This window comes from Fringilla coelebs, assembly GCF_963513975.1.
Source record: "Fringilla coelebs genome assembly, chromosome: 2".
Lineage (NCBI taxonomy): Eukaryota > Metazoa > Chordata > Aves > Passeriformes > Fringillidae > Fringilla > Fringilla coelebs.
In genome coordinates, this window is record NC_140029.1 from 97517352 (window position 1) to 97661530 (window position 144179).

A 144179-nucleotide genomic window follows, 5' to 3' on the forward strand; every position below is an offset into this window, starting at 1 on the left:
AACAAAACTCAGCTTGAAACATGAGGACAGGACCAATACTGTGAAAATTAGTGGGAAATTCAGATAAAGCCTAACTGAACTTAGGATTTCTATGCTGAAATGATCATGACTTAATACAGATATTACAGTTCTTCTTAAAGGCATGAGAGTGATTATGATCTTGATTTCAAAGTTTGCTACTGCAAACACTTATGGCTGCGGGATGCTTGCTAAATGGCCTCAGGCATGGCTGTACTTCCAAAGAACATTTTGAGTGGAAGACAGATCTCTGCTTATTGATGAAATACAACTTGCCAGAAAGACAGGTAGTTTCTCAGATATTCTTTAGGACTTTTGCCATAAATATATAATACAAACTGGAGAAGTTGGCAAAAGTAACAAAAGTGTTACTTACTGCCTGCATGTTAGGAGTATGTCCCTGTTTCTCCCCTACCCTGCTGTATGAAATCACTGAGGATCAGCTTTGTAGTTCTGATGAAGCAGGCTGGTGAGGGGCAGGGACAGATCTGTTAGGAGCAGCCCACCACTCTTTATTTGTGTTCTGCCTATTCAGAGCAGGAAGGGGGAGGGATATCTTTAGATTTTGTCACAACAGAGGCTGCCTGAAGGTTTCCTGGCATAAGTGTTCAATTTCGTGACCAGATTTTTCAGTTTGGTGATAAAAACAAGGATGAGTTTCAGGGATCTGGTGAGCTGCTCCCCATACCTTTCCAGGGATCCCTCTACACTGCAAAGTCACAGGGGATGATGGAGAGACAGACACAAGCTGAAGACCCAAAGGAGACCTTGATGACAGGAGTATGAGTACCACCTACCTGGTGAAGTAAGGCTAATGAGGCAAACTGGATTTTAGGAAGAGGACAGATGGTCTCATAATTTGATGTAAGAAGGATATGTATATGAATACAGGGCAAATTTACAGGTAGTGACAGTAGCATAAATTAATTCCTTAACTCCCTAAAATGATAAAACTAGTAATTCCTGACTAGTGTTTTTCTTTCCTTGAGTACCAGATATTTTTCAGTTAAAGAAAAAACAAAACAACAAAATCCTGGCTCTAAATTATGTCCTTCATCTTCATTCACTCCAACACAGTGTAAGGTGATGAAGATATATTTTAGGTTGGACTCTGCAGAAGAAATAAATATGTGGGTCATAAGCTAATAGCTGGAAAATCCTTCTTCACTGTCTCACTAGTTTCAAGTTTCTGTTGAGTTGTGGAAGTTACTTAAGCTCATTCACTAAACTTAGCAAAACCATGCTTGAACTAGGAGGGTTTATTAGCACAGAGCTGAAGGGAGGTGTGCCAGCAGAAATAGCTTCTGGCACTATAAGGTGGAGCCACTAAAGCCAGTCATCCGTGAGTACAGTGATGTTCATAAAACACATTCCTCCTCAGCACATCTGCTCCTCTGCTCCCAGGTTTTGGAAGAAAATTCTGCCTGAAACAATGCTAGCAGGCACCAGTAAGCCTTTCTGTCCTCCTCATTCAGTAGGAATCCCAAGACTTTAATGAAGAATCAATGAAACAAAAAAAATATGGAATCACACAACTGTCTAGAAAGATTGGAGAGGTGGAACCTGTGTCCTAAAATATGGCCTTCCTGAATTAGTTTAAAGCATCAAGCTACATCAGATGAGATGCACAAATATGGTCTTGATACCTAAGCAGAGGAGAACTTTAAGTGCTTTTAGCCATGCTTCTAACTACACAGTGAGCATGTTCATAGTTAATACCAATGGACAGTACTTTAGGTAGTACATATATGAGGTACAAAACTTAAAAGTTTATATTTTAACCAGCAAAAATTAATAAATGAGCAGGTTATGTTTCTTATGAAGAAACAGTAGGGCTTAATTTTGAGATTTTGCCCAAGTGACAAGTGAGTAGTTGAAGTGACAATTAGCGTTGTTAATGGGCTTTTATTTCAAAGTTATTCTTTCACCTTTCTGGAGAGACAGATCAAATTTTTAGAGCCTCTAATTTGTTTGGACTGGCCAGTCCTTTAGGGTTTGCATTTTGTAGTGTTGGGAAAACAGAGAATACTTACTGTCTGTCAATTTTATTTTAGTCTGTTTCATACATTTACACAAGCTTACAGTGAAAAAAGTCATATTTTTTACTAGCAAAGAGAAAGGATTACATTCTTGATTACACAGATTTGAAAATACTGTCCTTCTGTTATTGTTAGTAAAATCAACACCTGAGGATCACCCTTGGGTCTGGTGAGGAAATGAATAATTTTCTGACTTTTTCCCTGATCACTGGCCTGATGGACACTGGTGTTTTTCCATGACTAATTTTCTCTTATGTAAAATTCACACAAAACTCTTGCCTGCACTGAATTTCAGGGATATCACCAGGTTCTCTAGTGACCTCCTGTGATAAATCTTTAAAGGACCTGCTGCCTGTGGACAAAAGTCCCCTCCTCAACTCAATCAGGTCTTCAGATCTCAGCAACACTCTAACCCTTTTGGATAATTATCCTGATTCAGCTCTTCAGAAGTCTTGCTTGCAAATGCCCTAGGTTATTTCTCTGGAGCCACTGCAGCAAGGACAATCCTATTGACAGCAGTTGTGAATCAGTGGTAATCTCAAATAAAACTTGGAAGTAAAGCAAAGTCTGCTAATGTGGCAATAAGTCAAATGAGCCAAGAGCTCTTTATTGGCAATTAAAAGCTTAAAAGCTTAAACTAGGCCTAAAATCTTTACTTTTCATAGAAAGTGTTGTAGGTTACACAAAATGAAGCACTTGTTAAACAAAGTGTTAATGGAATAGTTAATAGAAGTTAGACTTGGAAAGCTCTGACTGCACTGCAGTTGTGGATGCTTGGCCACTTGTACCTTTAGCCTAGGCCCCCTTTCATGGTAGTTCAGAGCCTCTCTGGGCTTTCATAAAACTCCCTTTGACAATCTGGATATTGGACGTGTCTGAAATAAACCCCATCTGCTTTCATTCTATGTCCATATTGTTGCATAAAGATAAATAGGTAACTTTTTCTTAAATAAAGAAACTTGAATTCTATGTTGTTTTACAAACAAACTCAACTAGATTGGATTTACAAAAGCCTGAATAGCCTTTATATAAGAAAACCAAGGGAAAGATCAAGCTCTCTTGTGCTAGTAGAACAGACAGCACCAGCTGCCAGAAACCTTCTGTAGTAAAATGTGTTCATATAGAAGAAGAACAGAAGAAATCGACAGAGAATTTCCTATTAATCTTGATTATTTAGGATTAATACACTGCAGCCTGTGGAAATAAGAACTGCACGTATACCAGACTTATTGGATAAAATGAGAATGCTTATAATAGACATTTTATTATCTTTCATTTAAAAATCTGTAATATTAAATGCACTAATAAAAGTGTTACAGTACCAGAAACAAGAAAATAATGTACATGTGAAAAATCTGAAAATGAATCTTCAGTTTTGCAATGTAATGTAAAATACTCCAGTTCAAGCAAGCAGGCACAGAATTGAAACTAAGGAAGGGTTGACAAGCTCTGTATATGTTTTTTTTCCTTTTATTCCTAAGCTAGAGCCTGCTTTGCTCTATTTCTGATCACATCTCACAGCAGACACCAAAAAAAAGTATTTTCATAGAAGCACTAGCATTGCGTCAAAGTCAAACCATGACAAGGATAAAAGCAGGCTTGACTCAAATTTTTAATGAAAATATCCTTAAAATAATTTTCTGTTTATGCTTGTCAATATCTATGCTAGTTAAATTTTTTGTTAACTTCAGTCTCTTCAGTCTCTCTCCGGTCTTCTCAATCTGCAACATTTGCAGTTGGCTAAAGAACAAAGGAGGCAGAGTAACTTGAAGAAGAAAGACCAGAGTATTGTCCCACAGTTCTTCATTCAAATATTTGAATTATCTTAATAGCGAAGTATTCCACCTATAAAATACTACCAGGTCTTTAAAGGAAAGAGGTTAAATCATATATGCAGGAAAGGCCATTTTATACCTTTTAATGATGAATTGTTTTAAATATGAGATACTTTACTGTCATTTATTTTGCTATAGTGGTGATGAAACTAAAAGCCACATGCTGTTTAAAGTATTTTTCTCTTTAACAATGTTGTGATAATCTGGCCCAGTCAGAATAAAAACAAAATATGTGTGTTCTCATCCATATTAGAATAAGCAATACGGAGAACAAAGGAGCTAGTAATCACTGTAGGATACAAGTGAATCAAAGGATATCTTGGATCAAAATAGTTTCTATGCCCTTCACTACTAATTTATAATTTCTTTGTCAAAAAGCTGTGGTAATGAACAAAACCAATTAAAAGCACAGACAAGCACAATATAGAGCTTTGTGGAAACACACTTGAACTTTTGACTTCTTTGATGCCTTTTGTTTGCTAATCCATATGTCAGAAGAGCATCCAGGATTTCTGAGCAGAGTCCTGGGATTTAGGCACACCTGACTGACTTTTGGTCTCTGTGGCCACATGCTTCATGTGCATGGCAAGTCAGTATCTCAATGTTTTATTTAGTGCTCAATTCCACTGTGTGCAGTGGTCTTCAGAGGAGCAGTCAGCTAATTTGATCTTGGCTATCCTCTTATACATTCCTGGCCCTGCTTGGTCCCCGGTGCACTGCAGCATACCTGCACTGATAATTTAGGCACAGCTATACCTGCTTTGTATTGGATCATTTTGCTCACATGCCTGGGTTCAGTGATAGGAGGTGCTAATTATATCCATGGGGTGCAGATGACTCATGGACTGGTAACCTCTGGAACTGAGAGCATGACACCCAGCTATCCATCAGGCCTCTCTGGGATGTGCACATTTCTATGGAGAAAACGAAGTGTAGTCCCTTATTCGAGTAATTTACCGTATCAGCAGATGATTCTCATGTTAGTCTCACTTTTAGACTTTTCCTCTCGTTTTACTCCTGACATTCCAAAGATTGCAGCAGGACTTTTAGTGATGCTCTGAATACCGGCCAGTACCATAAAGTGCTAGAGATCTGTAGATATTAGTGTAAGTTGGAAAACAACAAACAGCAGCACAAGGGGATTCTTGCTCTTTTCTATAGAGGTTGTTCTGCATATGCAGTTGCTGAACCGATGAGATCCCGCAGTGCTTCAGTCCCCAAAGCCAGGAGAGAAGCCAGCTCTGTGCTGCAGTGCAGTGCAGCTGCAGCAGCCTTGCCATGGCTGGATTTTGTCAGGAGCCTGCTTAGAGCCAGGATCCTTTCCCATCTGCTGCCTCCTTATGATGCACCCACCGCCTCTACTACCACCTTTAAGCCTTAATAGCCTTTATTTGCAGTACTGCTCATTTCTAGCTCATCCTGAGCTGCATGCGAGGTCTTTTCTTCTTCTGACACAATACAAGACTCTCATTAAAAATGACAGCAACAGTGAGAACCATGAAAGACTTTAAAAGCAGATGACTTGACACTTACCCACTACCCAGTGTGCTTTTCCCATACATGCAGCAGCTCAGGAGACTATCCTGCCAGAGATGTGCAGTCTCTCCTTGACTGTCCCATTACTTTCCTCAATGGAGCCTGTCATGTCCAGAATTCTTTCATATTATGTTGCTTATTCTTTTTTTTTTTTCTTTTTTCCTTAATTGTCCCTGCATTTATGAATTCAGGGAAGAATTTGAAGGAAAAGGGATGTAATAAGTTGAAACTGCTTCTTTTCGAAAATTTGAGCAGTCTAATATCCTCAGGAGCTTTTGTACAGGTCTGCAAATCTAGAACATATTTGAGACACATCTGCTACATTTATGTGCATATGTTGCACATAAACTGCAACAAGCTGGTCCACCCTGGCTTATTGATATTTCACTGCATTATTATTCTGAAACAAAACACTAGGAGGTATTTCTGGGCATCACCTGACAGCATATTGCATTCCTCCAGCTTCACACACCTTACACAGCGCCTTTAAAACAGGGCGCCTGCATGAGCAGTGGCACATCAAATAACCTGCCTGAGGCTGAGCAAGACTTTGAATAATATTTTCACACTCAATTTTCATTCTGTAATTGACAGACAATTAGGAATAGACAGATAAGTAAATATTCAGGCTCTTTGCTTTTAGTTGAAGTGGGAGAAACAATTCAGAATTTTCTGGTGAGATCCATTCTTGACTTTGATATTTAGTAGTTTTTATTTAAGGAGCTAGCTAATTTATTAGTTCTCTAGTCCTGTGGAGTGGTTTAACAAGAATAATTTTATGAGCCTATGTTAGTGACAGGTATAATCTCTTAGTTTAATTTTCCAGCTAAAGATATTTCCACTGCTGGGGCCCCATTAATCTGATCTTCAATATCAGCATTCATTTGAAACAACATCACATGGGCTTCTTTCCCCTGAGTTGTAAATAACAAAGAGGGAATTGGGCTAAGCAGTTATGTGAGCCATGACTCAGCTCTGTTGCCCAAATTAGAAGAGTGTCAGTTCCATTAAATAAACAACCTGTTATTTGGCCAGTTTTCCTGAGCCCTCTCCACAGCTGAAAGCATGTGTAAGAGTAAAGGAGTGAGGAGATACAGCATACTTTGCTTTCTAAGGCAATACATAACTTCAGCCTGACAATCAGAACCTTGCTAGGGAAAGGCTGAACATTCCTCCCATGTCCAGTTACAAGGAGTATTTTTCCATTAGAAAGGAAATTTTAAATTGGAATATCACATTAGAGAATTTTTTTCCTAGAATTCCTTGTGGGTTTTGATTTTTCTTAAATCCATACTAGTACATCACCTGCAGTAGTCCATCTATATCACTATTGAGGAAAGATTTGCGTGATCTTTCATGATAAATTTGACAGAGCTAATGCATTACATTTCCAGGGTTTTCTTTCCACATGCAAATAAAAATGGACAAAAAGAAAATTACTCTAAATAAAATATTCTATGCTCCTGTCAAAATCACTGAATCAACTTCATTTATACATTAGATTTTCCCTATATTTTGCTCTCAACTTTTATAACATATTTTTTCTTAAAGGTAAAATTAATCCACATTTTCCATTCAAGAACAATTTCAAATTGCATAGTTCTAAGCAATGGCCTCTTCAATGTTTGTGATGGCAGAACCAAAAGATTTGACCAAGATTTCCAAGATGCAAGAATAAAAAGTGCCTTATATTTCTAATTTTAATAGTTTGCAAATCAGGAACCTGATATTCAATTTTAGCTGCTACTTTGGCTTGTCTTTTTCTTTAATACATAAACACAGTCACTTGAATTAAATTAAGACTTCTTTCCACTGTGCTTTTCAGACACTTTTATCATATTCTGTTGCTTAGACACTGGAAACAAGAATCCCTTGTCCCAGTTAGGAAAATTTAATAGATTCGACCAGGCATTCTCTGCCTTCCCTGCATCTGCTAAGAAGTCAAATTCTTTGCTACTTGTTCTGAACAAGCTGCATGCCTGCCTTTTCCACAGACTCAGAGTTACATCGCTCAGCAATACAGAGACGGAACTGGGGGCCACTACTTTTCCATTGCAATTCTGAGTCATCTGGGGACATCATGCAAACCTATTCATCCTCTTTGAAAAGACGGTGTTGAATCTTCACTCCTGCATGTTCTGATTTGGAAGACAGATGCCAAATGGAGGCACTGGAAGCAATTTAAGAACACAGCAAAAAGGACATTTGAAAAAAGCTGAAAGGGAAATCACATTTTTGAGGCTCTGTCTCTCCTTTAATTGCAATCACCAGTCAAGTTCCTAATCAATGCACATAAATTGTCACAAGAGTACCAGGGCTGAATTTTTGAAGCTGCAGCTTGGAGTTTACAAGGGCTTCATAAAGAATTAACACTTATCATTATTAATTTTTTTCCCCTGAACTTTTCCATTAGCATTCCACCTCGAGGTTGCCCAAGACATTCATTTTCTTTGAAAATTGAAGCATTAGACTGATAAAACCAGACATCCTGTGTTCCTATTCATAATCTTGTGTTGCTTTTCTGATTCCTTTTCAAAAAACCCGTAGGTGAACTCACTGACCAGGTCTGTTGGTTTCACAGCTGTGTCAGCTCTTCTTTACTGTTCAATAAGCAAATGTTTGCCAGCTGCTAACCTGGCCTTGGAAACTATCTTATTCTATCTTGAAAGCTATCTTATTCTAATTTTTTACCACTTCCCTATAAATTTTGGCTCAATTTTAGAGTAAAAGCTGTTTACCCAGCTTTACTCAAGTGCATATCCCTTCAGGTTCTTTCAGCTTGCCAAATCTTTACTCAATTAATTTGTCTTTTCCAACTTGAATTCTCAGTTGTAATAAATACTTACTTTATTACCACCATCTAACAGTAGATATGTGATTCCTTTGCAATCTGAAGAAAAAAACATTTTGAGTTTGCTGCCATATTACTCCCACTTTGAAGAAACAACTTGCATCTCCAGAGACCTACAATTTCACTGGATTATTCTTCTTTTATCGTTCCTTCTGAATGCATTACCAGATTCCTATTGCATTAATTTTCATTTTTTCCCCATAGTCATGCCTTCTTACAGGAAAGTAGAAATTATAGGTATGTTGATTTCAATGCAAAAAGGTAGCTCTTTCTAAATGTATCTTATCTTCTTCATATTAAGGTAAATGCATTGCCTCATTTAGGAGGTAAAGAACATAATTTAGGAAGGTTTAATAGGGGGGTACTGTAAAGTCCATTTGAATTTCATATTGGTGCTTCCCCCTGAACTAGCTTAATTATGCTAACATCTGAAGGCTGTGCCCACTTACAAAAGCTAGTTAATGAAATACTGATATTCAAACTCCTACAGAATAAGCAACAGAAAATTTCTCTCAGAGCAAGTATATATAGGGAAATTTTAGTTAAGAATCTTCATAACAGCCCATTTCTGAATAAAAGCCTCCGTTAGTTCAGTGATTCTAGTCAAACCATACAACTTTAAAAGACCATTCTGTGCTTTTCCCTCTTCAGTATTACCTTCACATTATAGCCTTTATGTTCCATACTTCTCACGCTTGAGAGAGTCGTGGAATGACTTTAAGAAGATGACCCTTTAGAAAGCCACTAAGCTTTCAGAAAAGCCTTGTAGTATTATGTTAACTTCAGCCTATAATGAAAGATTATAATGGTGCTTTAGCATCAAGGAGTTGCTATAAGCTAGGATTGGAAAAAACATACCCAAACCCTACTGTTTTCCTACTGTGGCAAATCGCATGACCAGAAAGGAGGAGAAACTCTTTTTGGGGATCATGTCAAGTTTTAGACAGCAGAAAACCACATGCAAGTTAATGCATTTTATAAACTGGGCACAGCTTCTATTTCAGTACAAAATCTTCAATAATCTTAAGTAATACTGAAAATTTTTGTTGTAATTCAAATGTCTTAAAAACTGTTTACACTATTTATGTATTATGTCCTAAAAGCTGACATTTTTCAGTCAAACAAAATAAATAATTTTTTGCTTTCTATCTTAAAAATGTAACTGACATATCCATTGCTAAATATTACAGAAGTACCAAGATATTCATTGCCATTTATGAGTATATCACAATCACCTAAAATAGAGTACCCAGAAACCAGGGAGCTGCCATAGATATAATCAACTGAAAGAACAGTGAAGCAATCCCAAGCATGCCATTAATAAAACATTATTTCAATTTTATTGTAAAAAAATGACTCATATTTACTAGTTAGCAGATTTTAACAGAATTCAGGGAGGTTTAGCATAATACAGTTGCCCATCAAAATGAGCCTTTCAATCAAAACCTCCTCTTAAATATGATCTCACTGATTTATAACCAGATTGGAGCTGACCAAGGGTTCAAGGTAGGTCATCTTAAGCTGTGGATGTGTAGGAAGCCGTTGCAAAGCAAGTTAAGCACACTACCTTTGGCCCCTGTTATCTCAGGCACAGGCTAATTGAACAGCACTTCCCTAAGCGCTGAGTCTTTCTCTCAGGTGGATGAGAAATATATAAAGGGAGCAAGGTTTCAGAGAGATAATAAACCAATAGGTGTCAGACAACTGTAACTTAGAAGGAAATGAGAAAAATTACCCCAACCATGAGAACACACAGTTACAAAGTGAAATTTTAAGAGAAATAGAGAAGAGCCAGGGCTAAAAAGGAAAATGCAAAAATAAGATGAGATCTATAGTACAAAAATCTTTAAAATGAAGCGTTAGTTATTTATCATTATATTGGTATGTTTGGCTCCTGTGAAAATCAGTAGACAAAGGAGCTGTATCTCCTGTAAGATAAGAAATATACCATGCAACTTGCAAATTGTTAATTATAACAGCAATGTTGTAGTGTCACAATGCAGTAGTGTCAGCTGTCTTCCTAAAAGAAGGTAAATGTGGGAAGTTCTAGCAGAATGCCAAGTATCCCTCTCTCTATGAAAGGGGAATCAGTCTCTGACAATCTTTTGAGATATTTCTTTGGCATACTAATGCCAAGCAGCATTTGAAAATCTGTTTGCTTCCATAGCAATGAAAAACTATGACCCCAGACAAATGGGAGTTTTAAAACTGGAGCTATGGGGTCCCATGCTAAAAGTAGCTATGGGGTCCCATGCTAAAACTGGGGTCCCATTCTAAAACTAGCCTTCTGAAGACAGACTGCAGTTGAGTTTGTCATTATTTCCATGACTAAGGGATGTCTCAAATGGAAGTAATAGCTGGAGATTAATGTTGGCTACATATTTAGGTTATCCCTAAGCGAAAAAGTACTTTGAGGCACTTTTGTAATGTTTCCAAGATGTGATCAAGAACTCAGTCCCTTGTGTCCAAGAATAAACACAGTCCAAAGCTCGGCTGGTGTCCTATTACCTGGGGTAACAGCCAGCAGAGTCCATCTCACTGGCATTCACTGTTTCTGGAGAAACAAGAATTTTGAAGAAAATTATTTTGACTGCTTGCAGTCTCAGACAATAAGAGAATGACAGGGCAGAAGAGTTTTCTCACCCAACTATGTAAGTAGGTGCATTGAATGCCAGGATTTGGAGCAATATTTTTCCAGGTGAACACTCCCCTGTGCCGCCTGATAAAGGCAACTAGTCAAAATATCTCCAGGAGGCAAGGAACATCAGCTTATCCTGTGAGGACTCGAAAAATTCATGCCTGTAGGACTTCAAGTAGTCCATGAGCAAAAACCAATGGTTTAATTAACTCTTGATTATTTCTTGATGTAGTTAAGTAGAAAAACCCACTATCAGCAATTGACATTAAATTATAATACTCTCTAAACAATGAAAAGGAAGAAGCAATGTAAGTTCTGGCACTGTCTTTATTTCTGAAATAAACGATCCATTTTAAGCAATTCCGTATGCCAGCTAATGAGCTGGGTTACACGGTTGTCTGTACATCTCATAACTAGTAAGTAATTATTCTGCTATTTTGTTACAGCTGAACATTAGGTGTTATGTGATAGATCTTTATCTTGATTTAGTCTAACAATATCAATAGCAACGTAGAGTTTAATGGATGATACTCCTTGATGAGAATATAATACTCTTTTACGGGAAAGTAGGTCCCAAAAAAGTTGCTAATGACAGAAGAAAAATACTAATTAAATTCTTTGTGTTTTTGTCCTATTATACTACTGCGCTTTTTATGTATGTGGTAATGAGAGGCTGGCTGACAGAAAATTCTGATTTAAAAAGTTACTGGGTTAAACAAGCGTACTCTTTTCTAACTGACAACTACTAAGTTCTTTTTATGGCCAAAAAGAACTTTAGGATTGGCCAAAGATGCCACTCTAAAAACTGCAGGAAATGACAACTTTTAGATTAAAGAAATAGGAAATTGTTCAGACTATAAGAAAAGAGGGATAGGTGGATTGCCTGGGGAATAAATCATGCATGTTCACCACTATTTCTGACATTTTGGCCTGGTTGCTTTCAAGTCAGCCTTAGCAACCTGTAATCACACACTCTTTTATAATACAGCAGCTACTCTTTTTCCTCTCCATAGCCCTGGGTGAATGTATTTCAAAACTCAGTCTAGCATTTAGATATTTTAAAATTATGACTATAAATGTAATGCACAACTTTGCTAAAGAAGTCTTGAAATTATTACAATTACTGTCTTCAAGTTCCAAAGGTATTAAAACTGGACAAAACACATTAAATTTTATATATATGTCTATATATATACAGATATATATGTATAAAAGATTACATTTAGAACAAACTAAAAACAATAAAAACACAATGTCATGAACAAGTATGATATAAAAGAAACAAAATAAATAAAATTTTAAACTAAACAAAAATAGATAAAAATTTAAGATCGAACGTGTACACTGCCTAATTTTTGAATGCATTGTGTTTCAATCAGCTATCCCTATTTTTAATTTAATTTCTTTTGCAAGGGCACAGAGGAAAATTAAATGAGGGGAACATGTCAGACCTTTGCTTCAAAGGGTAATTTTCCAATGTCAATAGCAAATCTTTGTCATTTGCAACACAATTTATTGACATTTGAACTGGAGTATTTGAAAGTAATTTTTCAAAATCTGCTTTCATCACAAACACTTGGAAAATAAATCATGTCAAGGGAGGGAAAATCTAACCTGAAAAGTATTTCAGTGAAATTTATGAAGTTTAAGAATTGCTAAGCTTTGTATGCCCTAGCTGAATGGTAAAAAATTGCTCTAGTCAGATAAAATTAAAACTTGCATTTAGGCTAAAGAGTGAAAATCAAACAAAGTGACTTATACAAGGGGTGCTCACTTCTACAATTCGTGCCGTGTAGTAGATTCTACTGCCACGAGCATGAAATGAATAAATGATGTCTCACTAATTGCATGCTTCTCAACAAATAAAGGAAAGCAGTTCAGTTTAATGAAAACTTTGCACCAGGTGGAAGTCAAATATTCACCTCTTGCAGCACAATCACATCTTAGAGACTTTCTGTCCTGTAATCTCCCAGTGAAACAAGTGCAGTGTATAAAAAGACACAATTAGTAGCTTTAGAGGCTTTGGATTATGTAGAAGTTACAGGAACATTCTCAGCAAGGAGCTGCTGAAGTGGCTTCTTTCCGTTAGTTGCTCACTGATAAGCAAAGCAAATCAAATCAAATCAAATACATAATAATTATGAACCTTGGTGTTGCTCTTTTCTTGTCCTTTTGTGTTTTTATTGATTTCGTATCCACATATGATCATGGTTAGAGACTGGATGCTGAGCAGGCCCTTTCTCTGACTGTGGTCCTACATCTCTTGACTTATCTCTGTTGACTAAAGTCTAGTAGAGTTTGTACAACATTGGGTGCAGACTTTAAATCCATGGTTAGGCTCATGGAAACTGTGTTTTTTCAGATTCACATAAGCCACTGAAAGAGTTAAAGGTGATGCATTCAATGTTTTGTACTGAAGTAGGTGTGTAAAGTCTGTGTAGGCATTCCCAAATCTCTTCTTATCCTAAATTGTGCCCTGGAGTAGCATTGTTTAGATTTGTATTCAGTATTTGTTGGTTCCTGTCAGGAGAAATAACTGTGTTGAAGAGACTTTTTTTTGTTTGGGAGACATGGGAGCCAAAATAAGTTTACTGTGGTACATGACTTTCCTCAGGTACTTTCCAACAAGCATGACGTCTTCAATGATTCAGATGTATGTGAAACTTGTGAGGTAAGCTCCTTGTAATTATGGCTCCAGATTTTTTTTTTTTCTTCTATGAGATACTGTCAGTATGCAAACTAATGGGGACCATAATTTACTTTTATCTTGGAGAAGCTTTCAGGAGGCAACCCTAGATTCTGAATGAATGAACTCTTCTTTTCAGCAGTAAGAAATTACTGAGGGAAAAAATGTATGCAAAACCTAGGGCTTTTCAAAAGTAGATTTCAAGCCTGAGGTGTAGTAGACTATAGGGAAGCTAGAAGGGCAGTGAAGTTTCTATTCTCGGTCAGGTAAGTAGAAAGTCACTGGCAGCCCTCTTGAAATCTCTCATAATGGAGGTCCTTGGTAATGCTGGAGATGAGCAAGGATTGAAGCTCTCTCAGGGCCTCAGAAGTGAAGACAGAATTCTTGGCCCCAGTCCTGCTCAGCTATGCTCTGCAGACATCCCTTCTCATCTTGTTTGGCAGGGAAAAAAAAGGAAAGCCTTTTTTTGGAGCAGCAGAGGCACAGATGCTGCAGCTCTGCCCGCCTGTGAGCACGCACTGCAGTCTCTGCCATGAGGAAAGCCTGTCTCCATTGCCCACAAGCCTGAGGGATGGCAGGAAAACATATTCTTTAGGCAGTTGCCAGGATATGTTCTTGGGAGATGGGTTTTTGCAGGGTTACAGATACCCTGGCCAGCACCCAGCTGTGAGCACAAGGCTGTAACACACCTCTTGGCTGGTCCTGATGGAGAGGTGTCCCAGGACAGCTTGCTAATGCACCAGCCCCATGGGAAGGTGACAGCAATTTTTCTGAAAGGCTGTTTTGTACTTCTGATGCTCGTATCTTGCAGTCAGTCCCCCTGCAAGCTGCTGCCACAGGCAGCTTGCTGCCACATGTTCTTAGCTAGCGTTGACAGATATTTGTTTAGTTACACAGCTCATTTTCCTACCTTTCTCCTCCTTTCTGTGTATATGTACAGGTCCTAGGTTTAAGTTATTTATCTCCAGAAATATTTGCCATATGAAGTCTCTCCGCTGGCAGGGTCTATCAGGAAGTATCTAGGCAGAGATAGATTTTTCTCCTGCAAACTCTTGACTTATAAGTTCCTGAAACAAAATCAAGATGCAGAGGTGGAAACCAATAGCTGGAAATGTAAGACATTAATTATTCTCATGCCATGGATTGTTTGTTGAAGTTTGAATAGGTGGATCTTTTACATCATGCAATATATTTTCTTCTGAGCAATAGAATGAGCAGCAAAAAAATAATCGTTTCTGCTCCCAAATGTGGTGAGTCTTTTGATGCAAGGTGTTCTTAGCTGACTGCTTAGACATGTTCCCAGATGATAAGAACACAGATCAAAAATCTTATGCAGAAATGAACTAGAAAGGCCTTAGGACCAGAGTAAATACTATCCAACTAGAAAATGAATTCTGATAGGTTCCTATCAACTTTCATTACTTCAAGACTATTATCCATGTAACAAGCTTCTCTGGCATTTCTAAGGAACAGGTAAATTTAATAAATGAAGAACTTAGTAAAAAATATTCCCTAATAACATTCATTAGAAAATTTAACTTAAAAGAAAACCAATAAAGATTCTGCTGTTTCTCACTCAGACAGCAATTAATGAACAGTTATCTTAAGTCTGAATTAGCAAGCAACCTTTGCTTTCTTGAATGTGACACCTGAGGCATCATTTCAGTGAAGGAGGATATCTTATACATATTTGGAGTAGCTGTCCTCAGTCTGCAATTTGAAAACCATGTTGCCATTAATTAATGATGTACTGGTGTTGGAACTGCAACAGATATGGAAATGAACGTATTGAAACAGTACATGAACCAAAAGAAAGGCAAAAGACAAGCTACAGAACTGTGCTTTTGGATTAATTATTTTATTTGAAGAACTCCACAAATTAAATAGTGCATGAAGTCGCTTGCTGTCACACAACTCACCCCATTGAAAGGTCAGCAGTAAAAATAAAGCTTTTTCTGCCTTTGCACACCTCCCTAATCATTGTCTTTCTGGACTGATTTCTGTCAAGGCAATTCTATTCTCTAGAATAGATGACATATGGAAGAAATATTTCTGTTGTTTATCAAATTAACCAAAAAGAATTAACATTTCTGTATTTTATTTTTTTACCAAGCTGTACTTAAATTCTCTGCCTTTTCTGTCTTAGAAATGGGCAGGCTCTCCTATTGCATCTTATCCCCAACCAAAGCTTAAGGCATGCAGGACTTCAGTGCTAATTAAATATGTTATGAAAGCTATTCCCTATGTGAAACACTTTCCCTAGATAGCAAAAATTATTTGACTTGTAAAGAAATGTTAGCTGCATACAGTAAGAAACTCTTCAATTAATTAGACACCTTATGTTGTAAATGCAAAGATAAAAAACTTATGTTGAAAATGCACAGATAAATTCTTGAGTTAATACCTTGATGAGTTAAATGCTGATAAAAAGTGTCCTAAGTAAGCTGTTGAGACAATGTGATGCTTAGTATCATTTGGATCAGTTACATATGTTTTTCTTCAAGCCTAAAAGTAAATAACCTCTCACCTTTTGGTTTGATAACCTTTCTCCTCAACAAAAGGTCATTTAAGATTGTTGCTTTTCCTCCAGTTTGGTCCCTCTTGGAAGCAATACAGATTCCAACTCTCCTTTTTGTAGGTTATCTAAGACTCATACAGGAAAGGTCCATTCAGGGCAAAGCAGAGGGATGAAAAGGTTACGATGACCTTTTCATCCCTCTGCTTTGCCGTGAAAGCAGTGGTGTTTTGTCACTGGGCTGTATAATTAGGACCTCCTTCACTTCGTTAGATCTCAGGCACCCTGTGGGGCCAGTAACAAACTGAACCAAGTTTCCAAGGAAAGCTCTCTCTCCTGTGTGCAATGTCCTAATTAAAAAATTAAGTCATTCTGAATTCTGACTTGGACAGGTTTAACTTTGATCACAAAGAGACATGCAAAAAGAATTGCTTTCTTCTGTAGGAAAACTCCAAAATGTCTTGGAAAGCTGTATTAATCTGCCTCTCAAGTGTTGAGAGAGAAAACTCTAGTATGACTGGCAACTAGAGTATCACTTGTGTAGGTTTCATGACAATTAGAAAAAATTGTGAAAACAGAAAAAATTAGTACCCTACTTCCACAACTGCATTTTTGTAAACTGCTAATTACAAAATGCTAGAGTGAAAATGGAGGGCAGTCAGCTTTAATCAAGATTTTTTTTGTCAGATATAGTCCTTTCTAGTTAGAGACTGATTTTGCAAATAAAATTGAAATGACAGTTTCTTTGTTAACAAAGAACAAATAAGAGTAATGAAACTGATTATGAATACTATTGCTAATCATTGCTGGATGGAAGTAATTTCTGTGCTTATGTAGTTGACAAAATGCAGGTCAGGTCCAACAAAACTTGTAAACCTCCCTTGGGACTCCCATTAGCCAGGATGTTAGCACTGCAGTTTCCATTGCTCTCTTCACTCTCTGCCACCCATACTGACAGTCAGGACAAATTTACACTGAGTTAATAATAAAGAAAGAAGATGCAATAATTGCAACCAACTAGAGACTTACAGATTATTACATTTTAGGCCTTTTTTTCCCCCCATAAATTATGAGTGCTATCAGTGGAAAAATATTTACTATTCAGAGGAACAATATAACATAAATAGAAAAAAAATGTCCTTTAAAGTGGATACTTTGAGAAAAAAACAACTGTACTCAAATATCTACAAGACCTGGAGGAGTATACACAAAGAATGAAGTAAAGGTTAATAGTAAAGGTTAATTTCTCAACTTCTGTCTGCTATGGGAAAGAACACAGTAATTTACATCTAATAACAGGGAAATGATGCCCTGAAAAAGCACAGCTAACACATCCATGCTAAAGAACACACAGATTTTCTGCAGTCTAGATGCTGAGGTCACCTTAAACAGAGTTGGCTATGAAAAGACCTGCTGTCAGTAACATATTCAGCAGTAGATTATGGAGATTTACAACTCGTGTACACATTTTTTGTGCTCTTTACCTGCAGCAAGTGTGATGTGGGAAGCATTGGACCCACTTCCTTTGGTTATACCTGCACTGGCAAATCTGTAAGGTTGAGCTCAAGGACGGTAATGAATCATGTGGGAAAGTGGAGGGAGGAGTAAATATCAAAGTTATAATAAATTAATTGTGGCAAGCATAGAACAGAAATAATAGAAAAAGCTAGTCTAGGTGAAGAACCTGCAATCTGCGGAATTGCTACAGATTGGAGAAAAGGTCATGGAAATATTGAAGCGCAAACTGTGTATTTCACTACAAAATTTAAATTTGATGTTTCAGCTGTGGAATTCTAGTGCTTGCAGGACTAAACGTTTTACCTGGTGTAACCCAAATGTTATTAACATTTGGATGGACTAATAATTCTTTTTCCCAAAGCAAAAGGTCATCTGCCTTCAGGAGTCACATTTTAGAAGTTATACCCTCAGGATTTGTTTTAACAGTATTGAATTATTTTTTAAAACAAAACACAATTTCTGAAGGAATTGTATAAGATAAAGGAGACAAATGTATGGCAGTTGAAACCATTTGAATAAGCTTGGCCCAGATGGGGTGGATTAAGTTCCTCTGATGCAATAAAACTTGCTTTCTGTATACACATAGATGGGCTAAGTTTTGGTGTCATCAATATGACAGACTTTCTAAATCTAGAAATGTTCTTCTAAGTTTGAGGTCAAAACACTGGGAAGGTAAGGGCTTGGTAAGATTCACCGAGTATTTTTGTGATCAGGAGACTTTAAGCAGTAGTTCTGATGAACTTTCTAATTATGACAAGGGTTTTCATTTTTCCCATTTTCCCAAAGACAGTGAACAAGCTTTAGTAAGATATGTGTCATATGTATAAAAACAATTGCAGCCCAGCAATTGCTGCCAGCACAACTGAGGCAGATGAGAAGGATTAGGCAGTGTATCTGTACAGACCAAGGAAAGCTGGAACTCATCTGGATCCCAAGAGGCCTCGTATTTGTTGTTGGTCAAATAAAGGCTCGAGTTTTGGACTGTATCCCTATTTTGTTAGTCTTTGTGTTTCATCTATCTCCCAGATAAAGAGAGGAAGACAAAAGGAAAAATACATGAGAAAAACTAAGCAAAGTTTGGAAACGCGGCAATTAAGGAAGGCAGGTTATAAAACTAAATTCTCTGTGTCTATTTTGCTGTGCAAATGCAGGTTGGTCCTGACTCTCTTGAAAAAGATCAAGCAAGAACATAAGATCAGACATTTCAAGGGATCACATATAGGGAAATTGTTTAAATGAACCTAAATGAAGTTAACTTTGCTCTGTTCAAAGCTTGAGAGCTCCTCTTTTGGCCTCCATTGAAGTTTTAAAATGTGTGTCACGTTGCTATGGCATTAGATAGCAGTCACATCAACAGCTGAGCCACTCATTCTGGTTTTTTTCTTGGTTTTACTTGCATGAGCAGCCATTTTTCTGCTTGACAGGCATAGATATACTAGAGCCAGTAATCACACAAAGACTCAGTAAAACAGAGGACTGGAAGATGGGCACTCACAACCATTGATGAGTTCTTGAGGAATTTAACTGGGAGACCAAAAGGTCTTTAGGGGCCAGGTCAAAGTAACCTAAAAGAAGAAAAACAAATTAAGACATGGTTAATGTCACGTCTGCTCTATGTGGCTTACCTGAAAATGTAGCGTGCTGAAATGAAGTGTAAGTGAATTAAGTAAAGCTCCAGCTGGCAGGGGTTGGCTGTTTTTCTCCTTTCTCCACCAGGTTTTAAATGACTCAAGCATTTGGCCTCACCCTGAGGTTCAAAGGCTATGAACCTGAGTGAGTATATATTTTATGTGAAAATACTGGAAGAGCAAAGCCCTGAGTCAGGACAGTGAAACAGAGTGACAGGTGCTTGTTTCCCCAAATCCTTGCTGAGTCTTGTGTTTCTCACTGATGGGATTTTCAGAGGGACTGCTAGGAGTGCTCAGCAGAGACCTGGTGCTATAATAGCAGAAGATAGTCCTCAGTTGTGGTCTTCTACAAACGCTTAACACAAAAGTAAACTTTGTTTCTTTGGTATGAAATCCATGGGTATGAGTCATAGTAGCCCCAAGGCTTTCAAAGGCCTTTGGAATACGGTTTTAGAAGAACTCACTTCATCCAGAAGTTGACTCTTTGCTTAAGATTTCCTAATCCCTGCAACAGCTGCAGCTTCAGTACTTGAGGCGGTCTCTTGTTGACCCACTGCAGAACATATTGCACAGGCAACAAATGCTACTTTTGTATATTTGTGTGCCTTTTATATTCACACTGTAGGAGAGGGGCTGCACGTGCTTGACCAGTATGTGATAAATAGCTGCAGAAGCTAGTTCAGTGTGGAGGGAGCTGTGAAAATATATTCTGGTTGGGAGTATTGTGACAGCTATGATAAAGATGCGTTACTTAACTACCTTTGAGCATCTGGCTCTTCCCACAGGGTACTTTGTTTGGGAATATGATCTCTACAAACAGCTTCTTATTTCATGCCCAAAGAGTAGTAACTGAACGCGCTCAGACAAATTTACCATGAAAGTATTGTATTCCTTTTATCTTTGGACAGAGGAAATTCTTCAGGCAATGTTTCCTTTGATCGGTAAATGCCAACCCAGCAGTCTGCTGCTGCAGCAGAGATGAAGCTGTAGGTATCTGTCTCTACTGTCTTGACAGTATGGTCTAAACCAGAGGTGTATGAAATTCATTCTCCTAGTGCCTTGGCAATGCCAGCCAGGCATGATGACAGTGAAACTTATTGTTGCAATGCTGTTGTCTAAATCAAGGGAGAGGCAAGGTGGCATGCTCATAGCACACAGTCTGTGGGACAGCCTAAGGACTGTAGTGGGAACCCATGTAAAAAGGAAAAATCTGCTTTGTCAGGGGGCTCAGTTTGCTTGCTTTTATCAATTCCCTGAAAATTGGCCTGTAGAACAGCAGCACTTCTGCCACCCAGCTAAGATTGGTGCTGTAAGAATAAAAGCAGCATGAATCACAGTCAAAAGTCTAAATAACAAGAACTTGGGATTAATAATTCCTGTTGTTTATGGAAGTCTTTCTCCGAATTCTGCTGAAGGTGTCCAGCTTGTCATGACAAGCAGCACACTGTGTTTTAAGCATGATTATCCAAATTTAATAATTTGTTCTCGCTATAAAATATGTTTTTCCAAACTTAGTCTAACAGATATTTGCCAGGTGAGATACTCTGTAGATGGGTTAAGCACTATATTATCCTACCTGAGTAATGAATATATTCAGAGTGCTTATTGTTCTTTCTTGCACCAATACATTGCTCATACTGGTTAGAAAATCCTTATGGACTTTACCCTCCCCAAAGGCTTCAAACCAAAACTGAGTCACAGTTCTGGGTTTAGAATACTTGTAAACCCAAAATCTTTAAAAATCAGAAGGAAGGGGAGAAGTGCAAAATAAATATGTGCCATGGACCCTTAAATTATTTAACCTATTTAATAAGGGTTAGGGAGTCTAGCTGTTGGTAGTTAAACATTTGACAAGTCATTTCTAATGAAGAGCAAAAATAATGATTTTTCTGAACTCCTGTTTTGGGGCAATGACACACTGCAATGCAGCAGAACATTCTAGATTATATTTTTCTATGAGGTTTGATAGGAGTGACAATACACCTTACACACAGACTCTTCAGAGAGCTCCTGGCTGAGCTGGGTGGAAGTAACTTGTCTTTTCTTGAATGTAGAGTTGCAGCCAGTTGATCTGCAGCTGAACTGTTGATCTGCTTCTTCAGTCCTAAATCTGCATCTCACAAGTGTGTTCATAGCTAACTCTGAAGTGAAATATTAGAAGCTTTGAGATAACAGATGACAAGAATCAGATGCACAACATAAACTGATTTTGCAGAGAAAATACCAATTCTGAACAGATGGTGTTATGTCCTGTTATCTATACTAACACTGGTTGTCAGAAATATATCAAAATCTGGTACCCAAAAACATGGGAAAAGTGGTGAGCACACTGCTACAAATCCATGAGAAGGTAGCATGTGTGCTAATTGTACTGCAGGAAAAACAGAATTCTGATTAATAAAAAGATGCTAGTTGACTTCAGGATGCGATGTGGGTCCACCAGAAACACCTCAACTCATACCCATGGTGAAACACTTCTGTCACAGAACTGGTGAGCACTGCTTTGTTTTATCTCATGGAAAAGACCCAGGACCTCTGGCTGGTGCTCTCAAAACTTACAGCAGAATTGGGCCCTGGAAAATGAAACCCTTGACCATCCCTCAGTATCTCACATTAGCTGGGCATTTTAAACATACAATGTGTTGTTTGTTTTGAGAGATAACTTTCCATGCCATTGTTGTAACCTGTATTTTAGGACTCAGAATCCTTCATATCCTTAGGTGAAAAAGAAGAGCACCTGTGAATACCATCAAAAACATTAAAATGACATTCAAACTGAATTTCTAGGCTAAATGCTCAGCTCTCTATCACTTTTGTTTCTTAATAATGTCAGACTGGTAACTTATATTTGAATGGATGGACCAGTATATTAAAGGTATTTTAGGATACAAAAGCCATCAAAGTTAGGAACTCTTGCTCAGATATGAGAATCATCACAGTTCAGAGACCTTTGCAGAAATGGAAGTTGCTTCTTGTGGTTAAAGTCCTATGTGCTATAAATATAAAAGCTGAAAAAGTGTAAATTTATACTGACTGTGAACAGAGTGATAAAAAGGTTTATATTAATCTGGATTTCCCTTTCAGATTGTTAGAGGCAATGTGGCCTATTTTCAAGGACCCTGGCAAGACCTACTGAGCTGTGGCTGAGGTATCTGTGGCTATAGATAAATATTGCTTGACACTTTCAATTGTGATTATATTTCCATTTCAAACCAACATGGATAGCACTCGGTCACTCTTTTTGTGGTTCTGTCCTGTACTTGACGTAGCCTGAAATCAAACTGAAAGCTTAAATTTAAATGCTGGATATTACACTTGCCACGTGCCTGCATGTGACAGACCCTTCCTTACTCCAGCCAGCTGAAGATAGTCACACCTTCATTAGCGGGAGAACTGAGAGTGAGACATTTTGTGCTCACTAGGTGGCTCTTCAATATTGGTGATGAAAACACAGGTGGAAACAATAGTTTCGTGAAGCCAATGCAGACGTAAGACATAGGATGTTTCATGGGAAGTGTAGCTCAGCCTTGGAAGGATCCAGAAGTTGGGAGTGCCAATTTGGAGAGGTGCTTACTGTAAACGCAAGTTCACAGGTTTCTGAAGGGGAGCTGCAGCTCAAAACATAGGCAGCACTGATTGGCCCCTTGTCAATCAGAACATGACTCTGTAGCAGAACTATAGACTTTGAAGTTTGTGATACTGAATGTTAAAGATTATACAGAAGGAACACTGAATTAACCAAGGTATACACTCACCCTGGGAGTTTCCAATAATATTGTGAAGCTTTGTCCAGGGTTTATTCTGCAGCACAGACCAGGCTCCAAGGATGGCAAATCTGACACATTTCCTGCATACTGCTTAAAGAAAATTAAGTTTAAAAAGGCTCAAGATAGATAAAATAAGACAGTGCACTCAGTTTTGCTTGCCATACAACCATTTTGTTGTTGGAAGTTAGTGCTATCTCTTTTGGTGATTAACCACCATTAGTTCAAATTATTATTAGTTTAATATTTGAACTACTGATTTATAATTTTGGTAATGATAATAAAAATAATGAAATAAATCTCACCTTCTTTTAAATGTTGACTTAGAGTTTGAGAGATAAAACTTAAATAGACACCTGGAATTTCATAATGAACTTTTATTTTACCTTAGTGCAAATATCTTTACGCATAACTGTGCCAAAGCATAGGAAGAAAATAGTGCATTTGAAAAATCATTATATGGAATCAAGACCCAAGGAACAATTGCACCTCAAAATAGAGAGGGGAACTGGCTAATCTAACTGAAATGGAGAAAAACGGTGGACATGGATTTAAATTTATTTGAGAGGAAGTTGAACATTTTTAAAAATAGTAATATCAGAAAGACAGGTTTTTGAATCCAATGGCCATCTACAAACTTGAGGGAGCAAAAGTTAAGTTTCAACCCAGAGATAAAAGGAGGTGACTGTGGTGGCTCCATCTGCAACTTTTGTGTTTACACTCCAGGTCCTGTCTGAGCTGTGAGTGATTTTGATTGTGAGCATGTTGTGTTGCAAAAGGCTGCACTGTTATAAGAATAAAAATTTCATCTGGCATTGCCAAACACAGGACACAGAGGGGAAAGAATGCAGTAATGAGGGTGCAGGTGGGTTTGTTAAATGGGTTTGAAGCTGGGCAGGTGGCAGCAGGAGAAACCCCCTTGTATTATAACATTACCTTAAGGCTAACCCTGCATATTGAGCTGTCAAGTCTGAGAGAAAAGACACATAGGAAGTCATTTTTCTACTTGATGTGCCATGGTGGGATTGAGGAATGAAAGTGAAAAGCAAAATTATATTCAACCAGCAGTACTTAGGAGGTAATGTAGTAAAAATTGGAAGGGTGCTAGGAGCCTTTAGGAAAGAGATTAGGGTTCAGTAACACAGGCCCTTGTTTGTGTTCCTTGAAGTGCCTACATTTCTGTAATTCTACCTTTTTCTCTGACATATTTATTTCTATGGTACTTTAAAACACTGCCTTTGTAGCAGGTAAGAATTGCTTACAAACATAAAAGCATCACCATATCAAAGTAGCTGTTTAAACAGCAGATAATGAACAAGAGAAGCAAATCTACCTTTGAAGAAATCAGCAAAAGGTGAGAAAATTATGTTAATTTTGTGAAACTGACAAAACTTTTACTAACTCATAATGAAAAAATGGTATAACAGCAATAAGTACATTTAAACAAATGTTTTGATTGTTTCCTAGTTAATTGGTTGACTGATCCACTGTTTTTTGGGTTTTTTAGTCAGCCTTCAGAACGCATTAGGTCTTGCAGTGGTTGATACATTCTTAGACATCAATTTATTTTGACTATTCCTTGTTTATGCAACTTCTAGACTACTACAAAACCAAAATTTGAAATCCTTATATTTAAGATATGGTAAGAAAAAAACATGATTTGTTTTACGAAAAACAGTAATGAATGAGATGTTTTATTTGATAAAAGTTAAATAATATAGCTGGATCTCTTCACTCACTCAAGCAATCTTCCTTTCTAAACTGTGAAAATAATCTTACAAGTGATGTGGTCATATTGCCATTATTTATAGCCTTTCCCTACCTTGTTAATCTTGTTAATCTTGTTGAATGCCCCTATTTTCACATTGTTCTGATGCATGGTTTTAATGCAGTTGGTCTCAGGAAAATTTTCTGTAAGTATCATTCTGAAGTGAAAAATCAAGTAATTTTCTTGAACAATTTTATTAAGATGATGTCTTCTCTATTCCTGTAATACACGCAAAGAAGACATCTGCTTGATTGTGCTAATATTATTTGCACTGAAGATGATTTCTCTTGTTTCAAATCAAACCCTCTTTCAGCATGGACATGGTGGCAAGACAAAAAATCTTTCCTTTGTATAAGGGAAGGAGTGTGTCATTGAGGTCTATGGTTTTGCACATTTTCTGCAGTTTTGTGTTTGTTTTGAGGTTAAAAATCAGCTTCTTGAAACTGTGGTTGGGATTTGGGAAAGATAATAGTGTAGCATGGTGTGTGTTTTTAATAGATTTTCAATAGATCGGCTCATCTGCTTGTTGCTAAGGCTGGGAAACAAGTAATGGTAATCTGTTTTTCTGCGTTTGTTCTCTAGTTTGTCAGGAAAAGTTGTGTCTGAAGGGTTGAAAAATTGCAACCATCTTGTCAGATAATGTTCTGAAATATGTGCAGTATCCATCTTCCCTCAGTCCCTTATGGTTTCAATGGGAACTTTAGTCTTGAGCTATTTCAGTAGATGCCCTATTTAAAAGCATATACAGCTGGGAGTGGGCAAAGAAGGTGCAAACTGCCAGTGTTAACCCTGTGGGTTAAATTGAAATTTGCTTTTTCCTAAAATTTAACAGACACCACAGCTTACCTTGTATTCCAGGCATTGCTTATTCTTACCTGCTACTCTTTCTGATTCTGTTACTCTTTCTCCTCACCAATGATGATAAACAACTGAGGGGATATAATTAAGCTTTGACAAGGGAAGAAAGTGCCTTGAATTTGAAACCTGGAAAGAGAGAGACTAAGCTGATAGGGGAAAGCAGACTTGCAAGCAGAAAGATAATTATTTTATTGTGCACAAGAAAATGCTCATTCAGATGTATTGATTAAAGCATGTACCTCATCACCAAGCCCTGAATAGGAACTTCCTTCTTGCTTTTTTCTCTGTAAGCATTATACACGTTGTGCCCTTTTGCTAGCTGGTGAATGCACTGCCTGGCTCTTCAGTGCTTGCTGTCTCTGACTTACCCTGGCTCTTGGAAAAGAGATTAGGATTTAAACAGGATTCCTCTCAGTCTGGGTGTCAACTGGAACAGAGCATTGGGGGGAAATATTTGGCATCACTAGCACTATTTACATAAGATTTACTATTTTCACAAAAGAAATTGAGGATATTCAGGCATCCACACTTTTGAGCTTACCGAGGTATGATGCTGGCCTTAAACAATCTAAATTCTCTAAAATATTCAGATTATCAGTAGCTCAGTTCTTGATAGGCAATCAAATAGTATTTACCAAAAAGGAAACACAAAGTATGAAAAGCCTTTTTGCATTTTTAAAATAATATTGCTCTTGTCTAATAAAATATTAACCAAGTTAATTTTTCATTTTACAGGAACTGGACCCGATGACTTCTTTTAAAGAATAAATAGTTCAAGATTCAACTAGGAAAGATTACCACTGGTATCAGATTCTTCTAACTGCCTTCCTATGTGATACACTGAGACTACCCAAATCTGTAATAATTTTTTACACAGTGCTGTGTCTATAAAATATAAATCATTAGAATTATGCAGATAATATTTCTTTTCACAGTACTATACTTGTGGTATGTCACTTGTGGTAATAGACACATCTATAGCTAACAGATTTAGAGCTTTAACAATATTTTTTTTAAGGAGTAGAAAAGAGGATTGATAGGGCTGTCATATGAGTTTGCTTAGTACTACCTGACCTGCCTGTGTTCTGTCACACTGAAGAAAAAATGCTATGGGCAGTCCTGAATCCTGTTTTTCCTGTGTGATTATAGAAAGGGGTTTGACTGCCACCTTGCTCTGTAAGAACGGCAACAGAAATCTGGCACCAAAAAATAGTAATGGGAAGCAAAACTCATTGTTAATTCATTTAAATGCAGAAGTGAGAAGCTGCATTGAGTAACTTTAAAGATCTCAGTTATTAGTATTATAGAAAGCTCCTCTTGATGTAAAGAAATTCAAATCAAAGCTCAGTTACTTTGAAGGTTGAAGTAATTGTGGAGCACCACTTAATTCAACCTACAAAAGCACTTGTTCTTCAGTTACTTTTTCTGTAGCTTTTGAGCTATGATTCAGTTACAGCTGGGCTGTAATGGAAATAAAAAGGTTGGCTCAGTTTTTCCTTGTGGGTAGACTTATCCATAGCTGGTAAATTCGTAGGGAAAACTGGATTTGGGAGAGGTGGAAAAACATTAAAGCCCTTCTATTGTGAGCAATGGTAGTGCAGGCTTCCCTTTTGCTGCTGCAGGAGAGTGTTCTTTTTAACAGTGATGCCTGCAAACCACCACCAGCAGCCCTCTGTTGTTCCATTCTGGAACAGGCTGTGAGGATGCTACGTACTCAAGAACATTTCCTAGTTTATATTTCTCCTTCATTTGGCCAGTTTAACTTTAGGCATGGACTAGGCTTTAGAAGGTGAAGACTGTGCTATTTTCCTTATATACATGAGGTTGGGTTGGTTGAAGCTGCTGTGCCTCCCTGCACTGGGATCAGCAAACTAATCTAGCTGGGGAAGAAAAATGAGGGAAAAAAAAGTGGCTGGTTTTGAACATTGCTGCCAATTACAAGGAATGAGGAGAGAGCAAGTTGCCACAGTGAAATAAAATATATCCCAACTAGGAGTGGGAGACTCACTCTGCTTCCCAAGCCAATTCAGCTTTTGCTGCCAAGTCCTCCCTCCCATACCTCTGGTCAGCTTTGGAAGAGCAGGATGTTCATTTTCTATATGTTGATGCTCACTTGCAGGGAAAGTATTACTGGACCCTTTGGGCCAGGACTGGCCGGGCACATCAATGCACAGTTTTAGTGAGATGGCTTTTGAACATGCATATCCTCTGCATAGGCAAGAAGATGTGGGTGTGCAGTTGGTAAAAATAGGTGAGTTTCTATTCTTTTGAGATAGTAACAGCCACAAAAAACAGAAGAGGCTAGGACAGAAAAGGAAATTATCTTGCTTTGGATTCTTGTGACTCTTCCTTTTCTCATAAGAAAGCAAAAGCTATGATAACTATGGAAGAAGGAGAACAATATTAAGCTGCTGATGACATTTCAAAGTTTTTTTGATAATAAGTAGGCACATCCAGCTGATCTTTAACAATTCTATATGTAGCAGTCATTTTCATTTGTAATACCTCAGCTTACGGAGTATAAGGTGAGCATTGATCTTCCTTTTTTTTTTTATGGCATGGTGCAAAATTATTTAACAGCTATCTTGCAGATACATAAATCAAAATTAATATGTGAAATTACTTAAGTTAAGGGGGCTATCCTGAAAACCTGCAGGTACAGCTTTTCTTACAGAAAAGTCTATTTATTCAAAGCTTGCATGGTTTCACCTTACTAAATTGTTAAATCTTAAAATTCTTAAGACTTTAACCTGCTTTTGAATATTTTAGTCTGATGAAGATCAACTGCAAACACTATGCCAATTACGCAAACAATATGATTACAATAAACATATTGCAGTCAAGCTGTAGTGGAAAATTTCCTAACATAAAATCTTCTATAAACCCAGGTGTCAAACTTCCAAAGCAGCCAAATACTTAACAACTAACAGTGAGGTACTGAGTGAATGACCTTGGCTGAAGTGCTGACAGACTAGCATAAGTGAAAGTGATTAAAATCAGCATCTTGGACTTTTCTGATGGGTGCTACTTGTAGACCTGATAGATCTGCTGTATTTGAAAAAGTACATAAAGCCTCTCTAATTTGCAAGCAGTATATTGTGCCTTCACTGGTGAAAAAATGGGTTTACTCCTCCCCTTGTTCAAGCAAAACTATATGAATTGCAAATTTCTCAGTAGTATTACATCACTGCTGCATTTTTTAAATTGACATAGATGTCAGACATTTCTCTACATCTCAGGCTACTCAATTCGGCAATACAATGACTGGGATATTGTATTATTTATTGCTTATTCTAATGTACCAATTTCTAATGCAAGGGAAGGAGAATGCTGAGCTCAGTTTTGTCTCTTTACTAATCTACTGCAGAGGAACATGTCAAATAATATACATGTATCAATTAATAGGGACAAGACAAACTACTTATTGAATTAACAATTTGTGGATTTAGATGAAAGTTTTAGACTGCAGGGTATTGAAACTTGTTTGAACCATCTGCCCTTCCATGGCCTGTTCAAACTGCACTGAAGAAATGACTCATTGTGTATATCATAGAACCAGAGAATCGTCCCTGCCTTGGGCAGGGATGCTGATTTGCTAAGTCAGGGATTTCAGAGCCCCATCCAGCCTTGGCCTGAAACACCTACAGGTATGAGGAGTCCATAACCTCTCTGGGCAGTCTGTTCCAGTGCCTTCCCACTCACAAAAGAATTTCTTCCTAATATCTAAACTTAAGCCTAATCTGTACCTACCCTCCTTCAGTTTATAAGGCCATTCTCTCTTGCCCTTGTGAAAAGTTCCTTTCCATCTCTCTTGCAGGCCCCTTTAGGGACTGGAAGGTGCTGTAATACCTCCTCAGAGCTTCTCTTCTCCAGATGTAACAGCCTTTCCTCATAGGAGAGGGGTTCCAGTCCCCTCATCATCTTCATGGCCCTCCTCTGGACTTGTTCCAATAGATCCATGTCTTTCTTGGGCTGAGGACCTCAAAGCTGGTGGTGGGGTCTCAGCAGAGCAGAGCAGAGCAGAGGTGCAGAATCCCTTCCCTTGCCCTGCTGCCCACATTGCTTTTGGTGCAGTCCAGGATAGGGTTGGCTTTCTCAGCTGCCAGTGCACCCTGCAGGGTGATGCTGAGCTTTTCATCACACGCACACAGCCAGCCTGTGCTCGTGCCTGGGCTTGGCCTGACCCAGGTGCAGGACCTTGCACGTGCCCTCGTTGAACCCGCTGAGATTTGCATGGGTCAAGGTCCCTCAGGATGGCATTGTTTCCCTCCAGCATATGGGCTGCAATACTTAACTTAGTTCAGCTGATTGTTTTGTTCTCAAAGAACTCTGCTTACAGACCCCTTATAGGTTTAATTTTGCTAAGATAGTAAGGATTTGATTTTGCTTGGATAATCTGCTTTGCTTGACAACATGGTTGAGGACTGAAAGCCTAGATAAACTCTCAAGGAGCATTCATTGTAAGAAAAGAGAAATTTAGATGCAGGAAGAAAGAAATAAGGTATAGCTTCAAAAATTGCTTTCAAATTAATCCTTATGAAAATCTGTGTAATTATGGAAAATAACTAAACTGTACCTACCTAACAAAATGTAACCTTTGAACAGAGATAATTTCCTACCTTGATTGAATTAGCAAGATTCTGAAACCCGTGCATTAGCAAAACAGCATACTGCAGACACCAGCTGTCAAAAGGAGTTAGTAAGAAATGCTTCAAACTTCCTTGCTCTTAAAAAATCTCCTTACAGCACTCCTTACAGGTGCTATCATACATAATTATTTCTGCAAACTGTCCTACTGTCAGCATCTGATAGCTCATATCACAGTGGGTAGACTAACTGCTTAAAAAACAGCCATAGCTTGTGACCTGAAAGCTTTCAGAAAACTTGCAGAAAATTCAGCCTTTTTGTAGTATGTAGTGTTTTGTCACCCTACCTCCACAGCCATAGAGAGCTACACACATTTTAAAGAGACAGAAGGAATGGGAGAGGGGCAAGTATGGGACCAAGCAAATACAGTTCACAGATGAGGTGTGAAAAGCATTTATTTTCAGTTGGAAGTGTGGGGTGAGGTTTTACCATATTGTGTGTTTAATATAATGGGAAGCGGTTAAATTGCAGCAGAGCGCCAATATGCCATGCAATGCATTTGCTCATACAAAAACATTTCATGAGCTTCTGGTGGTATTGGTGCACTTTGTATGCATGAAGCCACCACTGTCTACATGTGTAGCATTCTGATAAAGCTCCTGGTAAACACTTAATCACCATCTGCAGGACTGTGAATATATTGAAAGGTCAGTAAAGACCACAGGTGGAAGGCTAGCCTACAATAAAACAGGAGAGTCCTTAAAGCTGTGTTTTTCAGTGAGACTTTTTGTTTATTTGCTGTTTTACTGTGAAGCATCCCCATCTACCTCCCACTTTGGAAGCAATGACTACAAGGACAGAAGCTCAGAGAAGAGGGGTAGTGTGCTCATTTTTGGGACTGCTGTGCCTTATCCTGCCTGGGTCAGCCACACATGGTAAATGTGAGGCTACAGCAACAGACTCAGTAACAGCCCTGCTATACCCCTTCCTGCTCCCTCCATGGGGCCAGTGGGGTTTGAGCAAAGCCTAACTTGACCTTGCTGCTCCTCTTCACTTAAAAAATGTGGGACGTCCTTGATCCTCTGGCAGCTGGTGGCAACCAGCCCAAGCAGGGGAAGAAGCACAGAACAAGAGGGGGTAACTCATTCCTATACCTGGAAAGACAGCTCTAAGATTTCTGGGAAAAAGCATGAAAACCTTAACAAGGAAGTTCCTAGAGCTTGATGGCCCCCTTTCCACACCTGGGAAAGTGCCAGGTGCACCCAAATTGAAAAAAATTGGGTTGAAAAAATTGCTTGAAAATTCAGCAAGGGTGAGAAAAGCTTTAAGGACTGATTGCTTTGACCAGTCCCAGGTGGTTTAGCTGAATTAACTTCTTGAACAATCTTTCCTAGCCTGAAATCTGTGCTTATTTTGTAAAATAAAAGTCAAATGTGAAAATGAATTTTTGGTTAACATATCTTTTTTTTGTGTTTTCATGGTTTTGTTTTGGGATTTTTAACAAGATTTTGTTCTCAATATAATATGTGGGAGAGAAAGAAAGAAAGCTACGATTAATACAAACGGAAACAAAGGGGGACCACTGTGTAGAAAGCTGGAGTCATAAAAGGAGAAGGGATGTATCTTTTGGTCCTTACATTATATAGCAATAGATGAGTTGCTGAGACTGAGTCTATCTGAGGGGTGGGGCTTCCCTCTTTCCCTAGAGCCCAATGCTGTGCTTAGTCCCTTACTTGTCTGTAAATACTTTAAGAATTGTGCCACAGTCCCAGGTGAACTAACAGGTATGCAGTGGGCTGACCCAGGCCAGGTGCAAGGCAGCCACTAAAGCTGCTCCCTCTCACTCCACTCTGTGACTGGACAGGGGGTTCATTGGTTAATTATTTATTTGGGAGAACTACAATCTCCTGTGGGCAAGTAGCTGCTCTGCGTCTTCAGACTCCTGAGGGTGTCTGCATTAAGCAAGTGGTTCTGACAATAGCAACAGGAGTAGCAGCTCCAAATCAGAGGAAAGTTGGGGCTGAAGATTAGTGGAGAATGACTACAGGGGAGGGGTAGGCAGAAGCTACATCTCCCTTCTAAAGAGTTGTGTCTGTGTTGTCACTTGCCTGTGGCTCTGCAGTTGCTTAATTTACCTGGTGAAGTGCATGGGTGGATTTGTATGCTGTGGGGCTGCATCTGATGCCTGGTGGGAAAAACCAGAGCGAAAATTAAAATACAATGTCTTTTGGAACAAAGTGGGTGTTTGACTAGTTGGTCTTCCTGGGCTGGAGGCTTTCTTTGCAGCCCAGGTGGCAAAGCCTCCCCAGGTTGCCCCTTTCTTTGGCCTGCTGCTCATGCCTTGTTTACCATGATGGAAGGAATAGTCTCCAGTATCACCATGAGGCAGACATGAAAACATGTTTATCTTCAACCTCTTCTCACCAGAGTTCAACTGTGTTGCAACTAATTTAAAATGCAGTTGTCATCCTCCTGTGGATAAAGGGAGGCTTACCAAGATTCCTTTTCTTGGAAGGAGACCTGCAGGAAAGATCTGCTTGTCAGAGAAGACACAGGGAAGTGTTGTCCTTTTGACAGACTTCAAAGAATTCTTACTTTTTTTTTTCTATTATCTAATCTATGTTGCTAAGTGCTGGCAGATATATGTAGGGAGGTTTTCACAGCAACCAGAGGCAGAACGTGTCTTTCTATTGGACAGTTAATGAATACCATAGAAAACAGGAAAACTAAATATGTAGTCAGTGAGTAATTTAATTCCATGTCCTGATACTGGTACACCAGTGAGGCACACAAACCCAGAAAGCAAAGAGGCTGGTGAGCTAGGAGTAAACTTGTCTCATGGTGTCAGTGACCTGGGTGTGCTGTGGGTAGTCAGGGCACAGCTCTATAGTTGTGTGGTTTGCGTTTTGGCTTTGTGCTTGACCCAGAGGCTCCCCTCACTCTGGCTACGCTCTTGGTGGTGTACCTAGGCAAGCTGCACCATATGCATGTTGCCAAGAGGCTGCCAGAATGCTCACCAGTGACTACAGTGCAATAGCATTTAGTATTTAGCCTGTATAATAATAGTTACATATATACCAGATATTTTGAAACTCTAAAAAGAAAATAATTTAAACATTTTGTATATGTATTGCAAAGGTTTAATGCAAAATTTTAGCTGTGTGAATGCTTTAAGAGTGCAGGATGCATTGGTTTAAGAGACTGATTATGGAACATATTTTTGAGGAATTTAAATTCATGTAAAGAGTAGTTGTGACAATTTCCTGGGAACTCACTGTAAAGGAATGTGTATTTGTGTCCTTGTTTGTTGTCTTACAGCCCTTATAAGAAAGCTTTTATTTTTTCAAAGCACAATTTTGAATGAAGACCTTCAGGCAACCTCCAGTCCCATTCTATTTTCTGTGGACTGTGGAAACTCTTGGAAGAGTATGCTATCTCATTTTACCACTAGAAACTTTATGAGGACCTTTATTATACATTCTGAGAAAGCCTGTCTTGTGTTTGCTTTTATTTTTCCTAAACACCATTCTGAAGCTGAATTACAAGTATAAAAACAGGATGCTTGGGAGGACAATATATTTTAACTGATGAAGCCTCAAGCCTGAAATCAGATCCATTGTGTTTTCTCAGGTGTGTGATTTTTCTTAAGCAGAAGTTCAGCTGCTTTGAGATCTGCAGGGAACTTTTGTGAGCATACGGCTTCTTCAGGCTGAATGTACTGCTTAATCATGTGTTGCATAACAGGCACTGATCTGCAGGGTTTGAACCGAGCTTTATCCTGTGTTGTGAATAAAAAACCTGTAGTCACCATAAAGGACTATCTTAAGTAGTCACACAGAGGCCAGTTACAACACAGGGTGGCTCATCAACTTTCTACTGTTTGAAACCAACCCATAATTTTATGCCTGTTAGTGTAGTATGCAGTATGATGGCCAGTAATCCTAAGATGAAATCCTTTCCTCTTCCTTGCTCTTAAACACAACTTTTAACATCTCCAGTTATTGTTTCCCTTTGGAATTGCATAGCTCCTTCTTAAGTAATATGTTACAAACTCCTATTTTGAGAAAGTGATTTAAGGCATGTGTAAAACCAAAAATGAACATGCTAATTTGTGTCCCCGCCTTTTTTAAAGGCTGTCAAATCTTCAAACACAGCACAAATTAGCTTTTAGAAGATGTTCAGGTATTTCTGTGCTACAGGAAGAAATGCCAGGAGGATGTTTTGGGAAGAGGAAAAATAGCACACTTGAAATTCTGTATTTAAATCAGATAAGTTGAAGTATGAGGAGTAGTTACAAAGGTTAGTTACTGAAAATCATATGAGTGTCCCATATAAAGGACCAAAAGGATATATGCATCAACCTTCACGTTTCATAAGCTTTAAGTATCCATGGAATTGCATGAGGCTGATGAAAATTATTTTCTACTCTGAATATTGTATATATGTGCAAGAGCTTAAAATAGTTGCTTTGAACAGTCAGGAAAGGATATGCTTTGTAAGAAGTATTTTGGTTAAAGGTGACTTCATGAAAAATAACTTTGCCAACTTATCTGCATTCTTTCAATTAATATTCTGATGAGTCATAGGTATTTTCAAGTGATTTCATACTTAAAAACTAAGAAACAGATGGTTTAGTACCATCAGTCTGGATTTCTTGGGAGGAAAATATTTTCTGAACAGCTATAAAGACACTGAGCATAGATTCTATCTAAGTAGCATATTGATATATTAATATTTTGTTTCTTAGATTGTAATAAATTTCAGTAGCTTCATGGTGATCTTGTGGATCTTCCCTTGTGGTTGTCTCTTTGCTTGTCCTAATTTAGGGCAACCACAGCTCTTTGACTATAATTTTAATTATAAAGATAAATTAGTAATAAGGTAATTTCCAAGTACTAATTTTTTTCAGCTTTGTGTGTAATGGTTGGCTAGGTCTGAATATGTTCCACACCTTTATTCTGATAGCACTTACTAATGTTTCATACAGACCAAAGTGTCAATGTAAATGAAGAAATTAATATCTGGGATAAGTAAATGGATCTTCATGGAATCATGTGTCTACTTCATGCAGTTAGAAGTTACCATGTCGAAAAATTTTCCTGGGGGAATACTCTATAACAGTTCCCTATTTTTTAAATATCTTAGCACTTCCTGATTCCACAAAATTGCATTTATTTCTCAGTTTTGCAGGTTACTGCTAAGTAGTTTTTCTCAAAGTAAAACCATAGTATCTTCAGCTCTATTTGGGTCTGTATGTGTCTGGCTAGGCTGTGAAGAAATGAGTAAACAATGTCTTTTTTATTCAGCCAATCCCAAAATTATTCAAATCTGTCAACACATTCAAAACAAGCTTCATCTCTCCTAAACCTTTTTGATGACTTTTCTTTTGCCAATTTCTCTGTAAGTTTATATGCACTACTCGTAGAATAATGCTGTTAAAACTACAATAAAACTTGTATTATTCGGTATTTTAACTTTGAAGTTAAAATGTTCTCCACCAGTAATGAGTGCAAAGAAAAAAGTCATTTATGTGCAATAGGCTGCAGAAGTGATAATAATTGGAATGGTTAAAAGTACCTGCCAAAGTACATGTCTGTAATCTCCTTAAATGATCTTTATAAATATCAAGAGATCACTCCATTTTCTAAATCTTAATTTGTTCAATTATACCAAGGTAACAGGTATAATTATAGCCTTTGAAAATGCATGCTCACTGAAAAATAGGCATGTAGTTTAATTTCTTTTCTGCTAGTGTGTAATGTCGACTTGTGAGTGCTGAGACATGCTCTAGGGTCTCCTGTACAAAAAACAGTCTACTATGAAGTTTTCTTTGAAATTGGAGCAGAGTTATCTTGTCTCCAAGTGAATTTATTTCTCTATACTGATTTTTTTCCTTGGGCCTTAAAATTTGATCTTGGTTTTGGAGCCTCTCTATCAATCTCAAATGAAAATACCTCTAAAACTTTTCCAGTTTTAACACCTAGTGCACCTAGTGATAGAATAACGGTGTAGCAAAAATGTTAATATTTAGGTTTGAGACAGTTGGACATGGGGGTTGCTGTAGGAATCTCCATTTGGCACTGACACCCAGCATGGTATCTGAGGTTGTTAACACATTTGGTTAAGGGATTTTGTAGCAGGTGGTAAGCAGATCACTGAGGGTGAACCAGCCTGAGTTGTGCTGCTGTCCCAGAGTACGTATTACAACATACTGTACACAGCATTTTTTTTTCTATTTTTAGAAGTCAATAATAATAGAAATTCTTGAAGTTAAAACAGTTTTTGAGTTTGGTTAGGGTTGGTGGGGTTTTTTTTTTGTTTTTTTGAGGCACTGTCAGACCTTGCAGGTCAACTTTGTTTTGATGTGCAGGTGTCTTAAAGGGGTGGAACATTCATTGGGTGTAGTGTAAGAAGATGCCCAAAGAAGATTTGATGCTTCAGTAGGTTCAGTTTGTGATTAGGGGAGCTGGGCATCAAGTAGATTTTTCTGATGCAAAATTTTTTATTTGACTGGCGCTGATGATTGGTCATGCATTGTGGGACTGCTTGCTCTTGTCCAGTTAAAGTGTGAAACAGACCTAATAACTGTTCTTGGTATCACAAAAGAAGAGAAACAACTCTTGTTTCTTGTGTTTTCTGCATGTGAAAATATTCTGCTCTTCCTCTGACACTGTAATTCAGAATTGCAGCAAGATGTAAGGAATAGCCTTAGTAAATAAAAATGGACATAATGACATGTGAATATCATCTAGGCACATAATAATCACTAGAAGACATAAATAGTCACTAGCAGAAATTTGTATATGGTGGTGGTATTTGGGTAGGTCAGTTTCCTAAAAAGAGTACATCTTTGTAGTATTTCAGTAGGCTCCAAATTATTTGGGTATTAGAGGCAGTGAGTTGAATTTGCATGGAATGTACCTAGGTGACAGTATGTTGTGTCTTTGTCTGCAGCTTCCTTTTCTGCATGTTAAATAGTTAACCAACAGTAGATGTTTTTCTGTAGTTGTCATCCATTGTGATTTTAATATTTTTTTAGTTAATTAATTTATTTAGATACCCTAAGCACATACTTGAGGTTCTAAATTTAATGCCATTGCAGAACTGAATGCATTGAGAAGGGCACTTGGATGCTTCCCAGTATGCATGTTCACACTATGCAATGCTCTGTTAAAAAGAGCAGATCACATGTGACGTGAGTAGAATGAGTATAGTCATTTGGACTAGAGGAACTTAAATGTTTAATAGACAGTCTTGTTTTTTTCCCAGTGTTATTTCAAGACCTCTGTCCTTCCAAGTGAAGTGAAGGAAGGACTAATTTACCACGTTTCAATATTTTTCTTTCTCTTTATAAGCAATCCTTATACCTGTTTAGGTTCTAAAAACAAAGCAAAAAAGCGCTGTAAGCACTGTGTCAGGCTGGCTGCCAGGCTGGGGTGAATAATTCAGCTCCTCCAGGAAGACCTGCCCAAGGCTGGGGTGAGTCAGTGAGGAGCGGTGGGGAAAGCAGGTTGAATGCCTCCATGATAATCAAGGAAATAGTATAGCCTTCCTAAATCCCAGCCTAGGCAAAGTGTCAAAAATGAGCTAACTGCTGTCCCAGAACTATATTAATAAGTAGAAAGTTATTCTGGTTGAAAGGCCGTATCAGGCCTCCTATCAAGGGCTAAGACTGTGATTGCCGTATCCTCTGATGTTTTATGCGAACACAAAATCTAACAAATGCAGTAAATGTTTTGTAAACAGATTTGGTCTGATAGCTTTTGACATTTCTTATGTGCAAAAGGAAGCAATTAAAATAATTGTACTCTTGTTCATTTGATTTTTGTCAAGATGTTGATAATAGGATTAGTGTGTGCTGCTGCTGCTGGGTTTTAGTGGACCAGCATAATTTTCTTCAGTTCAGCATGGTCTATTCCTTGCCCTCCTAGGAACTGGTTAGAGCAGTAGAGTCATGTTTCCAGTATAGGGGGAGAAATGCAGACATCTGTAGAGAGCAGGTGACTGCTGTAGCAAGATTTCAGCTGTGACGCCATACTGAAACACAAGTTTGTACCGCACCTTGTGCCAGTTGCTGTTAGGTTATTTGATGTGAATGCATCTCTTGCCTTTTCTCTAAGTTCTTAATAGATAATTAATTTATTTTATTTAAATGCTTTATAATTTAGAAACGGGGACAGTTATATCAGTTTCTTGGCTGGAGAGGTAGACAGAATGAGGTGGAAATCCAGTATCAAGATGTAAAATCAGAGTTGTATGTAACCTAATGCTCAAGCAGGTCTTATTCCAAAATAAAGTGGGAGACTGCAGATTAAACACAACATCCCCAAAGTATTCTAAGCAGAAAGATCCAAAGAACTACAGAGCAGAAGGTAATCCTGCATGTGGCACTTAGTAGTATGTACTAAATAGTAGAATAAGTTTACATGGGTGTATGACATGGGGAGAAGTGTTACCAAGGACCTGGGTCCTCAGATTCCCTGAGGGAGCCATGGCTGATGAAATGTGATGGGAGGGTTCAAGGTCAGCCAAGTGGGGTGTAAGGGAGAAGGAAAAGGAGATGGAACAAAAGAAGTAACTGGAATTCAATAAGAAGTAGATGCTGCCTTATTTTGAAAAAGTCTTGGCTGCTGTTGCAAATTCCTTTAAAAGGTTGATACAATGTCAATAAGAAAGCAAATGAAATACTAAAATCGGTATTTCATTAAATAGCAGTTAAATATATTTTTATTTCCTTTTTTGTGCATCTTATCACATACACTCATTCTGAATGTTCTGCGCTGTTTGAGCCCCTGTTGTCTTGGTCTTAGGAAATGAGGTGCAGAAAAGGGCAATTTTTGTAGAGTCGAGTGAAAGTCAAATATAAAAAATAAATTAGAGTGAGATTGAGTCCCTTTATGGAGTTTAAGTGTATAGGCGCAGCTGTTTTGAATACAGTTTTACTAGAGCTGCTACTAGATAACTGTTTTCCTGGAAGGAGAGGCATACATAGCCATCATTCTATGTACATGTATTTTATGTGCCTATGCTATATTAATAATATTAATTTTAAAATTTGTTGATGTTGTTGTTGGAATGATGCTCAATTGGATGCAATACAGATGTTACTGTGGGATTACAGTGAACATGTGAGCTGCAAAGCATTTACTTGATTTAGTTGACTAAACAGTGCTTGAAATTTCATAAAAGATATTTTTATTCTTTGTGCCAACTGTCTAATAGCAATGTGGAAACTCTTCAAATACTAAATTCTTGTTAATCTGTGCTTGACTAATGAGTAGGAAACAGAGTGGTGTTCCAATTGCTCTAATTTGTGTGAGTCATTATAGCCGATTCGTTTGGCATAGCCTGTACACAATAGTCCTGCAATGGACATTCAGATTCTGATGTCAAATTTGCTTTACTCATAGATATGTTTACTTTCACACAACGCTAAGTACTTCTTAATCTGACAGTTAAATTACTGCTTTTTTTCCCCATGTCTTTGTGCCAGTAGAATTTGTACCTTATTGAGCCTATTATAAATGTTGAAGAATTAAACTATATCAGGAGATCTGATGTAAGATCAGAAGAGTATCATTAGTAGATATTTCTTTGGTGGTTGGAACCAGTAACATTTTTTCTTTTACAAAATGTCAGACATGGTATGTGACAATAAATCTATTGGACAGAACACTGGCTCATAAAAAACTGGTATTTTAAGTTGTCTATGTAATCGGAGCCAGTATAATTGATATAAGGCAAAGAAAAGCTACACTTTGGTCCAATATTAGAATTTATTCAGAATTTAAATTGAAAATGTTGTATTTGAAAAAGGTTTTCTGGTGGGAGATTGTGAATTCTGTTTAACTCTAAATGATTACAGGTACTTGGGAGTTTTTCTAGCTTTCCAGCCATGTATGTTCCTATGTGTCTTCTAAAATGCAGAATTATCCCATACACTAGAGGTCTGGAATGATTCTACTGAGCTAATAATGCCCAGACTGGTATTTGCCTTGTAATGCTGTAATGTTTTGTTGCTATGCAAGAGAAAGCAGCAACTTGCTAATTTAAGTCTAACATTCAGATACCATTCTTCTTTTGTTCTTAACATAGGTCCTTGACTAATCAGGCACAGTCAGATCGTTTGACTTGGCTGAAAGCTCCTGTAATTTACTGGCTTCTTAATTTAGTACTATAAAACTGCATAGTACAAGCACTTGTCTCATGAATGTGTAGCCTATTATGTTTCATAATTATTATATTTGATTTAAATAAGATAAATCTTTTAATTAAAACTTTCCACTGAAGGCAATGTGAGAAGTAAAAACAGTGTGTGTGGAGGAGCTGTTACTGAAGGGTTTGTGTGGCTCTCCTGGCTAGTGGGATTAGGTAGCACTTTTCAAAGTTGTTAGACTAAAATACAGCAGTGATGTCTATGATAAGCCAAATCATAGAAAGTGGGTTTCTAATAATAACTTACCCTTTTTCTGTATCCCCTAACCCTTTGTTTAGTTATGAAGGGTTTGGAAGCTCAGTTGTTTGTACATTGCTATTCAAGTGGAGCTCTGGGACAGCATGTGATTAATATACCTATGTTCACCTCTGGTCTTGCTTCTTGTTTATAGTTATATAGAGGAGGAAATTTTTGGATCCAAATAGTTGCTGGTCACAAAGTTCTTAGGAGGATTTCAGAATATGCATGACGTGGTTGCGTTAATCCAAGTTTTCATTTGAAACTAGGCCTGATGTTTTAAGTTACACCTTCTAATTACTCTGAAAGAACACAGCCCAAGTAATTAGGATGGCAATTAGAATTAAGCAGTCAGACAGCATGATCCTGATTTACGTTCTGAGCCAGTCTCTGAATTCTTCTATGTATCATGAAAATACATAGCTCAAGTATGATCAAGTGAAATACTGGTAGATAACAGAGTTTTCTGGTTGCAGTCACCAGAGCACAAAGCATAGGAGCAAATAAAATAATAATTCATCTGCTTATCCCATTCAGGGAATTAGAACACTACTTGTGACATTGGGAAGCATATTACAACTATAGAAGGATTTGGCCTTGATCTTAAAGATTTTCTAGTTTGCTCTCCTGCCATGGGCAGGAATATCTTTCATTTGATCATCTTGATCAAAACCCCATTCAACTGACCTAGAACATTTCCAAGGATGGCACATCCACAACTTGTCCGATGACTTTCCAACCTCATCATGAACAACTTCTTCCTTAGGTCCAAACTAAACTTGCACTCTATCTGTTTAAAGTGATTGCTCCTTTTCCAGTTATTTAAGCCTTAGCAAAAAGAGTCTGATTCTTATAAGCTCCCTTTATATATTGGGAGGCTGCAGTAAGGTTTACCTGGAGCTGTCTTTTCTCCAGGCTGAAAAACCCCAGCTTTGTCCTCACAAAAGAGAGATTCCAGCCCTGTGACTTTTGTGACTCTTCTCCGGACCCACTCTATAATAGATCCATGTCTGTCTTTTACTGAGGATGCCAGGACTGGATATAGCACTCCAGGCATGGTCTCACAAGAACAGAGAAATATAAAGGGAGAGAATTGGGGAAGAATTTAGTGTTTCAGATAACTAACAACCAGGCTACCAAGTACAGAACTAATTCTAAATGTGTGGTAAATGCCTGCTTACAATTACGACATGCAGGTTTTCTTTAGAGATGTGAACAGCCAAATTAATGAACAATGAAATGGAGCAATACCCTTAGACTCCAAATGTTTTCAATTTTATTCGTGGTTTCTGGCATTTTCCCTATCCATTGGCCCATAATTAACTTATTTGTTTAAAATTCAGTAGGTACCTAGGGATTTAAAAGCTAATGTGTCCTTAATCATAGTCAGTAATTCTAATCCTACTCTCTTTGCAAGTAGGAGAAAAATGCAACTGCAGTTTAAAGAAGAGTCTGCCTCCTTCCACCTTCCAGATACTTTGCTTATTGCTCTCTTCTCTCTTGTATCAGGAAGGTCACCGCCACAATAAATGGAGAAATGATTTGGGTCAGTTTTGCATATCCATGCCTGTGTTTGTCAGGTGTACTTTGTTTAACATGGATTGTGTTTCCAGCATGATTTATTTCGCTGTCAGAATTGGCTGCGGAAGCGGGGGAAGGAGTGGAGGCCTGAGGGGGAGTGGGGCAGGAAGCAGGGAAGGTGTCTGTCCAGGGTGCATGCTGACCATCGCTGCTTGTGTTGCCTGTGCAGTGCTTAATCTGATATCTCCTGTCAGTTGTCCACTATTCAGTGACAGAGACAAGGGGATAACTTTTCATCTCCTTGTTTCTCACTCTGTCACTTCTGTCTCAGATCTGTAGGTTGCCACCTGTAGGAATACCAAATATGAGTGAGTCTTACCACCTGTCCTGGGACATTTTTGGTAGGACAGACATGATTTTCCTTGATTTTGAGTAAAAAAAATTCCCATGAGTATACCCCATTCTCCAGCTAAGAGAGTTTTGGCTGTGCCACATGGTCTTTATGATGACGTGGCCTAGTAAGGGGAAGACAGTGTTTCTGAGGTGAAGGTTTGCCTCCAAGATGCAGGGGGAATGTGGGCTGATTATTTAGAACCCATTGTTGCTGTCCATGCTATCCATTTCAACTGATCTGAAGGTCCTACTCTCACCTCCTGTCTCCTTTCCACATGATGCTGATTCTTATGATCACTGGGTAATGAAGTATTTCAGGAAATCACAGCTTGAAATCTTACCCATGTGTTCAAAGAGGTGAAAATTGTTCTGTGTTGAGGGGATGTGTTGAACAGTGAGGATAATTCTAACTATTCTATTAGGAGTCCTTTCTACAGGGATCTAGGAGAAAGGACTGATAGGGTATTTTGACTGTGTACTGCAAAGAGGCTTTATTGTGCTTTGATGTGCCCTAGGCTGTGCCCTAAGAGGGTAACAGTAAGAGCACATTTAGTAGAGGAGAACTTCTGAGAACATAACTGCAGCCTCCCAAAGGGCTTACAAACTTAACTGGATAAATAAAAGAATGCTTAAATTTAGTCCTGAAGCTACAACTGGAGAAAGACTTGAGTCTTCCAGAATGGGACTGGGACTACCATTTACTGATAGCTAAAAAGGTGATCAAATACACATGAATTCAAAAATGCAAAATGATAGTAACTTAGGGATCTCCAGACGTCTTCTGGTCCAGAGCCATCCTCAAAATAGACTAGTTTCTAATTTGTCTTTTGCTTTCTTATAACTCTCTCTGGAAATGATTAGTGGGACTAAGCACAATTTAAAATTGTAAACCTCTGCCTTCCAATATGGGTGGCTCTTTCATAAAAACAGTCTCTGAGGCCATTCACACTCAACATTTTGGGGGCTCTAACCAAGGTGGCAGAGATCTAACTTGTGACCAAAACTTTTCAGATGTACTTCTAAGAAGAATTTTTTGTGAGTAATCATTTCAGAAAAGTTTCGAAAGACTTTTCCTTTTTTCTATTAATCAATAATGAATTTGGAAAGGGGCTTTTCTACACTTTGTGATCAGATGTTTTCCATGTAGCCAAAGCTGCATCCCTTCATGCAGACCCAGCAGATAGAGCACAATCATGTGTGCTTTACAGGGGTGTCAGTCCATGGCTGGCGATACAATGAATGTGGGCACTAGTGGAAGAAGTTACAATGAGCTGCCAGCAGACAAATTTTTGAGTGACAGCATATGCATGCTGTGAAGTCTGTGGTCGTTTGTGCATGGTGTGTGTTAAGAAAGTTGCTTTCAATAGACAAATAGGTGCTTTACTGACAGAAATGGAGCATAGTATCTTGAAACCAGATAGGGAGACTGTAACAGCTGTTCAGCTATTTCTTAAAATGCACCCTTACTACTATGGAAGAAATGCAAGACACATGGTGGGACTGTAGCCACTATTTATACACGACCCCTCAGTCCCAGGAGAAATTTCTTTCATTTATGAATATACGTTGGCTTTAAAATAAAAAGCCAACGTATTTTATGGGTTACATTTATGAATTCAGAGTTGTGAATGTGTACTATCATTGTGTGGTAGATGCCAATCCTAGATTTAAAACTTCTTTTTCTCTCAGGGTGAAAACATATTATCCACATCTGGAGCTCACTAGAAAGGGGCATTGAGACTTGTTTGGCAACTTGCATACATGATTATTTCAGTACTTGAAGCTTCAGTACAGGAGCCCCAGTAAGAGGGCAAAGTATCTCAGACTTCATGCAGATAAAGCTCATGTGGGTGCAGTGAAATATCTTTTATAGCTTGTATGGAGTATGAATAGTATAGCTGACATTTATTAAACATGTAAACTCTTATAAGTGCTCATATCTAAAATTTTCTGTCCTCTGTAAGCAAAAATTTTGTTTTAATTTGCCCAAATTAAGACCAAGCAGCAAGAGAACACTAGTCAACATTCTTTTTCCTGAAAAAATAGACTGGTTTAGATATGCATATTATATGTATATTTCCCCTCCCGAAGGTACAGGTATTTCAGACACAGCAAGGCCATTCAGAATGTTGCTAGAATGACAAGTTCAGATTTCCTTAGGAGCCTTCCTGAAAGAAAAAACTGATTGTATTTTGGACCATCAAAAAGAGTGTGGCTCACATGAATTTTGGATGCTTGTATATGTCCTCTTCCAGACATAATTTGTTAATTGTTTTTAAAACCATTTGGAACTGCCTTTTAAAGCATATCTTCTATTCTGGATTGCTGCTCCAAATACATTTAAGTGACTGACTTCTGGATTTCATTCTGATTCTCTTTTCTCTGCCAATTTTGAGTGGCCCAATTAGACCTTTTTAAAATAAAACCTCAGTATCAGGCTTATTATTGCACTTAATTAGATATTTCTTTATATTTGCATTATTAATATTACAGGTCTACCTTTTAAAACCTTGACTCTTTGGTAACAAGTGTTACAGACAAATTGAAAAATTGGCATTCTGCTTACAAGCAAGAGAAGACTCTCCAGGAAGTATTTTGCTGCTTTAAGTAAGATATTCACAAAATAATAGCAAGGAGCTAAACATTATTCAGAATTTTAGGCTGTGGTTTATAGGAAATAGTAATTTGCATTAATGTCTCGTCTCCCATATTGCAAGAGTATAGTCAATCATGAGTTTCACTACTTTCCTTCAGAAAGTAGACATGCATCTGTTAGCTATCCAAAATCCTATTTTAAACTTCAAGGGACCTCCAAGTAAATCTTAAAGCTTTGTCAAGCTTTTGTGTTTGTTGTGTCCATTGCAGTCCCTGAAGAGAAAAGGCAACAGGGTCACACCTGTTCCTTGAAATGAATCGTATAATTTATGCTCAAGTGCCTTTGGGGTCACAATACAGAGATACAAAATCCCCAAGAGACAAAACAGATTCTTTCATCTGCATGATTTAAACAGGTGTTGCCACCTTTTATGCCAGCTCCCAAATCTTGGCAGAAAGCAGTGCTAAGGAACAGAAAATGAAAATAAAGCAGCAGTATATTGTCCTGAAATGTGTCTGTCACTGGCTGGTTTTTATTCCACATGGGACTTGCAGAAGTGCATAAGTAGGAAGGAGATGCCATTCTGTTTGCAATATACTTTTCTGACCCTTGGATGTACTGAGTGCTAATCCTGAGCTAGCTGATGAATAACCACTCCAGGCTGAAGAGTTGAAAAATGCTGTACGTATTTTTGAGTGGATTTTTTACCACATTAGACCTGAAAGATAAATGTGGATTAGAGCTGAAAGAGAGCTTTGTTTTGTTTTCAAAATTCAGATGTAGTTAAAGGCAAGATTTTGGCACAGAACTTGCAATTCTATGAAGTTATAAGTTCTAAAATAGGTTGGTGTGACGAGTCTTCCTTATTTATAAGAAAAGGTTTCTATGGAAATTGCTGGTTAGAAGTACTGGAGTGATATGGGTAACAAAATACCTTGCTTATGGTGTGCATTTATGAGGAATTGCAGATGCTTCTTTTTGATCACTGAAACAGCACTGGAAGTTCAAATCCTGAAGAATAAGCAAATGTGATGTTTACAGAGATTTAGAGCTTGTGCAGCTGATCTATATAAAATTCTTAAGAGAAAGAGGAAAAACATAACTCCATATAGTTAAACTAAAAAAAGACCTTTCAAACTTAATTGTATGGTTAATTTTTCAAGACAGAATTTGAAATTGGCATGAAAAATCTTAAAAATATATATAAAAATAGAAAAAGTAGGTAACTTTTATTACTGCAGTTGACATCTACTAAAGAGTAAGTAATTTGATTTTCATGTAAACCTAGTTTCTTTTTATTGAGAAAAGAAATCACTGTAACTGAGGTGGGTTTGTAACAGGATCACTAGTCCTGGATGTTGAGGAGCATTATGATTCCTCATGTGGATTACCACAAAATGACAGCTAGAGATAAACCCTTAAAGAGGAAGGACAGGTGACAATGCTTTTTCAGGCCATAGTAGATGGGCCAGGATGAGTATGTCAGTACCAATGCACTCTGAGAATGGGCTAAATGTCAGGTTATTGATTGCTGGGAGAGGAAGTGACTTTGTATGTGATGGAAATGTCATGTAATGAGAGGCTCAGTGCTGCTCCTGCCCTTGTGATTGTAGACGTCCTCTCCCAGACCACTGTGTTCTTGACTCGGTATGATGACAAGCACAAGCTTAAATCAATGTATGGCTCAGTAAATTTCAAGTGGTTTGTGTATGATGAGGGTGAGGTTATGTTAATCCTATCAGCATGCCAGTGGGCTTGCTCCATGGCAAGCCCATGGGTGTCATAATGAGGATGAGAAGAGTATGTGCTCAACTTGAATCTAGGAGTGGAGAAAGAAACTAATCTGCCAGTAAGTGAATTTGTTCCCCCAGAAACCAGGTAGCTTAATCACAGTTAGGAAATCAAACTTTCCACCTTCTTTTCTGTGGAATTTGATGGGCATCATGAAGTTTGTGCTGGGTTAATATTCCAGTCTGAGGTGACATGGAAACCTGTCCTGTGTGACACTGCAAACGAGACTGTATCTTTCTTTCTACTTCTGCATAATATTACTTTAGTGACTGAGAAGGATACTCTAATTAGAGGTCTGCATCTGGAAGGAATAATTGAAACCTTTGATATGGACTCAAAAATCTGTGCAATAATTAAATATGTCTATATATATATATATATACAGAGGTGTTTAAATCCATATCTAGGATGTGCATACTACACTCTTTTGCTTCCTGGCTCCTGTCGTCTTTCATGATTTTGTAGAATTGAGTCTATAGAACATAAATTTAACAGCAGTCTCTGCAAAAGTTGTCATTAAAAAAAAAAAAAAAACCAACAAAACTAAACCCCCAAAACATTCTATATAACAAAATAGTATTTGAAAATAAACCAGCGATGCAAATCTAAAACCTCAAGTGTCATATGTAGCCACATCCATTTGTTAGTCTATGTTGCCACTTCAAATAGGTTCATGGAAGATGGAAAATGGAATTTGTAGTTATCCTGATTAGTTGTGGAATTGATTAAGAAATGGGCAAAGAATGATGACTCTCCAAAAGGAACCCCTATTTGTTATTTTGTTTTGAAAAACGTGTTTGCTTCTCTTATTTCAAAAACATCAAATTCCTCAGTTTTGGAATGAAAGACTAATTTTTTTTGAGCTGAGTTAGGTGAAGCTGGTCTTTATAGTGAATGAAAGGAGATCGGCTTGTATACTTGGGGAGGATATATTATTTGTTTTATGTTTTCAGGGGTTCTTTCCCTTATGGGAAGAATTGGCTTGATGCTGTTCTGGAGAAAAGAAAAATCTTTGATCAGGCTGCAAACTCTGCTTTTCAGAGGAAGTATGTAATAGGATTGTCTGAACACGAAAAAATCTGGAGCTGATAATAGTTGCTATATTGTTGGTTCCCAAACTTGTAGACTTCAGTTATTAACCATTCCAAGGCCTGACACTTGACACAAGTTTTCTCTAAATGTCATGCCACTGTCTTGGTACATGGAGTTCACCTTATTATGAATGTATTTGATGAGCTGCCATTTCAATCTTCAAGTATTTCCTTGGGGGAGCAGGGAAAGAAATGAAATCTGTGGTTCTGAATTGGCAAAATTACCAAATGCATCAATTTGTCTCAAAAGGTGTATGAAACCATAGAGGATTTCTTCTACAGTATTTTAACATTACTAATAGTCTTAATGGTCTATCATAATACTGAATAGCCATGTTTCTCTTTTTCACTTTCTGTTTATTGAAAGTAATTAGTGTGACAGCTTGGTGTTACTCAGTAAATTGAGTGTAGAGATGTAACCTGAAAGAACTCATTTGCGCTGATAAGTTTGCTGTCACAAAATAGAGGTAAAAGTTGCACAGTTAATGAATCACCTGAAATTTGGACTTTCAGGGCTGCATCTCTTATTGACAGCCTGGCTACTCAGTTGCAGAGCATAGTAGATCTCATAGTAGGCTTTAAACAAAGAAGAAAAATGGGTCTTATAGTATATAGTTGTATAATAGTTTGTATAATTATATGTAACATATTATAAAATATATTTTGGTATAATAGAAAAATAAATTAAGACTCTTCTTTTGCTCTGTATAATTGAACTTTTTTCTTCCTGCCAGTCTCTAGGAAATATCATGGGCTGATGGGGACTGAGTTGGGTAAGAATTCAGATTTCAAATACATTTACTTTAAACTTGGCAACTAATTGGATTCACATTTTTTTCTCCAGCTGCTTACAGCTCTTAAACTCTTAGTAATAATTCAATGCTTCTGAATGTTTTCACTGAAAAGTGTTCAAATGCTCTTTACTGTAAATTAAGCAGCATGGAGGGCACTGGTTAATCTTTCATATTTTTTGCATTATTTGAAATTCTTGATGCTTTTGGTAGTCTTGCATCAGAAGTAAAATTGATCAGCGGTTTAAAAACAACAACTTCCTTGTCTTGCTTAAGAAAGTTTATGTAGAAGTTGGGGCGAACATGAAGTAACATGATCTGGGTAACCTGCTTCTATAAGTACTCCTGGATTTCCAACTGTCTACAGACAACCCTTGGCATGTGATAGAAACAAAAACTGAGGAAGTCAGAGGAAAGCACCTCTGAGGACTGTTATTTAACAGCAAAATAGTTTTTTAAAATTTGCCTATTACATTTTAGGCTTTCTATATTGGAATCAGCAGAATTCTATATTCCCTGTGTGCTTCTTCAATTTAAATAAAACATTAGTTTACAACACAGGGAAGCACTGGTTGTGCTGGTTCAATGGAGCCTGCTATTTAACCACGTTCTAGGATGGTGTGCTGGTACAAAGTCTTCCCCTATTTCTTGCAATAGGTCAGACTTAATTTCTGAATATTGAGTCTTTGAATTTCCTAGTTGTCTGTTCCAAGTTCTTAGTTTGCAATATACAAAAGATCTTAAATGCTTCCTAACACTAGATGTAAAAAATACTTTAGAGAAAGTAGGAAAATAGAGATGCTTTAAGCTACGTTACATCATTTGGTACTTTAGGAGTGGCCAAGAGGGTTTGCATTTTTTCAGAACTTAGCAAAATTATATGAGCCAAATTACAAGTTATTAATCAACCTCTGATAAAGAGTATTTCACATCTGCCAGCTTAGGCAGCCTACATTTAAACTAATACTTTCTTTAGGAGGAGCTGTTAATACCAAAAAGAGAATTTTATTCTATTCTTGATGTCTTAAGTGCTCCCAGCTATGTGATTGACAATACTGTATCTGGGTTTTGCTTTTACAATCATATTTTAGAGACGTTAGCATTTGTGCAGAAGTCATCATGCTTACCCAAGGTTGGTGTTTTCTTAGGTGCTTGAGAAGCTTTAGCAAAACACAAAGCTGAACCTTTGTATGGAAAGCTATACAGTACTACTTTTTAGGCTTAGCTAAGGTGCTGCTGGAGGAATTCAGAGAATGACCATTCACTTCAGTGAGAAGAACATGTAGCAATTGATATATGCAGCCTCCCAACAGCCTGGAGGGACACAAGTGCCTCTTGTGAGCCTTTTGGCAACTTTACTCCGTGTCCAGTCATGCTAGTTAAGCAGGGGCTTAGAGAACAGAGGCATGGAGGAAGTTTGTATTAAAAGGAAATGTACACTGTTGCACAAGATTCAAAGGTCCCTTGTGTAGCTGCCTGGTACCTTTGCCATGATACATCAGATAAATTTTAAAGGGATAAAGTATAAGGAGAAAAGCCTCACCATCCGCACGGAGTTGATTTAATGTGATGTCCACACTGGCATTCAGTACATACTTCTAGGTGGGATTAGTTTATAGGTGGGATCACCTCCAACCAGATGGTAAGATTCACTCACTTTTCTAGAGGTGGCAGTCCAACTAGAGTGTATATCGCTTGAAAATCCACAGGCAGGTGTGGGGAGATGGACGGTAAGAAAATAGTGCAGCAGGCAGTCTCACACCTGCAGAACTAATCACCCAAGATTAGGAATAGGCCACAGCTGAGTCCAATAAGAAGAGTGCTACAAAAGAGCAGGTTAGCTAGCTGTGAGGAGAGCTGCTGCAATTTGCTAACTAGCTGTGGAGAGAGCTGCAGTTTACTAGCCAGATGTGAAGAGAGCTGCAGTTTGCTGTCTAGCTCTGAGGAGAGAGCTGCAGTTTGCTGGCTAGCTGTGAGGAGAGATGGTGTTTGTTGGCTGTGAGGAAGAGGAGTCAGATGACTGCTGCAAGGACCAGGGACAGGCAGCACATAGAGGAGCTGCATTGTGAAAGGAGGTAGGAGGCCCTGGAGACATAAAACCCCTTGGGCTATAACACACACTAGAATTCGTGTTAAGACGACAGGCAGGAGAATCCAATGGCTCGTATGTGTAATGCTTTGGATCGCAGTGTTGCACTTCCAGCTACCTGCTGTCCTTGCCAGGTCTGTGTCCAAGAATCTGGTTAGATAAAAGGGCAAGGAAGCTTTCAAAGTCTGTAGGAGACCACCTTGTCGCCTTGTACAACTGTCTTTGGTACTGTGGCCTGAGCTTCAGGCAGTTCTTTCTAGAGTATGTAAATACAAACCTTCCTTCTGGTAGCTCTCTCCCCACCACCCTGGCTGCCAGCACGTGGGCTTGTAAACATGCTGGAGTTCTCTGCTGTCTGTAGAGCTGTGTGCTATTCCCCGACCTGCTGTCTTCCCCCTTTCCATCACTTCTTGCAAGGGGGGTAAACACAGTGCAGTAGCCAGAGTCACTGCTGTGTAATTCAGCCATTTAACAATGCTGAGTCATTTAGCCATTTAACCAATGCTTTTGAACCAGAATTTCCTAGTTGAACTTAGGTTAGAAACTCACCACTTAAGCATTGTTCTCCCTGCTTTATAATGGTTAAATGATACTTTTAATAATGTACACTTGGATTGCTACTGTTCTTTAGGTTGACATAGTGTTTTCTTGGAGGTTTATAGGCATTTCCTATTGTTAGAAGACAGAAATGAGACAAAATGCACCATGTGCTTGATATGAAGTAAATACAGCTTCCATCATTTCCCTTGGAGATTCATTTCACCTGCTCAAATTTGCTTTTTCAACAAAAAGAAAGTGGATGCACAGACAATACAGAAATTTTGTCCCAATATAGCAGTTCAATTTAAAAAAATCTGTTTCTTCTATCACTTCTTGAAATTTGCAATTCCTGATAGTGGCATAAATATAACTATCTTTTCTTTTAGTTTGTAGACAGGGACATAGTTGAATTTTTTTCAAATTGGTTTAATTTGCTTGAGCTTGAGTTTAATGAACTTGTGTGAACTATTATAGTACACAGCTACGTCACCTTGCCTTCCAATTTACTGTCTTCACAAATTACAACTTTTCAGTGTTTTGCTGAATACTCGTAACATTTCTTTTGAGGTTAGTTGGAGAATATGGGGCGCCTTCCTTTCATTTAGGATGGCCTTTTCATGTGTTACATTTACTGATTATGTCAGTAAAACAGCTCTGTGCTTGTATCCATAAATGCAGAAAACTAAAATATGCTGTTTAGCTCACAGTGGAATGAAAATGCAATTGCTACTTAACCACTGTTGTTATTGCTCATATGTAAACTACTTCAGTAGTTATCTGCATTAAATTCTTAAATGGAGTTTAAGAAACAGAAGCTTCACAAAGAAAGAATGAGTCTGATGGATATAGGGATAAAGCCATTTGCAACACTTTGTAAGGTAAAGGGTGCAAATTATCCTTTTATCAAGAGCCAGAATGGCTAAAACCAGATTGCTCAACAAATTATCAAAAGAGTAAACCAGTTCATCAAGCATGTTGCCATTTTTTAACAAAAAATTAAGACTCGAATTTTGACATGTAGGTACCTTAACATCTGTGTACTTTCTTAGCATCTTTGAAACCAAATAGATTACCTCTCTCAGTGGCTTTTGGACAAGAAACTCTATGATTCATATTGGTTTTCTGATAAATATTTTACACAGTGCAGAAAAGAATTTGTAACATAAGCAACCGTAAAACTTAACCAGGAAAGCTTCTCTTCTTTTCAAGTCTCTTAAATGATGTAAATTGTTATCACAATTTTGGAATAACTGCTAAGTTTTTAATCCTATAAGTGACAAAAAATGGAACAACTGATGTTTTCTATTTTGAAATGAGCAGATGGTGTTGTACATCTAAGTGTAATTGCAGTGTGGGAGACTGTTTTGTTTTTTCTCTTTTTTTTGATTTTTCTCAGTTAGAAACTAATACTTCGTAGAGTTTTCTGAAGGGGGGTAAAAAGAATTGTTGTCAGATTTTATTTTTGTGTATCTTAGCATTCATTGCATGAATGCTTTTGTCTGTATAGCCAATATGGTTTGCCTTGACAGATAATGAAATTGGTGCAGTTGCAGAGGAGATGAATGGAAAAAAGTCCTGTGTGGGGATTTTTTATATGAGAATTTATTATTAGCTTATTTGTCCTTGTGGTATGGCTAGAGAGTGAGAATTAGGCAGTTCCTGCAAGGCTAAGCCATGCTGTAGTTAAACTGTAGCACCTCACATTGACTAGCTTTCGAGAGTGCTGCCTTTCTGCTTTCAGGAGGCCTTGTGATAGTCAATAAGTGCTAGGAACCCTCACTAGTAGAAATGAGTAATTTATTAGTTTGATTTTTGTTTTGCTTGAACCTTACAAATTTTAATTGACACCAGTAAAGGCTTTTTAGTTGTGGCAAGGCATGAAAGAATCTGTTAACTGCTCCTTAGTGGTTTTGGAAGTGTGTAAAAAGTGTAGGTAGAGTCAAAGAAAGAATTCACAGTATTTGCTGAAATGTGTCATAGTGAAAATCTGAAACGGACCTAAAGTTTGAGGACTCAAGAATAATTAATTGAAGGATATCTTTAGCAGTAATATAATCAGCATGTGTGAAATACAACTTGAAGACAGAGGTCTTAACTGAAGGTTTATTGTGCTGTGAAATGAATGTCAGACAACCAGCAGTCCAGCTTGAAGCTACCTTGGCTCTGAATCATTCAACCTGATAGAGGTTAAGGAGAGTGAAGTATTTCTAACCCACACTGTTGCTGGAGATAAGGCTTTTTTGTTTTTTTTCCACTGCCTACAATATTGATTTATTCCCATAATAATCACAATTGCTCCTTCTTTTAGGAGAGGATGTAAATATTGAATTTCTCTTTATTTAAGATGTAAATCTTTGGAGTTGTCAGGTGACAAGTACAGTAACAGCTGGCCTAATTGTTTTAAAGTGTGTGAAGTCACTTTAGCCCTTAAATCTTGTGGAATGTGTCCCTCTGCAGGGAAATCAAACTTGTTGAAAATTATTTCAGAATCTCAGGAAAGAGTTCCTCTAAAGGGAAAAGGTGGGGGCGAAACAGCAGAAAGTTACTAATGAGGCTCATTGCTGGTCTCTGATGGCGGTATAAGATAAATAAAAACACCCAAAGCAAACACCCTCAGTTTTTTAATTCCTGAATGGACAGTGCTCTGTGTTTATATTTTTAACAGTGTAGTCAGTGGAAAAATAGTGAGTACCACTTCCTCCTATTCTCAGATAATACATGGTGTTCAAAGAGCCCTGCCTACTGTGGATCTGTATGTTGCATAGTCAGGAAAATAGAACTGATGCTTATATAACACCCAAGTGCTGCACCTCTGCTTGCCGTGGAAATATAGCTCATTTGAAAGTAATGTTAATTTCCACAGGATGAATCACCAACCAAGGAATTACACAAAATGTGGAAAGGCTCCTGTACAAGAAAGAGTTTCTCTATGCAGGAAGGAGATAACAGGCAAGGTATAATAATCTTGAAAATCCTTGGTGAAATGTGCAGGATGGGTGTGGGTTTCTAACACAAGAAATAGGGCTACTGTCAAATGAAACTTGAAAATTGGCCCAGTATCTCAATAGAAGATTGGAAGACTACAGAAGATTGCTTTAAAAATACAGGATATTATAGTCTCAGAAATTGGAAAGTACTAGAAATAGAGTGAAAAGGAACTGCTACTGGTATCTGAACTGGTTATGACAGTCTTGAAAGGCTCACCATATCTCCTTTAGAAACAAAGCCTACCATAAAAGCTCACTGATTTTCAATAAGGCAAAATTCTGCATATAGCCCCTTCTAAATAAAATGCTATCAACTCAACCTGTCATTCAGTTTCTCTGGCTTTACACCCTTAGAGGGCTTCTGTCAAGCTACTGAATGTTTTTTGCTATTTTAGACTTTTGCATATAGCCAATGGGTTTAAAAGTGCACAATCTGATTCTTGACTTTGCAAGTTGCAGCTCTGGTATGAAACCCTTCCCATTGCTGTACCGCAGCTCTGAGATGAACTAATCTGTACAAACTGATACAAAATACCTGGTTACTGAATTGTAATCTATAATTGTGCATGTTTCAATCATGCTTTAAGATGGATAATTGACTAGGAAATAGCTCAGTCTTTTGGCTGCCAATATTTTCTTGTGTGCCATACATTTTTATTAGTCCCATGTACTTTAGGACTTTAGATAAGATAGCTGGTAATTTATCTTGTCTCCATTCTCAGAGTATTTATCTACTCAATTAGCTGATAGTACCTTTCCAAGGCTTGTCAAAAACTTGAATTAAAGCAGGGTATAAAAGATATTTCGCTTAAATATTTTTTGGGGGGCTTCAGCACTTTATTTTAAGTTAGTAAATGCCAAAAAAATATTGCACTGAATGTTGTTGGTCCTACAGTCTTAGAAACACTAGCAGGGGCAAGCCTGGGGAAAATACCAGAAGGAAACCAGTTTTCTGTGAAACAAGTGACAAGAGACTTCCTTCAGTGTGATTTCCTGCCTTGATGATTGTGCCAAAGGTGTTGGTACACACTAGGAAACATGGACTGATTCATGTAGCTTTCCTTCAACACAGGTGTCTTGAAGGACTGCCCACAGCTTTTTAAAAAAAAAAAAAACAAATGGCAATTTGCAGGCATCAAGAGCCTTGTGGTTCTGTATGGCCAGAGTCCTATGCTGCAAACTGGGGGCTGCAGCTTAAGGAAGGTGGCAGGGAAGGGGTGATGCTCCCTGGCCCAGCAGCGGGGCAGGCTGGATACCCATCCTGTATTCCTGCAGCTCTCAAGTACAGGGCATGTGGCTTTGCTTCCATTGTGCACTGCACTTCACAGAGGAACAAATACAAACTAGCTGAAGCCAACAGCGCACAGAAATAAAAAACAGGGGTAATTGTGATGCCTAGACAGGCTTTAAAACCTCAGAAATACTTTAAACCTTAAAGGGCATCCAAAACCTTACCTTTTGAAACCTGGCATTGTATTGCTAATAACTGACAGGCAAATGTAACAGACCAGCACTGATTTGCCATTGTCGAGATGTGGGAAATACCTTGGTACTATGACTGGAAATACACTGCAATAAGCAGAGCAAATAAATAACTATAATTTATGTTTTCTTAGCCTTCAAAATTGATTTAATGGTTCAGCCTATAGGCAACATCCTTTACACTGGTACTCCATGTAGAAGCTGAAGGTGTCAGTTCAAAAGCTGGGTTCATTAAATAAAATTACTTAGAGGAAAAGCCATACATTGAGAATTGAACAAAAAACTTCAATAGTTTTAAGGTGAAATTGATTTTAAATGCCAACTTGTGTTACTGTTACATTGCAAAAAACTTCCTGAGTTCTACATGGTGAAGAATGGGGGTTCTTAGTTAAATCTAAACCTCACTTAAAATGTGTGACATGTTTCTTGTTCTTAAATTACTAGAAGGAAAATGGCCATGGTAAATTGTAATAGGAGGCATCAAGAGTAATTGCCAAATATTTTTCTACTTTTCCTTTTTTCTTAACTGCCATTTGCTCTGAGAGGAAAATACCTTTGGTGTGCCACTGGTTAGCTATCCTATTTTAGTGCTGCTCAATTCTTTCCTATAGTGCAATTGAAGTAGAAAAGTTATAGGAAGTCAGCCCATAATTAGACAAATGCCAGAAAAAAATACCTGTTTTTATGCACCAGCTTTGAATGCTTTGAATATGTGAGGTGCACAGGAAAATATTTCCTGTGAAATCAGTAAAAGGGGTGAAAAAGGGGAGCTTCTGTGGATAGAGATAGGAGGAGCTGCAATGAATAAGAGGTAAAGCAGAGTAACTTTGTAACAATTGGTTAGAAAGGGTGGGAGGATCCCCATAACTGATGACATTGGAGGCTAGAAATTTACCACAAAGATGTTTGACAGCCTTCAAAAGTGATTGTTAGTGATATGACTCTTGGTTTATCAGCAGTAATAGAAGCTAGACTTAACTACCTCTACTTCAATGAAGAAATTTAATATATAGTGATTAATTTAATATACAGGAATTTAATATATAGTGATAACTTGGATGTGCTATTTCTGCTTCATGAGTTACCTTGTGTTGTTCAACACTTGTGCCACATCCTCAACAGTGTTATGAAGGAGGCCTTTAATCAGAACTATTTTGTTTTAATCTTGCTCTTTAGTCTCACTCCTTGGCAGCCAAATCTTTGCTGATGTAATTGGGAAACATTTTAAGGCTGCTGTCTGTTCACCTAATTAAGAAAATGATTGGCTCCCCAGAGGGACACATCTTCCTATGTGAGGCAAATGAAAAAATTGCTCTCCTGCTGTAGAAAAAACAATTGGAATGTTTTGAGAATGTCTCTGAGATCAAAGTATATTTTTAATTTTCCTTTGTGCCTCAGCTGAGCTAAACCAAAGATGAGCATAGCCCAACATACATATTTCTATTGAATGAAATTAACCACTATGATAAGTAATATATAGAGGGGTTTGTGGCATTCACACTTCACCCCTCCTGAGCCTGATGAATAAAAAGGTAGTCAGTGGTCTCTCAGGTATATTAGAGTGCTCACCTAAAGCTTCCTTTTTTTGTTACTGGCTTATTTTTCAGAAGATGCTAAAGATAAAATGTAATTCCACCTAATAATCTGCACACTGAAAAGGCAGGCCAAAATTTAAATACTGAGAAACAGAGGAAAACTCAAATAGTTTAGTGAAAATTTCCAGAACTTTCATTGAATTTAAGTTCAGGGTGTACATGCATTAGGAAAGTAGAAGATCTAATATACCATTGACTCTTACCTAGCTTAAAACAAAGCAAAACAAACAAAAAACCCCTAAAACAACCCAAACCCAGGAAATCCAGTAACAAAAACCTTCATCTTGATCTTATGTTTGAAAGTAATTATTTTCCCTCTTTATGTCAGACCAGGACAAACTGTTTTTATCCATGCCTAGCTCAGTAAGTAGTAAAGGGGATAAAAGCATGCATGTGTCACTGTAATGTTGGGAAGATAGACTGGGAGAAATGGAAGTCGCTAGTAAGAGTATTAAAGCATAAACAATGAGATTTCAGAGTCCTGTACCACAAGGAAAGGTCTATAAACTGACATTTTTCTAAGCTTAATTGTGTGCCCAACACCCAGAGGTATAAAAGAGCTATAGCATATGGCTCACGCTATGATTAGTCTCATTTCTTGAAATGCTTTAAAAAAAATCAGCAAGATCTGTGTTCCCTCTACACCATCCATCTGGATAGTAAAATTAAGCAGAAAGGCAGTCAGACCTATTTCAGGACTGTGGCATTTCTCAACAAAAAGGGTATAGCTAAGGAGCATTAGGGATAATCAGCATTCGGTTAATCTTAAAAAAAAAAGAACAACCAGCCGTAATGCAAACAGAATTACCTTCACTCTGTGTCATTGCAAATAAAGGTCACTTAGTCAGCTTCCAGAAACTCACTGGAAAGCTAATGCAACCATGTCTATATTCCCAGAACCTGGTTGTCCTTGTTTTTTGGCTATCTTTAGTTTGGCTGTCCAGATGACTGAAAATGCAGAGTCAAACTGTATAAGCAGCAGATTTCTAAGAAAGTAAATTTATGTACTGGCTGGGAACCTGGTACAGCAAAAAGCTTTTGGCTCTGCTTGGGTGGAATAGAAGGAAATGAATGCACAGCTTCAGCTGGTGCAAGACTGTATTGCTGCTTTGAATCATCAAAATATCACAGGACCATCACCCTACTGATGTTGCTAGAGTTTAACCTTACTTAAAAGTCTGCCCCTAGGAATTGTTAGAGAACAAAAGAAATTGATTTGCAAATTTAAATGTCTCGTGAAAACACACACTTTGAGAAACATGCATGTCTGACATACTAGGAATAAGCAAGTCTCATTTTGATTTTTTTTCTAGGTTCAACCACTACTGATCAGTGTTCTGTGATGAATAGGCACACTAGTCATACAGGAAGACCTATGGAACTGAGAATCATTAATGAACAAAATATACTGGCAATAGCCCTGCACAAAGTTTTAGGCTATTTTAGTCTTTAAAAGTGTATTTAAATATACTTCAGAGAAAGTATATTTCCCAACTCTGAAAGCTTCTGTTTTGCTTTTTTGGTGATTTTATGACAAAATACAACAAGAACCTATAGAAACGTTAAAAAGATAGATGGGAATTTAAAGTGCAAAATATTGTCCAGGGAAAGTAGCTTCACAAGCTAGGTTCTTGCAGTTTTTATCTCTGACCTAGTTGGCTTAGTATCTTTTATGGTATGCAATTGTTTCTTCATAATTTTAATTATAATCTGACATTTTATGGTAATATCAGTAATTTTTTCTTTTCACAAAAGCCATAAGTAATGCTCCTAATAAATACTTAACGTAACATCATCCAAAAGCTGGAATTTGCTGGTTTTGCTCTCATCCTACAGAATACAGCTGTTAAAACTGTGGTTGAATGATAATGAAAACTATGTGAACTTGAATAAGAGCCTGACGGAGATGTATAAACAAAGTTGAATTTGAGAAAGAGTGAAATGTGGCTAAAAGGCCGTTCATGATGTATCATTCTGGACATAAAATGGAATTATTAGTATTAGTAAGTGGTGTGCTTAACATGATTTTCGGTATCTTTTTTCCTATAAACTACATAATGTGTTGGTTTAGGTTGTTTATTCTGCTAAATTGTAAAGGAGACCATTCTTTAGAAATATGGTGGGCTGGGGTGACAAAATGGTGTACACCTAACAGCTAGGTAACTCTGAAACTGGGGAATTTGGACACATCAGAGAAGTCACAAACGTGCAATATATTGGAATCAAGAGGCAATTGTGATCAAAATTCAGCCTGGCCACTTGGTTTTTACATAGTATAGGAGGTCTTATTACTCATAAAATGTCTTTCAAGTCTCAGGAGCTTGAAGTAAGATGCTTGCTCTTTCACTAATACTGGGCATAAACAGCCCAATGCAACAAGGTAATTCTATTTAATTGTGAAATATTTTAGGTAGGTTCTTAATTTCAAAATTTCTCATCTACAACAGAGCTGCATTGCAGAATACAAACTGAGATCTGCTAAATGCTGCGCAGTTCACAAGTCTTAGCTACAAACAGATCAACATGCCTTCATCTTGCTTGTTGACTGGAGTTGATGGCTCTGGAATTACAGGTTGTGCCTCTTCTGCTTCAGTAGCACTTTGTAAAATACAAGACCAAAAACGAGGTATGGACTCCTTCTCAAATAATTTCTATTTCTTTGCTCAAAATGTATAGTGCTGCAGGCTGAAAGCATCCAATATCCAGAGGTTTGTACATGGACTTGAGAAAATATTGGTGGATGAAGCAGGGTCTGTGCTTAAGTTTGTAAATGCATTATTAATTCTGATCAGTGTTGATCATGCTATATATGGGTTTTTTTAAATTATTATTAAAGAAACGGATGCAAGACAAAATGGCAAGTGAAACTAATACACAGGTCAGTGAATAGAAAACATTGTATTATAGGGTCTATAAATGATTTTATTTTTTCCATAATTTCAGTTGCATACTACTTCTAGCAGTCAGTAATTAGGCAAAACCTGTGGCATGGAAATAGCAGGTGTACCAACAAGGTCAAAGACAGGCTTGGGGTGGGAAGATGAAAGGGAAGCAGAAAAAAGATAAACAAATATATTAGATAAGTCTGAAATGTATCAGGAAAGTCTAAAATGTTTAAATTGTTGCCCAAAATCCCTGGATCCCAAATACTGCAGATAGCAAAATCTAAAACTGTGTGAAAGTTTAAAGGCAATAAATTCAAACTGCTTTACAAAGGCAAATTTCTGAAAGAAGAGCAGCAGAGAACGTGGAATTGCTGATCCAACAGGCAAACATAGTTATCTTGTAAATATAAGCAAGATTTCTTCCTGAAGAAGAGGTTTTTGACCTCAGTGGTCATGTGTTTTGGGGCATGATCCACTGGCTCATATGTGTGTTAGTGACTTGAGCTGGCTACTTCACTTTAAACTGGATATCCCATTTGGAGATAGATCAGCATAAGTTAGTCTTTTTGTTTGGCATGGATTGGGTCCTTTCCCAAAGAGAGTGCTAAACAAGGATTACCTAGAATTTAAGCAACAAAATGATGTTGAAAGACAATGACTTGTGTAGGAGTTTTTTTTCTTTCTTGATTTAATTTCTTGCTTTGTCTAGAAGAAGTTAAAAATATAAGCTGTCTGCCACCTTTCCCTGAAAGCAAGAGATGTGCCTCTGTTAAAACATTGGCAGTATAGGACAGGAGGAAGAAATTCAGTCTAGCCTTTGTTCTGCAACATTGACATATTGTAGTTGACATTGACATCGCTGGGAGGAGATTTGCATCAGTCTATATGGTCATACCTGCAGATAGAACTGCTTTGGTTGGCTTAAAAACTCTTTGTTAAAGATTAGGTGAAGTGTAAGAAGAAATGAAGACCTGACCATAAAAATTGGAAAGAAGCTGGCTGCATCAGTGCAAGGTGTTTTCCACCCATGCTGTGGAGAAATTCTGTGGTGAGTTACCAGAAGCTCTGTATAACGGGGCAGATCAAGAGACACCTCCTGCTAATAACAAAGCATTTGTGTCATGTCTAGTAATTATTTTAAACATTCGATATTCTTAAACACTAGAGGTAAAGTGACATTAAAGTAATCAATTGCTTATTAGAAAAAGTCACTGCTTTTATTTGCTAATCAAAATTTTGGAGTAAGTTCTGTCTCTCTAACCTTCACCAGTCCCACATTTCAATTGTACAAGTAACCGTAGAAAAAGGACCATGCCTTCAAAGTTAAATATGGGGTGATAGTGTACCTGTGGTGAAATGGAATCTAAAATATAGACACATATCTCTGACATAGTTTGGCATTGCTATGATTATTAGTAAGCTCTTGGTTTACCCAGCACAGAATGCCTAAATTTTCTGCTGAAATGCACAGACCCCTTCTGATAAATGATGGTGTTAGAAATGAGAAAAGGGGAGGAAGCAATTTAGTCAGTTAAGCCTTCCAGGAAAAAGATACATGCTGCAAGAAATTATGAGTGAAGGCTAATCTAAGGTGTAAAATGGAACACAAGCTTTTCAAATTTATCAGAAAAGAAAAAGAGTAGGATTAAGCATCCTATGTTTAAGTTGAAGACTAAAAGGCTTGATTCACATTTCAAGCCTAATGAAGAAAGTTTGTATGGTTAAACAATAATGAAGATCTTGAGAAGGTATATAACATAATGGTGAATACCTAGATGAAGATAAAATGGGGGAGCTTGAAGATATGCAAATGACTTTCATTTATGTCAGTGAAATAACATTATGCACTCATTAAGTTGACTTTGGGTTACTTCTATGACAGCAAAATTAAAAATAAGAAAAATAGTCATATGCAGCACTTGAAACATCAGTTATTTAAAAGGAACAGCATTAAACAGCCTTGTAAATGTCTTAGAATATATTGTGATTTATAGCATGGTGAATCACACTTACAAAAAATAATGCTGACCTTGCTAGCTATCGAGCTGCTAGGAGACAAGTAGGATCTGCGACAAGTCAAAGCTTTTTTATACAATTAACTTGTTTTTCTGGCATCAATTTTGGATATTTAGTAGAGAAGTACCTATAAATCCTACAAAGTAAGGGATGTAGCCTTTGGTGCTACCAGCTGCAATAAGCAAGTGGGGAATTATGAAGCAGTTGAAGTTATTTTAAAGACTTTTATTTGTGATTTTTGACCCTCTCTTAGAAGCATATTTTTCTTTTGTTAGGACTGAAGGGAATGAAACTTGAATGATTGAGATACTTTTGAAAAGCTAGAAAATATCTCGATTGTTCTATTCAGTGTATAATAATTAGATATGAATCGTTTACTTTTTTTTGAGGAAAAATATATGGAGGAGGAGCACATGTCACTCTGTTTACTAGTGAAGCAGATTGTATCTTCCTAAATGCACACTGAACCGGGAGGAAGAAGAGCTGTCTAGGAACAGTCAGAATAGGACACACAATATTAGAATTGGATAAGTTGCTGTAGTACTGAGCAGGCATACTTGATGCAAAGTTTCTTTTTTAGCTACCTAAATGAGTCATTATCTCACTTCAAAAGATGCTTCCTGAAAGCTGTTTGGCCTGTTAGGGGATATCTCCGTGTTTCAATACCTGTTCTAAATATAGCATTGATTCAACAGGCACTCAGCTGCAAGCCTTTTAGAGAGGTAGAGCTGGAAGATGAAGATGTGATTATCTGTGCCACGGTTAGACATTACTTAGACACCAGCAGCAAGGTCCCAGTAAGATACAGGGTCATTAAAGAAGTCAATCCATTAGTTCGTTGGACAGTTCATTCCATGTACTAGGATCCTGTAAGATGTTAATATTCACATAGCTTGAACACTCATAAAGCAGAAGCCAAATGCTGTGTTTTAGGCTATGGGAACCTGGAAAAAGGTTTTGCCATATTGATACTCAGCTGCCTAAAAAATGTCTTCAATGAAAAGTGTTTAAAAGAAGTATAGCAGATGTCTAATCAGTATTTCTAAGACTAGTGGATAGTAGGCTTTGGATAGAGAAGGAAGTTAAAAGGGAAAATAAAAAATAACAATGTTTATCTCTTTTAAAGGTATGATTTGATGTTGTAAGCTCCAGTGGAGATCCTTGTAATCAAGAAAAGAATGATTTAACTTGGAAGGGAATATTCTGTTCTGTGCTTTCTTTTGACCAAAGCTGTATATACTAGTATACTAAGTGTACTGTGTGTACTTACTATATTATGCTGAAACTTATTCTATATTATGCTATTGCATATCATGCCACACATAGAAAAAAAAATGAAATTATTTGACGGTAGAGACCTCTGACTATCAATTTACTTTGTACACCCAAAGTTTTAGCGTTAGGGTGCATATTATGTCATTAATTTCCTAACTTGTGGCAAATCAGAGGGAGGTTCATAGACACTTAGCGTGGTTAACAGTCATATGCCTTAAGGTGTGTTGAAATATTTATCTTCACATGCTGTATCAAAGTGCAGCAAAAAGCAAGAAAATTGGTTGGGACCAGTCCTATTAATATTGTTCAAATGGTGTCCAAGTATTACACAGCACAAGCTGCACGTGAGCATGCCCAGTTAGCATAATTTCTATTTGCTGCCCTTTTTGTGCAGAGAAAGTGGGAGAGAGAGAAGGAACCTGAATGCAATTGGAGCTGTAGCTAAAGGCGTTGGCTGGAATAACCCTCTGTACTTGCATATATCTTGTAAATCCACAAGCTTACCTGTTCTGTTAATGGAGCATGAAACAAACCATGACTTCAGGTATTCAAAGCAGGATGTGTTTAAATATTTGCCAGTAAAAGGAGGGTGAAATTCAAATTGATCTGGACTGATGATATCCTCAGGAACCAGTGGACCGCTTTACAATAAGATTGACTGAAAAAATGAGAGAGCAATGTGTGGCTGTAGGGCACTGAGCAGCGTCCTAGGGTACAGAAAGAATTACTGTGGAAATTTTTGATTTTAAATCAGCAGTGAATCTGGAAAATTCAGATAGTCAAAGTGTTTTTTGATGGTATCTCTGTAAGAGTTGCTTGTGTGAAGACTGCAGCTAGATAAGAACTTTAACAGTGAACTTCTGCAGTATTATTTGCACCCTTGAGTCAAGGTGATCTCAGTTGTGTGAATCACTGTAGGCAGCATCTACATCAGAACTATAAGTTTGAATGACCACACAGCAAAAAGGATTTAATCTTGCTTGGTGATCTGAGACAGTGCAATGTCTTCTGCCAAGGTCAAGTTTGCAGCAGATGAGTTGAACCTAAAACATAGGCCTTATTTTAATGTTTTAAAAACTTAAATCAGCACCTTCCTTGGCTTTGTGGTACCTCATTTTGTGTTCACCTGATGGCTGTGTGAGAAAAGTTTTGGGAAACAGAATTCTAGAAATGGTTTACTCAGCAGCGCTTCATGTGAGCAAACCAAAAGCTCTTCTGCCTCAGTGGGAGCTGAACAGGGAATTGACCTTGCAATGTGACATTGTGGCATTTAACAGTCAATAAAACTGAAGAAAAATGAAAGCAAAGCATTTGCCTGATCAAGCAGAGAAAGCTACGCTCCTTTATTTGGGAGAAGAATATCCTTGTGGGCCAGCTACAGAATTGATGTTCCTTTACAGAGCCTGAAAATAAGCTTTTATTTTAGATGATCCCTTCTCTGTGTAGAGAACGAAGTCCTTTCTCAGCATCTGCTGTTAAGCCCTTCACAGTGTTATGGGTCTTGAGTACAAGTAAGAGGATTCAATGGTACTTTTTGGGGGCTGGCTGTGTTCCTAAACTCCCTGAATATCAGAACCCTTTAATCAGGATGTTTCTGATGTTTAGTGACCTAGTCAAAAAATGCCTCTCTTGCTAGTGCCTGTTGAGGGATCTTTTGCTATGTGTATTTCCATGAGCTGTACTACTTTTTCCATAAATTTGCGTCCCTTCTGAGATAGTGAGATTATTTTCTGGTGAGGTAGGAAACATCTGGGAGGTATACATTACTTAGGTTTCTGTTCGAATCTGGAAAGCAGTCAACACACATGAGATATTTTGGAAGAGGATAGTAAACTCAAAACTTTAAAATGTAAAAGATGAGAGGAATAGAAATCAGCAAACCATATTAATATATCTTGCCATATTTGCAATTAATTAATAGCAAATTAATCCTCAAGCTTTTTAACTAGAAATTATGTTAGTTCAAATACTGAACTGGAAATAACACTATGGAGGCAACTTTGTAAGCATAATGGGTAGACTTACATGAGACAAACTGAATTTTTAAAAAAGAAGTGTTGTAGAAAACATGAGTATGTATGAAACTCTTTTTTAAATTTTCCACTCAAAGACACACAAGAGCTGAAGCCCAGGAGAATTACTTAGGCAATTAAATCTTTAAGCACATATTTGTCCTCTTGAAATTTTGAAGATTTCTAACCAAAAGGTTTAATGGCTTCCTGTAATGTCATGGAAGTTACCAAATAAGGTTCTAAGACTCAGGTGAGGTCTGTAGTTATTTCACAAACTTGAACTGACTTTTTCTGTAGCATCATCATCCTTTTGACCCTACAAAGCAATGGCTCTTGACCACAGCTAAAAACATGCTACCTGACCTCTTATGAGAACATTCACAAACAATCTTGTAAACCATTGTTGTTTGGCACCTTGGACATGAAGGATAGGGACATGACAAAAATATCAGATTATAGGAAACAATTCTCATTACCATGGTCGGGAAATTGGAATGTTGCCTAACAGGCCCTGCGAAGGTCATGCTCTGTATTCTGAAGCTGATCACTGGCAGAGCCTTACTGACTGCCTGGGGTGCTCTGTGTGTGATGGAGTAGGAGGATGGTGAGTGGCTCAGTGGAAGGCAAGTGCCATCTACTAAAAGTAAGGAGAAGAGGAAATACCTGAATGTTGTGTCGATGTCCCACTGCTTTGGCTGACAGTGGTTAGTATTTAGAAACACAGCTGCTTGTCACTTAATCCATGGCCACATAGGCTACTGTTGCTTCATGAAAACAAAACTTACTTCTGCTAGTCAATTAAAACATGTTTGTGCGGAGCACTTAAGAAAGAAATGATAAAAAAATATCTGCTCTGTGCATGCTGTAGGTTTTACAAGGTACTGAGTGATGCAGCTCAGTGTAGAGCTATTGATGTGGTTTCCTAGAAGGCATAATGATAAGATGGAGTTTTTGGCACCTCTTTAAAACAAAAGTTATGACATGCAGATGAGCACTTACAGATTGGGATATAAGCAATGCAGTATTAGTCGTCCTTATTACAGGAAAGTAGTGTAGGTGATAGGTTTTGGTGATGTCTTACTGCCTGTGTACAGTGCTAGAGTCAGTTAGCAGATAATCAGCAGTACAGCAGCTCAGCAGGGAGAGACCTGCTGAGTAAAATACCAGTTGTATGTGAATGTTGCAGTATAGATTTAATTCCTTGTGCTCAATGAACTAATGGGTGAGGAAAGAACAACTAGAAGCCCCAAGGGAGTAGCAAGGTTTTACTTAAAATTGTTTATTACGCACCTAAACTCAAAAATATTGGTCAGTCAAAAAATGACTAATGCCATTTCATAGCATTTTGTCTACTATTTCAAAGGTATGACTTCTTCCTGTTCCCATACCCCTATTATTACTTTAACTTTAGGTTGTGCTGAAATGGGCAGACTTGCCAAGTCTCTTGAGATTACTGAAAAATATTTGAAAATACTTTGTTTTCAGTCTTAAACTTTTGGTATCTTAGGTAAAAAATTTGCTAGTATTTTGCTTTATTCTTGCACAGCTTGGAAAAAATTAAAAACTTGGATACGAGAACTATTTCCAATACTTAAGTATTAGAAGTAACGCACCACTCTTTATTCAGTTGATTTATGATGGAAGAGAAAGAGTATCCTCAGGGGAGGTTTAGGCTGAGTATTAGAAAAAGGTTCTTCCCCCAGAGGGTGTTTGGGCACTGGAACAGGCTCCCCAGGGCAGTAGTCACAGAACCAAGCCTGACAGAGCTCATGAAGTGTTTGGACAATGCTTTCAGACACGGGGTTTCACTCTTGGGGATGGTGCTGTGCAGGGCCAGGAGTTGGACTTGATGATCCTTGTGGGACCCTTCCAACTCGGCATATTCAAGTGATCAGCTCTGGCCCTGCACAGGATAACCCCAAAGGGAAGCCCCAAAAATTACACCATGGGTCTGGGAGCACAATGGAAAATTTTCAGGAAAATCCAGTGAAAAACAACGGTGATGACAGAACATATGGAAAAGCAAAGTTCAAATTGTCTTCTCTTTGTTCTTTCAGGGCACATTATGCTCTCTCCCCTACCCTTGCACTACAAGTATACTGTTAGCTTACACAAAGCCAATAGAACGGCAAGAAAACAATGCTTAAATTACATTTTATTATGTCAGTCTGACATCCTCACAAAATCTGATAGATAAATGACTTCTGTTTTTTTTCTGTCTTGAATTGTTCCAATCCTCAAATGGCATCTTAGATGGTTTCCTGTTTAATTTAGTTCTGAAAAGTGTTCTTAAGGTGTTTTTACTAATTAGTATTATTGTACTGAGAAAAAAGCCTATAGCTTTGACCTCAAATAAGACTTCTCCCCCTCAACAGCTTTATAAAACTCTTTATACCTTAATTAAGAGGAGGGAAGAAGGGAAAGCAGAAGAGGAACAACCCTCCCGCTGTTGGAAACAGAAAGTGTGCCTTCTGATGGAAAACATAAATTGTTGTTATTTGTTACATGTAGAACGTTCATGCGCAGTACGTGCTTAAAAATATACACTGATATGATAATGCTATGGTTGAGTTTTTGTTAGAATGGGAAAAAACCAAAGCCATTTGAAGATGTGTGTTGGTATAGCAATGACTGTACTTAGATGCCGATGTGGTTTACATAGGGATTTTCAATTCATCATGAATGTTGCCCTTTTACTCATCGATGATGGATGAGGAATAAAAGGACTTTGGTGTTGCGCCCATATCTTTCGGCATACTGTGTAAAACGCAATTCAATCTTTATGGAAAAGTAACAAAGAATAGGGTTTTTTCTCTATCATTTAGCAACTATAGATGCTCACTTTTTCTGTGATAAATGTCAAAAAAATTACAGTCTATTGGAGCCACAGAACTGCATTTTTACACAGAATTAAACATTGATACTATGAATTGCTGTTCTCAACAGGCTTTTTTGTTATATTAATCTTGTCAGTTCTATTTTACCTCATGAGCTTCTGCAAGTAAAAGCTTGTGGAAATTTTCCTCTCTGATAGTTGAAAAGTTTTTGAGGTTCCTTGAGCTCTCTGACCTTCCTATATACCTATGGAAAAAAAAAAAGGTATAACAGTTCTAAAATGGAAAACCAAAGTGCTGTGTGATAAAACCATATTTTTTCTTTTCAGTTACCTCTCCATTGCTTTTGAAAAGTCCAATGCGTGCAGATATAAAATAACTGGATTGAAAGACAAAAACCCAAGTGCTGCTACTTGGCCAAATCATTGCGTGCTAAAGGTAAACTTCTACTATTTTGTGCATTTGAAGACTGATGGCTACAATTGAAATGTTAAAATAGCATTAATGTAGGAATAACTGTGGAGATGATTGTAAAATGTTTCCTTTAACTATTTACTGACATGATAGAACTTTTCTAATAAAATGATTAGGACAAAAAGAATCAGCTTTTAACAGTTGTGCTGCTAGTGGCTGAGCAGAGCAGCTGCCTTGTATAGCTGTGCAGTAAAGAGAGCAGCTAGGAGTGGAATTGCTGTTGCCTGTTGCAGCACGGGCACTTGAACCAGAACTTTTTGCTGGTTGTCAGCTCTCATGCAAGACATTTGCTATTAGGCTTCAGTCATTAGGAATGACACTAGATTAGTAGTGGAACACTAGGTGAGACATCTTGTAATTTAATGGGATTAGAGGTGTCTTGGAACAGGGAGAGGTTTACTTGGCTATATTCTTTCATGGTGGAGTGTTTATTGTCTTCAGCACCACGTTTCTGTGTTTGCAGGGAGCCTGGTGCTCCAGACAAGGGCTCCAAGCTGCATCGTAAAACAACTTTTTTGTCTGGATCTGATATCTAAATGAACTCTCCATCAAAACAAGACCCTGAACAAGACTGAGGCCTTCAATTAGTGCAGTTGAGTGCTGCACTAATTGAATACCATGTGGAGGTTTTGGCTGGAAGAAAAGACGTGTGGATATCTTTGACTGGGGTGTATTTCTGTAAATCTCATTCTCCTTTTCCCTAAAGGGAGTTTTCACTGTTCCAATAAAATAAGGGCTGTTTGAGCTTAAGTAGGCTACAGTGCTTCTTGAGGGTAACACTAAGGCCTGTCCTCAGTATTTGATATTCCAAATTATTAGTCTTTTGCATTTCTTCTTAAACTGGAAGTGCTTGCTTTCAATACATGAATGATTCTTTTCAGAATTATTCTTCAAGTAGTACCTGGGGACATTTAGATTGGATAACAGGAAAAATTTCTTCACAGAAATGGTTGTCAAGCCTTGGGGCAGGCTGCTGTGGTCGAGTCACTAGCCCTGGAGGTATTCATAAGATGTGTAGATGTGCCATTTAGGCATATGATTTGGTGGTGGAATTGACAATATTAGGTTTACAGCTGGATTTAAGGGGTTTTTTTCCCTAGCCTAAATGATTCTATGATTCAAAGTGCATGACCATAACGTTAAGACCATGTAACTCTAAGCGCAATTAGCTGCTTTTCTGACATGGCTTGCCACTTCAACAGTTTGCGTGATTCTGGAAGAATTGCTCCTAAGGCCAAGGTAATCTTTAAGAATGGGTGTCATGCCACTGACACAGCTGGCTGTAATCCCTTTGTAGTCACTAGTAGAAAAAAAAAAGGTGAAAAATGGGATTTGTCTGATCTTTAAAGGTGCACCTACCTTAGGATGAAATAATAAATTCCTTAAAAACACTTATATTTTTTCTTTGGCTGTTAAAGAAATTTAAGCGACTATCCAAAATTGCTACTTATTATATTTACATTGCAGTTCTAAAACAGTTTGACACAATTGTAGAAATAGTGCTTACCTGGAATGCATGTCTGATTAAAATTCATTAGAAAAATTGTTAGTTATTAAAAATATATGTAGATATATCCTGTATGATTAGTCTGACCTCTTTGTTACCGTGTTAATAGTCCTAGTAAATTGTTTCTATATACAAAGCCATTAGTGTTCAGCTAGTAATTGCTGCCTATCAGCATGTTTTAAGACTTAAGTGCTAGCATTTAGAAAACAGTTGTATTTTTGCCTTTTCTGTTGCTCTGAAGTTTTCCATGCTGGTCTAGTTTATCATGTGCACTTACAATTCAATAATGAAAACTTGTTCAAAGGATAATAATGATATTTGTATAATAATCTTTGTGCTTCCTTTTGATGGCATTGTTAAGATAGTTTTAAAGCAAGAGACAACAAATAGTTTTAAATTATTACTAGTTTCTGCATAAAGTTGACAATTAAAGCATTTACTTTGGTTGGTGTTTTTTTTTTTTAATGCAGTGTTCAGATCTTATAATAGTTTAGGAGTATTGAATATGTCTCTGAAGGCATGTTGTATTTTCTTTGGCTTATTTCATTCTTGCTTCTCCCATAGGAGTTCAGTTGTGAGGAATAAGCCTGTGCAGTGTTTATATTCTTACTGATGTCTTTTCTCTAAGAATGGGTCTCAGAATAGTGTGCAGAACTGGTATTTCTTAATTTTTTGCTGGGGGGAGGGTTGCTTGGTAGAATGAATAAAGTATGGTTAAGTTGAACTTGCTATCTTGCTATCTGTAATTTCAGGGGAAAAAAGTATTCCTTGATATGATTTATGGAAAAAGAAAAGCACATTCTAGTATCTTCAGAGAACAGATAAATTTGTGTTGTGAAATCACTTTGACTATTGTATTAACATGGAACGGAAGCTCTGCAATTAAATATAAAGCTTGAAGTTGCAGGTTTTTTGGGTTTTTTTGGGGGTTTTTTTTGTTGTTGTTTTTTTTTTTTTTTTTTGTTGTAGTAACAACATTACTGCTCGTTGACCTGACCTGTAAATTACAGCGAGGGTAATGCAAAACACACACTTAATTTAATGGTTGTAGTTTGAGTGTTCATTAAATGATGAATAGGTGCTTCTAACACAGCCAAAGCTTTATTGTTGAAAAAGAGTTCATCTCAGATGCAACATTTCAAGACTTGATTAAGGTAATTGTTGTAGTTGACTACATTAACTTCTTTGATATATTGGCTTTTCATGTTTTCTTCATCTTAATTAGAAAATATTTAACTATATCAACACTGTGTCTTTGAGTAATGGGAAGGAAAACCTGCTGGCTGCAAAGTTGTCTTCTGTTACCTGCAGCTTAATTCTGAGAAGCAGATGGCAGTAATCACACCAAAGGGCTTTGCCCCACATGGCGCTCTCTCCTTACTTTAGGCATCTTAATATACCAAAGAGATTCAAGGAAAGGCTGAAACTTATGCTGCCTCCTGGCACTGCTTTTAGAGAGCAGGAGTGACTGTTGTGTTTCACGTGCAGTGTTGGTTTGGTTTTTTTGCTAATGAAGGGTAATACATTTAAGTTGGGTCACTTTTCAAGCCTGCTGACCGAAGAAAATACTCTAATTCAAGCTACTAGCATTATGGAAGAGGTGTTAAATAAGTTAAATAAGTAAATTGTAGTTCTTTTTATATGCAGCTGTTTAACTCTAGAAAAAAACAGTCAATTTTAAAAATGCTGCTACCAAGAAAATACAATTTCTTTTGAGGTTTTTTTTTTTTTTTTTTTTTTTTTTGTCTCAAACTAAGTGACAGACATTTGCTGCTGTGGCAACTGGAGAAAAGCAATAAGTAGGTAAGCAGCTGATACAAATAAAAGCTGATAAAAGAGTTAAACTGGACTTTGGATTGTAAAATGATCCTAACTGGTAAGTGCTAGAATTAGCGAAAGATTAAAACAGTCAGCCCAACACAACAAAATAAGTTCACTGGGGTACAGCTAATGTGTGGCATCTTATCAAAATGGTAATAGCACCTCTGCAGCATGAATATGTGTGTAAGAAAAAAGAAATTCTCTCCAAACTTGTAGCAATACAGCAACTGATAGTAACTCAGTGTTTTGAAGATGGGGAGCAAATGAGGAAGAAGAGCAATTCATACTCACCACAGAAGTATTCGTGATGTTCTTCAGTGGGTGTTTCTGTGTTTAGACACTTTTCCTTCAACAAGTATGTCCTGACATTATAAGGACAAATTTTATGTGCTTGAAAAGCAAAAATAGGGAAAAAACATCCAGTAGTTTGCCTGACATAAGAGAGACCACTTGGAAAAGAGCAGTACAAAGACCTACGGTTCTTCTGTGGTACTGTCTCCCGGCTGTGAAGTATAAATAGTTCTTCAAAATTGTGTGAACTGTTATTGATAATCTAAAAATCACTGAGCTTATCAAAGTAAGATATTTTTAAAAGGATGATTCATGTCTGGAAGATAATTGTAACCCCAAAGAGACAAAACAAGTCTCACAGAAAAACGGCAATATTTCAGTTTTGCTGGTCTCTACCTCTTTACTGTTTCTCTGATTTTAACACAGAAGCCATTCCTTTCAAGTACTTCTAAAGTGTTTGCTAAAAACAGAAACTGAGACTTGAGACCTACAGTCTCAGTCTCAGCCTGGACCACATGACTGCTGGGCTTGCTCTTTGAAAGTCAGGCCAAGTTGGTGGTACAGTGAATTACATTTATGGGGTCACATTGACTTGAGGTGAAGAGCACAGTACATGTTAACATTGATGCAGTGGTCTGATGCCACTTGCCACCTCTTGAAGTCATCCTGGAGATAAGGCTATAAAAGAATTTGATTAAAAGCAAGAAAGCACATAATGTCAGTTTTATTACTGGTGTCAGTTCTGCTCTAAAAGACAAGTAGTGTCAGAGAAGTTCCTGCCAAAGGTTTGAATTATATGGCTGAAATCAATCAGAAACAACTGAGGGGGATTAGAGACAAGCTCAGATGGAAACCTGAGAGAACAGTTATTCAAATTTGTTCTCTTTTCCCTAAAAAAGCCCTGTGAGAATGCTTAGTGAAGTAAATTGGGCTGTTACGGTCTGAACACTTTTGTACTTCCCTTTTTTCCCATTCTCCTTAACTTCTGCATGGGTAATACCTGCAAGCTGGGTTTGTGCAGTCAGCACAGTGGAACATGTGTATAGCTAGCTCCTTAAATTCTCCATCTAATCAGCCAGCTAATTGCTGAAGGAAAGATTTCTTACACTCCCAGCCTTAGGCTGTATGATTTGAGCAAAGTATGAGTTCAGCTTGACTTGAAGCTTTATTTTCTGAAAAAACAAAATTTTCTTTTAATCTCATTAGGCAATTATACGATTACAGGACAAAAAAGAAATTAATGAAAAATAAAGGGGAAATAATTTTTGACTGCTGTGAATTAATGTAAACAATAAAGGAATAAGTTATTCTTACACAAGGTAAATTTACCAGCAAACAAAAAATAAGCTTTGTGGAATTAATTACTTGAAATAGTTCACCTACTGCTCAAAAATGCCAAAGGACTAGTTCCTAAGTTTTATTCATGTTCATAATACTTGTATAACTTAAGGAAGTGACAGTATTCATTCCCAGACTAATAACAGCAAAGCACAGTCAAACAAGGGCCTCACAAAATGCTAGAGTTCATGGTTTTTGTTGAGTTGATGTCTATTTTCCCTCTGGTGTAATGTCCCTTAATTTAAAAAATGGGCAAATTCAGCATGCAGTAGAAAACCTGAACAGAAGAGACCAGACGTAGTTTTGTTAAGTGAAAGAAATAGTTGCTAAGATTTTCACTGAGCAGCCTGAAATCAGGGTTTTTCTAATGAGCCAGGCTGTTAAAGATGAAGGAAACAATTATGGATGTGCAGCCTCTAGCCCTGATTCCAATCAGCAGTGCAGGACAGGTGGTCCTGCCACCAGGATCTACTTCACTCTTTAAATGGATGGAGCTGGCCAGCCTCACAGGCAGGGGTGTACTCTGTGGTCTTGGCGAGGTGTTCCTGCGTCTGACAGAGCATTCTGGTTCTGAAATCGTTGTTTAGAGAATATATAGGCTGTGGTGTTCACTATAAGACTTTCAAGTTCCTTTTCTAAAATAGCCCTTATCTTATTTGATTATAAAGACATATCTAGTTGAAAATTCCATAATCGGTGTTTACTAAAAACGTTCCCAGTAGAGAAGAGGAATGCCATCTCCTAAAACATGTTTTGATATGGCAGGAGAGATCTGGGCAACATGTTCAGAAACCTGCTGAGTGTTACTGTGTTCTTTGGGATGTTGTGGCACTTTAGGATGGCCACTTTAGGACAGATGAAGGCGGAGGAGATTCCTGATTTTGCAAGTCAATATCAACACTGGGCATAGGGAAGAAAAGAGGAGGTCAAGATTGTCAATGCTGTGGGCTGTTTTTTCTACCTAAGTCATAGAATTATAGAAAGTTAAGGGATTGAAGGGGACCTTAAGGATCACCCAGTCCGTACCCCTCCCCCCCCCCACCCCCAGCCCAGGGCAGGCTGTTCAAGGCCTTATCTAACCAGACCTTGAACACAATGTCTCACCACCCTCACAGTAAAGAATTTCTTCCTAATATCCCACCTTAATTTCCCCTCTTTCAATTTATACCCATTTCTCCTGGTCATCACTGCAGTTTCTGATGCGGAGTTCCTCTCTGACCTTCCTTTCCTGGAGCCCCCTTCAGATACTGGAGAGTGCTAAGAGGTCTCCACACAACCTTCTCTTCTTCAGGCTGAACAGCCCTGACTTTCTCAGCCTGGAATACTGAGTCCAGTTCTGGTGTAGGGGAGTTGCTCCAGTCCTCTTACTAGCTTTGTGGCCTCCCATGCACTTGCTCCAACAAGTTCCATGTCCTTCTTATGTTGGAGACACCAGAACTGGACTCAGTATTCCAGGTGGTTTCTTGCAAGAGCAGAGTAGAGAGGGAAAATAGCCTCCTTTGACCTGCTGGCCATGCTCCTTTGGATGCAGCCCAGGATTTTGTTGGCTTTCTGGGCTGTGAGCACTCACTGCCAGCTCATGGTGAGCTGTTCACCCACGAGCCTTTCTCGGCATGGCTGCTCACAATTGCCTCTCTGCCCAGACTGCAGGTGTGCTGGGATGCCCTGACCCAGGTATGGGACCTTGCACTTGGCCCATTTGCACAGGCTCACCTCTCCAGCCTGTCCAGGTCCCTCTGGATGGCATCCCTTCCCTCCCCCCAGCAGGTGACTGCACCACAGAGCTCGGTGTCATCAGTGAACTTGCAGAGAGTGCATTCGGCCCCGCTGTCCATGTCCCCTACAAAGATGTCACCCTGAAGCTTTTCACAATAGCTTCAGTGACATATCTTATTGAAGCAACCCTTCTCTGAGTTAGGAATCATTTTACCTGGGAATGAGGTCCTCCTACAGAGGCTTTGTGCAGTCATCCTCTGCAGGTTGCTTTGAACAGCAGAACAAGTCAAGTAAGAAAATCTCATCTATTATCAACTCCTTCACAAATTTATTTTAATGTTGTTTTTTTAGAGGGTGTTTTAGAGGGTGAATACTGATGAGCATGTCACAGATGCTTGCTAGTATAATTTAAGATCGCACGAGGTCTAAAATGTTCTCCAGAAAATGAGTTTGCCAATAAGCCAGAGGAAGGCCTGTCTGGGCAGGCAAACAGTATGCAATGAAGAGTTGCACACAGGCTCCAAGTGCAACCAGAGGCAGGCTGTTCATGATAACAGATTCTTTACAGAACAATTTGATTTATTAGCAAGTTTTCAATTTGAAGTGCTAACCAGCCACTCACCTTCACCTATTTAGTTTATTCTGCTTAGCAGTAATTTTGTCCATAGGTAGTACACAGGCAGTGTTTGAGAATGCTTTTGTATTTATCCCATCTGGGAAGAGAAAGAAATGTTTTTAAAGACCAAAAGGGATTATTTGATATGTAAATTGGTCCAAAAAACACAGACAACACAAGTACACAATATCTTGCCATTTCAGCAGACGAAAACATTATATTGGGCTGTGCTAAAAAAAATGCACTACCTTACACAAAAAACCCCCACCCACTGGTATGCATTTTGCCATACACTTGCACCAGCTCAGTTTCACCACCAATTCTGAGTCCCACACTTTGACTCAAGAGGGCCAGTTACTGCCCAGAGAGCAGCAAAAAGACTGATTAGAAGTCAAGAATGAGGAGGAGGTTAGGAGGATATACTGAAAAACCATGGGTTTTGACTAATGAAATGAGCAAATTTAAAATGAGTGCAAAATGTTGTTGGGAAGATGAAAGCAATGACCTACTCTTGCCCTACACCTGTGGGGTAAAGAAGACATGAGCTAGAACTGCAGCAAAATATGTCTATGTAGGACTGAGTTAAACTTTCCAAAGATTAAGCTAGTTACACATGGAATTAGGTTTTCTGTGGAGCTGGTAAAATTTCCAGTAAAAGTGGTGGGAGATGAGTTTACACTTCCATCAGTGTGAATGATTTGAATAATTTTGGCCTGAGCTGAGGTGCAAGGTCTCCTAGGACAACTTCCAAGGCTGCATTTCTTTTACAGCGCAGAGTATCCTCATGAAGATCATGGTATCTGTCTTAGGCCAAGCTGAAGGGCTGCACATGGTAACTATACCAACCACACGCATTGCCTTTCTTCTGATGTTGAACAATATATCCCTCTGTATGAGATACTTAGTAACTTTTTTTCCTCTAAGGTTTTCTCCTTGTTCAAAACTTTTTTTCCTGTTTACCTAAGTAATGTACCAATTTAAGCAAAATCTCTTGCATCTGTGAATAATTGATTGAAATAACTTGGCAAATTCAGTAACTGACATTATGTATATAAGAAAGATAAGTGAAGATGAAAGAATTAAATTGCTACATTGTGATGATCTAAACCATTGGGAGAGTCTGTTTGCTTGTTTCCATAAAATTGAAATAGGTTTGTAATCTAGAAAAATATTTGAAACTTAAAGTCTAGCTGAGGCCTTATCTTAGCACTTCTTGTAACAGAACAATTTATTTTTTCAGTTATTATTAGTAAATTTTTCAGCTCAGTTGCATTCACCATCCTGTTTTGGCTATGTGAATTTGGGAAAACTTCAAGATCAATGTTCAGCTAAATTCCTTATTGTGACAAGGCACTTGTGACGAGGCACTTCAGAACCTAGTCAGAGTCTCAGTATCAAGTAAATGAACCAGTTCTTGAAATTTGAATGGCTCAGAGTCAGACTAATCAAGCCTGCATCATGGTCTATTTAGGAGCTCAGCAGTTGCTCTGCATTCAGTGTATTAAAATTGGGAAATTGAGTCCCACTTGGGTCTAGACAAAGGAGGATTGGCCATGCTTTGTTTGGAGGTAGATGGATGAGCAGAATTAACTCCCTGTGCCAGGGTTTGACCCAGAGTCGTCGCCATGTGCAGAATTTCTGGTTTCCTGGCAACACTGTCTCTGTGTTGCAGTGCTCCTAACTTAACTAATGAAATAAGGTCCTCAAAAGCAAGGTTAGCTAGGATGTAACATCGATCCCTTGCCTGTTAATACCTTGGTCCAAACTCCCATGTACCTTTCTTGTTTTGTAGTTGAACTATAAAACTTCAGTCAAAGCTTAAGTGTACAAGTTAAAAACTCCTGCAATTGATATAAAATGGCAATTGGGAACTATTGAGGTAGAAGCTGTGGATTTTTCTTTTTTGACTGTTTTAGTGACTTATTTTGCAGCATCAGTTTTGATCATGCATTAAATATGTCTGTGACTACAGGTAATTTCATTTCCTGAAATAAAAAGGAAAGGGGTTTTTTTTATGTAATATTATTGTTTAATATTTCAGAATCAGTATTGATGAAACTTTGCTCCAAATTCTAATATAAGCTTCTCAGGGATGTCTGAATTGTGCTGAAGCCACTAGAATAAACCCCAAAAAACTTCATTGCTTGATTATTTTGTATCGCTTTCTGAGAAATTTGCGACTCCTAAATAGATATTCTTGGTTTTAGGACAAATCTGAAATATGTATTGGTAGTGACAATATTTCTATTAAATAAATTATGCTGAATAGTTGATTTACATAGTGAATAACTTATTTTTAACTTATTTATGTTACTCTTCGACAAGGAAGAGGCTAAGGGGCTGGATTTAACGTCACAAGTCAGGCCAGATCCCTTGGCTGTGACATGTTTGACATGTCTTTCTAACCTCAGTTTCTGCATTTTTTTCAGCAACAAAAGAGTCCACATGCTCTGTTTAAACTAAAGAAAAATATTTGGACTTTATTTTCCTTGAGTCAGTTTGCTGCATGTGTCTCTTTTATGTTGTCTGCATTTCTTCAGATGCTAGATGTAAGGCACAAATTTCATGTGCTGGTTTGACAACATGCATCAGGCAAATTTTAGTAACTTAGTGGTAATTTTAGTAGTAGAACAGAGAAGAGCATCATTGTCAGCAAGTCCAAGGGAATAATGTGGAAACACATGTTTCTGACTGTGCTTGTTTGAGGCAAGTGAGAGCATTGTATACAAATAAAGCTTCTGAGGCTGTACAGGAGTAGAAAATTCTTGGAGCAGCTACATAACTTTTAGTGCCCATAAGGCAGACGACATTATACTTACCTTGAATGAGCAGAGGGAGTAGTTTGAGCCTCTGCCACATTGCCAGCAGCCAGAAAATCTGGGCTTTATCTTTTGCATCTTTCTATGAAACCGCTTTAAGACCTGTTCAGTAATCAAACACTTCAAGTTCTGTATCATAGTTTGAGCTATATCACACAGACAGACTGTTTCTTTACAGGTTTTCCACCACAGCATAAGGATAAATATATTTAAAAGAATGCAGAGAGAACTGTTCTGGTCATAGAAGGGGAAATATCCAGAAAAAAAATGAAAGACCTTTATTTATGGGGAGGAAAAATTATTCACTGCTTTCCTGTCATTTACAGAAACATGCTTTATGTCCTGTCCTGCAAAATTTTATCTTGATTTAATGCCATAGGCTATGGAGGCTGCTGATGATTAAGTGGAAAAGCATATTTTAGCTAGGTGTAATCTAAGTGTCTACTAAGAAGATCTATGCTTTCCATATTTATTCTGTGCAATGGAAATGATATGTGAAAAGTAAAGAGAAAATCAGCTCTCCTGTACCTGGACTGTTGCAATGTAAACTGTTTCAATGACATCCTTAACTCAGTTATTGACAGAATTAGAAATTTTGGTAATGGAAAATAAAAATTAGATGAGCTTACAGCTTCCAAGTATATGAGAAAAGTCATGTTTATTAGCAGGATCTCCTTACATGTGATAATGCAGAGTTTCTTAGGTATGATTATGGGAAAATTATATTCTATTAATTGTTCCAAACATGTGTAAAGCCACCTATCCCCTAGTATAACAAATCTGCTATATTTATGGTGGTGATGATTAGGGTTTTTTTTGCAAAATCATTGTGGAGATCAGCATGAATGTATTAATTGATCTCTTTGTACATTCACTTCTCAATTCAGTACTTTGAGTTGTATTATGAACTAATAAACCAATGAAGATAAGAAAATGACTATATTTCCAGATTTATGTCAAATAACTTTCCATGATGACAAAGATGATTTCTTTTTAGACAGAAGGTAGTGTCCTAGGCTGTTATGTTGGCATCAAATAAATCCAGTCTTATTAATGACTGAAGGAATGATGAAATACTTCCTTTAGAGACCAGTGAGACAAAGCTGAGATATTTTTGATTGTACTTCTTATTCTTTAGTAGGTGCACCTAAATTTTGGCCTCTAAAGACATTTTTAATATGTACTAAATTGTTAGGGGCAAACTTGAAACTAAATTAAATATCAGGTTAAAACTTGCAGGTACTTTTTTTTCTTAGGTATCTTTTTTTTGTTTTCCCCTGCAAAAGAACAGAAGAAATAAAGCACTTCTTTTTGCTTTCTCGCAGTTTCTTAAAAATGGTTTTATCTTCTTCTGGACTTCCTCAATATAATTTCTGGGTTTTCTGTCTCTGTACAGGCTATTAGTTTAAGAGACAGGCCAAAAAGTTGACAGCTACCTGTAGTATATAATTCTATCAGAGGATAAGTACAATGTCTGGTTTGATTGATTTTCTCTATAGCAGTAATAGTGTATATTGAAATAACATATAATACAACTCAAGTAAAACTCAAGTAAATTATGAGGAGTGTAAACTAGCTACTTGAAAACACTTAAAGCTTCTTGGTACAAAGTAGATCAAAATGCTTGATTAAACTGAACTTCCTTCTCCATCAGAGATACCTGATATGATACAAGGAAGTGGGCTATTTCTATATAAGTGATTTTTTAAGAATAAATGTGCTGCTCTAAATGGTATCCAAATCAACTTTGAGAGTCCAAGCAATTTTTAAAAAAACTGATTCTGATGCAAGGTGTGGTTTCATCTTGGTGTGATTTAAGACTGCTTTTTCACATGCCCCCATGGAGTTTTCCTGGTTGCTCACCACCGAGGTAGTGAATTTGATTAACTTGAGTAAAATATATGTATTTTAAAAATTGTTAACTTTCACCTAATATAATCTGGTGGTTTGGCAGTTCCCTCCTGCTTCAACTGGAAATATGCCCACAAAAGGCTAGTTACAAGCAATATTTAAATGCAGTTCTGCTTATTTGGAACTCAGTATTTTGTATCTAAGGATATAATTTACTTCAATGGTTTTTTTTTGTTATTCTTGAACATTGAGCATGGTGACAAAAACTCCCCAAAAAAATAAACCATTTCATTGCAGTTTATATCACATACCATGAGGGCATGTTTTCCTGTTTGACAGTCTGGTGGGTATTGGTAATCCATGTTTGAGGATTTCTCCACAATGGGGGTATTTCCATGAAGTTCTTATTTTTGAGAGGACTTTTGAATGTCTTTGTTCTTGTAAAACCCACACAAAATGCAATAGAAAGAAATTAATGAAAGCACCACTAAAATTGAGAGTGAAACATGGCTAGTCTTGAAATAGACCACCTAAACCCTGAAGTGCTAATCTCATTCATTTGAATTTATTTTGATTAAGACTGGTCTTTCCTGAGGACAGAGTCTGACCAACAGTACTTAATTTTCAAATCTGTTACATTTTGCTTTCTGGAACCAAGATATGTCCATGTTAATGAGAAGATGCTGTTTGCTCAGCATTTCTGTAGCTTTGTTATTTTTACTCTTTGAAATAATAGGCATTGAGTGGGAGAATATGAGATCCTGCTCAGAAAATATGAAATCTCAGTTACCCACATAAGAACATTTTTAATAATAGATGAGATAGCTGTGATTCAAGGCTTTTTCTCCTGACACCCTGACTAAGATACCTTCCTGCTATCTTCTTTCTCTATCAAACAGATACTGCTTTGTGAGTGCGAAGCCCCTTCAAGGGCACTTAGAATTTACTGACCCACTCCTGGTCTGGATGTCTGGATTTGTCAGAGTGTCTGTGCTGTGTTATGTTGGCTATTAATTAGGGAGGGAAGGAAGGAACCAGAGATGTGCCCCTCTCATCTGAGCATGAAGCGAAGGTGTGCTCTCTCAAGGTAGTTCCCATCCCTCCTCTGCTTGCAGGAGGAGCAGAGATCTGTGGGGTTATTCTGCCAGCTACTGAAAGGTACTGACAATTGGAGGGGCTGCACAAATGCTCTCATGTTGGTGTGATGATGCATCAACATGTGGCACTTCTTCTGATCTCTCCTGAGCAGGTGAGAAATAAGGGCAGAAACCTGCTGTTCATGCTATATAGTATAAATATCCATCTGATTTATTTGATATTATTACATCTGAGTCCCAATGTGATTTAAAGCAAGCTTCCTTCCTGACCACATCTGTCTTTCTGAGAAATTCAAGCCGTTTGCTATTTGTAGGAGCTGGTAAAATGTGAATCAGCTGGATTTAACAAGCACAAGTCTATAGATCAAATTACTGCTATGTGTTACTGGAAAAGTAACAAAGAATGCATGGGCATTTAGGTGAGCAACAGGAAAAAACTGCCCCAAGCTTTCATCTGAATTATGTTTATGACTTCTAGTTTGAAATGTTCATACAATATGTAGTACTTTCCAATATCCCTGTCCCATAAATATTCTCAGTTTCAGAAGAAGCCCTTTTAAACCATTGCTTCATACTGCAGAAAAAATAGATAATGGAAGTATTTGCTTGTACTTACAGCAACATTATTTGCTGTAGTCACATATTAACTCACTGCTTTGGGACTATTGTATGCATGGCAACTAAAATGTGACATTCAGCATTGGTTTTACTTTTCACTGCGAAGTTGTTTGATACTTTAATATTTTAGAGGATTATTCCCTTTATGTTATTGCACATTTGGTATACTCTTTGCCTAACTTTTAAGTATTTTCCTTCCTTTGAAAAGAGTAGTTGCTGTTTATCTTTGATAGCTTCTCATGTTATAGTTTACAAAGCATCACCTCTGTTACAAACCACCAGAAGACACAGCATTATTTAAATATCTTCAAGTAACCTCTTAAACTCAATATGTTGCATATTTTCAATCCACGTGGATTTCTATGATAATGCAGGCAAATGTGGCTGAATATGGAAATGACCATGGTTTTGTACTGTGAATATGGGAATTTCAAATTTTCCAGGAACTTGTTTGTTTGGCTAAGAAAAAGATACCAGATGAACTGTATGGAAATGGAGATTTCAAAGCACAGAAATAAGTTGTGTGCTTTTGAAACTTTAAAAACTAGCCTGAACAGAAAAATTTAAAAACACGATGTGAAGAATTTAAAAAAACAGAGGATGGTCTATGTTCTGGCTTGCTGGAATGAATCTAAGTTTAACTGGAATGGAAGCTTTTACAGAAAGGTTGATTTTTGGGTACTATAATCTTGAATGCAGAAACTGGTGCAGAAATCTTTGGACATGTTAGTATATGCTTTAACTGAAAGAATCATGTTGTTCATTAAGCAGAAGAATGAGAATGCTTAAATCTAGGATGTCTTACTGCATTTATTGCTTTCTGTACTTTTAGTAGAATTTAACACCTTTCCAGTTACTTCCTCTGACAGATATTTCTTGTTTACTTAATTTTAAAAGGATGTGAGTGGATATTGGGCAGATTGAATATGTTAGTCAGCTGGGTATAACAGAAGGCCCTCAGTAAAAATGAAAAATACCTTGGATTACTTCAACCTTAAGATTTTTACAAAAGCTCTCTTCAGTTTTGTATAATATTAGCCATTACCATCCCTCATACTGTTAGACCATAAATGATCTAACAGCACTTCTTTGTTGATATTCTTATGAGACTTTAGCTGAGCATATACTACTTCTTCACAAAAGATCTCAGCATTTTGCTTTCCTTTTTTTCTGACTTTTAGTGCATGTTGAGGCTGGAACAATGATATGAAATCTCACATGCAGTAAGTCTGTGATTCATGCAGTTAGGTAAGTAAATGATACCGTAAAATGTGTGCACAGTTGGGTTCAGAGCTTAATGCTTGGGCTATTATGTCAGTAATGAGAGTCTGAAGTAACATAACACAAAGACTTAAAACACTGTATTGCTTTAGAATGGAGGCTGTTTTTCTTTTGTAGTTCAGGAGTGTTGTCAGTCTTTCCTAAGTATCATAAAGCATCTAATGCTAAATATAATCACGAGTAGCACTCACCTAAATAATGTCTTGCATGTTGATGGGACTTTTGTGCCATGTGCACAGGCAGGGAGCTAAAAGATTAAGTTATATAAGTTTTCATTTCAGTGTCTGACTGCTTTGTTTGTATATCATTCTCAAGAATTATGAGTAATACATCTCTTAAGCCAGAGCAATTGAAAGGAGATTTCAGTAGCTTAAATCCTGTAAATTGTAGCTGAATAAAATACAGTATGAAGCTGAAGTGCCTCATCAGACAAGGGCTGAATAGCAAGAGCAGAGCAAAAGCCTGGAGTTGGAGAGGTAAGTGAAATAACTGAGGAGTAGTTTAGGTGATGACACAGCATGAAAAAAAACTTGAAAAACAATTTTCTACTTAACAAATAGTTATTTACTGTCTGGTGAGTGAGCAGTAGCTTATTCTGTTGCACTGTCTTGCAGGAGTTCTTTACAGGCAAAAAGCTAAAACTTTTGGGGTTAAAATGCAACTTGAAACAAAAACAGCCACTCTCCCCTATCATGATTTTAATGCAGCAGGAGAAGGTCTTTGTGCTGCTGTTTTAATAATGGCAAAAAGGGAAGAAGCAGGAAACACACCTATCAAAACCAGTGTAAGGTTTGGGAGCTAGAATGATCTTGAAAGAATGGGAAGGCATTTTAGCAGCTTCTCCTCAGAGCAGCTTGGGAACAATGAGGCCAAGGATGAATTTACAAAAACAATCAAATCATGTCTGTGGCTGAGACAAAGGATTTGCTCATGTGACCCAGGAGAGGTCTGGCTCTGAGTTTCCTGTCCATATGTGGTGCAGTTTCTAAAAAACAAGATAACCTTTGGACGAGGAGCCAGAGGGAGATACAGGGATAATGACCACATTGGCTGTCTTGACTTGCCTCTTCACAGACTGGTTAGGGTTGAAAGGGGCCTCGGAGATCACCTAATGTCAAATTCCCCAATTTCAGTGAAGACAGCTTCATCTCGGATGTTTCTCAAGTTCAAGCAGTAATAAAGTTTGTTCAGTGCAGTCTCTCCATCTTTCCTGAAACAATCTCCTAGTAAGGACAAGTCCTTCAAAAATCTAAACTCTCAAATGCATTAGAAACCATGCAGATAGAATTTTGATGCATAAACATATTTAACTTCTGACTGCTGTTGCACTACTTTGGATGCCAAAAATTCACAAGAGAAAAAATGAAATGTGTCATGTTTCATAAGTTCAAGGAAAATCTGGAGTTGGATGGCAGGCTCTTTTGAAGGGACAGTCTGAATTATGAAAGTTTGTCTTGCCTCAATTCCTACCCTGTATTATTGGGGTAGTACTTAACTTCTCATAGTTGTTTTTTGTTGTTTTTTTTTTTTTTTTTTTCAAATTGTATAAGTAGTTGGATTAAAAATCTATCCTCAACATATTTCCAAAACAATCCCATCCTCTCCTGATTTTCCTGACAATAATTGGAGATAATGTTGAAATTTTTTGCTGAATAATATCTTTTTTATATAGCTGTAATTCAAATATCTGTATTTCAATATTAATAATATTTTGGTGGGTTTTTTAGGTTTTGGGGGATAAAGAAGTATGGTTAGTGTTTTGAAATATAAAACAAATTTAATAAATTTTTGGATCTTTTTTTTACAAGTCATGAAAGAAGCACACAGTAGGCTGCTTCTTCACCAAAAAGTTCTATCTCCTTAAAACACTGCCTATTGATTTATGTAACCTGTATTTGGGTTGGGCTGTCAATATAGTATTATGAATAATATCATTTAATTTCTTCTTCTTAAGCTCAGATAGTTCAGCTGTAAAGTCTTCAGACATCTAAGAAACATGCTGTAAAGAGCTGCAACACGACCTTTTTTTTTCTGTATTGCATAGAAACTTTGTCTTGCATGCTTGTGAAAGGGGCACTTTAAATTTCAGATATAAGTAAACTTTTACATTCAGTATTCATTTAGTATCCTTCTACTTGTCTATTTCAAGCTTCTTTTGGTGGCCGTGTACTTCTCATCTCTGAGTGATGCACTGTGAGTATTGCTGAAAAGGGATTTTCATGCCTTAGAAGTCTTCTGAGTGTCAGAATGAGGAGGTTACCATATAGTGCTGGATGTCACACAGTAATAAATGCTAGTAGAAAAACAACTAAGATATCTGTGACCTGACAAAACAATTGCATAAAGCTCTTTATTCAGGAAACCATTAAATTAGTTCTATGATTTCTTCCCTAAATTAATTTATTGCAAGTTTCAGATGAAATATCCAGTAAGTTGCAGTACAAGTACGTTTGAAAACAATTTGAAACAATTGTTGATGGGCTAGGGAGAGACTTACAAGAGAGATTATGGTGCAAATACTGTCTTTTGCCTAATGGAGGCTGGAGAGAGGTAGAACTCTGGCCATTCCCCACCAGTCTCACTGATATGTGAAAAAATGCATAACATACGAGCAGCCTGCTCAATACAAAATACATAAATAATACCCAAAATACATAAATATGAGCAGCCATTAAAGTGTCTGCACTGAGATTATCAAATCTCAAGGAACAGTCATGTTGCCTAAGGTTTCCAGTTCCTCACCACTTTAAGAAAGTCAAGCCACCTGTTAGCCAGGTGAAAGATTATAAAGATGTGTGGCTGCCCTGGGTATACGGACAGGCTGGGGGATGAAACTCCTGAAAGCAGTTCCATGCAAAGGGACCTGGGGCTCCTGGTCCAAGGCCAGATGGATCTGGGTCAGCAGTGCCCTGGCAGCCAGGAGGGCCAGTGGTGTCCTGGGGGATATCAAACACAGCATCACCAGCCAGGTGAGGGAGGGGATTGTCCTGCTCTGCTCTGCTCTGCTCTGCACTGGGGCAGCCTCACCTTGAGTGCTGGGGACAGTTTTGGGGACCACAATATAAGAAAGAGATAAAGTTATTAGAGGCTGTCCAAAGGAGGAGTATGAAGATACTGAGGGGTCTAGAGGAGAAGTCATATGAGGCTGGCTGAGGTCACTCAGCTTGTTCAGCCTAGAGGAGAAGGAGAGAAACCTTATGGGAGTTTTACAGCTTTCTCATGAAGGGAAACAGAGAGGCAGGCACTGCTTCTCTTCTGTGGTAAACCAGTGACAGGACCTGAGGGAGATGCCTGGAAGTGTGTCAGGGGAGTTTTAGGTTGGATATCAGGAAATGGTTCTTCCTCTAGAGGGTATCTGGGCTCTGGAACAGGCTGTGCAGGGCAGTGGTCTCAGCACCAAACCTTCCAGGGCTCAAGAAGCCTTTGGACAATGCTCTCAGACACAGGGTGTGACTCTTGGGGATGGTGCTGTGCAGGGCCAGGAATTGGACTTTGATAATATTCGTGGGTCCCTTCCAAATCAGGATATTCCATGATTCCATGACATTTTTAAGATGTTATAATTTTTCATCATAGGGTTTCCCGTCAGTAATGATTGGGAAGGAAGTTAGAGTAGTTCATATTCAGTTTAGCCAGATACACTAAAAAACTGGGAAAGAGCTCTTTGAAGTGTACCTTTAGCATATTTTTTGAAGAGTTGAGAAATTTTCATCAACTGGAGAAAATAGTTTCATTTCATTACTTAGAGCATTAAGAAGGTATTGAATAGGAGGTGATATAGGAAAAAATCTGTAATTAACTTTCTCTACAACAGCAATAATGCTAGACAATATACCTTATGGAAAGTAAATCTTATCAAGCACATGATTGTTACATAGTTGTAAATGCTCTTAAGACAAGGCTTAGCTCATCTGGCTTTTCACCAAAAGGCAGAACAGACTAGTGACACAGTCCAAGGTAAAAAAATGAAAAGGTTTACCTGATAAAATTAATGTATTACTTTAAGGATGGACTCATTTAGTATGTTGTTTTATAGTACATACTGCAGCTGTGGGCTCTTGAATGCTTTTTGTCATTGTTTGGTCTTGGATTGCTTAATGTTAGAAAAGCTTGACACACCTGGGGGAGCAATAAGTAAATAAAAAAAAACCAGCTTGGGACCCATCCACAGGAATTGCTGTGGGACATCACTCTGAATTGGGCTTTGATTTTCAGATAGCAACTGGAAGTGGCACCACTCAGTCCTGCAACAGTTGTCACAGGCTTCTGGGAGGACTAGCTCCCTGTTTTGTGCTGCTACTGAAAGCAAAGGCCAACTGTTTTATATAGCCTTGTAAATATCAAGCAGTCAGTTGTGTTAGCTGTACAGGTATGACAACATCAGGAGACTGAAAACACAACCAAAGCTATAATGCATTCAAAAAAGAATGAAATCATGGTGCACCTTCCAATGAGGTTAAGATTTATTTTTTGAAGGGGTTGAAAGATGAACTTGTTTTAATCTAAGTATTTTTGGGGGGAGGAGTCTTTTGACTGAAGGCTGTTTGTTAATATAGCAGTAAGTGATGAATTCTGTAACTGAAATGAATGTATTTAACAGCCTGAGCAACAAACCATAGAAATGTCTTAGCCATGGACATGCTCACTTTAACCTCATTTGACCTTTGAAAAATTGTTTATCTCAAATATTTCTTTGAGCTGCAGGTTTGACTTACAGACTTCAGGCAGAAATATTCAAGTCACTTGGTTTGTACCAAAGAGGTAAGGCTCAGAGCTTTGCAATGTTGTAGCTTTTAGAGTATAGGAATCTTATCTTACAATGTATGGTTAGATTGCTTGACCCAGATCACAGCTTGTATGCATCCCAATTATTCTTCTGTACTCATCATTCAGGCAAGAAAAATTGACTTTGGCTGTTTCTTACCTGTGCAAGTTAAGCTTTTTTCCAGTAAAGTGTTCAAGGCTTTTGAGATTTTTATGGTTCACAGGATTGCAAAGCATGTCAAGTTATTCAAATGCAAGTGCTGAAAGAAGTCTGACAATTAGTGCCAAAATGCAATGAAAGATGGAATATTAAATGAAACTGTTAAATGTTTGTTTAAAGATGTTTATGTAAAGCAAAATTCTATCATGACTAAATATACTTCATGTCACCGTGTTTAAATAACTTTACACGGCAATCAGTGCAGGAAACTAGCATGTTGATCACAGAAATTCTTATTATCATGCTTCCTTGATGTATTGCATGAATAATTATGGTGTCTTGAGGACTGCACATAAAAAATATTACTGATACAAGATAAAACCAGAATTAAACCAGTGAAGTCTGCTTATAGCTACACATACAGTACTTTGTCTGCAACATTGCTAATCCATGGCAATCTGTTGTATGTCCATACATCTCCTGAGGCTTTCACACCCACTGGCTTGCATTTTCCATGGAAATCTATATAGAAACTTGAATATTCAAGTTGAATCCAAGTTTAACTTTCCTTCTGTAATTAAGTCTAAAAGTGATATAAATGAGTGATTCTTACTCTGCAACTTGGAACTAACTGGTAAAATTACATGGAATAACTGATAAACCCATGAAAACTAGGTATGCAGGCAATTTAAATATTCAGGGTTTTTCCTTCTCTTTTGAGAATTTTTTTTTAATCAGGCCAAGTATCTATATGCATGTGGAGAAAGTCAATAATGAATAATAATAATAGTAATAATAATAGTAATAATAATAATAGTAATAATAGTAATAATAATAGTAGTACTAGTAATAATAATAATAACAACAACATATCTAGTGTAATTTCTGCTTTTATACTGATCTAACAATGTGCATGCCCATGAGTTTGACTAAAAAACTGTTTAACATTTTTCAGCATAGGTAAGAATGCTTGTGGTGACTAAAGTACTGAATGGACCTCAGCCAAAAGATACAGTGAGACAGTAAAAAATATTAGTACTGGAAGAAATCAGATATTTGGTACAGACTGTAAATGTATATTAAGTCAAGTGAAATCTTGGCGGCTGTGTTTCTTAGAATATGTGAGATAGAGAAGTTCCTCACTAGAATCTTTAATCATAAAAATTAGAGTAAGAATGAAAAAGACATCAGAAAATCCCAAACTCATAAGTATAATGTCAGACTTAAAATACCTATTCCTTTAAGTTTCTCAAACTTTGCTTTATTTCTTTTTTTGGTACAATATAAACTTTAAAGCAGTGACATGGTTAATCTCATATCACATATACTTTAATTCTTGACAAGTGTTTTCTGACGATAATTCTTTATTACAAAACAGCTTGGATTCTCACTGGAACCAACTGCATCTGAACAACAAAAACAGATGAAGAACAGTTTGATAAAGAAAAACTTGATCTTTATGACTGGCAATTAATGCCATTAACCCTGGTTCAGTAAAGATTTCTGATGAACAAGTTCAATTCATTAGGTCAACTCTCATTTGATCTAAAGTATGCATATGTTATGTAATTGTCACAAAATTGTTCTGAAGAAAGTGGAAGACTTTAGTGGCAGGAATTTGAATCTTAATAGAAAGCTCTCAGGAGGGAAGTTGACATGTCTAATAAGAAGCTTAGAGAGAGCTTTCTATATCATAGTACCTTTCTGTCAGAATTGAGTGGGCTCATTAGAACTCCTAAAACACATTGCCTTAGCAGGCTGACAATTATTAGTGAATAATGAAAATACATAAGTGAAAATTCTAAATGGAATCCTATGGAGTTTTTGTAGCCTAATATTGGTTTATCCCCTTGCTGACGTAGGCTATAGTAACACTCTGCAACCTCACCATTAAAGGGTGGGATTTTTGGTGGGCTGGTAATGCAAGGTGCTGAAAGAGATGAATCTTGTAAGACTATTACCCACTGGCTAACACACTGGGTTGTAGCCAGCTATTGAAAATTAGGAGGGATGAGCCCTGGGAGAGGCAGAAGAACAGAGCAGAATTTTATAAGCCTGTACAGCTGAGGAAACTGTGCTTAAAGGCAAAAGCACAGGTTTTAAATTCATTGAAAATTTCTTGAGAGCTGTCAAATTATTGTCAATATATGTAGGCAATTACTGTGGAAACTAGCATGTTTCTTTTCTCTTCAGTCTAATTTTGGCCATCTCTTGTGTAAGTAGAAGAGCGAAGCTGAATCTTAATCTAAGAACATACTGCAAGTCAAAATAATTAAGCCAAATCACTTGTTTTTAAAGTGACTGCTAAATATTCATAAGTGCTGAAATGAAATTTTTAAAAGTGAATTTTTTACATGACTCTCAAACTTTTAAATGGCCTAAATAATCTTTGATATTGTGTTTGGAGCACTTCTGAACATTTTCCTGTTTAGCTAGTATTTACCTAAAGGTAGAAGCTATTAGCTGCTTCCCGCCTTAAAGAAAAATATTAACCAGCAAACATGAATGGTATCTTCACCAGGAATGTCAATAGCAATTGTCTATCATATGTAAACCACAGAAAAGATTAATGGTGTTGAAATTGCATCATTATTTTTTTCAAAGAGTATAGAATTTGTAAATGCTAGGTTTTCCTGAGGGAGAAAGTTCTACTCAGGTCTTTTAGGGATAAGAGATTGTTATTTTTGGGGGAGGAAAAAGCTATCTTTCTGGTTCAAATATATTTTTAGCTCTTTTTTCAGCTTACAGTATGCAAACATGGGCATGAAAAATTTTTTGGCTATGCCTCAAGAGGGTACAGAACTAGTATAGAACTCTGGATTTCAGCACCTCTTTGCCTTTGTTCTGTGGCTTATAAGATGTGCATCTTTTATCAGTTCAATGTTACTTTATATAAAACATCTTTAAGCTATCTGGAATACAGTTTTGGTATAATATCACCAAATATCAGAATAGTAATTACTATGTGCATCTGGAGCAATTCTCATTATTCTTGCTCATATTCAACCCAGGAAGAAATTGGCTAAACTCCTCAATTTTTTTCTCAGACTACCTAAAAAAACCTCAAAGTGTTGGATTGTTTCAGACTATATATAAATGTATGCTAGATTATCAGAGTGATAACTGAAATTTGGCCAGTAAAACTGAAGCTTTCTGAAGAAAAAACTTGGGTAAATTTGTTTTGAAGACACTTAGCAAAATATTCAGATTTTTCAGACCATGAAGGAAAAGATAAGCTACCAACAGCTGCACAGGTAATACCCAGCGCAATACTGCTCTCTTTACAGGAGCACTTCACACCAATGGCCATAACATTTGGGAATAGGGGGTTTCAAGCTGGATGGCATATGATCTGTTGCATTTTGAGGATGAAGGAAGCTCCAAGAAAACCCTGAGGGGCAGCACTTCAAGCAAAGGACCCATGGGATGGGCTGGAGGATGTGGTTGTGTGGATGCAGGCAGATCCAGCATCCTTGTAGGGTGGCTGTCTCCCAAAGCTCTGGTCTCAGTCAGGATTCAAAACCCAGGACTTTATAATCCATATGAAAAATGAAGGACTACTGTTTGAAAACCCATTCTGTAATGCAGAACAAAGAAATAAAGTTTCAGATTTGAAAGATAGCAACCAGGGGTGGTGCAAAAGCGTGGAATTCCTACATTTTTTCTATCCTGCTAACTTACTCCAGGTGTTAGAGGAGAGGGACCACTATGAAAAATATATGTCTTGTCAAAATCTAGCTCCTTTTTCACTACACAGTTAATGAAACGAATGGTTTCCTTAATTTAGTATGCTGTCAGGCTTTTCTTCTCATGTTCATTGATATTTTTTCCTAGATGCAAATTACAGTGACAGGATGATACTTATGCTAATTGAGACAATTGAAAGTTCTGAGCTGTGAGGGGAAAAGGGAGGTTTTTTTTCTGTTGGTGAGAAACTAGCTTTTGAGCTTCTGATTAAAACTTAGTAAGGAGTTGTAGGATTTTTAGTTTTGTTTCTCTCTAGGTAGAAATATAAAATCTTGAATTAGAGTAGTTTGAAGACACAAGTGGTAAATATTCTGGAATCCCAACAGGAAGCAAGTAACCACAGTCTTAGCAGAGTTGTATCATATGGAGATCTGTCTTCACCTTTCAAGCTGACAGTATTTTTTTCCATTAAAGCAAGAATTGCATTGTAAAATCTTTTCAGACTCACACCTACCAAATACATTTCCTATCTCATCTTAGTAATTTTTCTCCTTAATTTCAACGTGGACAGGATTGAATCACTTCAGCTGGCAAATGTGGCAGTACCATAAGGCTTTAGACAAGGAATGAAGTAGTAAAAGGGTCTCAGCTCACTACCAGCTTTTATCACTGTGATACAGAATAAAATGTCATCGGTTTCAACTATGTTTGCACTCAGTCTGATATCACTACCCACAAGGCATCTGCTGCAAGATTTAATTTTGTCACACTGGTAAGTGTTTTTACCAGGGGAAATAGTTGAATATGTGTAGTTAATGATAGGACACGTCTGATGTTCTGCTGTCAAAAGCATCTATCTAGATGTAAATATTTTATATAAGCTTAAAAAGACAAAGGCTAACATGATTTCTGCTATTTGTACACACATCAGTGCTGCAAAGGGTAAAACATCAGTCATATTTCTATAGAATTGGCTAGGGATATGAAAATCTCTAATAGCTTGCTACTCAGATTGCATGCACACATCTCCTGGCCTCTCTTAATAAGAAAGATGCAATCTCTGCAGGGAGAAAGAGATAAAAGACCAGAGAGAGTAGAAGACAACACACTCACCTATTGGAGATTCAGAGTTGCTCTTCATTTTTCGTTATGTGCTGTAATGGATCCTGTTCATCAGACTAAAAATTTAATGGGTGTATGGGGCACACAGGGAAATAGATACCAACTAAGTAAAAAAGACTTTGGACTGGAGAATCATTTGAAAAAAGGTCAATATTCACTATTAGAATAAAGGAACAGACAAAAAGGTCCAGCAGAGAGCAGCCTGTGTTCCTAAGTGACCCTTTGCTGTTTAAGATGTACAGATCAGAACACTCTGCACTGTTATTTAACTGTGCATTGCCTTTGCCTTTGGTACTTGTATTTCTTAAGTACTTCAAAAGCTTGAAAACTGAAATAATGGAATAACTGGAATATGGGGTTTTTCTTCTTAGCTTTTCCATTTTCTTTGTATTTATACTAAATAACCATTTCCCCCTTTTGCCAGTTAATTTAAATCTGGAAAAAATATGAAACTTTGAAAAAAAAGTGATTTTTAGGTTTTTGGTGTTTGTTTTTTTTTTGGGTTTTTTTTGGTTTTTTTTTGTCATTAACAACTTTTTGTCACCTTGTAAGGGCATACAGACTGCTAAAATTTGAATTTTAGCAGGGTCATGTGCCTGGATCAACTACCAGAGCTATTTTTAGGCAAGCCCTATGTCAGTAGGGTAAAAGGAGATGTGCACCATGCACTACAGATGACCTTGGGTGCACAACAGCTGTGTTGGCAGTGATTAAATCTTTCAGAACATCACTGTGTGCTGCAGAGGAATGCATTCTGGAAGGCGTGTTGAGTAGGAGGTTCTAGTGTCCCTTCCTCCCTCTCAGATGAGCCGATGCATCTCATACTTGGCTAGTAGCACTGCAATTTTCTCCTGCTGAATGTTCCTAAGGCACTTTGATTTCACCGTAAACCAGTACTTTCAAGTTGCACTTACTCCTTTTGATGAATTGTTGCAAGTTTTTTCCTTCTAAAATGACTACTTTATCTTGAAGTATTGTGTCTTGGTTTGGAAAGACAGGTGCCTGCTAAAGGAGACAGGAGCCTCCCCTAAAATGGAGAATGCAAACCCTCCCCACCCCTCCCAATTGCTATGAATTTTAAATAAGAGGCTCTCAGGCAAAAAATATGGGAGCAGGAAATAACAGTTCTTTAATAGGGAAGGGGAAAAAAATAAAAGTATAAAATACAGCAATGCAATACACTAGAACAACACTGTCAGAGTCAGAACTCAACCTGACACCCAGTGGCTCAGAGTGCTGGTAGCAGTCCAGTTGGAAAAGGGGCTGCAGTCCTCCTGGAGTGTCAGGCGTGGTTCTGTTGGAGCAGGGCAGTCCTGTAGGAAAAGGGTGAATTCTTCCTCCACAGATCCGTGGAAGTAGAAGCAGCTGCTGTTCCTCTGGGGAGTCCAGTGGATAAGAGCCGTGCTGGTGTGTCAGAATCTCCAGGTTATATCTGGGTAGGAATGCTTGGCTCCTCCCTCTGGGCGGAGCATCTCACAATGGGATGTCACAGTTCTTATCAGTCATGGGGTGACATTCAATAGCCCCTTATCAGCAGATGTTCCCTGCTGAGGGACCTTGATTACGATCACTCAGGAAGAGAGATAAGGAGAATTGCCCACTTGACCCCAGACAATGGCCATACAAATGGTAATAGAATACATCTTGCCTTGAAATCTGGAACAGTTAAGCAAAGTTTAAAAACATAAATCTGAAGTCAAGAAAGCTAGAAGCTTGAGAATTGTGCAAATTCATGTTTTTGATTCTTTCAATTATGCCCACTGTTAAGGAGAGAGAAAATGGAATTCTTTCACCTATTTTATACACTGGTATAGATTTGACCCAAAACAATCATTAAAAAAAAAAAAGGTAACTAAAATTCACAGCCAAATTGAAGGCAGCTACCTTCTGTCTTCCCAGTCAAATGTACTGGTTAATATGAAATGACAGCTTTGAAATATTATAATCCAATATTTTAATTCCAACTGGACTGCTACCAACTAGACTCCCTAAGACCAGTCACTTAGTGTGGTGCTCTGCATTGCTGTAAGGTCTTTGTTTATACCAACTTTGTTGGTATATAATATGACTTTCTTTTCCTTTTCTGTTAGTAGGAAAGACATATGTCTCATAGGAACAGCACTGGGGGCCCTTAAAAGGATTCACATATTCATGGCATCTGCCTGGTTTTGGTAATTTTTTAATTTTGTTTTTTTACTTTGTGGAGATTTTTAGCACATGCCTTTCATTTCTGAATATAAAAATGTCTGTTCTTGGCTCTTTTCCTTGACTAGTCCACTTTCATTCTAACAGATTTTTGTGTCTCCCAAGGACATTGCATTGGTAACTTCTAATCTAAACCTTGTGATTTTTTTTTCTTCCCTTATTGTTAGATAGTAAAAGATTTTACACTTCTTGTTAATTTCACACATTCCTGGTAAGGAAGAATGGTTATCATTGTTCTAAACATGAAGCTGTGTTTTTATTTATTGTGCCTTTTCATGCAGGGCTTGGATGAATTAGTGTTTGTACAAGTGACATAACAGGAAGGATCATTATTTCTATTGCTGCCCTCTGGGGAATTCACTAAATTGGGTTTGAAGATTGTGATATTTTCAAGCTCAAGTATGCTGTTCTCTAATGGCAGTTGCTTCTGCTCTTTCTTTCTCAATTTTCAGTTTTTTTCAGTCATGACTGTCTTTCTGTCCTCTACAAGTTCTGCCAGAAAATCCATGTTAGTAGTAATGTTATGTTTCACAGCACCAAATATGTACTGATTTTACTCACAGAGCCAGGCTGCTGCTTACAGCTCTGAAAGCTGAAGCTTTTCCTAACTTTAGTAGGATACAGACTGTTTTATTAGCATTTGAACTTTGTGTTTGAATCACAAAATGGTTATGGAGTAACATTTAATCAGATGACAGGAATACATTTTCCAGTAGTTGGAGGGCAAGGCTTCAAACACAACCATAGTGATAGTGGGGTTTGGGTTGACTTTGAGTTTTATGTTTGTATTTTTTGTGGGTTTTTTAAGGAATGGTTTCCTTTAGTAGTGGCCTTCACTAAAATAGGCTGTGGTAATCTCTGCTTCATAACACTTTAAACAAGTAAAGTCCAACCTTCTGTCTTGCTTAGATTTCTTTTTGTCTTTGCCATGTGGAAGAGTAAATTCTAATAGGTCTGTTACAAAACTGACTTCAATATCTGTTTGTTTTGTTTTTTTTTTTTTGTTTTTTTTTTTTTTTTATGCCACTATAATCCCCAGGTTCTTCTGCTTCCTTTTTTATTATGTAGCTGTAAATGTGTTCAACTTATTTTTACTGGGAAATACAGGTTTAAAAATAAGTTAGCTTGGGTAGAATTCCCACATTTAAATACATGCTGTCTGAGGGATGTGAAATTGTTTCTGCTAACTTTCATGACAACATTTTCACAGGCATGGACAGCAAATAGTCATGAGCTGCTTTTGTGTTAACAGTAATCCAAAGACACTCTGTTGCCTTTGTGTTTTTCTTGTTGCTGGATATGTGCTGTGTGATCCTTGGCTCTTGTATGTGATCTTTTCAATCCTATGAAATATTTTGCTTTAAATAGAACCTATATTTTAATTTAAAATATCAGAGATGCATTATAATATTTTAAGATTTTGGCAACCTTAAATGTGAGTTGTGTTTTCTTTAGTAATGATTGGTAGTGAGCATCTGTGATCATGGCATTAAAGGGCACCTTGTAGCTATGCTCTTAGATGCATAATCAAATGGATTAAATACTTACTCAAAAACAAAAGGAAAAAAAATACCAAAGCAAAACCAAACTAAAAATGTTCTAGCAATTCCAAGCCCCACCTTCTGGCCTCTCTGACATATTACCACAACTTGTTGTGAAATTAATCATAAATTACCGTCCCCATCACTGGCTATCATTAACTCAATTTCTGTAACATTTCTGAAGCTGAGCTTGACACAAATTCAAACTGGGTTTTAAGGTTTTTTAAGCAAGGTTATACTCCTAAGTTACCTTAGACAGCTGGGTTCAATCTCAATAAGTTATTGTATCTTCTTGCTTTGCATTTGTTCTACTAAACAATTACTGTATTAATGTTAGCATGTGCTACTTATAATAGGCTGTAATATTGTTGTGATTGAAATAATGATGCTTGTAAAACATGCTACAGTCCCTGGATAGATCAACATTTTTATACTGACATTTCTATTTAGCTGTGCCATCCTTACCTGAAGTCCCCACAAAGAAGATATTCAATTTCAAGGCAGAACTCGCTTGCCAATTCTTGCCATGATGCAGTCTCATTTGCCTATCTACATTTAATCCTAAAAGTATTTATGGAAGAGCTAAAGTTTTTTTTTTCTGAAGGAAGAATGCTGAATATTCTTCTGTCTAATATCAATGAGTTGTTGCTTTGGGAATGAATTGAGAAGTTTCTAAAGTATTTGCTCTGGCATTACTATTGCTACTATTACTATTGCTATTATTACTATTGCTATTATTACTATTGCTATTATTACTATTGCTATTATTACTATTGCTAGGTTACCAGAATTACTGGTAACCTAGCTGCTTGCAAAGTCATTTCAAGCTTCTCCTTCACTTTCTGGGGCATTCAAAGACTCTAATACTTTACTGCCTTGCTGGTAGTATCTCATAGCTAACACTTCCTCATGGCAATATCTGGTGATAGGTTCTTCATCCCATCCTAGATTACCTTGAAATAAATGTGTTTTGGTGCCCTGGGCATCTTTTAAGAAAGGAAGCCCCAGAAGAGCAAATTTCTAAGCGTGTTTCATCTCAAGTCTTTAACATTTGTTACATCCACACTATTAAATGCCTACATTTTGGCTAACACATCCCTAGCTTTCTCTTAAAGCCCCTGCCAGTTCAAACTCCAACACAGTGAGGAAGAGCCAGTAGCTCCTGGCTGAGATGAACTTTCTGAGCTCTCCCAGTGAAGTTGCCACTAGGCAGCTGTTATTTCACTAGAGATGAGGAGCCCAGATGCTTGAGTCATCACGTTATTGGTGCCTGGAGGTGTCAGGAGCTAAATTAACCTACAGGATACACTGATACCTGCTGTCAATTTTTGTCTGGCTGCAGCTGGGAGAATTTCTCTGAAGATGTCAACTTTGCTGTGGAGAATCTTTTACCCTCCTTTGCACTAGCAAGGCTCCAGGGGTGGCCTGGAACAGTGCTGTTGGCTGTATGCCATTCTCTTTGGGTGATCTTACAAAGCCACACTCATGGAGTAAATGCCATACTCATTGCTGCAAATCTGACCTCAGCACATTGACATGGCAAGAGATCATGTGGAATGAAAAAATTTTGCTCTGAAGTTCTCTTTTTTAGGGTCTTGTTGCACCAGCTACAGTTTATGTAATGCGTATGAATACAGGTAGAATTTCCTTTGGTAAGGTCTTGCAAACAGCACACCCAGGCATTTTTTATTGACTCCTGAAAAGATCTTGCTGTGCTTTATCTGCAATTCTAGTTGCATTCCCTTGACAGCAGGGACACGTTTTCCGATGCAGGCATTTGCTGCTGCTTGCTGTCCTCTCTGACTGGTGTGTGTGACACCACCTGCAACCTCTCTTGGAAGTGAGGTTCAGCATCCAGACCAGGCCAAACACAGAGATGTTTGTAGTCTTGTTGATTCATAAGGATGCTGGAGACTAATGCTTGAGATGTTCTCTGTAATGTAATTGCTACACAATAAAAAAGTGCAAATATGATTGTTTGCTTAGTGATCTAAAAGGGATGTTCTATTAGTCTGGATGGGATAAAAGCAGAATGAGTTTGACAACGAGTCTAGCACTCTGTAGTTTGAAGCAACATCTTTCAGTCTGACATTAACAGTATGGCTGGAAGTAGGAAATAGATGCATTGAGAGTTTAGGTTAAGTACTATGCTGGATACCTTAAAGTTATAATTGATTTGTATTGTAATTGTCCACCTGGACAGCTGGTATTCTCGACCCTAGTAGAGCTTTTAGCACTCAGCTGTGTGAGCTTCCCTCTCAGCTCTGTCCTTTGAGCATTCTGGTGATGTGATGCAAACTTTTTAATGCAGAAAAGTTCTTGAAAAAAATATTGTCCTGAAATGCAGTTGAAATTATGTGTTGCATACTTTAGAGGCAGCTGAAATGAGTGAGGAGGGAAATGAGAAATCAAGGGCTCGGACCCTGTTTTATGGGATGTGTAGCCTGCACAGTAAGTCAGGGTAATATGGTATTATCTCCCTTCATTATTCCTGCATTTATCTTTTATCTTCACATGCATCGGTATTATACCTAGTTCAACAGATTTATGTAATATGATCTAAAACTTGACAACATCTATACAGTTAACAACAAACCTTCAATCACTAATTAAATGGTAACTTTGGTGTCTGACTGGTGTTTATTTCAAACACAAGAGTTTTGTGTGGTGATTGGCACTGAATTCCAGAGTGGTGAACCAGGGAACACAAATTTAAGCAGACCTTGCCTGGCCTGTGCAGACCTTTACCTTGGTGAGTTCTGCTCACCCAGCACTGCCTCAGTGTTGATTACTGCCCAGCTGGTAGCAGCAACAGGGCTTACCCCCAGGTGGCCAGTTAATGTACTTGGTCTAAACTGGGATTCAGTGTCTGTACTGGAAAAATGATTATTCCCTGGTATGATTTTGGCACCTGACAACTAGTCTGGTCAAAAATTTGCTGCCTCAACTCAGATCTGAGCTTGGGCAGGGATACTTTCAGCAGGCATTTAATGATATTTGGAGCCAAAGGATGTTTTCCAACATAAATGGATTTTTTTATGCCAGCTGGCATGCTTAATTTATGTCCCTTTGTATGTTGCATTTGCTAATATAGACAAAGCCTTTTCTTGTTAAAGTTCTAACACTTACCTGCTAAAAACAGAGTCTTACAGGTCAAAGTGTTTTCAAAGTGGACCTGAGGCTCCACTGGAAGATTACATTCATCTTTTTGTCAAGTTGGATGGTGGGCACATAAAACTTTCCTGTTAGCTGGGATGGGACATGTCTTGGGCTGAGGACTGTCAAGTCCTGGTACCATGGTGGCTTTTTTCCTGCTCCTACTTCAGAGCAAGTAGTTTATGTGTTTTTCCACTCCCCTAAAGCACAGGACATAACTATTCTTGAGAAGCCTTAAGATTATATCACCAGAAACTGGTAAAAGATGAACCTTTGGCTCTGAAATGTCTTTTTACCTACCTGAAGATCCCTTATGCTTTCAAAATCTTGTAGAACTAAGCATGTTCTTAATCCCTTGTTTTTCCGTCTTTGGAGATTTTTAGGTATCTTGTAGAGTAGATGGTTGTAGGAACCATCCCTGATTTGTTGGACCTTAATTTCAGAAACTGTTGGTCATAACATTTAGATGGGTGTTTGAAAAGCCACACAAGGCTGCTGGTGGTACACCCATGGTCAATAGGTCTCTTGAAAGCACCTTTAGACTAAAAGGCACACATCCACTGAACTACCTCTTTTTGGTGAAATTTTCTAATACTTTGTTTCTGAAGCTTGTGGAGAGGGTTGGTTGAACACATAAATACTTTTCTTTGTGTAGGTCTCCTATGCATTTTGGCTTGGGTTTTTTTTTCTTTTGTTAACATTTCTGATTGTCCATCTCCCAGTTCAGAAATAACCCATTTTTTTTTCATTTATAAAGCTGCTATGTCACCTATCCTGGCCAGCAGACTATCCTTCTCTGCATTCATATGTGAAATTTGGTTATAGTCTTTAGATAGAATGAATATTCAAAATTTTTGGAGATGACTTAACTATGTGTCATTGATTAAGTATATTTTAGCTTATAACTGTAATCAGAGACAGTTTAACTGTAATTAAAAAACCTTTCTTGATTCAACCTATCTTTAACTCACCCTGTGGTTTTGTGTTGTGCGGTTAAAACTTTGGAGTTTTTTCTAGACAGACAAAAAAAAACTGTCATGAAAAGAAATGTATTGATATTTTGTTAGAAATATAGTAACCTAGTGATTAAATTATTTAGCTGTTTATATGTCATGCTGTAAATCCATTTGTACTTGGTACAGTACCCTGCTTATGGAAAGTACTTGTAGCACCCCAGGCTACATTCCCTGGGGGTTACATTCTCTGGAGAAGTGTTTGCATCCATGGTTAGAGGGCTTCTGTACTTTTGTTGTCTGGACAACGTTTTTCTTTGATTGAACTATAGGTTTGTTCTCAGCAGGTATTTATTTTTCAGTCACCTGCTGCTGCCACTGCAGACTTGAAGAACAGTTTGGCTCACTCAAAGCCTTGTCTATTGCATTCTGATGTAATCAAATAGATCACCCCTATTTCCAGACCCTGCCTTCCACAGGAAAAAAATCAACAATCCTATGCAGCTAGAAAGTGTCACCCCTGAAAAGTCCCAAAAGGTGGCTAGTGTCATGCAGATGAAGAGTTTACTTTATATGTTTAGTTACTCATGAAAGAATTTTGCCATTATGACCCTCTTATAGATGAAGGTCTTGTAAAGAAATGGGTGAGGGTCTCACGTGCAACATGAACATGGGTAACAAAACCATGGCTTTTGCACCCAGAAAGAAGCCTGAAAGATAGTTATTTTGACCCTGCATATAATGTGGGGTTGCTTGATCTCCAGAAAACCAGCCAAGGCCCCACTAAACCCTTGTCTTCTGCATGATGCAGCTGGCATTTTCTGCTTCAACTTCCCTGCTGCTAAAGGCACAAAGGTGTTTTACTACTGGTGAGTGAGGGTGTAGTGAGGGATTAATTTCCTGCCCCTCTCCACAACAAGATCTCCTTAGGGTAAGAGAGAGGTGATACATTTTTATGTTAGGTTTAAACACGCCGGTATGCTGCAGAAAGGTTAAAAAAAAAAGAAAAAAGTTAATTTGTGAAGTTAAACCTACTTGGATACTTGATGCAGTGCATCGGTGAATGCACAGACATGGTGAGGGGGGAGATGACAAGACAGCATTGGAGGTAACTGAGTATTCCCTAACTGTTTTTCCAGGTGAGAGCTATCAAAAATGATGTCATTTTTAAAAGTGATAGCACCTAACTTTTGTTACATTTATATACTGGTCTCTTAAATGCACTGCTCCAAATCTATCTTCTTGTATTTTTATATATAAAGTAGATTTATCTCTTTTGCTTGAGACCCACCCGTTGCCTGAATTAATTTTTAGGACAGAAAATGTTTTCCCCTTTCCCTCTCTAATGAAATACAGCATTCCTTCCTTATATAAAACTACTCATTTGGACCAATAAGTCTCTGCTGACCTTAGCCAAGGGGGGACATGCTTATTCAGAAATTCATATGGAGATAAAGTATTTTTAAATAGAAAAATATGCAGTCCTGGCCCTTGGAAAGAAAAAATCTCTCAAATCTAACTCTGCCAGTTGGTATAAAATGTCTTTGTGATAGTTTGTCCTCTCTGTTGATGAGAATCTGAAATTATATGATTGTGTGATGTCACTCTGTTTGGATCTTAGAACAGGACCTCTCTGTAGATCTCCCCAAACTTCATCCATTTGAAACAGAAGCTGAATAACTCATTGTGATTTTTTTTAAATGTTCCTTCTCAAAAGATGTATTACTTGTTATTGTGATTCATTGTGCCACAAAAAAAGAAATCAAATTATTGTTTATAAGAAATACTAAATAAGGTATCCAATATATTCAAGTTCTGTTAGGACTGCTTATGAGTGGTACTTTATTTGGTATATTTTTTGATTAAGTGTATCACAGCTGTGGATAAATATGAAATCAGCAGTCAAAGAGGCTAAATAGTTAATCAGTGGTCAGTTATGGTATTTTCCTCTGAGTAACATCTTCTAAAATCTCAAATATTGGGATGTAGTTTTATGTGTTGCAAAGTTTTATGAATAGGCTAGTAAAAATATTTTCCTAGGATAGTTCTTTAGATGATTGAAACATTTTTTTCAGTATTTTAATGGTTTATTCTTTTTTATGTATGGTTTTCTTGTATTAAATCTAGTAAACTGCAGAAACAGCAGCATTTCAAGCAACTAGCCTGAGTGGTTTAATACAAACCATAAAAAGAATAATCAAAACTTTGTCTGCTTTTGTGATGTCATTGGAATGTCCCATGTGTTGTGGTTATAGCTATTTACATTAGTCCAAATATTTATATAGTGTACAAAGTGAAAGTATAAGGTGTTATGTAGAGAATTACCATTTTCTTTACAAGAGAGGTGTTCATTTCTATGAGCAGATGACATCTGCATTTTTAGGGAAACAACTTTCAAGCTTCCAAGTTTTTTAGAAAAACATGCATAGCGCAATATACCAAGGAGAAACTTTTGCTCTTTCCACTTGACAGCTGGTCTTAAATGTAGAACAGAACCGAAAGAAACATCTCTAATTGCCATGTTAATTCCTTTCTGTGAAGTAGAGTGAGCTTCCCCATCTTCAGAGTAGTCCAGACATATCCTGAAAGAGGAGGCAAAGCGGTGGTTTTGGCTCCTTAGCTAAAAACACCTGTAGCTCTGGTGGGCCAGTCAGCATGCCCAGGGATCAGGACACAAGCCAGAGGCTCTTGTGAGGTTCTAAATTCACACCTGGTTGGAAGTTAGTTTCACTGCCCTCTCTGTTGTGGTCATCAATAAATAAATTTCTCTAAAAAAGCATTGCACATTGTTCAGTGTATTAGAACCTTATGGTTTTAAATTTCTTTTTCTCTTCTCTTGTCATGACCTCAAATTGCGCTGTTTAGGCAATTATTTCAGCTCTATCATAGACCAGAAAACAAATTCCACTAGTGGCAATCAAAAAACATTTTAAGAAAATCCTTTTTGGTCAAAAGGGAGGAGAAAATATCAGTGCAAACTAGGTCATATTAGCAGTCCTTGCTTAGGACAGCTAGGTCTTCCATTTGCTTTGAACATGTTTTTGATTACTAGAGCTTGCCTTTTGATTTCTGCATTCCCAGACACATCTGAGCCTTGAAAGGTGGCCTTAATGCAACCATTTATATACTCTTAAATTCAAATGTCCATTTGAAAATGCAGCAATAAAGCAGTGAAGTACATCAATAACTGTGGCAGAAAACTAGGAATTAGATGATTGTTGATGGATGACTACGTGATTTTGATGCCTTATTGTATGGAGATTGCCATGTAACCAGGTGATTTTTTTTTCAAACTATTTATGAACTGGCAGGAATGATAGGCTTTGCATTTAGGAGTGAATAAAAATGTCAGCTGAGTACTTTAAAGTTTTATTGCAGTCTTTTTAAAAAACCAAACTCACTGTCTGAGCTCTTTTTTTCTGTTTGAGGTTCCTGGGAAGAAATCAGGTTGCACTTGCTTTGTGGGCAGGTGATATTTGTGATGGGCACTAATTGATTTGAGGGGCATATTCTGAAAGACAGAAGGCACTTTCAAGAATTTTGTGATAGTTTTTAAGCAAAATAGATGAAAAGACATGCACTCTTGTGCGATTTTTTTGACATATTGGTCTACATTGTTAGCTTCAATGAATTTGACTGGGAATTAAAAACAAAACTTGGGCAGACTCAGAATAAATTAGAATAAAATCAAAGACAATACTTATAGGATGCCCTGTGAGGAAAATCTGTAAACTTTCATACATTTCTAACTGACAGAAATCCTATTCTCATGCTAATATAGCCAATAATGAAGAAATGTGGGAACAAAAATACAGTGAATGTGTTGTACAAGCAGAATTGTGCTGAACCAGGCTGAATAATGGTGCTCTCTATGGGATGCCAGCCAGCCCCTTAATGCTTACTGCTGCTGCAAAAGCACTTGCTAATCCTGCACCAGGAATTGTTTTTCTAAATCATGTTAGTACTTTGATTTCATTGTAAAAGGTGGAGGCCAGGGGGGTTGTGTCTGAGGCTCGGGACAGACAGCATGCCCCTTTGGAACCAGGGTGCTTTGTAATGGTGTGTCATGCTGCAATTGCAGCTGACAACAGCCTGCACAAGGAGCAGAGGCTCTGAGGAAACTCTCTAATTCCCGGGCTCTTTTCTCACCTGGGAAATCTGTGTGCTACAGACCAGGCTAATGGTGACATTTGCGACTCTCTTGTCTTGAATATTTTTTTTAGTTGCTACACAAAAGGGTGGCAGTTGTGCTAACACTGTAGGAGAGGAAGAAGGAAACAACAGCTAGTCTGGCTGCCAGGATCTTGAATTTCAGGATTCAGCAATGCCGTCTTATCCTGCAAGGAATTTCCCTCAGAAAGCCAGGTTTTAAAGACTGCAGATAGAAATATGCTGGTTTCATAAGTGTTTAGATGTCAAGGAGATCTAGCAGAAGACATGCATTCAGAATATCTTCATTTTTCCCTTAAAATCCACACTGAACTCTGTTCTATTTTGCTCATCAATAGCTTAATATTTGGATGGTGAAAGGCATAGTGTTTTATTTAGCCCCAAATATGAAGACCTGTTTGTAGATGTATCTTCATGTAAGAGCAGGGATTTCATAAGGGTGACTAATAAAGAAAAGCCCATGTGTTCCCTGATGAGATTTCTGTTTTTAGGAGATTGGAGAACATTAAAACATATATAAATATGAACTATGGCTGAAGACAACTGAGGAGTTTTGTAATAATACTCAGTACATATGGAAGGACTTAGCTCTGTGAATAACTTGTGGATAACTTGGATAACTTTCCTACCATAACTTGTAGAAATGATCTCTCTGCTCAGTGGAAGACAGGGTGGTTCAGGAAACATGACTGCCTGGCAAGCTACCTAGGAAGGCATCAGAATCCTCCCATTCCTTTCTTTTGTCCACTTTGTTGCTTTTTAATGCCTCATTGAAGGGAAAGTGATCTTTTGGAAAAGTTCTCAGCAACCAAGCCAACTAAGATGGGCAATGATGAGCAAGGAATGATTTCAATCAGTTTCAGAATGTATAACTTTTATTAAAAATATGAATCCATCTAAAAAATCCTTCCCAAAAACTATTTTAAGGTAAGTCTTCCTGGAAATAAAGTCATAGGCTTAAAAAATCCTATTTAATTGAAAAGTATAGAAGCAAAGCTTTTTGTTTGTAGGAGATGTTCTGCTGGTTTGGGTAATTCCTGAGTGGCTTTTGTTAGTTTCAGTATAGGCCATTTCTTTGACCACTGTACATTTCTCATCAACTATGAACCCTCAGATACCCTTTTACCTGACTTGAGCATCTTTACCTTGTAAGCATAGAATTCTAGGCACAGAATTGTACAGCTAACATTACTATTCATAAATTGCTTTTAATTAAAAGTCTCTGGGAAATCAACACTGAAGTATCTGCCTGTTATGATCATAAGTAAGTTAATAAACATTAATTTGCCTTGCTTCTTAAGAGAAACAAGTGTTACTGCACAGCACTTTTATAATCACAGTCTGAACCCCATAGATCTTCTTCATAAATCTGATTAAAAAATACTTTCTTATAAAGCTAAGTGACCTTATAGATCAATGTTTCCAGATAAGATCCAGCATAAGCTACTCCAAAGACAGAGAGCATCAATCTGAGGTGATTAATTTCCTCAGCTTCTTCCAATGCAATTTAGGGAATAGACAGTCTCTGCAATAAAAACTTTTCCCAAAAGGCTGAATATTTATACTAAGATGTTTTTAATAAGTACAAAAATTGCATCATCTCAAGTGTAAGAGCTTTGTATAATGCATTTGAAAAATCAAATAGGAAAATTTAATGAACACAGTGTTATTTTTTTTTTAAATGAACCATTCCTCTTTCAAAAGCAGTGCTTCTCTTTTACTTCAATCCGAAAATTGTAAGGTAACCTCCTTGTTGTGGCATCCACTAGTTTTACTAGTTGACATTTTACTGTCTTTCTGTTTTCTGGGAGATCCTTATTGTCAAATTTACTGCATGCACATTCACAAGCAAGTTTAAGAGTGATGACTTTTACTTGCCTTGGCTGAAGGACCAGGAAGTGTGGTTTGCATGAAAGCACTGGAAGTCAGGAGTGATCACTTTTTTTTTTTTTAAATTTCCAATACTGATTGTCTTTATTTCCTGGGTGAAAGATAGGGAAAATAGTTCTTTATATGTCAGGAAATAATTTTATGAATTTGAATGCAAAGTGTTTTGGAAATCTGAACTTAAAACCTAGAACTGTGAAATCCTATGTGGTAATTTCTTTTTATTTTGCAAAAAGGTAGCAGCAGAAGTCAGAAAATACTATGTCACTCTTCTACTGTAAAACATAACAAAATTTGATTTGTGGAAAAAAGTATGTTATCTAGAAGAATCACTGCTTGCAGTCTTGAGAGGGAGGGTGGGGGTTCAGAAGTAGGGAGTGCTTTGAGTGTGGGCCCTTAGGGATGGGCAGATGTGGCAGAGAGGGCAGCAGGAGAAAGATTAGATTTCCTTTGGTCTGTATTTTGGGTCCTGTAGGGGGAGCAGACAAAGAAACCAGGGTGGAATCACAGGGGGTGGAAAAAAGCTGAGCAGTTCAGAAATTAAAAAAATAATTATTAAACAAGGTAAATGACTTTTTGCTTGGGTTTTTTCCTCTATAGGCTGCTATGTCTGAGAACACCCAGTCACTCACTGTTATGGAATCAAACATAAAAGGTAGCAGTTGGTATTTACAAAACAGGTGGAAGACTTTTCTTCTGAGGAAAGGCTTATTAACCACATTAGAAATCATTAACAAAAGCTGGTGAACTTGAGCTGATGAGCAGAATTCCAAAACTACTACTATTCCAAAATTCCAGGAACTACTCAATAGCAGTCATTTGTTTGAAATGCTAGTATATATTTAAAGCATGAAATAGCTTAAAATTTGTCTCTGAGTAATCTCATTCCTTCTCACTGTTTTTCTTTGATTTCCACAGCCTAATTCAGAAGTTTCCCAAGTGTAAATTAAGACATAATCTATATTATAATAGGCAACTGAGTTTGGGAGTAGCAGAAACCATAGTTAGTCACTACACTGGGCAAAAAAGGTAGCCTGTGTCACTCAGCAAAAAGTCAGGTGATGGTTACTTTTGCCATATAAAGGACATTTTCCTACAATAGATAGTACAAACTAACAAAAGCTGGTAAATAGTGTGTTTGTGAGAGCAGCTCAAAAAATCTGAATCAAGTATGAGAAAAATGCCAAGAAATGTACGTGCTGTGTTAATTTTTTAGGTTTCTTGGGGTTACCCTCTCCAAGTAGCTAAATTGTTATTCTTCAATGGTTTAGTATTTACATATCAAACTGCAAATACCCTACCTAGAAATAATACTTTGCAACCTTTGTATATCTGGACTAAGATCAGACAAAAGATGTGCAACTTAGTTCCTGCTCAAAATAGAGGCTGGTGTGACCCTCTGGGCCTGTTCCTCTGTCCCTTGGGCAGAAACCAAGCCTGGATTTGGTTGGTTTGGAATTGGTGTGTGTTGACTCTGGGGTTGCTCAGAAAAAAATTAAATGGGAAATTTCCAAATCTGTGGCTTTTCAGCCATTAAGATAGGAGTTTGGATCATTCTTGTTTTTGAGACTGCTTGTTATCATGAAGTGAAGCGACCTTCATGCCTGGGAAATTCCTGCCCCTCTTCCACACTGGGCTGTACTGGCCCAGTAAGAGTAACAGTTCCCAGTGACTCTCTCAAGTTTGGTTTCCTTGAGTAGCCAGAGTGAAAGAAGGTTCTGGATTTCTGGCAATTAATGTTTTCTGATAAACAAAATAACCTAAATAAATACTGCTACAAACTCAGCTTTTGAAGCTTGCTTTCTTAGCTTTGTTTTTGTTTTTTTTTTTTTTTTTCATTTCTCTGGAATCAAGGTAGAATTGCTTTCTATGTAGTGAGATTTTTTTGTTTCCCAAGGCAGTCAATATCATTAATCTAAAAACGAATGTTTTTTTTTTCTTTTTATCATTCTCTTGTTAGCTTGCTTATGACAAGAATAAAAAAAAAATAAAGATAATTGCTATGAAGCGACACCAACAGAGAAATGCACTGCAAGGCTTCCTGCTAACATGCTGCCTGTCAGTATTAAATGTGTTTATTTTTCAGAATTATTGTTACCTTTAGCTGTCCAGAAGGAAAAAACCTAAAGCTGTAGGCAGAGGTAATTTCCAAGGACATAACAATTAAGAGAAGGTGAGTGTCAGTTTGTTTGAATAGGTTTCAATATATGTTATTTTTTTAACATTAACTACTTCTCAGGCAAATTAGTCCTCTAAAATACAGCTTTCAGTATTGAGTGTTACTGGTTCAATGGTTATTTCTTATGAAGATGATCATAAATTGGGATGCTGGTGCAATTTAGGGTTTCCAGTACAGAAACAGCTGTTGGCAGAGACTGGTCATGTTCATTGTGTGAGGGAGGGTTAACTGCAGCCCTGGGTTAGCTGTTTTGGCATTCCATGATATGCAGCTCAGTGGCTGCCCAATATTTAAACAAGGGGAACAGCCTGGATTTCAGGCCCTGAAAGCTCTAGCATTCCTTTCTTGCACAGTCCCAGAGGGCTATGTGGTGCCTTTGATTGTGAACAAGTAAACATTAGTCTGGTGGCTTGAGCAATTCAGGAGATGAAATGAGACAGAAGTTGTCTCTGCAGGTGGGTTAACAGCTGCTGCCAAGTGCCTCTCTATCTTACTATCTCAGAGCAAGCCTCAGAGATGAGCCTGAATAATTTCCAGTGTCATATAAAGACTGGCAAGCAGCAGGAGTGATTTGTTCTGATTCTTGTAAAAAAGATTGATGCAGTGTTTGTTTTTGAATATTTGAAACTGATAGAGAAAAACCCACTATTTTGGTTCTCCCGTCATTTAAAATCTTAACACAGATACGCAGATTCCAGCTCTTTTAAAAGTCTGGTTGCAAGCAGTAAGCAATTAGCCCTCTAAATGCATCTCTCCATAATTTAGCTATCAATTAGCTTTGTCTTAGTGGCTCACAAACTGTTACAAACAAGACGTAGGACAACCTGTTGGAATCAAGTTGCTTGAAAATGTAATTAACTGGCTTATTTGTAGATGAATGTTTTTGACAGAAGCTTTTAGGAGGGAAGAGCAGAATTTCATGTGGAAATAGCTCTGCAAAACTAAAACCACTTCTCCCACTGCAATCCTATTCAAATCCTCCTGCTCTCACCCTGTTTTTATCTGTAGGTTTGCCATATTATTGCTGCTACTCATATATCTTAAACATGAGTTTCCCACAATGAGCAAAGGGGAGAGCAAGAAGAGAAATCATGATATATTAAGTAGAAGACAAAGAGATTTCTTTGGGAAAGAGAAACTATTCAGCGCTTAGCTGAGCTATCCTCATTCTTCAAATGTCTCATGGCAAACTGACTTTTCCAGTTCACTTTTGTGCATCTCAGTAATTGAAAGAGGGATGCATTTCCCACCACCTGTACATTGCATGCATCAGCAGGCCATTTCTGTAAGCGCATATCTGTGATGGTAGAAAAAGGTTTGCTTTCTAAAAATCCATACAAAGCAGACCAAATATGCAACAGAATCCTGACCTGGGATCCAGCTGGCTTTTATGAGCTAATGAGGGTCACTGTGGGTCAAGACTTGAATGGAAACTTCCAGGAAAAACAAAATTGTAGTAGGAAGTACTCTTTACTGCATCCATAAGAGGTGCTTGCCCTTTGACTCAGCCATACAATATAGCTAGAAAGATACTCACAACAGTTTACGAAGTCTTCTGAGTTGGTGTCCAAACAGATCAGGTGCTTTTAGTGTGTGGAACAGCTTCCTTCTGGAAGGTCTGGCACAATGTAATAACAGGGCATGTAAATATCTGGTACTTCTAATGGGCAATAACACAAGCTGGGGGAATAAAAACTCATCTAAATGCTTCAACAACAAACCAGCTAGATGGAAAGATGTTTTTTTCTTTCATAATTTACCAATGGTGAGCATATACAATTAAGAACTAATTAGTGGAATATGTTCTAAGAAGCTATAAAGGCCACAACAGCAAATGGATTAAGAGCGACCGAGTAACTTCTTGCAGAAATTAGTGGCAATAAGATATGAGATTTGAAGGCAATCTTCAGACCATGAGCAGCTAGTTTGCCAAATCTAGAGAATACACCATGAGAAAGATCATTCTGTGCATGCCTTACTTCCTAAGCTGACTTTCCTCAGTCCCAAATCTGTGATAAAATAAATTCAGGAGATATTTTCCTAACCCCACTCATGCAGCCATTTCTACAACAATATGCACAGACAACAGAAGAACTGTTTATAAAGCAGAATGAGCTTTGTTTTGGTAGTCCATAGCTTTGACTAAAACAAAGAATTATGAAGAGCTGGGAATTTGTGAACTGGCACTGGAACAAAGGAAGTGAAGAAAGCAGAAGTGCAAAACTCAGTGTATCAGGGAAGAATTAAAGGTCTGTCAGTATAACATTATCTTCATCACAAATCCATTTATACCTGATAAAACTACATGTAATTAACTTCAGTTAATTTCTATTGTAGAAGAGATGGATTTTTTTTAAGCTTTAGTGAATGTTTCTTTTTCAAATCCTATGGCGGAAATGCTGAGTAATTTCAGTTTATTACTATAGTTTCCTACTAATGCAGCAGATTACCAGGTGACAAGGACCTGGACCAAGACCCAGGTCTCATGATGTAAATGCCATTTAGTCAAATGTGAGTGCCACTGTGCATCTGAGGAAGCAAGGCAATTAAGGAGTGTTTTCTTTTGTTCTTCCTTTATAATCATACCGGCTAATTCAATTTCCTGATACCTTGAGAGAATTGCAGTATAAGACTTTTTATTATGTTGCAGTGTTACTAGGCTAGCATAAATATTGCATATAAACTGACAAAAAAAACCCCAAAAATCAATTGAATTGACAACTTGTACCTTTGTTTGGAAACAATAATTTAATCTGTGCTTTTCATCCTTTGCATTCTAGACTTAGACTTTCTCTTGACAGAGAGATTTTCTAAGTTTTAACTCTAAACTTCAAAATAAGGCATGCTGAAGTAAAAACCTGAACATGGACATTGTGAAATGAAAACCTTGAGATTTAGATTATTCCAAGCAATTAGGCATGCATGCAGTTTTGTGAAGAGTGCAAGTTCTGAATTATGTGCTATAATCAAAACTTCTGGAATAACTCAATCCAACCTTAAAGCAGTCTTTCAAAATAGTATTCTAATTTCAGCTGAAGGTACAGATTCCTGTTCAAAATGAAATTTTTAGGACTTCTCACAGCCATCTTCAACATGTAAATGAATTAATGAAACAGCTTCTGGTTTTGATACAAACTAGTATTAAGTCACCCATGGAACCCCCATGCTAGCCCGGAATTTTGTCTGTAGCAATCTCTTCCTTCCCATCTCTTGTAACTCCTTATGGGTATTAATAAGAATAATTGCATTAAATTGTTCAATACAAATAACCCATGCATTAGTAAAGGACTTTTGGTCTATGAAGCAGGCTTACATTTCCCTTGGCAGTGTTAGGGAGCAGACAGAGAGCAGCAGAAGCACTGATCATGTATTTACAGAGCTCTAAGTGCAGAGGGAAGTTTTACAGTGTGTTGGCAGGAGCGCTCCCGAGCAGCCCAGCTGAGCTGCTGTGGCTTAAGGATGAGACAGTTTAGCTCCAGGGGAGCTGGGCTGGAAGTGATCTGCACTCTAAACTGAAGTAGCTTCCTGGTGCTGGTGTGCAGAGGTGAGCCTGGCATAATTGCCTGCTCTCTGTCTGCAAATAAATGCAATGGTTAATCATAAGGGCATATACCTTCTGTACACCTTCATTTTAGTAATGTGCTGGGATCCAATGCTACCTGCAAAGAACAACCTTCTGGGGACTTAACAAATGAAAGTGAGATTTTGTCTGTCAAAGTAGTGTTTGATGGGGAATTCTTCTTCCTTCTTTAGAAGATAAATCTCAGCCTTTAATTAAGATGATGCATTGTTGCTCTTTGGGGCTTTGAAATGGGGCTTCTCAGTACGCTGAGGGAGGTTAAAAAGAAGCTTTCTAAGACAGGTTTTGTGTTAAATGAGAAATAAAAACCGACTCAAAGAACCTCTCTTCAGCAGGCCAGTTTCACTTAACATATCTTTCTCAATAACATTTAAATAATGATGAAAATATAGGACATAGTGCCCTGGAAGGGGGAAGAAATGGATAAGGTGTTTGCCTATAGGTGTTCTGCAGAGTTTTAAATCTGTTTTGTCAATTTATATATGCACAAGTGTTGACCTGTACCAGCATGTGAAATGTGCTGACACAGCCCTCTAGCCCTGCCAGCCTAACCTTTCATAGTTCAGTGTGCTTTGCTTTGTTTTTCACTCTTTCCACAGTTCCTCCTGTTCCTACAAAATTCTTGTAAACAAAAAAGTCTTTCTTTTTGAGGAAATTCACACAGTACAGTGGAGAAAGAAGTAGGTAAGGCACAAGAAGAATTCTCTTCCTTTTTAACGCTGCCCAATAAGTTGTTAAGGATTCGGCACCTCACAGGTGCCAGAAATATTTGCATAAAGTTTGTGTGTCTTTTGAGGAAATATAAGTATTTGACATAAGTAAGGCACAATTTTAAATCCTGTGTTTGGGAAAAAATATTTGTGTGTGTATAAATATGTATATATCTATATACGTACATATATATATTTTATATATATATAATTGAGTTTAATAAATATGATTTTCTGACACAGATGCATGCTTGCTTAGAGATGTGTATACACTGTAACAGAGGGTATACAAAAGTTAATTTGGTGCCATCACATTAATTTGGTGCCAATTGTGCATGTGCTTAATTTTTTAAAATCTGTGTGGGGTTTTTTTAACTCTTATTTTTGATGAAGAGTCAGGACCTCTCAGTGGCACATGCAGTACTGTTCTCTGTGAATATGAGTACTGAAGCCCTGAGGATTTAAACAGAAAGAGGGTTTAAACAGAAGCATTGTCCCAGCAGAGCTAGCAGGAGAAGCTATGATGTGACATTTAAGGTACTAATTTCCTCAGTGGCAGTCAGATGATGGGGTCCTGCAATGGTGCCTGTGCAGGGGAGCCAACAGCTGCTGTCCTCTGTTGGTGGATGACCATATTAGACCTGATTCCTCAGGTACTGGTAATTAGTGTATGGAGAAGAATAAGGTGCAGAGGAGGGAAATGTTTGTCATTCTTGATGCACAGCAGAAAATGTATAAGTCATAATTTGATGGTGGAATACCCAAATTTATTTTCTGTGTGTCTTTGTTTGTGCAGTGCTGAAAACTATCCAAACCTCTGTCTGAACTAGATATCTCGTACTGTTTCTGCCACATATAAACCCCAAAATTAATTTTTTACTGCTACAGAAACAGCAAGAGGTATGCAGAAATGTCTTGGAGGAAAGCTCTTCATACCAATTCTTGTATATACCAAAACCAAACCCTAAATAAATTACATGCTAGAAAGGCTTCTTATGTCCCCTGCTGAATTTACATGTCCATGGGTATCATAAAGAATTGCAACTTCAGTATGCATGCTCGATTGTGTGTATTACAGTTCATTAAGCAACCCTCAGGCTGACTAATTGTGCCAGATGGTATAATTTCTGTGTGTACTTGACTTGCCACGAGTGTTACTATCTTGATTCTAATATTTGTCTGTAGTAAGTGTGTGTGAGGGGGAAGGGTTTCTAATTCACAAGCACCTTCCCTGAAAAGACCAGTTGCAGATGGAAACAATTTAATGAGTTGTGATTCCAGATATATCAACATGAATGTGAACAGTCAGCATTCATCGAGGGAGATACTGAAAAAAATTACAACCTTCAAAAAGCTTCTAATCAACCTTTGAGCATGCTGCTTTGCAGTTGTGGGGAGGCTCATGACCATGCTGAGGGCAGGCAGGAGCAAAAAAATAATGTTTCAAAGTTTACTTTATTGATGAACCTCTAAAATACATAATTGTATTTTATTTGGTGTTGACACACAGATATACTCCGTCCAATTTTTGCACTCTCCTCTGAGTGCTCTGAGGAGCATTGCTCCTTAGCACTTGGGAAATTTGTCCCTTCTTGTTCACCTCCTCTCCCTAAGTTGATATGTGGGTACATTTTGTCAGGATGAACATGAGATTGCTTTCCTTATGGACTCAGTACGACATTGCGTGTTCCCTTCAGACTCTTGGATGAGAGGTGTTTTATTTATGTTGGTAATTTTTCATAACAGATAAACAAGTCAAATCAATCCCAAAGAAATCTCTAAGAGCAGTGAGTTGAACCACTTCATGCAGCCTGAATTTCACAAAAGAAGTGAGTTGCAAAACCTGGTAGGGCACTTTTGTTGGAATTATCTCTCCAGTCATCTTCACACAGTTCAGAGCCTGTGATTTCAGAGGGAAAGAATGATTACTCAAAGGGTTCCTTCTGTAAATATGTTTTGTTCGGGAAAAAATAATCTGAGCCAGGGAAAAACCCTTCAATTGAGAGACGATAATAACAGCAGGACATTCCTCTATTTCTTTGATCCCCCTTCATGTCTATTTGGCTTATAGAACTTTATATCCTTTCTATAAAATGGCTGTTTTTTATTGTGTAGAATATACTTAACTGTGTGAAATTCACAGAAATATGTTTTATGCTCTTAGCTTCCTCCATAGGCTGTTTCTTTAAATATGTGCCACAGAGTTAAAATATTAATATGCAAGGCTTTGAAACTGAAAAAGTAGAGAATTTCAGAAGTAAAGTTTATACACCTCTGAAGAAACTGGAGACACTTAGGATATGTATTCAACAATCATGTTGATAGGCAGAAGAAAATGGAAGGTAAAGATCCTGAGCTGTAGTGGGATTGATTTTTAACAGGCACAAATAATCTCTGACTGTGATACTAACAAAAACAAATAAATTGCTGTACTTCCACTTTTTTTCCCATAAAATCAGAGTTGCAAGACAAAAGGTCTTAAATAAAAGCTAAACTCTTATTTTGCTTTCTGATTCCTAACAAAACTACTTATACCATCAATAACTTCCAGATAAATAGATTTACAAAAGGCATATTAAAAAGCAAATCTTCCTGCAAGCTACTTTAATTTTGTCACAGCACAGCATTCATCGTTTAATTTTAGTGCTAATTAAACCCCTTCTCTAGTGCATCTGAACAGAAATGGCACATTCTTAACAGCTTCTTGAGACATGCTGTACTTTTTATTTTTTTGGGGTAGCAGGCAAGGCTGGATAATTTAATTTATTTTAAAAATGTGTTTTGGACTTGTGTGCTTGGGAGGCTTGTGTGCCTGTTGCTAGGTTTGCCTTTCAGTGCTATGGCAACCGCCGGGAAGCGCGCCGCAGCGGGAGCTGGCAGCCGCGCCGTGCATCCCAGAGGATTCCGTGTCCTTGGGATGTTAGCAGACAAACCTACACCCAGGGGTTTAAGGGGAGAATGAATGCTTTAAAGATCCTGCGGCTTCAGACCCACCTGCCAGTCTTGTTCTCATTCTTCCTGGGGGCTGAAACTGGCAGCAGAACCTAAGCAGCAGCTCCTAGGTGGAACAAAACACACGGGCAGGGAGAAAGAGGATTTTTTAAGCTCATTAGGAACCTCATAACCTCACCTGTCAGTACCTTGAATTGTCCAGAACTATGTGCAAATGCAACTCATGGTATTTTCACGAGATGCCTCGATAACTTCCAATATTTATCCCAAATATTAATTACTGGCCTTCTGGCTGATTGAGGTGTTTACTTTTCTGAATGCAGTCATTTTCTATGAAAAGCTGTGTTCTCGCAAATTGTTGCTTGAAAAATAGGTCTCTGAGCTGTGACCTTGCCCCTGAGTGAATAAGGGACAGTGAGCTTGAGCACAGAGCTCTGGGATGAGCTCACTGCCCAGGGAGACCATCACCCCGCCTCTTTCCAGGCTTCAATGTTTGCCTTGGACATACTTTGATTTGAGCACCTTGCTCCCTTGGCTTTGAGCTCGAAATTGCATGACCTTATCCTGTTGGTAAATGTTTACATGCATACCATTCCCAAAGGAAGTGTGATTTTACCCCTGCTTCAAAAGCACATCTGCTCTGGTCCCTGTACTTATCTCTGCCTGGCAGCTGAACCCCTGCAGGGCTTTCCTCTGCCCCTCTCTGATGGCACCCAGCAAGGTGCAGTCACCCCAAGGTCTAGCCTGGCTAGAATGGGACACACAGTCAGTGGCTGCTCCAGGGAAAGGATTGCAAGGTGTGGGGCAAGGGGTGTTAGACACCCCTTACAGCCTCTGCCTGAGAAGGTTTCTAATTTAGAGGCAGTAGTTCTTGGCTGAGTATGGATGATTGCATTGCTATATTAAGAGTGCTTGTTGCTCCTCATTTTTCACTTTTGTGTGTGATTTTGGAAGGTAAGGACCAGAAAGAGATTTGTTGCTATTTTGGGTTTTCTGTTTTTAAAATATGTATAACTGGTTTTTTCAAAGTCCAAGATAATGCAAGCACTGGCTTCTGTGATGTTTTTTCACTTGGAAGTAAACATGGATTTTTTTTTTTTTTTTTTTTGCTTATTTAAGGTACATGTCTGTTGTGGTTTGATACTGGCCAAAGACCAGGCTGTTTGCTCACCCTTTCTTTCTCTCAGCTGGGCAGAGGAGAGGGCAAAAAAATGAGTGAAGGGCTCATGAGTTGAGATGAGGATCAGAAAAAAACACTCTAAGGGCAAAACAGGTTCAAATTTAAAGGTATAAAATAAATTTATTATTAACAGAGCCAGAGGAGGATAACAAGAAGTAAAATAAGCCTTTAGAACACCTTTTTTTTCCCCCACCCCCTCCCTCTTTCCTGCTGAGACTGCAGAGAGACAGGGCATGGGGTTTTGTTTTGGTCAGCTTGACATCAGAGATCTTTTTCTGTTCACTCAGGGAGAGGAAGCTTTCCTCTGCTATGCCATGGGGTCCCTCCCACGGGAGACAGTTCCCTCTGAATTTTTCCAGCGTGGCTCTAGTTTCATGAGCAGCAGTCCTGCCAAAACTGCTGCAACGTGAGTCCCTCCCATGGGCAGTCATCTCTAAACTGCTGTGGTGTAGATCACTCACACACAGGGAGCAGTCCTCTAAGGATAGCCTGCTCTAGTTTGGCAACAAGAGCCCTCTTTCTCTATCTCTGGAAGCAAGGGCTCTCTCTCTTCATTCAGGTTCCTACTGGATCACAGCTTCCTCTGGCATCCAACCGCCCCAGCGTGACCACTTCTCCCATGGGCTGTGAGTGGATCTCTGCATCCCCTGTGGACCTCATGCCCTGCAGGGGGACAGTTTGTTTCACCATAATCCTGGAGAAGAATCTCGGCTCCGATGCTTGTAGCACTGCCTCCCCATCTTTGTCCTGGCACTTGCAAACCCTCAATACCTCCAGCAGCTAACTTCCAAGGCACAAGTGTTCCATCACTCACTTTTAAAAATTAATGTACATCATTACTTTTAGAATTTAATATTCATGTTGGCTTAGACTTTGGGCAAATCAGCTGCCCATGTCATGGCCTTGATTTTGATTTTCTTCCTCTTTGTCCATCTTACTTTTCAAGATTATCTGGTCATTGTGAAGCATGACAGAGGCAGCAGATATAACCTAGAAGGAAACTTTTCCTCACTTTGAGGTCCCTGGTTAGTGTAAGGAGCAGCACTGGCCGCTCAGCACTTCTGCCCCTGTTTATTTGGCACTTATTGACTCAGCAAATTAGCACGGTTGAATTAATTCTGAGTTACTGATGAGGGAACAATGTCCTTACTCTGTTCCATTTCAGTCACTTGCAGGAGGTTTTAATTTGTTTTCAATACACAGTCAGAACCCAAGGAAGCTGATGGCAGCCCTTGCTGTGTGCCAGGAGGAGAGTAATGGGAGCAATTCCAGCAGTGGTCGCTTGTCCTGTGCTGAGAGGAGCACCAGGTTTGGAAAGGACTGTGAATGCCTGATGGGGTTCCTGGGTGACTGAAGCCCTCAGGCTGTGTGTGGGGAGGGCCCAGGTGGCAGCACGGACAGACAGCTGTTGGAGGGAAGATATCCAGACAGAGCTCCCAGGGGAGCATGCAGCTCTCTAGATCTCCAGATGCATGATGTGCCCAGGGTATTTGCTGCTGTCTGAGATCAATAGCAACAATGTCTGTGGGAGGTGCACACAGATAGAAGACCTGCTCTGCTTGTTGACTGAGATTTGGGATGCAGTGAGGAGGTTGAGGAGCATCTGTGAGTTGATGGAACACTGCTGTCCTCTCCAGAGCAAAAATGTTAACTAGGTGCAACACCTGGCAAGGGATATCCTGCACTCTCTCCCCAAAAGGAAATCAGTGTCTACTGGGGCCAGGGGGAGACCTCTGTCCTTGTCTCCTTGCATCTCCACGTGTCCTTACACAACGGATATCAGGATCTGCAGTTGGATGGACTGGGACATGATGAGGTTGAAGATCACCCACGCATTCTTGAGAAGTCATCAAAGTCAAGTCAGCTTATTTCCCCTGTTGAGAAATACATTCAGTGCAAACACTGGTGTGAGCAGCAGAGCTGCACCAGCCAGGTGACAGGACACTCAGAGACACGGCAGGAGATGACAATCCCTGACTACTGCACACTTAGACTGTAAGAGTATAAAGAACAGGGTGTCTTTTAGTTTGGATCCCTCCTCAGAAGCACCTGAAGCATTTGAGTTGTTATGTTGTTGTTTAGTTATTGTATCAAGATTAAATTATTTGAAGGGTCTGTGAGTCTGAGATTCTGCTTTGAAAACCCTACAGTCAAACTGGAGAGGAAGCCTGGTCTGTCTGTGAGTGTGGGGTGTGTAGCTGTGAAGTGGCTTTAGTTCCATCTCAGATGGTGCAAGCAGCCCCTGGATGACTGAGCAGAGAAATTTTCTTAACATCCACATCAAGATTGCCTCCATGAAGAAATAAATGTAAATTTATAATTATGAGAGAAGCAGCAGGTTTGATCTACTGACCAAACCTGCTGTTTCTCTGGGGCTTGTGGTAAAGATATTTACAGGAGACATCCTAGCCTGATACATACTTTTCATATGTCTACCAATAAAGTTGTAATTAGAAGTCCAAGGGTGATCAAAAGAGACTTCAACGTCTTGGGGAGATTGGAAAAGGGATTGGAAATGCAGGTAACATTTCCCTCTGTCCTCCCAGTTGTAGGGAATGACAGTGAAAGAAACAGGCAGCCTATCAATGCCTGATCCTGAGTGATGTGTGTTAGTGTGGGCTTTCATGCTGCACCATGATGTAACTGAGCATACAGGAGCGCATCTAGGATGTTTGTACGTGAAGGCAGGCAGTATGTGGGATAAGCAAAAGGAGATCATAGCTTTGTCTCTGTCCCAGAGCCAAGACATCATGGCCATAAGTGAGACCCGGTAGGAAGAGTCCAGTGATGGAGGGCTGTGGTGTTCACAGGCTCCTCAGGGAGAGGCGGGTGGGGAAGGCAAGCAGGGAGGGATGTGCTGTGCATAAGGGATGAGCTGGACTATACAGCACTGGCAGGTAAAGATGATGTGGTTGAGAACTTCTGGGTAAGGAGCAGTACAAAAACTAATGAAACAAATGTTATCAGAGTTTACCTTGACTGCAAGGTAGCAACAATGTATTGTTCTAGAAGGAATTAAGGAAAATCACTACATCAGTCACCCCTGTCCTTATGGGCAATTTCCACATCACAGATATTAGCTGGGACTATCATACAGCAGACACTGAAAGGGTTAAGGAAAATCCTGAAACATTTTGAATATTACTTTTTTATACAGGTACCAAGGGACCTGACTAACAAAAATGGCCTCTGGGATCTGTTGGTCTGTGGATGAAATGATGTTTGGTGTTTATCTTGGCCCCAGTTACCACAATGTGGTAAAGTTTAAAATCTTTGATGATATGAAAGAGCTCTGTTAGCAGAGCAAACACCCATGGCGAGAGCAGACTGTAGGTTGGTCAAGGATCCAGTTAGTAAGGTCTCATCAGAATCTGCTTTTGGAGGAATTGGGGTCCACAAATGCTGGTCAAATAGCTGGTCCTGACCACAGGGACAGATAATTCTAGCTCATCAAAGTATATGGACTTTGTAAGATCAGGTTTCACAGGAGGATGACAGAGATACTGCCACTGCAGTGAGAAAATTCATATGGCTTAAAACTCCATTGGATTTGAAAATGGCAGTAGGATGTGGGATCACAAAAAGGCTTTAATCATGTTAACAGCAAAAGGGGGACTCAATGAAACATTGATCTGTTACTTGATGAGGTTGGTTAGCTCACAAAAAGGAATGGAGATAAAGCAGAGCATACTAAAAGAGTTATTGATATTATTGTGAGACCTCTCTCATTTATAAACAGTCTTGAGAATCTGGATAGGTCCTGGTAAACTGGAAGTTGGCAAATCAGTCCAATTATTGAGAAAGGCAAGAAAGAAGACCCTGGTAGTTGTAGGATTATCAGTCAGATTTGGTACCTGGTAAAACTATGGAGAAAATTGTTCTGGGAATTAGCTGAAAATGCTTGGAAGACAATGCAGTCATCAGTCAAAGATGACATGACTTAGTGAAGTCAGGTTATTAACCCAACATCCTCTTATGAGAATGTTATCTACCTAGTGGACAAGAGGAAGGTAGTGAATATGTTGTTGTTTTGGTTGGTTGTTGTTATTTTTATTTTGAGAAAGCTTTTGGTACTGTCTTGGTATCCTTTTGGGCAAGCATAAAGCTAGATGTGTGCTATAGGATGGATGAACCACTGGCTGAAAGACTGGGCCCAAAGCAAAGTAGTGAAGGGGCAACATCTGTCTGGTCACTAGTGGTGTTCTCCACAGCTCAATTTCAAGGAACAGTTTTCTTCAGTGCTTTGATCAGTGATCTGGACAGAGGAGTCAAGTGCACACCTAAGTAAATTTCCCAGTGATGCTAAACTGGGCTGGTGATTCCCTCTTGGTTAGAGAGGTCTTACAGAGAGATCTTGGTAGACTGGAGCACTGGGCATTCCAACCATATGAAATGTAGCAAGCATAAATGCCTGGTTCTGCATCTGAGATGGGATCATCCAGGATGTGTGTGCAGACTGGGGGACAAGAGGCTGGAATGCCCACATCTCCTCTCTGGTGTCTAGTGATGCAATGCCAGGGAATGGCTTAGAGCTGCATTGAGGAGGTTCAAAAGGGATATTAGGACCACTGGGAGAGGTCTTAAGCATTGGAACAAACTCTCTAGGGACGTGATCAAGGCTCTGAACCTGTCAGTGTTCAGGAAGTGCTCAGACCATACTTTTAAATGTAAGGTTTAACTTTTAAATTACTCTGTGTGTAGCCAGGAGTTGGAATCAATGATCCCAGCAGGTCTCTTCCAAATTGGGATCTTCTGTGCACTTGCTTTCCTCTTCCAGCTGAAAGAAGATGATGCATATTATGACATTTATATAGTAGAGTAAATTACATTTGTTTGTTTTTTCCACATGCCTATATTTGTGAAGAAAGGAAGCTGTTTTTCACATTCTTGTTTGTAATGTCATGGAAATAAGAAAGATCTGGAGAGAGAATGTCCTGTTTCTAAGTTTCCTCACCATAGTTTTCAACGCATTCATTCTTTTCTTACCCTCTGCCACCACTTAAAAGAATAAAATCTGTTAACAACAGGCATATGTGATCAACAGCTCCTCCTACTACAAATCTGTCTTTAAGCTTCACTTTTTGGCAGTCCATCCTACATTAACCTTCTGCTAGAGTTTATATCAAACCAAAAATGCAGTAACTATGGTGCTTTGCAAATGTGTGTTTGTGAAATTATGGACTTCTGCATTTGCTAGTCTGTTGATAGGGTATGGCTGAAATCTACTGGCAAAAGTACAAAAGTAGGCTCTCTGAAAATTGAATGAGCAGTTACCTGGAGACACACAAGAAATTCAACTTTCATCCATTAAGGAAATAAAGCTTTCTGACTTAGGCGATATTTTAGAATAAAGCAACATCTTCAAACTCTGAGGATTCAATAATTTCATGATATAAGACAAATAAAAAATGGTGCTGAACGATCTAGTGGCTGAACTAAAGAAACAACTTGGTCTGATTCCATTCTTTGATTGCTAAAATTTATCCCTCTTTTGGATAGGGTTTTAGGAAAGGTTTGGTTTATTTCATTACAACAAGGTTAACATCGCTTTTTGTAATGTTTGCTTATAGAATTCTGCTCAGCTGTGGGTGCTTGAGGTTTTTGTGTTGATGACCATAGATTGATTCATTCATTCTGGTCCATTTTCAGGGCTGTGCCTCTCTATCAAAACTGTCAAATATATTTGTGTCTTGAGGGATCTCCACCACTCTGAGGGCTTTTTCTTTTTTTTTTTTTTTCTTTATTCAAGCAGAATATCCAAAAGGGAAAAGGATGTTGAAAGCTAACAAAGAAAATAAAAGATTTAAAAAGAAGCAACATACCCGCAGGCTATCTCTGACTAATAAGAATTCAAGCGGCTGTGCTTTTTTTCAAGTGAGTGACCAAATGAAGCTTTTCTGTTTGACATTCTCTTCTGCTTCTTTGCCTGTGTCACACAAAGACGTTTAGTCTCCAGTCTCTGAATAAAATCTATTTTCAGGTCAGGCACACCTCACCCTGGAAAGGGAGAAATGTGGCAGAGATGAAGGAAAGTCCAAAGCTCTCATACTTTTACTTCCAGACATGATATGGTTAAACTGTTAACTAGGATAGGTCTGAAAACTAATGATAACTATTTACTTTCTAAAATAAATGCTACTTCTCACCTTGAAGTAATTTCAGAAGTGATTGAATATTCATGAGTTTTTCTTCAGAGTGGGATAAAGGCTTCTCCAACCTAGTTGTGTTCTTACCGATATTCAGGGGAACAAGGATGATATCTTTCAGAGTAAAGAACACTCAAATTTATTTTCTGCAGAAGGAATTAGCATACTGTTTAGTGAGCTGTCAAAAGAGTAAATCTTGAGCAGTTAAAAGGCAGCCCAACATGCATAGTTCTGGAGTTCAGCTCTGACAAATATGTAAGACTCACTGTAACTCAGTGGCGTATAAACCCTTTTAAAAAATGATGTAACTAAACATCGCTATGGTGTGAAAATTGTTGGTGGTTTGGTTGTTGGGTTTTTTGTTTGTTTGTTTGGTTTTTGGTTTTTGTTTGTTTGTTTTGGGTTTTTTTTGTTGTGGGTTTTTTTTTGGGGGGGGGGTTGTGGGTTTGGTTTTTTTTTTACTAGACTCATATAGGAAATAAAAAGGAGAATGTTACATAAAATCATAGGGTGATTTGGGTTGGAAGGGACCTTGAATATCACTTAGTTCCAGCCCACCTCTCAAGGGCAGGGACACCATTCACTAGACCGGGTTCTTCAGAGTTCCATCTAACCCAGCCTTAAACACCTCCAAGGATGGGGCATCCACAGCTTGCCTGCACAACTCGTTCCACTGCCTCAGATGAATGCATTCATGTAAATAAATTAATATTCTCTTATTCCAGATAGGTGTCCAGATAAAAGGCAAAGTGCAAAGAAGGCTGTGCACCTCTGCCCTTCTTTTTCCTTCCTCCAGTGCCTTCGTGCTGCATATTCTAATCTTCAGCTGCACTGCAGTCTGGTGCTGTCAGGTGCCATCCAGTATCATTTAACTCTGATTCACTTTCTCTCTTTGCAAGAGATCAGGGTAGTAATTGCTCTAATATATTTTGTAATGACTTTAGTCAAGTTTAAAATGGGCATAAGAACAATGCCCATAACAAAGAAAATTGGGGGTTTTTTTAAGAAATCACACTGGTAATACCTGTTAAAATAGTTATGAGCATTTCTGGCTCCGCAGAAATTACTCTTGCGCCAAAGACTGAGAGTATAACTCTTTGGAGAAATTAAAATTATCTTATTATCTTAATTTGATTTTTTGATACATGGGCATAGGGGGGTGAAATTGTTTCCATAATTTTTGGGTTTGTTTTAAAGTCTCTTTTACACATAACTAATACTCCAGGACTCAAGTTTGGTTTTTTGTCTTTCAGGCTTAGGAGCAACAATAAAGCAATTCTGAAAATTCACCAAATGGTGAAGCATTACTTTAGAGTATTCTTTTTTTCCAATCTGAATGAAGCAAGGCTTTTTCTTATAAATATTTTGTACGTATGTAGTTATACTTCAGTTATCAGAGAGACATTGATTATAGGATTCTTAATTGCTTGAATTTTTTTCAATCCATTCTATAAAAGACAACCATTGGAGGATGAAGTTTCCTTGAAAAACAGGGAGGTTGATTTCATTTTGAAAAAGGAATAATGTATTTTGTGAAGCTTCTAAAGAATAAAAATGTGTAAATTATGCCTTGTTAGGATAAGATGCTTTAAATGCATAGGGCTTTAAATGGGTTGGGTTTGCTGTGTATGATTTTCAAAAGTAAGGACTAGTTTGGGACTAATTCAAATAAATGTTTCAGAACCATATCAGGAGCTCATTCAATCCTGTGCTGGCATGAATGACAGTCCTACTTCCCAATGGTGCTGAATACTAGAGGCAGTTACAGCTGAATACTAACAGAAGTTGGAGGTAATGTGCTGTCCTGGTTTCTGCATTTCAGGGCAGGCACAGGGGATTTAATTGCTGCTCTTGTAACTAGTCAAAATGACAAAGGGAATGCAGTAGCTGAGATTGAAAAATTTGTGGCTCTGTAGTTTGAAGCAGAGTTGTCTGTGGTAGGCTATGACTGAAGTTTATAAAACTGGTGAAGGCAAGAGATGAACTGTTGTTCACTAAATCATATCACAGAAGAGCGAGGAAATGAATTTAAATAGATAAACAGATAATTTTGTTCAATACAGTGCATAGTAGACTTCTGGATGTCGTGGAGGCAGACACAAAGTGAAGAGAAGCAAAAAAAGATGAGCAAACTGTGAGGGATGACTGGTCCATAAACAGATAGGGGATAAGCAGGGATAATTTTTAGCATTCATAATCAGTACTTGTAGGTGCTAGGGGAGCACCAGAGTGATGAACTCTGAGTATCATGCGTCCTCCTGCCACTGGGCAAGGTTCTCCACGGCTCTGGCCCAGTAAGGTGGGTTTTGTGCCCTTGACACAAAACAGTATTAAGTTGAAAAGAAACAAAACAATGGAAAATTTGATGTAGTGATCACTGGGTTTTTTATCCCTGGGGAGGAAGGGGTGAAGTCCAAGATGCATTTTGAACTTAATGCACAATTTTAGCTTGGACCTCAGCTTGCTAACCTTAGCTGTCATTACTATTTTGACCTGAAGCTGAGCTGCTGGCTTGTGGTTTGAAATCCCAGGCCTAAAAGTGACATCCCTTTTAATGTGCAGTACTGACAGAATGGTGGATTGCAGCTGTGGGCAGGGGCTGACTGTCAGCCCTGAACCTGCTGCTGTCCTGGTGTAATCAAAGCCAGGCTGCATGGCTGCTTTGTCTCCTGCCCTTTTACTGGGCAGCAAAGGAAACCTTTGCCTTCTTTCAGCTGAGAGTGGTGCTGCTTGCTGCTCTCCTTCAGCCAAGGAGAGAATGAAGAGGAGAGAGGTTCAGTACTTGGCTGGAAGGCAAGGCTGTCTTTGCTACCTCCAAGCTGAGATTTTTTTTTTCTTGACTGTGTGAGTACATAGTTCAGAATTGCTCTCTTGTTGCTTTTAGTCAAATCACAGAGAATAAAGTATGATGGCAGAGGAGTTCTTAGCCAACCACCTGCCTCACTTGATGATGATAAACACCAGTGACTGGAAGTCTCTATTGAGACCAGGCTCTGCTTGTGTGAGTACTTTACTAATGCACTAAACTTGATTGCAGTTATTGGTTTGAGTGGAAAAGTTATTGCTGCCAAGAATAGTTATCTCTCAATAGACCTGACCTTGGCATAGGCCCTAATTTGGAGATGGCATTGGCAAAATAATTTGACAACATAATCAAAATCATAATGTTTACCTAACTATTTCAAAACTTTGAAGTCTCAGACTGAAAGATATGTATAATTCATGGGGTTTAAGCAGTCATATTTTTTCCTTTCTTTCTTATTATTTTTAAGGATTGGATGCCCAGTAACATAAGTAAAGTAGCATATGCACAATTTAGCTACTCACAGTGTTTATCCCAGTACCAAAAGGCAGGGCCTGAACAAAGAAATCTGACTTGCTGTTAATGTAGATGATCATTAAAAGTCCTTCATCCTAACATGCAACAGCATGAACATATCAATTTTAAAATACTGATGTGTTGGTGAAGAAGAGTTTGAAATGTCAAGCAGACTCTTTTTATTATCTCCTGTCATTGTCAGTTTTTGACCTGAATAACACCTTCAAACATGATGTGAAAATAATCACCACGTAGAGTATACCATGTAGATTACTTGAACAGAAGAATATTATTTGTTCAGGAACTAAAATATCAGGAGATATTGATTTAATTAAAAAAAAAAATTCTGCTAAAATTGGTTAGAAGCAGAAAAGCTTACCATGGGATCATATAATTAAGGTGTGGAAATCAATGCTGATAGGTGTCAAGTTAGATCTTCTTAAAGTAAAATCAGGAAATTACATTGATATGGCTGGACCTATGAATTATGGTATTTAGCTGCAGTAGTAAATTACAAAAGTATTATGGTCTCATTTCTGTTTCTGAAAGTGCTCTTTGCTGGTGCTGCTTGTACTTTGGGCAAGGTGTGGCTGCTGGTTGTATTCTGTGTGTACCCTCTGTGGTGACAAATGAGACTCTACCAAGGATAAAGGTCTATCCCTAGGAAACATTGTTGTACTCGTAACTACATTTTATAGACAAAAGCAATTGGTTTATTGGCCTGAAGACACCTTTGTCTGTTTGGATGTTTTTTTTGTAATTGAGATGTAATCTTTCACTTTATAATGACCTTGAGAACTGTATGAACTGTATGTATTTGTGACACTTCATTTAAAAAATAAGATAAAGTTAAGATAAACAAGGCTGCAAGCAGTGGCTGAAACATAGCACTGTGGATTTTGCACTAGAGAATTACTCCTTGAAGCTGTTTTTTCTTCCAGGTTTGGTTTCACATTTAAGTACTCAGCTGTCAGATATTGATATGCACAATCCTGAGTAACTGTTTGTGCTGTCTCTGTGTGACAGGGACTCCTGCTCTTTGCCAGCTCAACATCCGGCTGAAATGATTTTGAAAACTCTTGGAGGTTTTCAAAGTAATATAAAATTTTAGTCTTCTTTTTCAAGTAGCCTGCCTAGAAATTGTTAAAGGGCTGCTGGAAACTAGAAATCCTGCAAATTTAAATGTTTTTAAATATATTTTTTTCTTTCCAGAGCAGACAGATGTCAATTTTTTCTGAGGACTGACTCAACAAAGCAACCCAAATTTTCAGAGACATTTATAGTTATAATTTACAAGCCCAGCTTTTGAGGTGGATGTTATCTAGAAATCCAATATAGAGCAGTTTTGACATTATCGTACCCAAGTTTTAGAAACTGAAGTAGCCACTCTTCACCTGGGAAAAAGTCCCCGCAGTTTTTGAAGTAAAGTTGATGTACTCATACACCAAACAAAGGTATTCTGCTGTGAAGAAGTGTAGTTTTTTCTGTAGTGAAAAAAAACACAGAAGTATAAAATATTTTTTTGTAATGTTTCTGCTTGTAGCTTCATCACTTCAGATGCTATGATAATACAGATGCAGAGAAAGGGAAGCAAGTTTGGTCAGTTGTCAGGTATTTTCTAAACCCAAGATTTTCTGCTCATCTCCAGCTGGCCAGCCATTGGCTTCTGCATATTCTGAACCAATTGTATTCACACTAACCACATGTTCTTTTTTTTAGGTTGGACTCGATGACCTCAGAGGTCTTTTCCAACATAAGTGATTTTGTAGTTTTCTGATAATTGTAACATTCACTTGGCATGGGATTTCTGTCTGACAAATGTTCTATTCCTTATTTTCCTTCAGCTTCTATCTCTTCAAAAGTGTTGATATTGAGCCACAACATTTGGGATTAATGATAGATGATGTGTTTAAGTGTCTCTGAAAATGAAATTCACAGAAAACATCTGAAGAGCTGGTGATTTTTGGAAGTATGTCCATTAGTAATGATGTTCTCATTCTCAAAGGGGGATATTTAGGAATCCCTTTTGCAAAAAAAGCTATTATCACAGCTTGAAATAACTACAAAGGATAGATTGCTGGTCTGAGCAAAGTTTTAAGAGGGTAATAAGCCTATCCCTGTGATAGAAGCACATAAGCCATCCAAGATTAGTTGTGAAACAATTTACCAGCCTACTAACAATCTGTATTTCGAAAAGTCCTTCTTCATGTGAAAGCAGCAAGATGCAGTACAGTGAGAGGAGTTGAAGTAACTTTGAGATTTACCCACTCTGACCTTAAATGTAGGCCATATATGCTAGATTCCTAAAAATAACTTTAATATCTGCATTAGACTAGTTGTCAGACTGTGTTCAGCCTCACAGCCTGCTATGCTTCACCATGACTTGAATAAGCTTTTAGATCATGGCTTTAATCCCAGAGATTTTGAAGTAGCACCAGTGTGTGGTTTAAAATACATGGGTATGAAGCAGCTGTTGAAAATAGAATACCATGGATGAATAGTCTTCTCTGTTACATATATGGGACTTGCTACCATTTTTCCTTGAAAATGCATTTCTGCAATGAGCTGGTACAAGAAACATGGATTGACTGCAAGGCATGGCTTAAATAAACCGTGCAGTTAAGAGAGTACCAACCAGCTAATTCATGGGCCCAACTGCCTATAGATTAGCTTCCAATGATCTTCAATATACCTCATCACCTACTCTTCAGAGTATGGCTTTTGCATGTGAGTAAGAACCACACGTACAACTGGCGTGCAAGGTTGATGCTGTTCTGGGGAAAGGACTTCAGCAGCTGCCTGCATGCTTTGTATCTCTTAGGCTAAGCCTGCAAGCATGGAGGCTTGGCTCCACATTCCCAATGAGACACACAAGAAATCATGGCATTAATAAATTCAGAGTCAAATTTGTCAGAAAATAAAATATAAGAACATGAATGTACAGGTAGGTTTGGACCTGCTTGCTTTCTGTTTTTCTCCACTCTGTGTCATTTGTTATGAGCAGACCCCACACAGTGGATGAAAAGCTTGCATTTATTACTATAGTCTTTGCATTTACTTGTATTGATAAAAAGGGGCTCTTGATTTAAAAGCTCAGTAGAGAATAAAGTATTGCTGCTACTCCTGGTGTGAGTCAGAGAAGTGGCAAGTGCCTGATGCTTTTGTGAAAAAAAAAAAAAAAAAGAGTTTCCAGAGAGAAATCAGTATCTTAGAGGTCCCACCCACAGCAGATCATCAAGGGCTATTAGAGGTTTCTGGCTTTCTGTATGTACTGGTGGTTGCCCACACTGGGAAATGGTGCTATCATGCCTGGAAGGAGGATTCCATGACCACGGACTCACAGAATCACAGACTCACAGAATCACAGAATGAATTAGTTGGAAAAGACCTTTGAGATCATCAAGTCCAACTTATGACCTAACGCTTCCTCATCAAATAAACCATAGTGCTGAGTGCCACATCCAGTCTTGTTTTTAACACGTGCAAGGGGCGGTGACTCTGCTTCCTCCCTGGGCAGATTATTTCAGTGTCCAATCACTCTTTCAGTGTGTCCAATCACTCTTTCAGTGAAGAATTTTTTCCTGATGTCAACCTAAGCTTCCCCTGGCACAGCTTAAGATTTTGTCCTCTCATTATGTCAGTGATTGCCCAAAAGAAGAAACCAACCCCCACCTGACTACAAAAACCCTTCAGGAAGTTGTAGAGTGTGATTAGGTCTCCCCTGAGCCTCCTTTTCTCCAGGCTAAACCCCCGCAGCTCCCTCACTCATTCCCCACAGGGTTTGTGTTCCCAGCCTCGGTGCCTCCTCTGGATGTGCTGAAGAGTCTCAAGGTCCTTCCCAAACTGAGGGGCCAGAACTGGGCACAGCACCCACAGTGCCATCACTCATTCCCATTCAGTATTCATCATGGGTATTACAATCCCTGGGTTAGCATGGGTCCAGTTCATTCAAGCAGCTGGATGGCTGATTGAGCCATTTGAGCTATTGCATTTGGCTAGAGCTCCTGCTGGCTCACTCTTACACTCTTACATGTGCCTAGATGTGCTAGGCACATCTTCCTGAGTAACCCTTGGGCCTTTGGTCTGACCTTCTTCTTTAGCAAGGGAACTTCACTACACTGGGAGTTGGTGGATGGTTTGGGCATAAGCTGGGAGATCTGCAGACCACTGCACTGACAGTCTTTCAATACATGTGTGCTTTCTCCTTACCTCTTCTCCCTTTCATATCCATGCATGTGAGGGTGTCCTCATGTCTTTCTCTGCTGCTAGGGAGGATGAGCAGGTCACAGCTCGTGAAATAGCTGTTTCAAAGGTGTATGCATGTGCTGGTTGCTCAACTGAGTCAGCCAGACTTGAAAACAGAGCTCAGAGTTCTTGTCATTCCCTCATTAGAAGCAATGACTTGGACTTTGTGTCCTCTGCATAGCAGCAAATTTTCTCAGAACATGTAGGATTTGCCTCTTGTCTCTTCTCTGACAAATGATGCTGAAATTTCCTAATGAGAACAAAATTGTTGGAGAGATCAGGTTAGTGGGAGGCAAGGAAGAAAATTAGATCAATAGTTCAATCTTCTAAATAATCCTTCCTTAGGACCCAGTCTTTAAATAACCTTTTGTATCTTTCCCTCATCTTAGAGAAATGTGTTCCAGTTCTCAGTCCTGCAGCAAGTGGCAGAAGAACACTTTGCTTACATGCTATGCATTGAGGAATTGCTTTGGTAGCATGAGTTCCATGTTGCCTAAAGGAAGCCCTCGGTTCTGTTTCTAAACTTCACCAATTAGGGAGAGTGGTGTAGGAGAGAGGAGGGAGAGTCTTCACAGGCAGACCTGAGAAGGTAGTTAGCTTATGTTCACTCAAAATCAATGACATGAATGCTGAAATCTAAAACATTTGCATTTATTCTTGACATAAATTCTTGGATCCAGTCCACTTCTTGAAAAGTTTGATTCTGCTTCTAATTCAAGATAAAGTATTTTAGAAATAAGGTAGGTATCAACATGTATTCCCTGGGTAATCTCAAAGTGGAGTAATAAAAAACGAAGGAAAGAATAAAATTTAGTTCAATTGAAATCAATACTTTTTGTGCCGGCAGGTTCAAATGTGCCTGCACTAGAATCATTATAGGTTTTTTTTTGTTGTTTTTTTTTTCTTCCTGTATTGCCATGAGTTGACTTTGAAGTTGGCAGTGGAAATTTTTTTAAGTAAATGGCTCTCATCTTCTTTTGTTTTTTGAAATATTGTCTTCCCACTGAACCACTGTGAAACTTCAGGTGTTTTAGGAAACATGGTTGATTAGTTCTGTAACATTTGATCCATCATTTTTTTATTTTTTAAAACCATTCATGCAGAAAGCAAATCACGTAGGCAAGTTTTTCCTGTTTTATCCAATCTAGTTTAAAACAGCAACAAAAAATAAGTCATGAAGCTTTGTTGATGCAAAACAGAGATCCATGTTTCTGTTAGGTTAGCCTTGCAACCATTCTGCAGTATTTGGAAATCAGGCACAAGTTCACTTGAAAGTATAAAGTAAATTAACCATGAAACAAGGAAAACTATGGCTTGGTTAATAATTCAACAGCATAGTTTTGTTAGTTATCATTTAACAACTTAGAAGACTATGTGGTATGAGAAAGAAACATGAAAAGGGCCAATTTTCTGAGAAAATTCCAGATTGGTGTATAACAGCCTGTTACATCATCTTTGTAAAGGGAAACCAAAGGCTTTGCTAACTATGTCAATAATTCCTGTTTATGCATACAGAGAATAGATAGGGACATATTTATTGTTTTTAAACAATAAATGAAACAAGTGTATTCAAATATATTGTATTGCTGTTTAACTTTTTCCCCAAAGAGTAGCTAGATATGTGTGGTAAGACTTAATTTCTTTTCAAGGATTCACAGTCTTCCTGACCTGAAGATTTGACCTTGACCAAGAAGGGTATTAAAAGGGTATTATATTTCATTTTATAATTTGTATAACGAAGTTGCCTCCTGGGTATCCTCTTCGTGGCAATGAACTACTCAGCACTGCACAAGCCAGTCGTGCAGCAGGTTCTAGGGACACACTGGAACAGTGGGAAGATGGATCAAGCAGTTAGCCAAAACCAGTGAGTAAAAATACAAGTTAAGAAAAAGCCTTGTTGAGAGAGCTCTCTGGCTGGGGATCAGTGCTGCTTTGCACACTGAGCTACTCTGACCAGTTTGAAATTGGTGCTGGACATCCACATCCACTTTAACTACAAAATGAAGACTGGCTCTTTTCAAAACATGCTTCCTCTGTGTGAATCAATCATCTTGTGCATGGAGCTTCTGTGATAAGGAGGTCAGAGTAAGACCAGGTATCTGTCAGCTGCCCTCAATCAGGCCAGGCCGGGGCACTGTGGGGAAATTACCCTTTGTGACAATTTTTCAGGGATAGGGGATGATTTCTTGACTTCTTGAATTTTTGATGAGAACTTTACAAAGCTCTTTGAGTGTTTCTAAACTATTCATTTATTTCCCAGACAATCTTCCCTGACACATAAACTGTCTACTTGTTGTCACAGTCATGTGAGTTTCAGAAAAGACAGAATGGATCAAAAAATGTATCTCTAATGGATTGTATTTGGCCTGAATTAACAAGGAGTAAATCATAATCTATGAAATATTTAAGTTATAAACTACCAGATAATGGTATTACAATGAAGTAAACAAAATTAAAATAGGTCAGATAGTTTATATGCTAGTAAAAGCAATGATCTCAACTTGTTTCTTGAAGGTTCTTTGTGAATCTGGATTAGCTTCCCAAAGAAACTGTAGAGGAACTGACAGAGTAGCTGCTGGTCAACTGTGTTGAATTGACCAAGCTTCTGAATGCAAACCAATAAGGAACTACAACTACTTGCTGCCCATTTGATAGGGATGCTGGAGCTTGATGCTGAGCATTATCTTAGCATTGTCCAAAGTGCTGGAAGAATTGGATGACATTTGGGATTTGACTCCTGGTCTTGACTCAAACTATCGAATTCCTTTTTAATGTAAGCATAATACACACTACATTCCCCATGCATTCTTACTGTAATTTTTTTTTTTTTAATTCTTGTCTGAATTAGGCTGAGTTCTCTTGTCATTGTTTACTTCAGTGAGAATGAACTCATTTTGTGTTTTAAATGGATATGGGACATGCTCACATGGGTGGTGGGGTTAAAGGGGAGGTACTACACAGTTATTTCTTATTTTCTTGTTTTGATTGGAATTACATTTAGCTCATTGATTACATTTAAGTAGTTAGGAAGCTCATGCTTTAACCAAAGTAAATTCAGTAACAGATAGATTGGTTAGAGAAAAAAGAGTGTGTTTTATAAGTAATTTGAAGTCAAGCCCACAACTTTAATGTTCCTATAATTTTTCTTCTTGGTACAAAATAATACACTTGCTGGGAGAAGTTCCTGTGAAAATAGGAAAGCTAACTCTAGATTGTCAGAACAAAATGGTAATCAATGCAATGACTTCAATAGAAATAGCCTTCCTTAGGTTTAATTTTGCGTACTTTACAGATTAGAGAACTCTGATTTTCCACTTGGCAGCTCCATCTTGCATAATAACCAAATCAATCTCAAAGGCCAAATCAAGGTTTTACTGATACATCTTCTATTTCGTTGTTACCTTTGTGGCTGTTACTCATGTAGAGACCTAGAATATAAAAGGCAATATATGCAACAGTTTCTCATGCTTGTGATTTTCTCCTCCATACAGAGTAGTCAGTGTAATTAAAACATTAATTGCATAGGAGGACAGGAGACACTAATTAGAGGAGCAGCTTTGTTCAGACTGAGATGGTGTTAGAACATGGGGGGGTTTTGTGAGGCAGAATGTATGGCTAAAGGAGACATCTTTAATTGGAACTGCTGTGCTATTGCTGAAATAAGCAGACAAACTTTTAAATACTTTTAACTGTGGCTGAAGGTTGAACATACAGGTTTCTTGTCTGGATGCTGAAGAAAGTAACTACTGTATTGATTTGCTGTGTAGAAGAGTTTTGCCAGCAAATAAGGAACTGTAGGACAAAAATAGCAAGTAATTATTTTTGTACAACTTTATAACAGGCCCTAGTGACTAGTGCTGGTATTTTAATAGTTTTGCAGAGTACCATCTGCTGCCATAATCAATGAGGTAAATAAGACCTAAGTGACCATCTTGCTCCAAAGTGTGTGCATGTGTAGGAACATGTACACATACTGGTCATATTTGATATCCAATGTCATTCTTACTGTATTGGATATCAGTGCTTGCAATCAAAAGGTCATTGATATCCTGAAATTATCTGAGAGGTGGATAAAAAAGGCTCCACTTAACTGATGCTTCCATTTTTTTGAACAAAACCTGAACTGCAGATGCCTCAGAGCGTGGATCAGCATAGCTGTCATGCATTAGCTCACAACAGTGAAGTGGGAAGTGACAAGTGACTGGAACTCATGGAAGGAAAAGATTTGTAAACTGTGGGGTTTTAAAACTAAATTAAGTTGATATTTGAACAAAACTTGACAATACCCATCTTCTGCAAAAGAGCAATGGGACCTTTGACCAGAACAAGGACAGAAAAGAGCTGTAAAAAGAATCTAAATTATAGCTGTGCAGTACTGTATATTATAACAGCATTAGAAAAGTTGGCTGGAAACAGATCGGAGATGGGGAAGAAAAGCACTTTTGCAAAATTCAGCACCTTGTGTGGAGAAGGACTGTTAGCTACGTGACAGTTAAATAAAGCAACAGGCATTAGACTTGAACTCCTGAGAGAAATCTACACAACAGTTGCAGCACCATTACTTTTACTCAGCTCAATATAGCAAGAAGATTTTAGATCAGGAAATTCTAGTTAGCAAGTGAGCTATGCATCTCAGTAATACCTCGTGGAGAAAGAAGAGATCAGTGGTTGAATTCTTCACTCAATATGTAAATGAGAGTACACATGATAAAAACTGAATTACAAGGAAATAAATCCAAAAAAGGCTGCTGTTTTACCCATTTTCTATTAAGCATAACAAAGTTTATTTTGGAAATAGAGAAGGAAGTATAGGGAATTTCATCTCAAGTTCTAAACTAGTGACATTTTATAATGGAAAAAGGTAAAACCCCGAAATATGTCTGACAATGGGTTGCCTCAACAAAATAATAGAAGATATTTGCATTTACCCTTTGATTTTTAGAGGAGGACATACTTTAATCTTCTTTAGACTTCATTTATCTGTCCAGTTTTTTTGCAAATGGAATTCCTTCTGAAAGGCTGAACATTCATTTTTGTACAGCTGACTCATAGCCCAGTTCTGGCGCAAAGAGAAATGCCCTGTTTTGAGCACTAAGGTGGTGCATCACTCTTATCCTGCCTCCAGAGCTCACTGCATTTGAATTAAAACAAATGATCTTATTAATTCTGCATTCTCAAAACAAAAAAAGGTTTGTGTGGGGGAGGGAAGTGGGGAAGAGAGATGGGACTAAGCCAAAAAGTCTGTTAGCAGAATAATGATTTTCAGCCACTCCTGAATGGGAAACTTGGCATGCTAACTCTCTGCTTAAAATGTGCTATAACTTTGGTGCTGAGAATCTTGTCTGAACTCCATTTTTCACAAGTATGAAGTAATTAAAAAATGTATTTTAAGAATATGGGTTCTTTGCATTTTCTTGTGGTTATGTGTGAAACCTGGTGGTGATGGGTGGCTTTAATGGATTTTCCTGCAGTGTTGGGACAGGTGATTAGAATCCAAGGAAATATTAGTCACAGCAGCCTGTGGACAGGTCAAAGTTTGTGAGCTAAGTATAGCCCTGCATAGCCTTACTGATTTTTAATTTTTTTTACATGAGGGGTAAACATACTTCTGCCATTATTTTGCTGATGTAGGGTCCCTCTGAATAGCTCTGCAGGTGGAAATGAACTGGTACTTTTGTTCATTTTACACTGCTTCTTCATGAGTATATGTAAATAAGGAACAACTCCAGCTCAACCCAAAGACAGCAGCTAGTGTTATGAATTGAAGATCTGGACCTTTAAGAAGAGCATCATTCATGAAGGCCTGAAAACCCAGTATATTGGCAGCAGATGGGATATAAAGCAATTCTTGCCAATTACTTGTGCTACACCACGCTGGGAGAGATGCTGTTATGTAAGTGTCTCAAACTGGGGGCGGGGGGGTCACATGAATAAGAACAGAGTTGTACATGATGCTTTCAGCTTCTTGAAACAATGGACTTGAATTAAGATTGCTGTAGCATTTCCCTCCTTCCTCCCTTTCCCTTTTTGTGCCAAGCTTCATTAGCTCTGTGGTTTTGTTTCATTTGGTTTTAATGCTTATACAGAACCAGAAACATTTTCAGACTTTTCATGAAAAATGTGCAAGTAGAAATACTAACAATGCAGAGAAACTCTTTTAGTCAGTGCAGAATTGCCAGAACTTGCCAAGAATAGTGATGTCTTGTGGAAAAGTTTAAGTCTCTTAGTTGACCCTGGTTTGCGCAGAGGTTTGAACTCAATGACCTTCAGAGGTCCCTTGCAAAATGAATTTTCAATGTTTTTATGGTTTTAGCAGTTTATCAAACAGGCCAGGGATGTTAGACTGGCTTGAGATGCAGGATGTTAACTAGTTGGGTCAGAAATTTCTGATCTGCCTCTTGGATACAGTCCATGCCATGGGCTTCCAGGCTGGGTTTGGCTGTCCCACAGTCCTGGAATTATGTGGAGGTGAAGGAAAGAGTCTTCAGTTGCATGGCTAATTCTGGTTTCCAATACCAGGCAGTTACCCTTAGTGCACAAAACTCTGCAAAAAAGTGCTGCCATTCAGGATCTTTTTTCCTCAGCAATGCCTCTAATATATGCTTGGAAGGACCTGATCTGCTTTGATATCTTCAGTGTTTGGCCTGATTTCATTGTTGTGACCACATTTTCATTATTTGATTGCAGATGAACTAGCAAAAGTAGTTTCTTTTCACTTGTTATTTCCTTGTGTTTATAACTTTCTTGTTCCTCTGAAATTCATTGTTATTTTATTAAAGTGAGCTGACAGGAAGATATGCTGAAATAACATTTGACATGGGAACACAACAAATATTCCAATTATCTATACTTTCTGAAATCCAGGGTTTACTGGATTTACAGGAATATTTTCTAGGCTGCTCATTATTGAGTAATGCAAAACTTATATACAAACAAAATATGTCCACTGACAGTGAAGGCCTGCTGAATGGTTTTTATCAAGATCCTAATATCTTACAGGATATTTAGGCTGTGTGGTAAAGAATTTACTAATGAACAGTAACTCCATTATAGTTTTCCAGAATTCAAATTAGGTCTTTACATATTACTGCTTTCTTATAGATGGTGAATGCAAAAACGAAAATAGACTTTTTTTTTAAACATAGAGGTCAGAAAAAGTTGTTGTTCCAGTTCTTTTGAAGTGTGAGTTTGCTATATAAAAACCCAGTAGTGTCATGTACTTTATTCACATTGATATGCTTCTAGTTGAGTTTGGCATAGCAATGAAGTTGATCCTTTAATTTTGTTATTTCAGTATGGCTCTCAAAAGAAACCTATTTTACCGAGTCATGCTATCTTGGTCTCTCCTCTTCCTGGTAACTTTTAAATGTTTTGACCAGTTTTTTTTAATTTAGGTGATTCATGACATTTTATAATGTGAAACTGGGTGGGCAGGGGAGAGGAAAACCATTAAATATGGTAATCTGAAATGCATACACTGCATCATTAGCTCACAATATTAGACAGCCGAAGGTTTAGTGGAGCTCAACGTATTGAAGCATGGCTTGATAGAAAACTGAGCTTTCTTACTTAGGCTGGAGATTAGAATGAAATTTCTGGAGCAAAAAATAGGTTAAGCTTTTAGTGAGAGAAACTGTAAAAATAAGTATGGGTAAGTGAAACAATGGTGGAATTGAGTGGTAGTATTCAAAGCTATGATTGTACCTACTAGTCTACATTCTATCCACTTTCTGATTGGATTTGTTTCAAACTTGCTGGCGTTCAATAAGATTGCAGTGTGTGTCTGTCAAGTCTGAGTAAATGCCTACTGTAGATTATGGATGCATTTGTGTACTATCAAATCTGGATGGTATGTCACAGGACAATTTATGTAAAATACATTCAGCCTTACAGAAGGGTTGGGGTTAGAGGAGACTTCTGAAGGTCAACTAGTCCAAACCCTCCACTCAAGCAGGGCCACCTAGAACAAGAATCACAGAACCATGTCCACATCTTCTGCAAGATCTAGATCTATTCAGTTTTATGCCCATTATATATATAATTCATAAACACTTATATATGTGTGTGTGTGTGTGTGTGTGTAATATTAATGCATACATTAAAAGCATATTAGAAGCATAATAATACCACAATTTTTGACTGGATACATTACTTCAGGGAAAGTTGTTGGTAAATCTGGAAAACTACTTCAAGAAAATGTTAATAACTGCATCTCCCTGTTGTTGCAAGAAAACAAACTTCTAGGACCTTCAGATCTTTCAGAGAAATATTATAAACACTATTTTTTGTCTCTTTTCCTATTTTCCCTTCATAAATACAGCTAAGATATATAAAATTGCAGGGATCTCTTTCATTTAAAAATAACAGCTTTCAGAAAAAAGGAATTTTTGGGCACAAAGATCTGTGAAACATTATTTTTTTAAATACACCAGTTAGTAGCAATTTTAATGCAATGAGCATTAAAATTAGACTTCTTGTTTCTACTAAATGTACACAAAAATGAACTTTCACAGCTGACTGAAGAAAAAGCAAAGAAAATGAAAGATGACCATAAAATTGCTTTTATGGGATCTTTTGTGCTGCCAGATTCCAATTCCAGTTTTCTTCTCTAGCAGGCTCCATTAATCTTTTCTGTAGCTATTTTGTTTCTTGTATGAAACAATAAAATTAAGGAGAAAGTATTAGTGAGTGGGCTAGCTGTAGCCCCAACACACTCTTTTTTTCAACCTGAAATTGTTCTAGAAGACATTTCAATTTAGATGTAGAGAACATTCAATTTTTGTTTTTAATTACCAATTCTTTTTCCTCCCTCCAAATTTTTTTTTTAAAGAGGAGGAATGTAGGGTCTAGCACACTTTTGTATTTAGTAGTAGAGAAGTGGACTGTTGGCCAACAGTTTAAAATGACAGCAAGTGTGGAGGTAGTCTTTGTTGGCTGCTTAATTTGAAAGTGTTGCACCATAGCTTGGCTTCCACAGAGTAGCTGAAGGTGATTACTGTCTTTTGAAAATTTATTGATTTTTTTGGTAATAGCAAAGTATTAAATTCTTTATCTACATTTTCCTGTTTTGCAAAATTGAAATTTCTTTGCCTGAGACAGAATTGTATATTTGTTTTTATGCCCATAACTCATATGATGTCCTGCAGGTTTTTGCAATAAACTTTCTGTGTGTGGCTACAAGAAGCTGTAGAACATATCTCTTAAGAGTTTAAGTGATATTTGTAATTTTGCAGCCTGTTTTTAATCAAACACCATGATCTGCAGGATGAAAAGATTGAAACCTTGCCTAAGTTAGGGGGGTCTGATTATCTTAGTAGTCAATCCTCTGATCTCCTTGTCCTTTACTTCAGTTTTCCCAGTTCTTCTATCTTGATAAAAGCCACATTTTTAATCTACCTTGATACTGAAAGAAACAGCTGCTTGTGCTTCATAGATGCAGAAACAAAGCAGAATAAAATATTTTATCAATGAATGTTTGCTATTTCTTAGTGCAGCAGTTTTTGTTGATTTCAGCCATAAACCAGTAATGATGAAGCTGTACTCTGAGGAGCATGGTCACTGAGAGCTAGAGGGGAACCAGTCAGAATGAAGTATTCCTGAATTTGTGGTGCTGTACTGGAATTTGTTTCATCTCATAGGTTTCTTACCTACAATTAGAGATTGACTAGTAACTGTTTATGCAGTCTGTAGTTTGGCAAGGAGGAATTTATTTGAATGCATCAGACTGTCTTCTAACTACTTGGGTAGAAATAAGAAACAAGCTTATTTATTGTCAAACAAGTGACATAGAACCATAGACTGTTGACCTTTTCTGAATGCACTTCAGAATCCCTAATTTTTCCTGGGAGCTTATGTACTTTCACAGCAGCTTCTTTTGAAGAATTAACTTTTGGTTTTGGGCCTGAACAAAACATCTCTTCCTATGTTTACATATCCTAGCTGTTATGTGCCTTAAGTGTACTGATAACATGCCTGTGGTTATTGCACTGTGTATGAAATGATGAGCTTTTGGAACAGCTTTCACAAATTGCAAGTATTACAGATCAGTTTCTAACAAACCTCAGGATTGTTTTATTTGCAGACAACTTTCACAGTGTCTTCAGGGATCAAAAGCTTAAGCAGACATTGATGAACTGATCATGTCTACAAAGTCTGCATGACTGATGTAGCAACTTGCAGCTTGACTTTCTTTATGTTAACCTCCTAGAAACCAGATTGGATCCACAAACTTCTAAATGTGGAAGTGGCAGCACAGCTATGTAAATTGCCTGCAGTTTCACTAAGAGGTGTGTCTGTTGAGAGTTACCTTAAAGGACCTCCATGATAAGCCTATAATGTGAAAACTATTGTGCCCGTGTGATTTTTCACTATTAAATTAACTAAAGCTAAAATTAGGCAAGTGAAACAGGACTGAGGGAACATTTGTTTGGACAGTGATTGGTCACTATTCAGCTTTTTACAGAAATACATTTTAACGTAAATGGTGTATTTAGATTTTTAATTTGTGATGGAGTGAAATCTATGTGTGTAATTTGAGTTCAAAATCTAAATGTGTCAGGGAAAAACCCAAACCAGAACCCAAAAGAAATAGAACTCTATCTTCCAAATCACAAGAATTATCACTATTTATACGCATATATATATGTGCTGCTCAGAACAACGTCTTTTGCCACAGCTGATAGTGTCTGCTCCCAGTGTGGTGGGCTATCCCTGACTAACAGTCAACTTCAAACCAGTTGCTCATTCCTCCCCTCAGCTCCCCCTGACCTTAGCAGGATGCAGCAGAGAAAATAGGATGAGAAAGCTCAGAGAGATTGCTCACCAGTCATTGTTGTTGGCAAAACAGACTCATCTTGGGGAAAAGAACTCATTACCCTGTAAAAAAGATTCTGGTAGTGAGAAACAAAGAGCTGGGTGTTAAGTACCACCTTTGCTTCTGCCTATCCTAGTCTCACCTCTCTATTTTCAACTCCTCTACACCCAGGTCTGTTGTTTAGCAGGGGAAAAGGTGGGGTTATGGTCAGTTCATAATTGTTCTTCTCTGCTGCTCATTTTTCTTCCCATTTTCCCTACGCTGTGGTGTGGGATCTGAACAGGCTTCAGGGAATCTCTGCTCCAGTGCCTGGAGCTGCTGCATCTCCTCTTCTGGGCAGTCTTCTCCCTTCCTATTGCTCTTACCTGGGTATCTGCATCCTGTGCATCTACAAGTGCAGGACTATTTGTTTTATAAAACCCATAAGGGCTTTACCAAATGGGGAAAAATGGTTTATCCAGTATATTTTGAGAATTATCATGTACCAGTTCAAGTAGCAATCTTGTGTTTTGCTCAACTTTCATATTTTATCACATTAGTACAGCCTTCTACAGTAGCAAATTTGGGATCAGTGTAAACTGCTGATCATCAACAAACAAGCCACATAAATTAATACATCACTTAAAGGCTCAGTTGTTTCACAAAGCTTGAACACCAACTGAATTCTATCTAGTAGAGGTTTTCAGAGCCTAATATTAATCATAAAAATCAGTCATATAACTTGGTCAAAGATTTCTCTTAGTGACTCAGAAATTGAACTGTGTAGACCTCAGGAAAAAAAGTATAACAGCTGCTTTGTAAAATCAGTAGTACTTCAGCTTTTCAGTAATTTCAATATATCTTCCTGCATATCTGTATTATAACACAATATCCTTTTCAATAAATTAGTGGATGAAGCTTGATACTGTCTTGAACGAAGTTTCAATGTTTTTCTGTCCCATTCAGGGCTGGAATACAAGATTTCACTATTGATAGAAAGTTCTTCAATCTGGTTATCTAAATAAGTTAACATTTTAGGGGGAGCCCAACAACTTTTTGTTGATGGTAATCATTCTGAAGGACTTCTAAAGGGCACAAACTGTTTGAATATCCCTTGAAAGACACAAATTAATCTGTGCTGAGAACAGATTAGACAACTAAAGATGTGATAAAAAGAGAATTAATCACTAGGGTGTCTGTCTACTGATATACAGATAGAGACGTGACCATCGCCAGCTTTAATCACATACCTTATCTCACAGACATGCAGAACTCTCTCTACAAAGCATGCCACATGTTAAGGACTTCCTGCAAAGATGTTAAATTATAAAAATCATTAGGCTTACAGTTTCTTTGACATCCTCAGCTGCATTTGGCAGCTTCATTAATTGTTCAGGATGAGGAAGAGGG